The sequence below is a fragment of the Miniopterus natalensis genome, chromosome 3 (assembly GCF_054644295.1).
Source record: "Miniopterus natalensis isolate mMinNat1 chromosome 3, mMinNat1.hap1, whole genome shotgun sequence".
In the NCBI taxonomy this organism is placed as follows: Eukaryota; Metazoa; Chordata; class Mammalia; order Chiroptera; family Miniopteridae; genus Miniopterus; species Miniopterus natalensis.
This window is the reverse complement of record NC_142083.1, coordinates 96,516,884-96,628,383: the sequence shown is the minus strand read 5'-3', so window position 1 is coordinate 96,628,383 and position 111,500 is coordinate 96,516,884. Positions and strand designations below refer to the sequence as shown.

General features: G+C 49.0%; 5 protein-coding genes, 1 non-coding gene and 1 pseudogene across 8 annotated transcripts; 6 read left to right on the top strand and 1 right to left on the bottom strand.

The window, feature by feature from the left end:
• The first annotated feature begins 18,314 nt into the window (after positions 1–18,314).
• Positions 18,315–18,943, top strand: NUPR1 (nuclear protein 1, transcriptional regulator). 2 transcript variants are annotated; one of them, XM_087815151.1, is made up of 2 exons: positions 18,315–18,426; positions 18,810–18,943. In XM_087815151.1, exons 1-2 carry the CDS (start codon positions 18,315–18,317, stop codon positions 18,941–18,943), a joined length of 246 nt encoding a protein of 81 aa, XP_087671277.1. The 2 variants fall into 2 exon arrangements, with proteins under 2 accessions (XP_087671277.1, XP_016073395.1); XM_016217909.1 differs by having other exon boundaries at positions 18,807–18,943.
• A 21,515-nt stretch (positions 18,944–40,458) lies between these two features.
• On the top strand, positions 40,459–44,644 carry IL27 (interleukin 27). Its single transcript, XM_087815150.1, has 5 exons — positions 40,459–40,489; positions 42,316–42,479; positions 42,564–42,662; positions 43,489–43,647; positions 44,399–44,644. Exons 1-5 carry the CDS (start codon positions 40,459–40,461, stop codon positions 44,642–44,644), a joined length of 699 nt encoding a protein of 232 aa, XP_087671276.1.
• A 932-nt stretch (positions 44,645–45,576) lies between these two features.
• APOBR (apolipoprotein B receptor) lies at positions 45,577–49,438 on the bottom strand. Of its 2 annotated transcripts, XM_087815148.1 has the most exons (5): positions 49,367–49,423; positions 48,113–49,034; positions 46,083–47,905; positions 45,735–45,997; positions 45,577–45,646 (listed from the first exon to the last, which is right to left on the bottom strand). In XM_087815148.1, the coding sequence occupies exons 1-5, from the start codon at positions 49,421–49,423 to the stop codon at positions 45,577–45,579; spliced, it is 3,135 nt and encodes a 1,044-aa protein (XP_087671274.1). The 2 variants fall into 2 exon arrangements, with proteins under 2 accessions (XP_087671274.1, XP_087671275.1); XM_087815149.1 differs by having other exon boundaries at positions 46,083–49,034; positions 49,367–49,438.
• Positions 49,439–51,193: 1,755 nt separating this feature from the next.
• Positions 51,194–60,312, top strand: CLN3 (CLN3 lysosomal/endosomal transmembrane protein, battenin). Its single transcript, XM_016217942.2, has 15 exons — positions 51,194–51,445; positions 51,591–51,666; positions 52,768–52,864; positions 53,860–53,931; positions 54,317–54,396; positions 54,499–54,584; positions 55,087–55,159; positions 55,245–55,388; positions 56,173–56,285; positions 57,287–57,333; positions 57,422–57,490; positions 57,577–57,632; positions 57,726–57,819; positions 59,710–59,850; positions 59,953–60,312. The coding sequence occupies exons 1-15, from the start codon at positions 51,400–51,402 to the stop codon at positions 60,070–60,072; spliced, it is 1,314 nt and encodes a 437-aa protein (XP_016073428.2). The 5' UTR covers positions 51,194–51,399; the 3' UTR covers positions 60,073–60,312.
• A 103-nt stretch (positions 60,313–60,415) lies between these two features.
• Positions 60,416–62,728, top strand: LOC107541007 (T-complex protein 1 subunit zeta pseudogene; annotated as a pseudogene).
• A 12,042-nt stretch (positions 62,729–74,770) lies between these two features.
• LOC107541011 (eukaryotic translation initiation factor 3 subunit C) lies at positions 74,771–92,166 on the top strand. Its single transcript, XM_016217912.2, has 21 exons — positions 74,771–74,810; positions 74,946–75,085; positions 76,602–76,667; positions 76,758–76,947; positions 77,338–77,463; positions 77,617–77,671; positions 77,772–77,875; positions 78,236–78,363; positions 80,260–80,419; positions 80,519–80,622; positions 81,079–81,220; positions 81,410–81,535; positions 81,665–81,758; positions 82,502–82,692; positions 82,935–83,159; positions 88,868–89,231; positions 91,165–91,324; positions 91,411–91,476; positions 91,560–91,647; positions 91,750–91,912; positions 92,009–92,166. Exons 2-21 carry the CDS (start codon positions 74,985–74,987, stop codon positions 92,089–92,091), a joined length of 2,736 nt encoding a protein of 911 aa, XP_016073398.1. The 5' UTR covers positions 74,771–74,810; positions 74,946–74,984; the 3' UTR covers positions 92,092–92,166.
• LOC148093579 (U6 spliceosomal RNA) lies at positions 75,964–76,071 on the top strand. The gene has a single exon (XR_015714346.1). It is a non-coding gene; the product is annotated as a U6 spliceosomal RNA (small nuclear RNA).
• Positions 92,167–111,500: the final 19,334 nt, after the last annotated feature.

Genomic DNA, 111,500 nt, shown 5'->3' with positions numbered 1-111,500 from the left:
AAGGTTAAAGACAAACAGAGAATCTTAAAAGCAGCAAGAGAAAAGCAGTTAGTTACCTACAAGGGAGCTCCATAAACTATTAGCTGATTTCTCAACAAAAACTTTGCAGGCCAGAAAGGAGTGGCAAGAAATATTCAAAGTGATGAAAAGCAAGAACCTACAACCAAGATTACTCTACCCAGCAAAGCTATCATTTAGAATAGAAGGTCAGATAAAGAGCTTCACAGATAAGAAAAAGCTAAAGGAGTTCATCACCACCAGACCAGCACTACAGGAAAAGTTGAAGGATCTCCTTTAAGAAGAAGCTAATGAACAAAAGAATCTGATGAACTAAATAGATCCAGAGACACTGACGCATTCAACAGACGATCTTATTGCAGAGGAAAGAGGGAAAAGGGGTAGGAAGAGATTAACTAATGAAGTTATATGTATATATGCATAACCCATGGACACAGTTAATAATGGGGTGAAGGCCTGGGGAGGGGGTGAGAGTGAGGTGGAGGGGGTCAATGGGGGGGAAAATGGGACACCTGTAATATTTTCAACAATAAAGATAAATTTTAAAAGTAAAAATAAAATAAAATTGAAGGAGAAATAAAGAGCTTCACAGACAAGAAAAAGCAAAAGGAGTTTGTTACCAGCTAACGAGTATTTCGAGAAATGTTAAAAGGCCTTGAAGACAAAGAAGACAAAGATGAAGAAGAAGAAGAAGAAGAAGAAGAGAAGAAGAAGGAGGAGGAGGAGGAGGAGGAGGAGGAGGAGGAGGAGGAGACAGAGGAACATAGTTAAAATAATAAAATGGCAACAAATACGGACCTCTCAATAATCACTTTAATTGTAATTGCCTTAAATCCTCCAATCAAAAGACAGAGGGTAGCTGAGCGGGTAAGAAAACAAGACCCGCATATATGCTGTCTACAAGAGACCCACCTCAAAATGAAAGATACACACAGATTAAAACTAAAAGGGTGGAAAAAGATATTTCATGCGAATGGAAAGGGAAAAAAAGCTGGGGTAGTAACATATCTGACAAACGACACTTTAAAGCAAAGGCTATAGTAAGAGACAAAGAAGGATACTACACAACGACAAAAGGAGCAATCCAGCAAGAGGATATAACCCTGTAAACATTTATGCACCCAACACAGAAGCACCTAAATATGTAAAGCAAATCTTGATGGACATAAAGGGAGAGATTGACGGTAATACAGTCATAGTAGATTTTAACACCCCATTAACATCAATGGATAGATCTTCCAGAGAGGAAATCAACAAGGAAATAGTAGCCTCAAATGACACTAGGTCAGATGGATTTAATTGATACATTCAGAGCATTTCACTCAAAGCAACAGAATATTCATTCTTTTCAAGCGCACATGGAACATCTTCTAGGAGAGACCACATTTTAAAACATAGAAAATCTCTCAATAAATTTAAGAAGATTGAAATCATATCAAGCATCTTCTCTGACCATAATGGTATGAAACTAGAAATCAATCACATGAAAAACACACAGAAAGACATGGAAGCTAAATAACATGTTACTAAACAATGGATGAGTTAACAATGGCATCAAGGAAGAAATCAAAACATACCTTGAAAAAAGTGAAAATGAGAACACAACAGCCCAAATTCTATAGTACACAGTGAAAGCAGTCCTGAGAGGGAAATTCATAGCATTCCAGACAGGCCTACCTGAAGAAAGGAGAAAAATCTCAAATAAATAATCTCACTTTATATCTAAAGGAACCAGAGAAAGAACAACAAACAAAGCACAAAGTGACTAGAAGAAAATAATAAAGATCAGAGCAGAAATAAACGAAATAGAGTCTCATAAACAATACAAAATATCAAAAAAACCAAGAGCTGGTTCTTTGAAAAGGTAAAGAAGATTGACAAACCTTTAACCAGACTCATGAACTAAAAAAGAGAAAAGACCCAAATAAATAAAATCACAAATAAAAGAGAAGTAACAACTGACACCAAAGAAATACAAAGGCCTGTAAGAAAATGTTATGAACAACTATTTGCCAGCAAATTGGAAAATCTGGGCAAAATGGATAAATCCTTAGAAACATACAATCTTCCAAAACTGAATCAGGAAGAATTAGAAAATTGAAGAGACAGATGACAACTAATGAAATGGAAGCAGTAATTTAAAAAACTCCCAACAAACAAAAGTCCTGGACTGGATGGCTTCACAGGTGAATTTTACCAAACATTCCAGGAAGAACTAACAAATGTCCTTCTCAAACTCTTCCAAAAAATTCAAGAGGAGGGAAGGCTCCCAAGCTCATTTCACGAGGAAGGAGATGTTACTTGGGGTGGTAAACACACAATACAATATGCAGATTATGTATTGTAGAATTGTACAACTCCAACTATGTAATTTTATTAACCAATGTCACCCCAATAAATTCAATGAAAATTTTTGAAATAGATTTTTTTAAATGCTTATGGATATACACTATTCTTAGTTAGACAGGTGGCCTTTCACCCTCCCACAGGCTGGACCAGGCTTCTGTCCAGCAACTGGTCTCAGGGTCCTAGGAGAGCAAGGTGGCTGTTGCAGGGCTACTGAAGGCCCAAGCTCTGGAATTCACATTGTGTCACTTTCTTGACATCTTATTGTTCAAGGTAAGTCACAGGAATGGGATGCAAGGGATGGAGAGAGACTGTATGTCAGTTTCTGGGCAAGAAAGGGGTTGATTGAGGGACATTTCAAGTTGGGGTAGGGACTTTACACTAACGGAGGTGGGGGACATGGAAAGAGGAAGGGAAACCTTCTATGCAGAGTCCTAGGAATAGCTGGGGTGTTGCTGCAAGTGCACTGGGCTCCTCGCACCCTAAACACCAAGGGAAAATTGGGTTTGCTTAGGAGGCTGCAAAGCTCAGTCATCAACCATCCTGGGCCATCCTGTTCTCCCCACTGGAACAGGAAAATGCAGGGAGAGTCAAAAAGAGAAGAAATAGCCTACTGTACAGGGTAGGAGTGGGAAGCCAAAATGGTGTAATAAATCTCCCCTGAAAATCCACATATTAGCACAGCCACATACTGCCCTGTGTGGGCCCCGTTTCCGCTTCCCTTAAAGTAGATGTTCTCAAATTCCACTCACTGGGCAGCTGCAGGGGCTCTTCGGTTCTTTTGGCTTTTAGAGCGATCCTGCCTCTGTTTGGGGCCTGTCCTCTTTAAAATGTTCTGCAAGAATTTATAACTTGTTCATGGCCTTGTATTTTGAAAGGGCACCTCTTCATTCATGCTTTTTCAAAAGCTATTTACCATAATTTTCTTTGTAAAAAGATGGTGAACTTGGGGTGCTTTGCCCAGCATAATGGGGCCACATACTGGCACAGGGCAGGGTACATATGCACCACTTTTATAGTTATATGGAAGCCTGTGTTTGGTAAAAAACCAAAACTTCCACAGTATTTTGGTCAGTCCTAAGGGGCTCCCTGGTAATAAAAAACGCTGTAACTGTGTAATACTCAATGCTACCCTAGCTGCCTAAGTTTACTTTGTATTAAGATCCTATCTGTATAAAGGCCCACAGTGTGCACGAAGCCTCCAGTGCCCCGCTGGTCCCTAAAGCAGGCGAGGGCCCCAGGGGTGCTCCAGGGAAAGGGCTTCCTCCCACGGGGGGGGGGGGGAGCTCGCCTGGGAGCAGCGGCAATGGGTTGTAGCAGGAGGGCACCTGACGCTTCCACCTAGACCCTGGTCGTTTGGGGCTCCTGCTGCCATCTGTGGGAAGGAGAGAAAGGGAGAGGAGGGGGATTTTAGACAGCCCCGGAAATTAGGTTGAGAGAAAATCTGAGCAGCCAGCGTGTGGTCTTTCCCACCATACAGCATTCCTGTCAGGGTGTCATGGGGGTTCCTCCCTGACCTGTGCGGGGAGGCAACCCCCTTCTGCACCAGCCATGCGAGGGGTCCTTCTTCTGAGTGGAGGGAGAGAGACTGACAAGGAGGGAGAGAGAGAGAGGGGAGGAGAGAGAGGGGTAGAGGGGGGGAGAGAGAGGGGGGAGGGAGGAAAGATAGGGAGGGAGGGAGAGAAGGGGAGAGGGGGGAGACAGAGAGTAGGGGAGAGGGGGCTGGGAGAGAGGGGGAGAAACCTAGGGAGAGATGGGGGGAGCTAGAGAGGGAGGAAGAGAGAAGGGTGGGATGGACAGAGAGAGGGGTGAGGTGGAGAGGGGGGAGAGAGAGTTCGGGGGACAGAAACGATGTGAGAGAGGCTCATTAACTGCTTGCCTCCCACAGGCACCCCCACGAGGGCCAGGAATGGAGCCTGCAACGGAGGCACATGCCCCCGGCCAGAATCCAATCCGCGACCCTTCAGTTCCAGGGCTGACATTCCACCCACTGAGCGAAACCAGCCAGGGCTCAAGTCCTTCTTTTTAAATTTAGTTTCTTTCTTTCTTATTCTTAAAGTTGTAAGAGTATTGAATAGAAATCCGCCTCCTATAATTTCTACCTCTGAACACTTATTCTGTTTGGCAACAGACACACCAAAGCCATACGCTTTCACACAACTCTCCCAGATAACTGAATTTCCCCGTTGTTGAATGTATGACTAAAATTGGCTGAGTTTCCTAATGCAAACCCAAAGGAAAAATGATCCCAATAATGACATCACAGGAAAGTAGAGGGACTACCCATCTGATGGTTTTGAACTTTGTGGTTAAATACTTTGAGAGTTGACAGATAGGTCAGGGATTTGTCAAGAGAATTACCAACTTTGAAATCTTGGTCAGTGAAAGTTCATCAGGGCGCGTCTTATAAATATGGTCAAGGTCTTTTCAGTACTGATTTGATGGCGCTTAACCACAGGGCATAAAGAGTGTTTTCATTAGAAATTACTGATGTAATGGAGCACATTTAAAATGCAGAGGTACTGCTGGACTATTAAAATTCATCATCTTCCCCAGGCCCCCCACCCGCTGGGTGGGCCCCCTCCCCACTGTCCCTGGACGCCTGAGTGGAACTTGGGACTCCCGCAGCGACCTGTGGTCTTAACAGCGTTAGCGTAGCCCGGGGATGTCCACTCCCGAGGGCGGAGCTGTGGCTGGTTAACTGATGTGTCTAAAACTCAACGTGACATGAAAACCTGGGGTGAACTGTAACTTAGTGAGTGAAAGAAGTTTATGGCTGCCTGAGAACTTGAAGAACGAACAGCACAGTGCGTTGCTGGTTACTGGGAAGGAGGGTGGTCTGTTGGTCCTTGTTGAGTTTTACAAAAGCAATCGATCATATTTTTTGGTAGCTTTTTTTTTCTTTTTTCCTAGGAATAAAAAATGCACTGGCATCTAAACCATGGAAAATGAAATAAAATACACCCAGTGCAGCGCCTCCAAAATCCTTGCTCTCCTGCCTTCCAGCGTTGTCAGAATGCGCCCTGGGCGCGGGGTGGGCGGCGCTGGCGGGATTCCTCCGTGTCACCTGAATGCAGGCGGTGGGCTTCTCGCCGCAGCCGCTGGCAGATGCACACGGTGCCCCCCTCTCCCCGCCCCCCCCCAGGCGCTCCTCTGCCGGGGTTCCTGGAGCGGGCCCGCCGCCCGCCGAGGGGGGGCGGGGGCGCTGGGGGAGAACCGGGCGGGGCCCCGCAGCTCGCGGGCTGAGGTGCGGCCAGTTCACCTCCCCGCGCGCACCACACGGTGGCGCCCCGGGCACCACGCAGGGGCCGGGAGCGAGGGACGGGGCCGCGGGCGCGGGCAGAGGCGGGAAAATTGACAGCCCGGGCTGTGGCCTGGAGCTCCGGGCCGATGCGGAGCCCCCCCCACCCCCCGACGGAAGAACGGGGCTCCTGCCAGCCCAGCTGTCACGGGGTCGGGAGTTTCTGAGACGAAAAGCCTCGCGAGGGTTACTCAGGACCCAAGGCGCTCGCCCTCGGCGTCCCGGGGAGTCGCGCCGCCGGGCGTGGGGATCCTGGGGGCGGGCGTCCAGCTGCCGCGAGCGAGCCGGCGCCTGACCTGTCCTTTGTGTCCTGCTTCGCAGGTGCGGGATCCGTGCGCCTCGGTGAGGGACGACGCCCTGCGGGTGAGCTCTGCCCTTCTCACTCCGCACCGCTCCCTGCCCCCGAGGACCGCGGGCATGGCCAAGCCCCTGCCGCCTGGGCCGTGCGCCCCGCGCCCCGGCAGCCCCGGGCCGGCCCTGCAAGGACGCGCTCCCCGCGGGCGCCCTTAGCTGCCGCCACCCGCCTCCCGGTCGCCGGGCCGGAGCGGAGGCCGGGTGCGCTCGCTCGCGCGGGGCCACCCGGCGAGGCTGCGGGAAGGCGGTGCTGGCGGCGCGGCGCCCTCTCCCTTAGCTCGCCGCCGCCCCCTCTCGGCCTCGGCGGGACGCCCCGACCCAGTGGGCTCCCCGCGAGCGCGCCCCACGGCGCGGGGCCACCCAAGGCCTCCCGCTGGCGGCGGGGACTCAGCTCCCCACTGACCCCGAGACACTGGTGCTGCGTGAAAATGAGGATTCCGGGCACAGCAAGAAGCACCAGCCCGCGGGGTTCAGCTCGGCGAGCGACGCGGCCCCGGGGAGTCAGAGCCTCGGGCTCCGCGAGGAAACGCGCGGCCGCGCAGGAGGCTGCGCGCGGGGCGGCCCCGCAAAGCGCCCGCTGGCTGCTCCAGGCCCGCGGCGCCCCGCCTCGCCCCCGCGCGCGGAAACCGTTTCACCAAGCGCAGCGGTCCCTTTTCTCCAGAACTGCAGGCACCGCGTTTAATAAAGAAGCCGTGGAAGCCCACCCGCGGCCTGCCGCGGGGCCAGGCACTGCGTGGATAAGTAGTTTAGGAAATGCGGGACCACCCCGGGAGGTCCGTGCGCTGGCCCAGGGCCTGGCCTTCCCGTCTCCGACCCGTGGCCCTTTGGACCCTCCTTCCTCTGTCCCGTCCACGCGTCCGGAGGAGGCACCGCCCGCTCCGCCCGTGTCCCAGAGGCTGTCACCTGTGACCAAGCGGAGACAGACGCCCAGCGCCCTCCGCACGCTGCCCCTCCCCCGGGCTCCGGTGGTGTCGGGAGGACCTCTGGGCGCTGCGGGACTGGACCGCAAGGGCTCGCAGGCAGCGGCGCGGGGCCCCGGCCCCCGCTCCCCAGCACAGCCCGGGGGCACAGGCGGCGGGCTCCGGCCCGCGTCCTGCTGCGGACCCGGTAGGAGCGCGGGGCCGGTCGCTCTGGCCAACGCCCGCTGGTTGGAGTGTTCACCGCGTGGCCAGAGCCCCCGCGCGGGAGCAGCTGCTCGGGCGCACACGGCGCCGCCAGGGCTTCCTTCCCGCCCCGCGCGGCCCCACGGGGAACGCGGCGGGCGGGGCTCCCAGCGGGCGCGGCCGGTTCCGTGACAGGTGCCCCGGGCCGCGCTCGGCGGCGACGGCTCAGAGTTCCCCGCGCTGCCCCTGCGACCACCAGCGGACACCCCAGCGCGGGTCAGAGCAGACCAGGGCCCCCGCGTCCCCGCCCCGCCCTTTCCGTCGGGCGGAGAAATCCCGGCCCCGCCCCTGGCCTCGGGCCGCTGGCCGCGCTCGGGACTCCAGGGAGGACGCTCCGAGGCTTTAACCTGGGGCTGCGCGGTCCCGCGGCCCTTGAGAGCTGTTTACAAACCACAACAACAACTGACCAATGTGCCCAGACGGTGGGCAGCACCGAGTGTGGCCCGCGGGTTGGCGGGAAATTGGACCTCGGTTCTTGCGGCGGTGAAGGAAGGTTTCAGACCCAAGAGCTCAAATTGTGGGCGGCATTGGTTAGAAAGTTACAGAGGAAGGAGCGAGCCGGCCGGGCTGCGGGCTCAGGAACGAGCCACAGAAGCAAAGAAAGGGCCCTGGGAGCTGAGGAGAGGGGCAGGCGAAGGTGACCCGCAGGGCTGGGGGAGGGAGAGGGAAACGCACCCGCAGGGCTGGGGGAGGGAGAGGGAAACGCACCCGCAGGGCTGGGGGAGGGAGAGGGAAACGCACCCGCAGGGCTGGGGGAGGGAGAGGGAAACGCACCCGCAGGGCGGGGGGAGGGAGAGGGAAACGCACCCGCAGGGCTGGGGGAGGGAGAGGGAAACGCACCCGCAGGGCGGGGGGAGGGAGAGGGAAACGCACCCGCAGGGCGGGGGGAGGGAGAGGGAAACGCACCCGCAGGGCGGGGGGAGGGAGAGGGAAACGCACCCGCAGGGCTGGGGGAGGGAGAGGGAAACGCACCCGCAGGGCGGGGGGAGGGGCCCAGCCCGTCTCCAGGGTTTTAAGGGCCGGGCGCTCAGGGGGGAGCTCAGCGGAATATCCATCAGCTCTAAATGCGCCGAGATGAGATCTGTTCTGTGGCCTTCTTTCCTCCTTGGGTGTGTGGCACAAACAGCACCTATTGGACTCTGTGATCTGTTTTTGTTGAGCTATTTACCCTCTGGTTGGGGACAGGGGTGAACCGTTTGCTGCCGGTGCCCTAGCTTAGGGCAGGCAGGATTTTTCGGTTCTCTAGCTGTTGTAAACGCCCTGGCTGTTTATCTGAGTCTTCGTGCACTCGTCCTGGCTTACTAGCCTGTCCCAGGAGGACCCTCCGTCTCCGCTCTGAGGTGCCGGTTAGTGCCTCTCCTGGTACTCCTGTCCCAGGCCCTTCCATGCTTCACTGTCGCCAGCTTTACAAAACATCCTCTAAAAGTCACCTGTTGTGAAGTCTTTCTTGCAGAAAGTCAGGAACCCACACTGCCAGTCGGCCCTAGGCAGGTGCAGTCAGGGCCAGGTCCCTTTCTGGTAGCAGCCCTGCAGGTGGCAGGAGGAGAGCGCCCCGGGGAAGAAGCAGCCTGAAGATCCTCTGGCCAGGGGCCCAGACTCTGGGAGTGGGTATTACACAGAGGCCCTGTTCTCCACTGTGGGTCCCCGTGTTTTAGGGACCCAACCAGCCCTTGTGCCTGCCCCAGTGCAGCTGCCCCAGGAGCAGGTCCAGGGCTCAGGGCCACTTCCTGAGGCTCTGCGTGGCAAGGGACTGGCAACTCGGTGTGCCAGCAGTGCTCCTCTGTTCTACGCGCACACCAGGCACCGCTGGGTGGGGAGAGGCAAGGATGCACGTTGCGGCTGGGGTGGGATAGGGGCCTGCAGGCGGAGTCACTTGATAAACACACAGGGCTGGCAGGCTGGCAGTGTGCTCAGTGGCAACCCAGGCTGACACTCTCCTTAACCTGCCTGGTCAAGGGCACGCCAGGGACTAATGTCTTCTATAGACACGGTGTTGGAAAGGTTTAGGTAGGTTAGCATATGGATCCGGAGTTGGTACTATCCAGTTGTCAGCACTTCAAAATTCCGCCATGAGAGGTAATTTGAAGCCCCAAAGCAGAATAAAGCAGTTCAGACTTTGGGTGGTTCTCAAGTTCAACAATTCGCTTTTTGTTGAATTTGACTGTGTATGTCTATTACTGTAAAATATATATATATTCTTTCCCATACTTGAGAATTCCCAACAGACAGTCACTAGTGACAACTAAAAATATTTACTTTCTTATTCCTGTGAGATGGGCACAGGAGAACTGGGGGCGTAGAAGTCGTCCCTAGGGGTGGCCTTTAATTAACCACTTCTGACAGCTGTCTCTTTGTCCGTCACCCAGACGCTGACCACTTACCCCATCACGACCCTGTGCATCGGATGCTTGTGCAGAAAGACCTTAAGAGGCACTAGGGCAGAAATCGCCATTCGAACTACCAGCAAAAGCTGTCATGGGAGCAGATCATTCTGTGCCGTGGGGCTGTCCCGTGCGCTGTAGGCTGTCGAGCAGCGTCCTGTCTGGCCTCTGCCTGCTCATGCCAGTAGCACCGTCCTCTCCACCAGGTGTGACCATCAGAAATGTCTCCGGATATTGCCTAGAGTCTCGGGGGAAGGGGGAGGGGCAAAAGTGCCCCCAGTTTAGGAATACCAGGGGTAGCCTCTGGGGACACTGAACCTTTTCCGGGGACAAGCAGAGTCCCACAGGCCCAGAACTCCCGCCCCCTCCCACCCCCAGCAAACAACCATAACTGCATTTGTGCCGCCTTGAAGAGGAGCTGACGAATCTCATGACCTGAAGATTCTCTGCAGTGTGGCCAAACCGCCCGAGCATCCAGTGGACTTGCAACGTATGTTTAAGTAACATGCCCTGGATACAGGAGGAGCGAACGGAAGCGAGAAACGTGTGAAGTCCCTAAACGGGACACCCGAGGGAACTGCAGAGGATCAGACAGCGTGAGAGCAGCTCCGAGAGACTTGAATTCAGGGCACCGGAGGCGTCGAGAGAGTTGCACATGCTTCCAGGGACTAGTTGAGCACCCCGCTTTACCTGGTGTCATGCTAGGGGGCCCAACAACAATTAGGTGAGCATTTATTGAGTTTTTGCTGCAGTTACCTTCCCAGTAACACTATGAAGCAGGTATTAGTGATCCCGTTTCACAGATATGGAAAGCGAGGCCCAGAGGAGTTGAATAAGTAGTCCAGAGTTACACAGTTAACAAAGTCTCCGACCCGAGTGGCTTTCAAGCCCAAGTCCACTGACTTAGGATCTCATGGTCTTCACCACTGATGAGCCTCCCTCTGGAGTGGGTGGACCGACTTACCCCTGCCAGCAGGGGGAAGGGGGGAAAGACGGGCCACCAGGACATCTGGTGCAGGGCAGACCTGAGAAGGTGACACTCTGTCTCTGTCAGAGGAGCGTCTACCACTCACCACTGTGTGGAGACAGGAAGCCAAGAGGCAGCTGCCACCCACTTCACCAGTGGGAGCACCGGCCCTCCCAAGGGGGAGAGCGCTCCCGCGCACGCCTGGGCCTCCAGGCCGAGATGGTCCCTGGGTGGGAAGACCCTGCTTTCTACAGAGACCTGCGGGGCCAGACCTCGGGACTTCTCTGAGCTCAAACCCTGCTCTCCTGGGACGGCTACCACCTGGTGCTTCTGAGAGACAGCTGGGAAGAGGGAGCACGGCTTAGCGTGCGGGTGTCAGTGACCTCCAGAGTGACATTTCTGTGTCTGATGACGCGAAATCTCAAAACCTCTTCAGGGCTCTGAGCCACGAGTCTGCTAGTTCCAATGATTAGCACAAAGTTGAAACGTCAAGGTCCATGGTGTGCTGGGAGGCTAAATAGCCATGTCAGTGGGTGAATAAAGAAAAATTGAATTTATTTAGGGAAGGGATGGGCGTGGGGATATCCGAAGGGAAGGGCCACACAGCGCTGAGTCAAAGGGTATTGGGACCACGATGGCAGCAAAAATATACTCAGGACGGTGAAACCAGACGGTGCCTAGGAGTACCGGGAGGGCCTGGCTGGGCTGCTCTGGCTCGCTGGGAAGTCAGAGGGAAGGGGCCTTGGAGACAGGTTCAGGGGTAAGCCCACGACAAGCTGCCACTGCCCATTGCTCCCCTGGTTGCAGGTCTCATGGGGTCCCCTTGGAGAGAAGAAGGGGAAGGAGATCGCACCAGCATGCTCCCTGGTGGGGGTGCGTGCTGGGTCCTTTATCTCTTTTTTTATCTCTTTCTTGGGGTGGAAATCTTAGGAGAGGTCTCAAAGGAGTGTCTCAAAGAATATTCATTAGCTTTCCGGGTGGGATCCTGGTCTCCACTGATTGGTCGGTGCCAGGACAGGGGGTCCTTAAGCCAGTGTAGCTGGTCCTGAGCCAGCCAGGGCACCACTTGTCTGGTTTCCCTGCTTTTCTGGGCCTGGAGCTGAAATACTACTGAGATGTTGTCTTTAGGAAGGAAAGGCTCAGGGGGTCTAAACCGAATGACCAGTGACATGCCGGGGAGGATAGGTTACCCTGGGGACAAGGTCCTTGCTTTCCCAGTTTTGCCCCTTGCTAGGCATCCGGGGCCCACTGCCCTGTGAGTCTCTGTGCCTGAGTTGACCTGAGTTTCTGTCCCTGGCCCATCGTCCGTGCCCCGTCATGTCTGTCTAACAAAGGTTCATAGGCATCTTCCCCAGGCTGACCCATGGCTTGTCCTTTGAGGTGCTGGTCATTTGTTTTGACACAACCCGCATTCCAAGGGGGCACTTTTGTCAGCAGCAAATTACTTTTCAAATTCATTGAAGTGGAAGCTATAATCGGGTTAATTAGATGAAATGAGATCTCAGATGTCAAAATTCAGAATTTCCTTCCACTCTACACGGACCCCATCAGTGGAATCAGGAAACACTGTGCCAGGGTTGTCATGCAATTAGAGCAAGAGTCTTTGGGGTCTTTTCCAGTAGGTCCTGCTTACCAGGTTATTTTATTATCACAACTGGAAAAATATTTAATGCATAAAATCTTCAAAAATTTAAATGTCCCACCTATGAGTCTGTGTTACCAGAAAATTAAGTTATTTAACAGAAATAATTTAGAAGAGCTCTAGTAAAATAGAGTTTCTAAAATATGGAAGATAAATGTAACTAAGATATTAGTTGTCACCCCATCCCCCAAATTTGTTCCTGATAGACTACGACCAATGTTCTTACAGCATGGAAAGAAAAATCATTTTCAGGAAGGGACACATGCTACGGTGACTCCCAGCTACAAGGAAGTTTTTCGTGTCTAGCCTAAATCATTCCTGCTTTAAGACAGGCCTCATACCGCCCTAGCTGGTTTGGCTCAGTGGTTAGAGCGTCAGCCTGCGGACTGAAGAGTCCTGGACTCGATTCCGGCCAAGGGCACGTCCCTCGGTTGCAGGCTCGATCCCTGGCTCCTGTCGGGAGGGGTGCGGGAGGCGACCAATCGATGTGTCTCTCTCACACCCATGTTTCTCTCTCTCTCCCCCTCCCACTCTCTCTGAAAAAGCAACGGAAAAAATATCCTTAGGGAGGATTCTTTTAAAAATTTGTTTAAAAAGGACAGACCTAATACCTTCTATTGTGGCCCAAAAAGAGAAAGGAAAGCAGCTTAGGCGTTTTGTGATGCTTCAAGAAAAGGAAACCAAAAGTCTACTCAGCTGAACTGGAACTTAGCAAGGCTACTTGCGAGAGTCACCACTTAGATGTTTCTTGTGAGTAAAATTTCCTGGCTGGTTGCCACATGTCAAAACCTGTACTACGTCCTAGGAACAAAGTGAGATGAGGCCCAAGTACAGTGTCTGTTGAGTCGTGTCAGCTGGGTCACGCCTTCCGAATGCCCTCCTCCTCTTGAAACGGAATGTGTAGATGGAACAGCTCTCTCTCCTCTGCCAGCTTGTGCTCACGCGCACTCCTGCGAAGGTGTGCAAACACACTCAGGCACACCCCCAGCCCACATGCTGCCCCACCGCACGTGCACACTCCTGCTCCGTTCCCCCCGCGGGCACTGACGTGTGTCCCTGCGTTTCCTCCCTTTTCTCAGCCACTGGATGGACCTGCCAGCCTCAGGCCTAATATGGACCATATCAGACACAGCCTGGATAGTGAGCGTCTGGGCTCATTTCTGCAGCCCTGGACGTCAGGAGCATGCATATTTATCCATCTCCTGTCAAAGTTTGACCCGCTGGTCATTCTAAAGGTAAGAGAGGCTCCAGTTTGCACCAGATGCTCAGAGTCAGTCCAAGTTTGCACACTGCAAATTCCTGCAGTTTCTTTCACTTCATCTAATGTTGACGAACCCTTGCCCTATGGATGGACGCTGTTCAGTAAGCAAGATAGAAATGGTCCCTGGCCTCATAGAGCTCATGGTTCAGGGAAAGAGATAACCCCATATACAGATAAAAAGAATATCTTCAGGAGACAGGCATCATGGGCCCTTGGTTCACTCAACACGTATTTACTGGTCTCTTGCTCTGGTGCCAAGTATCAGACAGATGGTGGTGAACCGAGTATAGGGAGGGATGCACTGTTGGAAGTGTGTGTGTGTGTGTGTGTGTGTGTGCGGGCGCGTGTGTGTGATTTCCTTTTTATTTGAAGTACAGCACAGACTAGAGGTCAATTGCATAGAGTACAATTATTTTAAGCCTACAGCTTGCAAATAACTTACCTTTGTGAGACCCTGTATTAGCCAGTTTGGGCAGCTATAAGAAAATACCATAGATTGGGAGGCTTACACAACAGACATGTGCCTCTCAGCGCTCTGAAGGCTGGGACTCTGCAGTCAGAGAGCCGCCTCTTTCTGGTTTATAAACAGCTGCCCTCTGCTGTGTCCTCATGTAGTGGGGAGAGTGAACTCTGATGTCTCTCACTCCTCTTACCAGGGCACTAATTCCATCGTAGGGCCCCAGCCTCATGACTCATCTAAGCCAATTATCTCCCAAAAGCCCCACCTCCAAACACCATAACGTGGGTTTAGGGCTCCAACATATGAAATGGGGGAACACAGCATTCGATCTGTGACAGACACGTGTAACCATCACCTTATCGAGACATAAGGCATTCGCTTTACTGCAGAAGTGCTCCTGCCATTGTCCACGCGCCGTAAGTTAATCATTCTTCTGACTGCCATCACCACAGACTAATTTCTCCCCTTTTTAAAAAAATATTTATTGAGCTCCTTCCACCAGGCCTCCTGGCTGGGGCGCTGTCCTTCCCATGCGGGACACCTGGCTTCCCACTTTCCTTCTGGCCCCCACCGGGCGGGGGAGGCGATGGGCCGGGAGGGCCGGAGCCGGGCAGGGTTCACCCTCGAACCTGCTGGGCTCCCGGGCCCTCCCGGTGGGTCTCACTTCAGGCCGGGGCTTGGACCCGGGGCTGAGGTGTGCGGAGTCCCCCCATTCCCCCGCCGTATGAGTTCTGCAGGGGGGTGGCCTCCTGTGGACCTCGGGCTGGAGTGGGGCTGGCACCCCAAGGCGGCCTGGAGACCCCTGAGCCCGAGGGCGAGGCGGGAGCCGGGGTGGGGAGCAGCTCCCAGGGGCCTCCCCCAGCCCTCGCTGCCCCCCGGGGGCCGTGAAGCCCGACAAGGAGACGCTGGAGCCGAACCCCGAGGAGGAGGCGAGTGAGGACCTGAGAGCTCTGCAGAGACCTCGAGCAACTCGCCAAGCTCCTGAAGCAGAGCAGGATCACCCCGGGTGCACCCAGGCCGATGTGGGGCTCACCCTGGCCCTTCTCTTTGGGGGGTGTTTAGCCCTGCCGCCTGGGGCTCTGCGGCTCAGCTGGGAAGCTGACAGCCACGAGGACCCGCGGGAGAGATGCAAAGCGGAGGCCCCGCGCAGGCCCTTTCTGTTACTTTAGGCTTGGGGGTACGTGAGAACTGGGGCTCGTTTGGCCTGAGACACAGCAAATAAGCTAGGACTTCAGTGCAGACCCTCCAATGCCACAGCCCGCGCTCCGTCGTCACCACTGTGTGTGCTGGTAAGTGCAGCTGACCTGCTGATGAGGGTCTCAGCTGGCTCCCCCTGCAGGCGCTGGCCAGCTGCCAACCAAAGCCTGGCAGGGGCACCGCTGCTTCCCCAGTGCTGTTCAACAGGACCTTTCCAGGCGGTGGGTTCCCAAAAGTCCCTTCTCCCCCCCCCGCCCACCCTCCCCCAGGGTCCTTCCGGCACCTGCATGATCAAGGCCAGGGGCACCTTCCTTGGCTCAGTGACTGCGCAGTGACTTCACAGACCCGAGCGGCCCGGGGTTGAGCTCTCTGCTCCCTCAGAGCAGAGCGTCCGAAAGCGCAGCGGCAACCCCAGCACAGCTCTGTGCATCCGACTAGGCACCGATTAAGCGCTGACTGGGCCAGGCGCTGGGGACACAGCAACGGCAGGATAGACAAGATGCCTTCCCTCACGGGAACGATCATTATAGTGGTGGCTGACATTTATTGAGCACTTACTGTGTTCTAGGCACTGTGCTAAGCCTGTATAGGAACTGGTCTTCTTATCCTCACAACAGTCTCACCAGGTGGGCACTATTATTAATCTCATTTCAGAAGGACACTGAGGCACGGAGAAGCTAAATAAGTTGTCTGCGGGCACACAGCTAGCAAGTGGTGGCACCAGGCCTGGACTCGGTGCGCCTGCAGCCCCTGCTCCCTTAGCTGCTAACTGAACCAAACCAACGCCCGCACCCTATGGGGACAAATCCTCAAGAAGTAAACGAATAAAAAAGATCTTTCCGTAGTGGTAACTAACGCTATGGAGAGAGTAAGATCAAATCAGGTGACTGGGGGCATGTGTGGCATTCTGGAGGGCACTGCACTCACAGACCCTCCTCCCCCAGGGCGCAGAGCTTGCAGAGGGCCAGGCGGTGCGGTCCTGTGGGTCCCCTGGTCCAAAGCAGACACTAGCTGTGAGGGAGGGGAGAGGGGAGGCGGGAAGGGGGAAGGGAGGGAGGAGGGATCCCTGGCAGGCGCTCCACACACACCTGCCAGTGTTTGGCCAGCTGTGCCGACTTAGAGTGAGCCCCACGGGAGGTCAGGAGGCCGTGGGAGGGTCCTTCAGCCCTCTCCAGCTGCCTCGCCTTGAGCAAGACACTCTGAGACCGGGGCGGGGGAGGGGGCCTCTGGACGAAGCCCTGTCTGAAGCCCTGTCTCACAGTGGGCGCTGTGGCTCTCCTGGCTTTACAGGTGAGCAGACTCACAAGTGAGCCCCAAATCTCACGAGGAACCAGGGTCCTGGTGGCAGAGGTGAGTCAGTGAAAGACCACCCTGAGGGGCAGCTCCAGGGTTTGAGGGGGGTTCTTGGTCATCACAAGGGAGGCAGAACAGAACAGTGGCACACAGAACTGTCCCACGTCCCACACAACATTTCACTGTCCCGCGAGACATTCACGAAGCCAAAAAACTTATTTGCAAGGACTGACCTGAGCCTAGAACCTACCCCATCCGATGCCACGATACAGGGAGTCGCACGGAGTGGAAAAGTCCTCCGCTCGCAGGACACGGCTCCTCATTCCTCCACCTTAGTTTGTCCTTTGTTTCAATGAGGGTTGTTTTCCTCTCTCCCTCATCACCTGATCGGTTATTATCCCAACTCTGTTTTTATCCAAGAGTCCTCCTGTCTCCGCTTTCACCTCCTGGGTGTTGAAGAACTCAGGGACCACCCGACCTGGAAAACAGCTGAATTTACCTCTGGCTCAGGCCAGGGAGACATGCAAGCAGAAGTGCTGCTGCTCCTTGGGCAGCGGGCAGGGCGGGGTCCTTACAGGGCTGGGGAAGGACGGGCTCAGGAAGCAGCGGGGCAGCTGGCTCACAGCGAAGTGGGAGCGGACCCGGACAAGGTCCTGTCGCCTTGGAAACCAGAGTTAGAAACAAGGACGAGGCCTCCTTCCCTGCCCCAGGCAGTAGGAGCTGGGAGCCGGGCAGAAGCCGCAGCCACGGAAGGTGGGGCCTCTCTGGGCAACTCGACCTGCGCAGATCCTTCAGGCAGGAGTGGAAAATTCCAGTTTCACGCACCTCCCATCTGAACCCCTTCCTTTAATTCCTATTCGATCACTACAAACATCTTGCTTCATAATGTCTTCTGCTCTGGGATATCCATGTTTTGAAGCACATACTACTTTATAATAAATTAATCTCCTTTGATGGCTCCTTTACGTTACGATAGGCGTCTACTGAGGGGTCTGGAAACGAGACTGACTCTCGCCCTGTGCGGTGTGCGCTGTCCCGGCCCAGCTGCAAGTGCCTTTCCACGAGCTACTCATCTGCTCCTCTCACCAACCCTGTGAGGCAGCTTCGGTTATTATCATCCTCATTTTACAGAGGAAAACCAAGGCACAGAGAGGTCAAGTGACTTGTCTGGGGTCACACAGGAAGTGGTGGAGCAGGGGCTGGAGATCTAGCTCCACAATCTTAACCACTCGGCTGGCCTCTCTCAGGTGAAGGAAATTGCCTAGGGACCCCCAGTTCAGGATATTAAGGGGGCTTGCCAAGCTGTTTCGGGGGGGGGGGAGTGCTGGATGTGACAGGGTGAGATCCACGGACCTGGCAGATAGCATGTTGATATCCTGACCCCATATACTTCACTCCATCTGCTGCCACCACAGTCCTGAATCTGAGCCAAGCTGGCGGAGTGAGGGTCAGCTGTGTGACCGTGACCCCAATCCCAGAGGGGCCACGTGCAGAGCGCAGCAGATGGACAGGAAGGAGTGGGCCCAGTGAGGCCCTCGGGTCCCTGCAGGCGGTTCCCAAGGACTGTTCATGGCCAGACCTCGCCGGTTTCCTCGTCTTCCCTGGGGCAGGGAATCTCCTCTGTGGAAAACACCTGCTGGGGAGCCCCAGGGAGGGGGGGCAGGGGGGAGCACTCATGAGACTGACTCTTTCCCCTCTCATGACCGTGAGGGACGGGTGTTTACTGCCGATGCTGGGGAAGGGCCAGGTTGCGTCAGGCTGGGCCTGCGGGCAGCTGAGGAGGAGACGTGGCCTTAAAAGTTGGATCCAGTGAACTGGGAGGTGCCAGGAAACCAGACACAAACTAGGCTTTAGAAGGAGACAGAGAGAGAGAGAGAGAGAGAGACAAACACACAGACACACAGACAGACAGTGAGAGCAAGCGGGACAGGATGGCCACCTTCCCCAGAGCAGCCAGCCCAGCCCAGCAGCCCCCAGACCCCCAGGACGAAGACCCCAGCCTGGATGAGTGCGACCTGTACAGCCTGGCTCATTCTTACCCCGGTAAGGCCTGGCCGGGCCGCCTTCCTGGTCCCTGCACCTCTGCCCCCCCCCCCCCCGGGGCACTAGGACCCCTCCTGGGACTTCTCCGCATCCCTCACCCTTTGCCAACCTGTCCCTTGGCCCCTCATCCCCTGAGCACTGTCCTACTCAGCCCTGGGGCCTCAGCCTGCCTAGAATATTGGAGCAACAATGGACCATCTGGGGGCCCTCATTTCTCGGACGGGGAAATAGAGACTGTACCCCAAAGCTGTGTGGTGGCAACCCCGGCCTCCCTACTCCAACCCAAGCTCTCTCCACCGCTCACTCGCAGCCCCTCCTCCCCTCTGAGGCCATCCCGCCTCCGGCCACCTCACTGCGGCTCTTGCCTCCTCGGTTCCCAGGAGTGGGAGGCAGGAAGGGTCGCACCAAGAGAGAAGCCGCTGCCAACACCAACCGCCCCAGCCCTGGTGGGCACGAGAGGAAGCTGGTGACCAAGCTCCAGAATACAGAGCGGAAAAAGCGAGGGGCACGGCCCTGAGGCAGAGCTGGAGGTGCGGGTCGGGCTCAGAGCGGGGAGGCCCCCTGCCTGGGACGGCAGGACGGGACGCACGCTGTGGGTGGGAGGGGGCGTGAAGGAACTGCGGTATCCGCGTCGGAGCAGATGAGACATACATTTGACTCTGCGTTTCCTAGTGGCCAGTGCAAAGGGGGAAATATGGACCCCTTCCTACAGGAGGGAAATGTGGTTCAGAGAGGGAAGCTGAGGCCCAGAGAGGGCAGGGTCTTTCTCTGGAATCAGAGCACGTGAGTAGGAAAGGCAGAGTTGCCCAGGCCTCTGTCCCTTCCAGCAGCTGGTTTTCTTCCCCAGGTGAGGCCAGAGCACGCACCCGAAAGGCAATGGTGGCAGGACCACGGAGGAGCCAGCTCCTGGAAGCAGGGTCCAGGCCTACGTGACCCCACCCGATCCCCAGGACTTACCCCACCTGACTGAGGCCCCAGAAAGAGGGCAAGACAGGGAGCAAGAGGCAGGGAATGGACAGGCAAAGCCACGAAGACACCCCTGAAAGAAAGATGCTGAAGACAGCGGAGCGCCCTGCGTGGCAGCGACAATAAAGTACAGCAGCAGCTGAGTGTTTCTCCCTCTGCCTGGTTCCTCTGTGCCGGGCTCCGCACGTGTCTGCGTCTGCGTGGCCAGTGAGCGGCTTTCGTCAGTGTCTGCGTTTGGTGATGCATCTGGGGGGGTCTGACTTTGAGGGGCCTGCAGGGCTGGGTGGGTTTGGTTGGGTTTCAGTGGCACGGTTGCGGAGCATCGGGTTCTGCGGTGTCCTCTGGCGTGAAGGGCATTCCTCTGCTGCGGCGTTTTATCCAGGCCCCACGGTATTTTCTCCGTTGCTTTTCAGAGAGAGTGGCAGGGAGAGAGAGAGAGGGAAACACCGATGTGAGAGAGACACACCGACTGGTTGCCCCCCACACCCACCTAGACTGGGGCCGGGGATCGAGCCCGCAACCGAGGTGCGTGCCCCTGGCCAGGATCCGCCCCGAGGGCCCTCAGTCCGCAGGCCGACGCTCTAACCACTGAGCCAGGCGCCTTTTTAATCTGCCCCGACTCGCCCCCCTCCCAGCGCCTCCCAGCTCCGGAATAAGGGTCTGCTGACCACCTTGTACTCGTATGAGGCCCCGTTCGAGTGAGTATCTATTGATGCCCAAAAGGAGCAAACTGAGACTTAAAACATTGAGGGGTTTGCCCAAGTTCCTCGGGACTCAACTTCAAGGATTCTCATGGTCCTCGAGTGAGGAGGGTCCCTTCGCTCAGGGGGCTGCCAGGACAGGGCTCTGGGAGGTCAGCTGGGGGGATGCTCACCTGGTGTGACGGGTCTCAGACCAGGTCTGAGAGGAGCGCAGGGCAAACAGGAGGGGGGGCCAAGTGGATCTGTTGATTGAGATACGAGTTGGGGCTGCTGTCCTGGAGACGCAAGCAGAACGGGATAGAAGGTTCTCTCTCTGTCACAGGACAGCCGCAAGGGCAGGCACTCCTGGGCCAAAGTGGCAGCTCCACCCGTCAGGGATTCGGCTACTTTAGCCCATGGTTCTGCCCCCTCAGAGCATGGTTTCCACTCGGGGCCCCAGCCGGCTGCTCGGAGCCAGCCTGTGGAGAGGGAGCAGGGAGGGACCAGGGGAGGCCACACCGAGTCCCTCTTGGGGCCGTAACCTAAGAGTGGAACAGGCCGCTTCTGCTGGAATTCAGTTACACGGCCACACCCAAGTGCGGGAGCGGCTCGGAAAGTCCAGCAGCAGCTGCTTAGCCCGGTGGGCCAGGCTCGGAAGGGCGCGTTCCTTGAAGGAGGCGGCGAGAGCGGGTACCGGCTAAAATTGGCAAGGGACATTTCCCACAGACAGGCTCAAGGAAAGGGGGGGACCACCCCGAGGCTGGCCCCGGGCAGAGCCTTCTCCCTCCGGTGCCCTCGGTGCAAGCCCTGGGCTGCAGGGCTGGGAAGCAGCGGGTCCTAGGGACCGGGACGGTGACAGAGCAGTGAGGCGCCCGCTGGAGCCGCAGCAGATGCGCAGCCGGCCAGGCCCGCTTGAGCCTTGGGAACCGCTCGCCAGTGGCCTCCCCTGAGTCCAGCCTGAGGTCAGTGACAGGATCGCTCCCTGAGGACATTAAACCACCCAGCCCAACCCAGCTGCCCCTACTGGAGTCACCTGCTTGCGTGACTCTCACTGGGACAGGGCACTTGCTGCCTTGGAGCTGCCTGATTCCTTCCAGAGCAGATGAAACCTGACTCTCCCACCTGCCCCTGAACAAGCTTCTGGTCCTTTCCTTTCTTCTGGTCCTTTCTCTTCTTCTGGTCCTTTCTGTTTGAGATGCCTTTACGCACCCGTCCCATGAGGCTCAGCTCAAATGCCCCCTTCTCTGCGAAGCCATCCCCAACTTGCCCTCCACCACCCGTCTCCTGCCTCCACCCCAGGCGGTCGCCTTCTCTGGATCCCGCCACACAAGCCTGTGCCCAGAATCCCACCGTCATTTGGCCCACAGCTCCGGAGGTTCTCCTCAAACCCCCCTTTCCCAAGTTATTTACTCATCCCGTGAATGTTTATTGGATGCCTACTAGTACCAGGGCCTGGCTGAAGGCATGCATTGCACAGAGGGACAAACGGGAGCCTGGCATGATTGGAACCAGTCCCTAGGGCCACTTGTCAGCTCTGGAACTCAAGGAAAATGCAGGAGCAGCACAGGGCAGTGAGCTCTCAGCGCAGCACAGATCTCGTATGTCAGCTTCAAAAATCATAGCAACAGGCTCCACCGGTGTGGCTCAGTTGGTTGTACATTGTCCTGTGCACCAAGGGGTTGCTGGTTCGATTCCTGCTCAGGGCATAAGCCTGGGTTGCAGGCCCGATCCGTAGTTTGGGGCGTGCAGGAGGCACCTGATCCATGCTTTGTTCTCACATCAATATTTCTCTCTCTCCCTCTCCCTTCCTCTCTCTCTAAAAATCAATAGAAAATAAAATTTTAAAAATAAAATAAAACGCTTACATAGAAAAAAATAAAACCAAAAATAAATAGAATTTTTTTTAATTTAATAATACCAGCAGCTTCCTTGTACTGGGCTATTACTTTGTGATAGGTGTTTTATAGGCATTGTTTCACTTAATCCTTATAATAACCCATTTTATTATTATTGATCCCATTTTACAGACTAGAAAATTGAGGTTCAGAGAAGTCAAGTAACTTGCCCAAAGTCACACAACCAAAACCTGCAGAAGCTGGGCTTCTCCCTGTATACTACATGCCTGACAACCATGAATACTGACTGAGGAATCCTAGAATCCAGTTCATTTCTGAGCCTCAGTTTCCTCACCTGTCAATTGGTGAGACTACCCTCTTCTCTGTCTATGTCAAAGGAGAAAACAGCCTGGGAAGTGCTGTGTCCCTTGCTGGCTGTGGCCACACCCTGGATACTGGGTCCTTTGACATTTGCCTGAAGGCCCCACATGCCACCCCTCACTCCTGGCCTCTGACTGGCCTTCCCAGGCCTCGCCTTTCCCTGGCACAGCCTATGACTGGGAGGCCTTTAAGTGGGTGTTCCAGGCACCAGGCAGTTCCTGGAATTACAGCATGTTTGGTCAGGAAGGATCCTGGGGTTAGAGCCTCCACTCTTTTAAGGCCTTGGAGGGGGCGTGGATCAGGGGTCAGGGACTGGCTTAAACTCACATGGGGACTAGAGTCTCAGTAGGACAAGAACCGGCTCCTGACTCTAGCCCTCCAGAATCTCCCTGTTCTGTTCCACCCCCCTTTTCCTACACCCTTTCTTTTTCATCTCCCAGTTGCATGTAATACCTGTTTCCCCAATTTCTTGAGTTCCTCCTGAGAACGAGAGAGATGACTGGTCTCTGTCCCCCTCAGGGGCTTACAGAAATGTCCCCTCAGGTTGCCACCATTCTTTCAAAGGATTCCCAGCTCCCTGCAGAGAACCAGGAAACTTACTACCAGGCTCTTTATTTGTTTCACAAACGCCCTGGTCTTCTCCTGCCCAGTCCTTTCTCAATGGCCAGCTCTCAGACGTCTAGTTTTAAAAGTTCAGAACTCCCCAAGGCTGATTTTCAGCCAGCAGTCCTTAAAGATGATGCTATTCACAGCAATAGTCACAGCTACCGCTGCTGCTGATCTGCCCCAGGTTTTCCCAGCCTCGCCTTCCCTTTCGGGCACCACTTCTGCAATTTCTGCCCTATGCGCATTCAAGCTATACCATTATTTATTTGGAAGTCTAAAAATTACCTCTACTTCCTTACCTTTTGTACCCAAATGTATTTAAAAAGGAAACTGCATAACCACTGAGAAAAGACCTGGGTCCTGCGCTCATCACTGCCACAGAGTGAGCCGGTAGAAGACAGGTGTGCTGACACCCACGCTCAAACCCTCTAGAGAGCTCTGTGCACCTCAGCGAGTGTCAGAGGGGAGCAAGGAGGTGAGAGAGCTCCAGTCCCAGGTCCCCGTGCAGACGGCCAACCTGACAGAGGAGACCACTCCCTGCTCCCTGCTCCCAGCCTGAGACCAAGAACCCAGGGTCTGTCCATCAGAAGCAAGCGCTTCCTTTTCTTTGCTTTTCTGGTTACAAAAACAGTTGATGTTGTGGAAGCAGAAGATAACCCCCGACCTCTAGCTCAGCCCTCCTGACTGAACTCGCCCTCCTTCCAACTTTTGCAAAACATGTAAGTTATAAAATCACTTTGAGCCCGGCCGGGCGTGGCTCAGCGGTTGAGCGTGGACCTAGGATCCAGGCGATCGGGATTCGATTCCAGGTCAGGGCACATGCCCAGTTGCTGCCTCGATCAATGACTCATCATTGATGTTTCTATCTCTCTCTCTCCCTCCCCTTTCCTCTCTCTGAAATCAATAAAGGTATGTGTGTGTTTTTTAATTTTTATAAAATTAAAGTTTGATTATAATCACTTCCCAGAATGCTCAGGCCAGCTGCCCGGTCCTGTCTCCTTTCTCTGGAGAATGGGGTTCGAGAGTTTTATTTTGTTTTGTTTTGAACTGTTTGGGGACATAATCATTTATTCATTCAGCAAATATTTGAGCCAGGGAGTGTTCTAGAAACCACGGGCACAGCGGCAGCCGGGCCTTCCTCAGAGCTCGCGCTCTGGTGGCGGACCCAGCGCGGGGAGCAGGGGCTCGGCCTGCGCGCTCCCAGGGGCCTTGGTCCCGGGAGGCCTCGGCCCAGGTGGCAGTTAAGCTATGGACAGGGGAAGTCGGGGAGCGACTTGGGATGATATCCCCACCTGACGAACTCTAATTTTCCTTATTCATTTATTGTCTGGGGTCAGGAAGGCGGCCCCTGGCAGCTGAGAAACCCCAGGTAAAGGGAAGAGCTGGGGCTGAGTGGCCACAGGCAGAGAGCGGGACTGGGGGGCGCTGTGGGCGCCGGGCGGGGAGGCCTGAGTGCCCACACCCCCTCCCCCAGAAAGCTGCCGCCCTGCTCCTGGAGATGCCCCCCAGCTCCCGCGGTTGTCTTGTCGCAAGGCCTCTCTCTCACCACCCTCCTAGCATGGTCCCCTGCTGCCCACTTGGCACAGTGCCTGTCCTTGAGTGTCGCTTTCCAGAACCTCAACCACCTGCGCCTTAGTCTAAGTGCCTTTTGGTTCCTCTTCCTCGGGGTTGGTCCTTGGCACTTAGTAGGTGCACAATAAATAGCCATGAGTGAATGTGTGAGAAAGTCTTGCTTCACACCATCCTTCTTGCTGGGGACACGTCTCCTCTCATGTCAACCTGTCAGAATTCCACCGGTTCTGAATAATGACCCTATTCACGTAGTGTCGCGTCTCCACTTTATAGTTTCCCCGCTGGTCATCCGACAGATCTGACCCTCCCAGTGCCCTCATCGAGCATACAGAGTCACTGTCCCCATTTCACAGGCACAGAACTGAGGCTTGAAAGGAAAATGACTTGCTAGGCCCTGGCTAGTGTGACTCAGTGGTTAGAGCATCAGCCCACGGACCAAAGAGTCACGGGTTTGAGTCCCTGTCAAGCGCACATTCCTGGGTTGCAGGTTCGGTCCCCGGCCCTGGTTGGTCGGGGGTGTGAGAGGCAACAGGTCGCTGTGTCTCTCACATCAATGTTTCTACCCCCCTCCTCTCTGAAAAATAAATGGAAAAATATCCTCGGGTGATTACAAAAAAAAAAAAGATTTGCTAGGAGCCATACAGCTGTTTCAGGCACCACTGGAGCTGCAGCCCCTGGGCCAGGGCCAGTCGGACTCTCCCAGGAAGCTTCCCAGGTCCTCACAGGAATCGCCTGTCCGCACACGGAGCTCCAGGCCCCTCAGCACCTCTTGCTGCAGGAGGGCCGATTTCAGGGCTGCCTGCTTCCCCTGGGAATGAGAAGGAAGGGGAGGGGAGGCCATGTCCCTGGGAATGAGAAGGAAGGGGAGGGGGGCCCTGTCCCTGGGAATGAGAAGGAAGGGGAGGGGAGCCCATGTCCCTGGGAATGAGAAGGAAGGGGAGGGGAGCCCATGTCCCTGGGAATGAGAAGGAAGGGGAGGGGGGCCCTGTCCCTGGGAATGAGAAGGAAGGGGAGGGGAGCCCATGTCCCTGGGAATGAGAAGGAAGGGGAGGGGAGCCCATGTCCCTGGGAATGAGAAGGAAGGGGAGGGGAGGCCATGTCCCTGGGAATGAGAAGGAAGGGGAGGGGGGCCCTGTCCCTGGGAATGAGAAGGAAGGGGAGGGGGGCCCTGTCCCTGGGAATGAGAAGGAAGGGGAGGGGAGGCCCTGTCCCTGGGAATGAGAAGGAAGGGGAGGGGAGGCCATGTAAGTTTTCCGCTTCAGAGTCGACTGCCCTCCTCCAGGACCAGCTCGGCTGCATTCTGTTTATCGGACCAGCAAAGACAGTGGTGAGGGCTCCGAGGCCTTGACCAGGCAGTGCTGAGAGAGGGGTCCTGGTGAGTGGGGCCAGTGTGCCCACAAGTTCTGTCACCTGCAGGTCCCCGCCTCCCTGTCTCTGCTCCTGAGCACTTCCTGGTCTTTCCTGAGAGAGCCTGGAATGCACGCGCCTGCTCCCGGAAGGGGCCCGTTCCTGGTAGGGAGTGTGGGGGCTGGGACCTCCTGGGCTCCACTCTCTCTGACTTGCCCTTCCTCTCCCGCTGCCCCATCACTGTGTTTCTTTCCTGCATTCTTCATTTTCATTGATTGAGGGGGGAGAGAGAGAGAAAGAGAGAGAGAGAACGGGCCATGACTGGGGATCACACCCGAATCCTCGGTGTATGGGGAAGACTCTAACCAGCTGAGCTACCCGGCCAGGGCTGTTTCCTGCGTGCTTCTGACTCGTGCTGCTCATACCCACCCTGGCAAGATATTGGACCGTGAGTGGGGGGCAGGGCAAGGAGGGCCTGCTACACTCTCAATGAGTGCAGGGGGGGTCCTGGCTTTATCAGGAACCTGGAGGCCATTTGGACTGGGCTGGGGGCGGAGGTTGAGGGAGAGGGAGAGGAAGGAAAACATCCATCAGCTGCCTCCTGCACGCCCCCTACTGGGGATCCAGCCTGGGAACCCAACCGGTGACCTCTTGGTGCACCAGGGGATGCTCAACCAACTGGGCTACAATGGCCAGGGCTCTGCCCCTTCACTTCGGGCCTGGTTTCTGGTTTTCTGTGTGTTTTTAATGTTTTAATTTATCTTTTTTTTTTTAATTTATCTTTATTGTTGAAAGTATTACAGGTATCCCATTTTCCCCCCAATTGATCCCCTCCACTTCACTCCCACCCCCTTCCCAGGCCTTCACCCCATTATTAACTGTGTCCATGGGTTATGCATATAATTTCTTTGGTTAATCTCTTCCCACCCTCCACCCCCCTTCCCTCTTTCCTCTGAAATATGATCGTCTGTTGCATGCATCAGTGTCTCTGGACCTATTTAGTTCGTCAGATTCTTTTGTTCATTAGCTTCTTCTAAAAGAAGACCCTTCAACATTTCCTGTAGTGCTGGTCTGGTGGTGATGAACTCCTTTAGCTTTTTCTTATCTGTGAAGCTCTTTATCTGACCTTCAATTCTAAATGATAGCTTTGTTGGGTAGAACAATCTTGGTTGTAGTTCCATGTTTTTCATCACTTTGAATATTTCTTGCCACTCCCTTCTGGCCTGCAAAGTTTCTCTTGGGAAATCAGCTGAGAGTCCTATGGGTGCTCCCTTGTAAGTAACTAACTGCTTTTCTCTTGCTGCTTTTAAGATTCTCTGTTTGTCTTTAACCTTTGGCATTTTAATTATGATGTGTCTTGCTGAGGGCCTCTTTGGGTTCCTCTTGTTTGGGACTCTCTGTGCTTCCTGGACTTGTAAATCTATTTCTTTCCCCACCTTGGGGAAGTTTTCTGTAATTATTTCTTCAAATACGTTTTCAATTCCTTGGTCTCTTTCTTCCCCTTCTGGCATCCCAATAATACGAACGTTGAGCCTCTTGAAGTTGTCCCAGAGGCTCCTTAAACTATCTTCATATTTCTGGATTCTGTTTTCTTTTTGCTCTTCTGGTTGAGTGTGTTTTGTTTCCTCATGTTCCAAATTGTTGATTTGATTCTCAGCGTCCTCTACTCTACTGTTGATTCCATGTAAATTATTCTTCATTTCAGTTCCTGTAGCCTTCATTTCAAGTTGGTACTTTATTATGTTCTCGATTTTCTCAGTTATTTCCCTAATAGTCTGTTTAAACATCCTTATAATCAAAATTCTGAACTCTCTGTTAGCTTGCTTGGATCTATTTCATTTAGTTCCTCTTCTAGAGATTTCTTCTGTTCATTTCTTTGTGACATGTTTCTTTGCCTCCACATTTTGGCTGCTTCCAGGTGTTTGTTTCTATGTATTAGGTAGAGCTGCTATGTCTCCTGGAATTTGTAGAGTGGCTTTGTGTAGTAGGTGTCCTGTAGGGTCCAGTGGCTCAGCCTCCCCATTCACCTGAGCTGGGCCTTCTAGGTGCTCCCCTGTGTGGGCTGTGTGCACTGTCCTGTTGTAGTTGAGCCTTGGTTGCTGTTGGCATCCCTGAGGGGAAATGACCCCAGGCCAATCAGCTGTGACGACCAGCTGCAACTACAGCCAAAGAGCTGCTGTGCTGGAGACACCCTTATGGAGCAGGATTTATTTCAGTGGGGCTTTGATGTTCACCAAGTGTGCCTCTTGAGTATCACTCGTGGATGTGGTGGGGTTGTAATCCAGCGTGGCCAAGTCTGACCACCAGGTGCACTGTCTCTGGGGCCTCCTGGGAGATGCAAAGTCAGCCTCTGCCAGTGCCTTGCCCAGGGACACCCAGCATGAGCTACACAGCAAACCATAGATGGCTGCTACTTGTGCTGGGCTTGGCGTTGTCCAGGAGAGGCCAAGCTATGAGCCAGTGCAGGTTGCCACTAGTGCCAGGCCTGGGGCCACTTATCAAGCTGTATGGGGCCCGCTGCTGCTTGTTTGAGAGATTTTAGGAAAGTCCTAAGCATGAGGCTCCAGAGGCCACTTGTGTAGAAAAGACCCTGGAAATGGCCTGGATGAGCCTGCAGGTGGGGAGGGGCGGGGCCTCCGGGAATCATGGGGTGGGGCCAATAGTGTGAGTCAGGTGCTGGCGATTCAAATATGGTGCCTGCCTGCCGGCTGTGTGCGGGGAGGACTCGCCAAAGGAGCAATGGTCTCTGCCAGCTCTTCTGCCTAGGAGAAAGCTGCCCTCCACCTCTTGCCCGGATTTCAGGCAGGTTAGTTCCTCCCCGAATGTCCCAGTTCCTTTCAAGCTGCTGCCCGGCGCTGGGCTCAGAGTGGGCGTCTGAGTGAGTCCGTGCCGGGCCCTTTGAGAGGAAAGCCTGGGGCTCCCGCAGCCTCCGTGACCCTCGGGGACAGTCCCGCTGGTTTCACAGCCCGAAGTTGTGGGGGCATCTCTTCCTGGCCCTGGAACCCTGGGCTGGGGGCCTGCTGTGGGGCTGGGACCCCTCACTCCTCCAGGAAACCCCTGCCACTGAGATTCCCTCCCGGGTTTCAACCGAAGCACCAGGTGCGGCCCAAGGCCGTGTTTCCGATTCAGCCCGGATCTGCCCGCGTCTCCGCCCCTCCTACCGCTCTCGGTGCTTCTTCAGCTCCCTGTTTGTGGGGCTTCTGTTCAGCCAGATTTCAGGAGGCTCTGAGTGATGGTGGTTCTGTATTTTAGTTATAATTTTGATGTGGTTGCGGGAGGCGGAGGGTGCAGCTGTTACCTACGCCGCCATCTTGTTTCTCTCCCAATTTATCTTTATTGTTGAAAGTATTACAGCTGTCCCTTCCCTCTCCCCCCTGCACCCCACCCCGTCCAGGCATTCCCCCCACTATTGTCTGTGTCCATGAGTTATGCATATATGCTTATGTTTTTAGGTTAATCTCTTCCCACCCGCCACTGTCTTCCCTCTGAGATCCCTCAGTCTGTTCCAGCTTCTATGACTCTGGATCTATTTTGTTCATCGGTTTATTTCGTTCATTAGATTCCACATATGAGTAAGATCATGGGATACTTGTCTTTCTCTGACTGGCTTATTTCACTTAGCATAATACTCTCCAGGTCCCTCCATGCTGTCTCAAAGGGTAAAGGATCCTTCTTTTTTACAGCTGCACAGTATCCCATGGTGTAAATGTCCGAGAAGATGCTTGATATGATTTCAATCTTCTTCAATTTGTAGAGACTTGTTTTGGGTCCTAACATGTGGTCTATCTTTGAGAATGTCCCCTGTGCACTTGAGGAGAATGCTTATTCTGCAGCTTTGGGGTGAGATGTTCTGTAAATGTCAATTAAATCCATCTCATCTAGTGTGTTATTTAGAGTCACTGTTTCCTTGTTGATTTTATTTCTGGAAGATCTATCCAGTAAAGACAGTGGGTGTTAAAGTCCCCTGCTATGACTGTACTGCTGTCGATCTCGCCCTTAAAGTCCTCCAGAATTCTTTTTTCCAGCCTGTGTGAGTCTTTTGTTCTGAGGTGGGTTTCTTGTAGACAGCATATATTTGGGTCTTGTTTTCTTATCCAGTCAGCTGTCCTATGTCTTTTGATTGGGATATTTAATCCATTTACATTTAAGGTTATTATTGATAGGTATTTATCTATTGCCATTTTAATTCTTTATGCCTATGCTTCTCTCTCTCTCTATTTCTACTTCTTATTACAGCAGCATCCCCCTTTTTTTAAATGACACCTTTTTAAAAAAATTTTTATTTTTAATTCCCACCCAAAGATATTTTTTCCATTGCTTTCCAGAGAGAGTGGAAGGGGGAGGAGGGATGTGAGAGAGACACATCCTTTGGTTGCCTTCCGCACGTGCCATGACCAGGGCTGGGGTTCAAGCCTGCAACTGAGATACATGCCCTTGGATGGAATTGAACCCAGAACCTTTCAGTCCATGGGCCGACCCTCTAACTACTGAGCCAAACTGGCTAAGGCTACAGCAGTCCTTCTAACATTTCTTGAAATGCTGGTTTGGTGGTGATAAATTTCTTTAGCCTTTTGTTGTCTAAGAAGCTCTTTATTTCACCATCTATTTTGAATGATAGCCGTGCTGGATGGATTGTCTGGTTTCAGATCCTTGCTTTTCATTACCTTGAATACTTCATGCCATTCCCTTCTGGCCTGTAGAGTTTCTGATGAGAAGTCAACTCAGCCTTATGCGAGCTCCTTTCTAGGTAACAGATTGCTTTTCTCTTGCTGCCTTTAAGATTCTCTCTTAGTCTTGAATTTTTGGTATTTTAATTATGATGTGTCTGGGTGTGGGCCTCTTTAGGTTCTTCTTGCTTGGGACTCTCTGTGCCTCCAAAACTTGTGTGACTTTTTCCTTCACCAGGTTAGGGAAGTTTTCTGCCATTATTTCTTCAAACACATTCTCTAAACCTTGCTTACTTTCTTCATCTTCTAGGTCTCCTATGATGCAAATATTGTTACATTTCATGTTGTCCCACAGCTTCCTTTAACTGTCCTGGTTTGGTTTTTGGTTTTTGGTTTTTGTTTTTAATATGTCTTTATTGATTTCAGAGAGAGAAAGAGAGAAGGAGAGAGAGAGATAGAAACAACAATGATGAGAGTCATTGATCAGCTGCCTCCTGCACACCCCCCACCAGGGATTGGGTCCACAACCTGGGCATGTGCCCTGACCGGAAATCAAACCATGATCTCCTGGATAGGTCAGTGCTTAACTGCTGAGCCACGCTGGCTGGGCTGTCCTGTTTTTAATTATTTTTTCCTCTTTGGTTCTCTGATTGAGTCTACCCTGTCTTCTAATTCCCTGATCCAATCCTCAGCTTTCCCTAATCTACTGTTTATTCCTTCCAATGTATTTTTTATTCCTACTATGTCCTTAATTTCCTTCATAGTTTTCATACATTTTATCATGGTATTGAGAATCCTTATGATCAGTATTCTGAATTCTATATCTGATGGATTGCTTATCTCCATTTCATTTATCTCTTCTTCTGTAGAGTTCTTGTTCTCTCATTTGGGGCTTATTTTTTTTGTCTCCCCATTTTGGCTGCCTGTTTGAGTTTGTTTCTATGTATTAGGTAGATCTTATAGGACTCTGAGTCTTTTGGATGGTCTCTGGTGCAGGCCAACATAAGAAACTGTTTGTGACTGGCCTTGAGAACTCTGTTTGAAGCTTCCGCACTCTATAGCTTCTGGCTCCCTCTGCTAGGGTTGAATGTGTTTGGACAGGACCAAGATGTGCATCAAGATCTGCTTTTCAAACTCTGAGTCCAGAAGCAAATCAGAAAAATATTCAAAGCACCCAGAAACTTATTGTTATTCACAGTCTTTTAATGAGCCTTGGGCTATAGAAACTCCACAGGGTGGGGGGAGAGGTTTTCCAACACAATGGGGCAATTGCTTCCTCAACCCCCTTGCAAAAACTGCCTGGAAGGTAAATGTCTGACTGAGAAAGATGTCCTTTGCCATAATGGCTCAGCATAGGAGTCCAGACGGGTGCCCTCTGAGCTCTATCTCCAGAGTCTGCAACCCTAGATTCTCCTCACACTGCTCTAGTCCACTCTGCCTTCCCTTCACTGAAGCCCAGGGTGAGTGGCTGCACACAAAACTCTATGCATTGGCCCTTTAAGAGGGTGCCTGCATTTCCAGCTGTCTCTCCCAGGCAGAAAAAAACTCTGCTGCTTTTCACAGCCAGATGTTTTAAGGGCATGTTTCTCAGTTCTGGTCCTCTGGGCTGGGGAGCACAGCTTGGGGTTTAGACCCCAGAGTTCTCAGTGGGAACCCTCCACAGCTGAGATATTCTTCCAGACCTTCAGCTGCTGCCTGTGGGAACCCAGCCATCCCTCTCATGCCTCTGCACCTCCTACCATGTCTATGCCATCTCTGCTTTAGGTCCTTGGTTATAAGGGTTTTCTCTCCAGCCAGTCTTCAGTTGATTATTCAAGATGTTTTTTCTATATTTTAGTTGCATTCCAGTTTGGTCCTGGGAGAGCGTCATTGTAACTTCCACTTAATCAGCCTCCACCTTGGGCTCCCCACAGCCACAGGTTTCTCTTTTGTGGTCCCTTCATTCCTTTGTTCATTCATTAGAGGTGGTATGACTAATGGTTAAGAGTGTGGATTCTTGGAACTATAATTGATTACATTGTATTATATAGTAATCAAAATTTTCTAAAACAGTGGAACTTAAATGTTCTCACAAAAACATAAATATGTCAGGTGATGGATGTGTTAACTAATTTGATGGGGGGAATCCTTTTGTAATGTATGTATATATCAGATGATCGCATTGTACACTTTAAATAATTTATAATTTTATTTTTCAATTACACAATTTTCCCCCCTCTCAATAAAGTTGGGGGAAAAGAGTGTGTAGAATCTCAAGTCATACTGTTTCAGTTCAAATTTAGGTTCTGATATTGTTTAATCTCACTTTCTTCATCTGAAAATGGATTGTTTTAAGGATTACATGAATTTTTGCATGTAAAGCTGTAGAACAGTGTCTGGCATACAGAGAAGGCTCAGTAGATGCTAACCGCTATACTAGGCAGTAAAGTGATTAAGAAAAACAGATACCCTGGGTTCAAATCCCAGAGCTACCACTTACTGACTCTAACATTGGGCACAAAGCCATAACCTCTCTGGGCTTCCACGTCCCCTTTTGTATAAAATGAACATGAATAGTAATACCCACAACATAGGATTAAATGAGCCAATTGTTGCAAATTGCCTAGCACATATAAGCATTTGGTTAAATTTTAGTTGTAATTTTAATTTTATTCCATTCAGTATAAGCTCCATGAAGGTGTAACTTTATGTTGGCTTTATTCACTGCTGTAGCTCTAATGCCTAGAACAGTGCCTGGGACATACAGAGCTGGTACTCAGTAAATATGGACCAAGCATCCACTCAGTTTCCACACTATTCTTCCTATATGAAATGCTCTCTCCATTGGCTTCTTTCTACTGTATATTACTATCTGACTTTATCATGATTTTTTAAATCTAGTCTGTGATTAGTGAACCTGGAAACCAATTGTGAAAGAGATCAAAGCAGGGAAGGGGACATGTGCTACCAGTGGCAGAAACACCACTCAAAGTTGCTGAAGCAGAAAAGAAGATTGACTTATAAAATTGAACATTTCAGAATAAACTGCTGCTGGAATAGCTGGATCTAGGACTCAAAGTAAATAATAACCAAGGTTCTTGTCTCCCTCACGAACTCTCAGCCCAACTTTCCCATGCATTGGCTCCCATCTGAGGCAGGGTTTTCATTCATGGAGGCCCCTGCAGGATCAGGCTCACATCCCACCAGCTTAGCAATCCCTGCAGAGAGACTGCTCTTTCCTGACAGCAAGTCCAGAAACTGACTCAGTGTGGCATGCACCCGTCCTTGAACCGCTGACGGCAGCAAGGGGCTAGGGGGCCTGGGTCATGTGCCCACATGGAAAAAGTGTCAGTCTCTGAAAGAGGGAATGGATAACTCCCCAAAGGAAAACCCAGATGCTTTTTCAAAATATGTATATAAAGCCCAGCCAGCATAGCTCAGTGGTTGAGCATCTATCCTATGAACCAGGAAGGTACATGCTGGGGTTGCAGACTCAATCCCCAGTAGGGGGCATGAAGGAGGCCACTGATCAATGACTCATCATTGATATTTCTATCTGTCTCTCCCTCTCCCTTCCTCTTTCTGAAATCAATAAAAATATATTTTTTCAAAAAAATGTGTGTAAAAAGGAAGACTGTGTGGGCAGGCGGAAATGACAGATAGCAACTATATCCCAAGAGATGCTCTTGTCTCCTCACCCTCTCACCCGTTGACCAGTTGACAATCTGTGCTCCACGTGCTCTCAATATTCCAGTTTCCAGATCACAAGAGCACACGGTCATGTGCTCTCTCTGTCTCTGTGAGGAAGGTATTGCTATGCCCATTCTCCAGGTGAAGAAAAGAAGGTCAAGCTGTGGCTTGCCAGGGTCTCCCTGTAAGTTACAAACTGTCCCTCTCTGGTTTCACATATTCGTCCAGTCTTCTCAGATAGTCAGCCGCCCTGTGGGCCAAGACCATGGTTTCCACACTTCTGTTTTCAACCACTAATCTGTCTTCCCCCTCGTACCTTGGCCCACCACTTCATGCAGAAGCATGGAAGGAGTGAAAGGTGTTCATACCAACATGCTTGAGGTCTGGAGAAGACCCCACAGGCTTGCGAAGGGCCCAGAGGTATAGACAAGTTGAAGGCTAAGAAACTAACATCTAGATCTTAGGGTTGTACACAGGGTCTTAATGCAGGTGGGAATGGCCAGGGCAGTCCTCAGAGCCATAGAGTAGAGAAGGCATTTATGAGAGGGTGAGACCTGAAAGAGGGACAAAGCCAGTTTGTTTTGTTTTTGTTTTTTATTTATTATTTTTTTGATCCTTACTAGAGAATAGTTTTTTCATTGCTTTTCAGAGAGGGCAGAAGGGAGAGAGAGGGAGAGAGGGAAACATCGATGTGAGAGAGACACATCAATTAGTTGCCTCCCTCACCCACCCCAAACAGGTCTAGGGATTGAGCCTGCAACCGAGGTATGTGCCCTTGGCCAGAATCGAATCCAGGACCCTTCAGTCCTCGGGCCAATGCTCTAACCACTGAACCAAACAGGGTAGGGCGACAAAGACAGTTATTTAAAGGGGAGGGGAGTACTCTAGGCAGAGGAAGCAGCAGGTGAAAGAAAGGCCCTCCCTGTGTAGGACTGTGCCTGCTGTGTTTGCAGGGCAGCTAGGAGGCCGGGGAGAGAACAGAAGAGGTCCACGGGAGGGGTCGTGAGGACCTTGTACACCATTGGGAGGGCTTTTGCTTTCACTCAGAGTGAAATGCAGAGCCATGGGAATCAGTGTCTTGGTCATGCAGATGCAGCCTATTGGGAGCCAGGACCACAACTGTGCCAGGAGGAAGAAAAGTAGGTCTGCAGAAACATGTATGTGGTATATATTCCTTTGCACGAATAAGGCAGTACATAAACATATAAGCATCAGGGGTGCCCATTCCTGGGGAGTCAACTGCCCACTCACCTGGGGGTTCCGCATGCGGTGGGCAGGACCAGCGAGGGATCCGAGGGCCAGAAGGGGCTGGCACTCCATGGAGGCTGCCGGGTGAGGGTCCTGGTGTTGGAGTGGGGCCCAGTGTCAGCCTTGGAGCTTAGAGCTGCTGAAGGACCCAGTGTCTGCCCCTCTCAGACAACTCAGCCCAGGGTCTGTCTCCATTCCAAGTCCCCTCCTTTCCAAGTGCCTGGTGAAGCATCATCTGGCCTGGGAGGCCGGTCTTACCCGAGGTCCTCGGGTCTGTGGCTGTCCACACCATGGCCCAGGACCCGATTGGCTGGCTCCCTGAGATTTCTGCTACTGGCCCAAATTCTGCTCTGATGCACAACCCTGAGTCATCAGGCCCCTTCTGCCTGTGGCCCCCTTGTATTTATTAATGACAACTAACATTTTTGAGAGCTTCCTTGTGGCTCAGGTTCTATTCTACTCATAATAGCTAAAACCTACAGTCTTACCACCTGCCAGGCCCTGTTCTAAGCGCTTTACAAACAAGAGCTCTTTAAATCCTCCAAACAGTCTTATGAGTTTATATTATTTTCCTCAAGTTATAGATGATGAAACTGAGGCACAGAGAGGTTAAGTAATTTTCCTAAGATCACACAGCTACTCAGTGGCAGTGCCAACTGTCTATGTGCATAATTGTCACAGCAGTCCCATCCAGCTGGTCTGAGTAGCACACCCTCCTGGGAGATGAGTCAAGCACAGGGAGGTTGTTTGCCTTGGCCAAAGTCACACTGGGATGTGTGGGAGCTGTGAAAGGAGTGCAGGTCTGTCTGACCCCGCATGGGTCCTGACCCATGATACCCCGCAGCCTCCCAAGTTTGCTTCACTCATGGGCTGAGAGGCGGGCTCATTCTACAGATGGGGAAACTGAAGCCTGGAGTGTTTGAGCATCTTGTTCAAGAAGGTGCACGTGGGAAAGGGCAGGGCAGAGCTGGAACTCAGCTCAAGGCTTTTTAGCCCAGGGCTGATATTTTTCCTTTATAGCCCTGCTCCTGGGCTTCGAGCTCTTCCTTCCTGGCACTCAACACACCCGGCCTCCCATCTTCCCCTCACACCCTGCACAGCTCAGCCTTCCCGCCCTTGCATTGGTGTGGGCCTCACATAGAGCACCCGGTGCCAACCATCTTCATGGGAAGTCGCCCCCCAATCCCTTTTCTCTCAGCCCTCCCCAGGGACCCGCCAGAGCCTTGTAGGGAAAAGAGAGGTGGGACCTTTTCCCTTCACCAGGTTCCCCCTCCCAGGTCAAAGTTGGGTGAGAGGGAGTACAAATAAGTCCTGCTAGACACTAGGGGGTGGGGGGTGCAAGTGGACAACGGGAGAGAGATCCAGTGATCATGGGACTCCAGGCCTCATCCACCCCACTCTCCTGGGAGGGGTGGGCAGCGCCTAGCCTCAGGGTCTCACATCTATATTTGAGAGACTCAGAGGTGTGGCCCCAGCTCCAACCTCACCTCCCCCTAGCTTTCCTGCCTGCACCAAAGCTCATCTTGGTTTCGCCTAAAGATTAGTTCCAGCACTGACGTCACAGGGCCCAGGGATTCCCCCTCCAGCCAGCCTGAAAACAGGACACTTGAGTTCCAGTCTTCATTCTGTCACTGATCTACTAGGTGACCTTGAATAAGATTTTCCCTCCCTGACTCCATCCTGATGTCACATCTGAAGCTTCTGATTTCTGTTTCCTGCATTCAGGATCCCCATGCAAGCCCGTGGAGTACCCCACAGGCCAGCGCTGTCAGGGCTTGAAAAATAACCAGAAAATTGGGGGATGGTTCTTTCTCTTTTTAAAAATCATCTAGGTTTTAATTCTCTACATGATAACAGTGGCAGCATTTGAAAATTGCTATTGCTTTTCAACGAGGAAACCGAGGTCCAGGGCAGGCTTGTGACTCACCTGAGGTCTCCAGACGGGTTAGCTGCACACTGCAGTCCACACTTGGGGCTGTTAGTTTCCTTTCCTGCAATTCTCACCCCTCACCACATCCCTTCCATTTCCTGCTGGCCCCAGCCCAGGCCTCAGCCCACCAGCCAGTTTCTCATTGTGGAAACTGAGGCCCAGGTAGGCAGAGGTGGATCCAGGCCCATCCTCCAAGGATATGGACAGAGTCTGGCACTGCCCTCACTAGCCCTCTGGCTTCTGCCAAGGATCTGCTAAGCTCACAAGCCCAGGGCCATCCCCAGGCACCCACTTTACATTCCTCAGCACCTGGCTGGAGCCTTGGCCAGAGTGGGAGTGGGAGAAGGCTGACAGTGAGACCCCAGGACTCAGGCTGGCCCCAGACCTGCTGCTCCCCCAGGGCAGCACACAGATCAGCAGCCTGAGCACAGCCTCGATGAGGCCCTAGTGGCAGAAGGCAGCTTTGTTGGGAGCTTTATTACGAACCTGCTATTGTTACTGGGAACACATCACTGCACAGAACAGGCAAAAATTCCCACCTTTGTGGAACCTGTATCCTAGTACATGGAGATAGACACAAAAAAAGAGAGAGAGAAAAAATGTTAAATATTTAAAAATAGTATATATCTAAAATGCCGTATAGGGAAAATATGCAGGAAAGTGGGTAGAGAGGGCCAGAGCAGGGCTGCATTTTTCAGTAGGGCAGCCAGTAAAGACCCTATTTGTGAAGGTGACATTTGAGCAGACATCGTAGGGGAGAGTAAGCTTTGCAGCTATCTGGAAGAAGGGTGTTCTAGGCAGAAGGAACAGCAGGTGCAAAGGCCCTGAGGCAGGAGCATGTCTGGTATGTCCCACAAGCAGTGAGGAAGCTAGTGTGGCTGGAGGGATATGAGTGAGGCTAGAGTGGGCAAGAGAAACAGATGTTAAATGTCCATTGGAGACAAGCTTTATGGTGGGAAAGAACAAGCCACCCAGGGAGGAAGCCTGTGGCAAGGCTCATGGGCAGGGAGAAGGTTGAGGAGGGGGAACTGCAGAGAAGGCAGCAGGGCATTCCAGGCAGAGACCGGCTTGTGCAAAGGTGAAGTATGAGGTGGTTCACCCTGGCCTGTGTGGCTCAGTGTTAGAGCGTCGCCCCAGGCACCGGAGGGTCACTGGTTCAATTCCCGGTCAAGGGCATGTACCTGGGTTGCAGGTTCCTTCCGTGGCCCCAGTCGGGGCACTTGCGGGAGGCAACCAATGGATGTGTCTCTCTCACATCCATGTTCTTCTGTCTCTCTCTCTCCCCCCCTTCCTCCCTCCCTTCCACTCTCTAAAAAATAAAAAAATCAATGGGAAAAATATCTTCAGGTAGGATTAACAATAACAACTAAAATATATGAGGTGGCTCCTCGTGTTCAAGCCTGAAGTTCCAGGGACTGGATCAGGAATTAAGTAGGAGTTTGGGGCGAGGCTGGAAGTGCCAGCTGCAGCCAGGTTGAGAAGGGCAGAGAACCAGCAAGGGGCTGAAGGTCTCAGGGAACCCTAAGAGAAGGCTGGGAGGGTCAGGAGGTTGTGGCCAGAGAGCAGGCGATGGGGTTCAGGGTTTGAGAGGTCAGGAGTGGCTGTGGTCGGGGAGTGAGGGACATGTCTCTAGGATGATGGCAGGACTTGAGGATGTGAGGAAAACCAGGCAGTTTTTGTCTGTTCTTACCATGAGCCTCAGGACTCATAGGACCCCCAGCAGGGAGCTCCAGGTGCAGGGGATGTGGGGGATGAGCTGCCACCACTGGGGGGCACTGCAAGGGAAGCCAGCCTGGGCGAGGCAGGTGCCAGCCACTCTTCCCTTTCCTTCTCCTCCAGCGGTCCCCTGGGATTGCTCCCTGGCTGGCGCTGGTACTTCCCTGGCAGTTGGCCCGAGGCTTCCCTGATGGGCAGTGCAGAGGCAGGGCTGGGGAGGCGGGCTAGAGGAAGGGGAAGCCCCCTTGGTTTCTGTCTCACAGCAGGGACCCAGCAGGGAAACCCCGCAGGTCCCAAAAGGAAAGTGGCAGCAGTGGGCCTCGGGGAAGACCAAGAAACCCCCATTTTCTGCCTGAAGATGGGAAGTCCAGGGCGGGGCTTAGGGCGCGGCTGTGCTGGAAGGGAGATCTGCGGTTGATGCAGCCCAACCTTGACAGCTGTCTGTAGAGCAGAAACACCAGGACTATTCTGGAACCTGGCTGAGCCTGACCTCACACAACCCCAACCTGGCCACAGGCTGAGCCCTGACCCTGCTCATCAACTGAGCTCTTCTCCGGGCCCGTGCCTGAGCCCTGACCTGAGTCATAAGCTCGGTCAGAACCTTCACCACAGACCGAGCTCTGCGCCCTCTCTGGACTGAGCCCAACCCTAATTTGTCCCAAGCAGAGTCCCCAGGTCATTAATAGCTCTGACCGCAAACACAGAGCCAAGATGTTGGCTCCAGACAAAGCTCTGAGTCCAGCCTTAGACCAGGTCTTGATGCCAATTACAGCGTGAGCTCCAATTCAAGATCTGACTCTGGCGAAAGACTGAGCTCTTGGTCCTGAATGAAACTCCTCGCCCAGCCCCGGCCCTCGCTCTAGACTGAGCCCTCACTCTGCCCATACTGAGGTCCCCATGCCCCACACAAAGCCCCACCCAGCCACCCAGCGAGCCCCGACTCCCCTTGTGTTCCCTTCCTCAACCGTCAGAAGAAAGACCCCCAAGTCCCCTCGGATGGGCAGCCTTCTTACCTGGCCATTCATCTTTTGAAGGACAGTAGGCTGGTGATGGCAAGAGAGTGATAGTGACAGAGCAGAGAATAGGACGGCATCTGAGGCTCCGGGACCCACCAGCCATAAGAGCAGGTGGCTCACCTGAGAGTGGGGAAGTGAGGGGAAGATTGGACCTGGAGCTGGGTCAGCAGCCTGGATTGACCGAAACCCCAGCTTCCCGCCATCCCCCCCCCACATCTCCCACCCCCTCTGGGAAGGGAAATTACATTTCCCCATTTTAGCAAGGGGTGGTGAGGAGGGAAGACTGAGTTAAAGCAAAGCTGAAAGTACAAGCAGGACGGAAAGTGAAACCGGGCACAGCCCCCAGTATAAGACTCCCCCGACCCAGGAGATGGCTGACCGAAGAGGCTGGGCCCTGCCATGGGCCAGAAGGCAGGCGACCTTGGCTGGCGTGAGTTTGAGGCCGGGGCTCAGGGCAGAGGGGTGGGAGGCTTAGCTGACGCTGGGCAGAGGATGAGAGAGCCTGACGGGTGGGGGTGGGGGCGCAGGGCTGAGGGGCAACTACGTGGCAGAGGCAGGATACGAGATACATCTGACCAGAGGATGGGAATAGGCCGGCATGAATGGGAAGAGGGGCTGGGCAGACAGGTGGTGGTTTGGCCAGGGCTGGGCAGAGGGTGGGAAGCTTTGATCTACACAAATGGGGGGAGTTGGACAGGCAGGGGGACCAGGACCAGGACCAGGACCTGGCAGAGAAATGAAGAGTTGGGTTGGGGCGAGCAAAGGCCAGACAGCTCGGCTGAGACTGGGGCTGGCTAGAGAAACATCAGGAAGAGTTGGCACGACTCGGGGCTGTGGCCAAGGAGTCAGCAGCCTAACTCGGTCAAAAGTCTGTAGTTTGAAGCCTGAGAGGACGTCTAATCTGCAGTTGGAGACTGAAGGGCTCAGAGGCTGGGACCAGAACAGATGGTAGGGTCAGAGTAGGGACCGAGGACTAAAGGATGCGGACAGAACTTTCAATGGCCAGAGCCAAGGACCCAGGGTTGTCTGCAGAGATCAGGGAGAAGCCAAGGGAAGGGGCTGGGGGCTCCAGAGCTCAGGCAGGAAGAAGAGGGTCAGTAGGAAATGGCACGGCTCAATTCTGGGAGGGCAATATCCACCAGGGCCTGGCACCCACTCTCCCTCCACACAGAGCTGGGAAGAACCCCACTCTGCCCAAGTCAGGGAGCCTAGACATTAGAGTGCCAGGCACTGCCTGCCCTCCCTGGGAGTCCATGGGGGAAGTGGACCTACCCAGAAACTTTCCGTGGTCTTCACTGAGAGGGTATTTTGAGGAGCAGGGCCCAGGACTTACAGATCAAGAACAGACAGGGCAGAGGCAGGGAGCGGAGGGTGAGCAGGAACAGACTTAGGCTTAGGAGCCTGTTTTGGTTTGTGTTTCAAGAATTGTGTAACTCCAGTGATTAAGAGGTTTCCTCTCCCTGAGGGAGACACCGCTGAGCACTGCCCCCTTCCCAGGGCTCAGGAAACAGGGCAGGAAGCACTTTCAAAAACCGGCTGGTCCACCTCCCCCATTTTACAGACAGGAGCTTGAGGTGCAGAAATAAGAGGTGACTTGCTGCAGGGAAGAGCCCAAATGAGAAACAGGTTCTGCCTCCCGTTCCAGGCCTCCTCCCCCTTCTGGGACCCCCCTGTCCCTCCCTCACGGCCTTAGGAGAGACTGGATCAGTCAGCCCTTCTGACTCCCTGGGATAGAGTCCCCAGCATTGCCAGCTGCCCTGGGGCCTAGTTGGGGCCATCAGAGCCGCCTGGCCAAGCCCGAGGAATCCTTGGCAGAACAGAGTGCCTGCTCCAGGGCAGACGGCTGCCTCCTCTGAGCTCCCTGGGGGAAGCTCACGGGATGTGCATTTGGGTGCATCTGGAATCCAGTCTTGATTCCCTCACCCTCTATGTACCTTGGCAAGTCAGCCTCACTGAGCCTCACTTTCCTCATCTACAAAATGGGAAGCACAATAGCACCGAGGCTGCCACATGGACACCTGGCCAAGGGAGCTAGTGGGGCTGTGTAAGGCTGTGTGCGCCGGGCAAGGGCACTTTCCTTTCAGTCACACGGAGGTGCCTTCCACAGCTTCCATCTCATTTGTGATCTTGAAGGGTCAGCGAGATGCTACCCGAGCGGGGGCCTGCAGCACAGGCTCAGGAAAGGCACGTTCCCTTCCTTCTGAGTGCTTCTCAGGCTCCCCCCTCATTTTGCCCACCCTCTCCCCATCTCTCCAGGGCTCAGCCTTTTGCTGCTGTCCTTGCTCCTGGCTCGAGCTGGTGTCTGGGGATTTCCTAGGCCCCCAGGGAAGCCCCCCCTGACCCTGCAGGAGGAGTTCAAGGTCAGCCTGCATCTTGCCAGGAAGCTGCTCTCCGAGGTTCGGGCCCAGGCCCGCCACTTTGTGAGTTTCCCTAATGCCACTGGCTCTGGGGGTGGGCGGATCCCCAGTCCCATCTGGCCCCCACTAACAGACCTTGCCCTACAGGCTGATGTTCACCTGCCAGGAGTGAACCTGGACCTCCTGCCCCTGGGAGAGCAGCTCCCCAATGTTTCCCTGACCTTCCAGGCCTGGTGCAGCCTCTCGGTGAGTCAGGGGGTACTTAAGGGGGGCAGGTGAACTAATACTAAGGCTTGGCTGGGCGGATAGAGATGAAGTCAGGGGTTGAGTTGAAGATAGATTTGGGGGTAGATTGAAGGACAGAATCTGGGTGAGGCTGAGTATGTCATTGGCTGTAAAGATTAAGCTGAATAAAGAAGTGGATTAAAAAGGCAAGCGTGAAGCTGGGCATGGGGTGGGGCTAGAATGGGACTAGGGATAGAAATTCCCACAGGGAGAATGGGGATGGCTGGGAGCAGGCAGTGGGCTGGGGACTGGGGACAGGAGTGAAATGAAGCGGGGGATGGGGAGAGATGGGGATTACTGGTGAGGTGGGAATGGAATGGGGTTTGGGTGGAGCTGGCGACCTGATAGAGAGATGGTGACAATGAGCCAGGACATATGAATGAGGGATGGAATTAGGAACAGGAATGGGGGGAGGGTTTGGAAAGAGGTTTAGGCTGAGAAGAAGTGAGGAGATGGAGACAGGGGAAATGGTGGAGACAGGAATAAGAGGCTTGTGGATAGAGAGCAACAATGGGGATGGGGTTGGGGTTACACGCAATTCATGCATGGGACTGAAAATGAGGTTGGGAAAGGAGACAGGATAGAGGTCCACAATGGAGACCAGAATGTCAAAGAGTGAAGGGAAGGAGTGGAGGAGATGGAGTTGAGGTTGGGAACAGCTATTCGGATGGAATGGGGACTAGAGTTTGGGATGGGGATGGGACCTGGAGGGGCTTGGGCTTGGGTTTGGAAGTGGGTCATCCATGGCCTGCTGACCTTTCCTGACCCCTTCCCTCTGCTTCCACAGGACCCAGAGAGACTGTTCTTCCTCTCCATGAAACTTCGCCCCTTCCAAGCCCTACTGGGGGGGCTGGGGAGCAAGGGGAGCTGGGCCAGCTCAGAGAGAACGCGGCTGTGGGCCATGAGGCTGGATCTCCGAGATTTGCAGCGACATCTACGCTTCCAGGTAGAGTGGCCCCCACCCTCCTTGATCGCTGGAAACCAAAACTGAGGATCATTGGCTCCCTTTTTAAAATATCCCCATGGCCACAGGTGGGGTAAGTCTGGAGGGAGATGCTCCAGATCCTGTGTGTGTGTGTGTGTGTGTATAAGTGTGAGTGTGTGTGTGCGTGTGTGTGTGTGTGTGTGTGTGTGTGTATGTAGCCACATCAGGTCCTGGCTCTACCCCCTACCTCTTGGGGTCTTGGTCTTGAATAAGAGAATAGCTCTGAAGCACCCAGTACAGCATCCGGCATCTGCAGGACCAATAATAAAGTTGGTTTCCTTCTCCCTGCCACCCTCTGACATCATCAGATCATTTCAAAGGGAAATAAAAATTTTACCTTTATTAAAAGAAGAATTGAAAATGCAAGCAGCAGAAAAACCAGCTATATCACCTTTCTGCCCATTTCTGATCCTAAGATGACCCTTAAGACAGGAATTTCCAGAACCCCAAGTGCCCAGAGCAATCCTGGATGAGTGAGCCAGCTCCCTCCATGGGCACCATCTCACTCTGTGACTTCCATTTTCTTGAAGCAAAACAATCAGGCAGGACACATGAGATGATGACATAATGGAAGATCTGAAGTAGGGGCTGTCCAGGGAAATCATAACTTTGTGGTCTCTGATGTCATTTGGCACCACTAGGCACGTAAAGGAACAGGATTCACTCAGCATCTCAGCAGGGCCATTTCTGACCTGTGGTCCTCTCCTCACAGGTGCTGGCTGCAGGATTGAACCCCCCTGATGAGGAGGAGGAGGAGGAGGAGGGGAAGGGGCTGCTCCTGGGGACCCTGGGCGGCCCCTCCCAGCTGTCCTGGCCCCAGCTCCTCTACACCTACCAGTTGCTGCACTCCTTGGAGCTTGTCTTGTCTCGGGCCGTGCGGGACTTGCTGCTGCTCTCCCAGGCTAAGAACCCAGTCCAGGCCTGGGGGTGCCCAACACTGGCTGGCTCCCAGCCCTGATGCAGTGGTTTCTTCGCCCCTTCCCTCACCAGTTAGGACTGTAGGACCAGGGTCTGTACCAACAGGACAGCCACCAGCTCACTGCCTTAGACAAGGCAGGGCTCCACTGACCTCCCTCCCCAGACCCTACCCAATAACTTAAAGCCCCTCCAGTCCTTGCTGGATATTTATTTCATGGATATTTATTTATTGTTTAGGGAAATGATGATTTATTTATTGTTTCAGGGCCCGCTGGCTGTCCTCGGCTAGGCCGCCACTCTGGGTACCTAATAAAGCACTCTCACCCTCGCTCTGCCTCGGCTTCTTTTCAGAGAAGGGGTGCTTGGCACCCAAAGAGAGCCTAGAATGGACTCTGAAGCCTCTGGCCACCCTGGACCTCTCTCTGCTCCTACATTTTGGGGTTCCTGGCCCACCTTTCCCCACTCTGGCTTGCTCAGTGTAGTTGCCAAAGCAACCAGCAGAGTTCTGAGGCTGAGCTCCCATTTGGAAGTTCCAGGCAGCTGATCTGCTTGCATCAACCTCTGACTGTAAATGGAGCTCCATGGGCCCTCCCAGCCCCTTTCCTCTGGGCTGCCTTTCTCCCACAGTTCGCTAAGGGCTTGGGGAGGGCTTCAGGCAGTGGGAAGGCTGTAGGAGGATTGTCTCTGTCCCCTCTCAGTCCTCCGGACAGGTTAGGGAGGTAGTCAGGACAGGCCGTGAGAGGTGGCGTCCGTGAGGCAGGCGGTCCGTCAGCTCCACTGGAGAGTCAGATTCCTTAAGTTCATGGTTCTCAAAGATGTCTGGTTCTGTCTGCTCCGTGAATGAAGCACCAAAAACTAAGGCCCAGAGTGTGGATAGGGGGGCATCCAAAGCGGCCGAGGGAGTCACGCTGAGCAGGGTTCAGCAGAGGCCTCCACCTCTCACTCAGGGCCTGGCTCCGGGGCTCGGGGCTGTCACTGGGGCTTTGGCCTGCCCAGCCTGGCCTGCAGTTCCTGCATCATGCCCGAGTGTGCAAGGCCAAACCTGGGCATGGAAGACAGACAGGGGAGCTGGTCTCCAGGTTTCTGCAGCCTCCTGCCCAGCCAGCCCAGTCACCTCCCCCAGTGCTTACCCGTGTCCCAGGGGCCTTCTGGCTGGCACTGGGGTCCCTTCAGGCCTCGGGAGGCTTGGCTCTGGAGGTTCCTCTGGCTGGAGAAGTCTCTGCTCTGGGGCTGACAGCTCTTCCTCTGGTGGGGGGCTAGCAGGCTCCTGCTGCTCAGGGGTGGGGATCCTCCGGAAAGAGGGCCGGGAGCGACGACGCTGTGAGGAGCTGCGGGAGAGGAGTACACGGCTCCGCGGGACAGAGACATCCAGGCGAGACACAGGGAGGAGGGCCTGCAGGGAAGGGAGCACCCAGTATTATGGGGCTGGCTTCAAGGTTCTGGTCTGTTTGGCTCTGGACCCTACCTGGAGCCCCTACCTCACTCCAGCTGCCATGAGCATCCCCTCGGGCACTTCCTGCAGCCTCTTCACGGGGCCCAGGCTCCACCTCTGCAGGCTCCTGATTTGTTGGCTGGTCCTCTGTGCCTTGGACCACCTCCAGGTCTTCTGCAGCTGTGTCCTCGGCCTCTGCCCTCTGGTGTCTGGTCACCTCGGCATCTTCCATATCACAGGGCACTTGTACCTCTCCCTCAGGGCTGAGGTCCCCACACTGCCTCTCGCTGCCTTGGCCCTGCTGAATTGCTTGCCATACCCCAGCCTCTTTTTCCAACAGCATCTGCCCTTCTGGGAGTCCCTCAGCCTCCACTATGGCCAAGGTCCCCTCTGCCCTCACCACCTGGGAGCCCGAGGTAAAGCCATCCATCCCACAGCCTCCTTCTGCCACTCTAGAGTCCCCAACCTCCACCCACTCTCCCCCTGGCTCGCCCTCCGTAGCCTCAAAAGCCTCCGCCTGGCCACCTCCCCCGGTAGCCTCCTCTCCTTCTGAGCCCTCCAGGCCAAGGCCCTGCCCACCTCTGTTCTCTCCCTCTGCAGCCTCCAGCAGCTCCTCACCTCTGCCGGCTTCCTCTCTCCCTTCTGAGTCCCAGCCTCTCCCAAATATCCCATCCCAAACTTTCCCGGCCTCTCTTTCAGGCCCTTCCCCAGTCGCAGCAGCCCTTTCATCTGAAGCTGCCTTATGCCCCACAATCCCGGAGGCCGAAGGACTGGCCGGCGCGTCCTCACTGTCCTGGAAGCTCGGCGCTGCCTCCGTCAGCCTCCAGTCTCTCCTGGGTGTTTCATCTGCCTCCCAGGACACTTCGGCCTGTCCCTGCTCATCCTTGGTTTCCCTGGCATCTGACTCTCCCAGTGACTGGCCTGCCCTTACTTCTGCCCCGTGCCCTCCCCATGGCTCCTGGCTCTCTGCTCCACACCCTGCTTCCTTCCACTCTCCGCCGGCCTCCAGGGCCTGTCCCAGTGCGGACTCTGGGACTCCTGCAGCCTCCCCCTTCCCTTCCCCCTCTTCAGCACCTACTTTTCCCTGAGGGGTATCCCCGCTCTCTACATCCCTTTTCCTCTGGTTTTCCCAGGCTTCTGCACCAGGCTTTACATACCCTGTGTGCCTGGGGTCATCCGCCAGGCTCCTTTCTGTCTCCTCTTTGCTCAGGGCTGGAATGCTCCAGAGCTCTTCCTTCCCTCCCAGTCCTTCTTCAGGTTGTTCCACTGGGGTCTGGAAGCCTCCTATCAGCTCAGGTTCCTGAATTTCAGTGTGCTCAGGGCCACCACACTCCACCCCCAATTCTTCTTGACCCATCTGAGCTTCCTCCTCATGTCTCATCTCCCTGAACTCCTCTTCAGGTCTGGCCTCTGGGGTTTCCTCAAAGTCGGCATCACTTTCAGCCTCATTTGCCACTTTGTCCCAGGACAGCTCAGTCTCTATGGCCTGGCAACTCTCTTTCTCCTCCTTGGCCTCCTGTGCCTGCACCACCTCGTCCAGGCTGGCTTGAGCAGCCCTGATCTCTGAGTCTTGCCTTCCCTTGGCCTCTTTCCCATCCTGATCTGCCTCACCCTCAAAGCCCTCGCTTGCCTCCCACTCTGACTCCTGTCCTTCAGCAGCCTCCTTCCCTGCTGTCTGGTCCTTGGCCGCTTCTCCCATTCCTTCAGTTCCCAGGGCCTGGGTCTGTTGCAGGAATAGGCTCACCTCAGCCTCTCTATTTTCACCCACCTCCTCCTCCTGGGCTTCCTTGGAGGCCTCTTCTAGGACCCAAGCTATCCTATCTCCTGGGACTGCCCCATATTCTGTCTCCCTGACTGCTGGGAGGTCAGCCACCTCCATGCTTGAGGCCTCCTCCCCATCTGAAGTAGTCTCAGTCTCCTCCCTTCCTGAGGTTGTCCAGGCCTCCTCCCTTCCTGAGGTTGTCCAGGCCTCCTCCCTGTCTGAGGTTGTCCAGGCCTCCTCCCTGTCTGAGGTTGTCCAGGCCTCCTCCCCTCCTGAAGTTGTCCTGGCCTCCTCCCCATCTGAAGTTGTCTCAATCTCCTCCCTGCTTGAGGTTGTCCAGGCCTCCTCCCTGCCTGAGGTTGTCCAGGCCTCCTCCCCGCCTGAGGTTGTCCAGGCCTCCTCCCCGCCTGAGGTTGTCCAGGCCTCCTCCCCGCCTGAGGTTGTCCAGGCCTCCCCTCTGCCCAAGGTTGCCCCATCCTCAGACTCTCTCCCTGGCTCCTGTGTCCCCTGTGCCCTCGTGCTCTGGCTATCCGTCACCATGGCCACCACCTCTTCTTCCCTCCCGGCCTCTTTGGCCCCAGGCTCCTGGATCTCCTCTGCAGCTGCCTCCTTGACTGCCTGTTCTGGCTGCCCGCCATCCCCTGCCACCTCCTGCCCTTCGGCACTGGCCTTCCCCTCAGGCTCCCTGGGCCTAGTCCTCTCTGACTCCACCCCGCTGGCCACCCCTGGCTTTCTTGCCCTGACCTCTTCCTCCTCCTGTTCCCAGGTTCTCAGTGTCCCGTCTCTGTTCACTTCCTGCTCATTGCACTCCTGACTCTCCTGGGCTTGGCCGCTCCTGTCTCCACCAGCCTCAGACGCCGCCTCAGGCTTCTTTCTAGCCTCCAAGGGGGCACTTGGCTCTTGGCACCTGGAGGCCTTGGCTGCCTCCCACGCCCCAGTGTCCTGCCTATCTCCTTGGGACCCATGGGAGCTGCCTTCTCCCCAACTCCAGGTCTGTTCTAGAGCTGATCTTCCCTCCTGGTGTATTCTAGCCTCTCCAGGCCCTCTCAGGCCTCCAGCCCCCTTGCTCTGGCTGCCTCCAACAACCTCCAGGGCCTCCTGGGCTTCCTCCTCTACAGTTCTCCCTGGCCTTCCTGCAGCCACCTCCCCCAGTTCCTCAGCTGCCCGTGCCTCCCTCCTCTCCACAGTGGGGACCTCATCTCCCAAAAGGTAGGAGACAAAGGTGCTGAAGGAATCCTAGAAGAACGGGGAGGGGGAAGACAAATGTATTAAGGGGAGGCCCAGCTCTCTCCTGGGGGCCCTGGGCCAGAGGAACTCAGAATAGGAGGGGTTCTGGGGCCTGGAAGGAGGACAACAGGATCTGCAGAAGGAATAGGAAAGGGCCTAGATTGGGGTATGTGGGTATGTTTGCGGAGGTGGGAGGATTGAAATCCAGAAAAGATTGGGTTAGGAGGCTGCCTGATCCTAAAGAAGGAATCTCAAGTCTGAGGAGAGACTCAAAGGGAAGAGGGAAGGTGAGGTCCCAGACAGCAGGGTGAAAGTCTCTGGCATCTCTTTGCCCGTCTCACCAGTGTCCCCCTCAAGGCCTGATGCAGCCCAGGGAAATGCAGCCGGAGGAAATCCATCTTGTCTGTCTCTGTGTGTCCAGAAAGCTGACAGTGACCGTCCCCACCCACCAAGACAAGCCAGTCTTCCCCGGGACCCAACACACTTCCTCTTCCCCTGTTTCCCCCTGACGCATCCTTACCCCAGGCCCTACCCACCTTCTGCAATGCCCACAGCAGCTTCCAGCCCAGGCTGGGAAGTGGGTGTGCACCGTACAGGGAACTCAGGTGCATGTTTGGAGCTAAAGGGCAAAGGAGGAAGCCAGAAAGGAAAGAAACGGGAGCAGGAGACCTCAGAATTGGGGAGGAGGGAGGGGGCATGCGGCAACTGCAGCTCAAGTGACTCAGGTCTTGTATTCACACCTCAGCCATTTCCGTCTCCCCACAAGCCACAGCCACTCTGTGAGAGGAAGCTGGGGTTTGTGGTTCCTGTTTTGCCTGCAGACAAAGAGGAGTGAGGAGGGGGCTGGTGAGAGCTCTGGCTTGGCACGTCGGGGTCATTAATGCTTCCCCAAGGGGCGAGAAGGGGCTGCATTGGCGGCTTCAATGCCTGTTCCCTCATCTGTAGTCATTCTTGTGAAACAAAACTTGGCTTTGTATTGTGGTCATTTGTGTCTGCCTCCCACCCTCCTGTGAGTTCCTTGCGGGCAGAGGCCGCGTATGACACGCTGAATTTCTAGAGCCCTGCATGGGTGGCAGGGCCTCATTTTTCACTGGTTGAGTGACCTGGGAAGAAGACCAAAAGGAGCACATACCGGACAGCAGTCTGAGGGCCTGGTGGTGAGAAAGCGCTGACCCAGGCGGCCGGGCTACGGGAAGCCCATAGGAGAGGTTAGCAGGGGCAGGAGGTGAAGAAAATTCAGAATGCGTCTGTACCGCCGAGGGGGAGGTAAGAGGAGCCATCCTTACTTGGGACTAAGTGAAGTGACATTGATCTACACCCCTTTCCCCAACCCCCATCCGGAGCCCCACTTCCTAAATGACCGATTAGAGGAAGGAGAGGAGAATCACAGAGTCGGAACCCGGGCCTTGGACTCCTCCGGTCTAAGCTCCCTGCTGCCGGCAGGGATCCTGCGGCAGCCTGCTCAGCCACACCGGCTCCGGCGCGCTCCTCGGGGCACCTTGGCGCCTAACTTTGTATGATCATCGGTAACTTTCTGTTACCGGGGCTTAGGCTACTTCTGTGATATTCGTTGGTTCTAGGATAATTTGCCGAAGGGGTCTCTTAACGCCTTGGGTACTGCCCATAAATAATTCACGAAATCCTCTTAGGTGGGTGTTACCTTTACTTTGAGTTTCTAAAGCAATCTAAGGACAACAGAAAGGAGTAAGGATGACCTGAAGCTGTCCGTCTTTGTTCTCGGCCAGAAACAGTCGTATCTGAAATGAGTAGCCAGGTGGCCATCTTTGTTTCTGGCAATGAGGGTCGGAGAGCTGAAGCCGGTCGCGGCCATGATTAGTGCTGGCACAATAGTCACGGCCTCGGGCGCTGTTAATTTAACGTCGGGGCCCTTCTTGCTGATCCCATCCAATCCAGTTTTAAAGCAGCGGTTCCAGGGTTCTCCGGGCCTCCCTCGGACCCGCACCCCGAAGCTGGCGAGGCCGAAAGCGAGGATACAGAGAAGACCCGGAAGTGGTGAGGACCGCGAAGCACGTGATGGGGGAACCGGCTGGCGCTGTCACGTGACCAGCCATCCCTCGGTTCCTTAGTGTGGAATGTTCAGCGGCTCTTAAAGGTACAGGCTGCAGGGACCCCTGCTTTAGAGGGGTGGGGGCAGAGTCCGACGGGTGGGGGCGTGGTGGGGCGTGGAGAACGCGACATGGATCCCCGATTTAGTGTAGTGGATTGCGGGGCGCGAGTGCAGCAGAGAAGCGCAGCTGGGGCCGGCAATGGGGCGTTGATCCTTCTCGCCCGCCGCAGACCCTCCCCGTCCCGTCGGAGCCAACTCTGAACTTTCGCTGACTCTGGACCCCTGGGGGAACCTGACCCTGATGCCATGGGAGGCTGTGCAGGCTCTCGGCGGCGCCTCTCGGATTCCGAGGGTGAGTATGAGGGCCCCCCGCTGGAGGGGCTGCCTCTGCCCCGCGACCCACCTGACGAGCTCAGGAGCAGGCGCGACCCGGGGGCGCCCGTGGGGTCCGCGTACGCCTGAGAGTGGGGGGCCCTGCCCCCGTCTCGCCCTCGCAGAAGAGACGACCGCCCGGGCGCCGCGGCCCCCGCCGGCCCCGCGGGGCGCCCACTGGAGGAACGCGCTGGGCTTCTGGTGAGTGGCCTGCGGAGTTCGACGCGAGTAAAACGCGGAGAAAAGGGGGGAGCGACGGGAGGAAGAGGGGAAGCGAGCCTTGAAAGGGAGCTGAATCCGCAACCATTTTCTGACCCAGCTGGTTTTCCCTGAAGCGACGTGTCAATGTCCCAAACTTAAATTATTTACATACCACCTGTAGGATTACTTGTTTTTATTCCAACCAGGTAAGCCTTTAAATTTGTAAATATACGTGTGTGTTTTTCCAAGGAAACTTTAAATCACTACTCTATATGGAGAGCCAGTATTTCCCTAATGCACATTTAATTAAATGCATCACTACTTTTTAAAAGGTCATCCTCTGCCTTCCTAAAATCACTTAAGTACTGAAAAATACTTCCAGCACCAACCTAAACATCGAGGACTTGGGTGGCAGGTTGGGCTGGAGGTGACTTCCCATCGGACCCTGGTCACTTAGCCTCTCTGAGCCTCAGCCTGTCAGCAGCGAAGTAGGAAGAGCAGTAGTCCCCCTGCACCTGAAATCTCTGGCGCTGGGCCCAGTTCCATTCCCATCACTGAGGGCAGCTCCGGGAGATAAGTGTAAGCAAGCAAGGTCCTTCCTGGATCATAAAGGACTTTGATGTTGTCTTGTGTTGATCCCTACAGCACTCTGCAAGGTAGAAGAGAAATTTGTATCCCCACTTTTCATATGAGTGGACTGAGACCACTCAAGTAGGAAGTGGCAGACCTGGGACCTGAATGTAGTCCTTTGCTTTCACGCCCCAGGAGCTTTCTACTGTACAATAGCGCCTCAGAGGCAGTGAGTGGCTCAGTGGATGAGAAATGCCCCAGAAACTGGTGGGAGCTCAGAGGAAGTCATCAAGGATGACTTTCTTCTCTTCCTGGGAGAAGTCTGATCCCAAAGCCTGTATTTCTAACCCTAACTCTGAATAGAGATGAGGTCTGGTGATAGAGAAAAAAGTGGGAAGCTGATTGAAGGAAAGGGGGAGGTTTGGTGCTAGGATTGCGGATAGATTATAGGCCTGAAAGGAGGTTAAGATCTGCTTATATGTCAATTATATCTCAGTAAAACTGGGGGGAAATCTGTTCTGCTCACTCCAGGCTCCTGGGCCTTTGCAACAACTTTTCTTATGTGGTGATGCTCAGTGCTGCTCATGACATCCTTAGCCACAAGAGGGCATCTGGGAACCAAAGCCATGTAAGTGACCCTCTCTACCTCCACCACTGTGGGAAGAGGAACTCACCCTGGGGCAGAGGCTCCCTGGAAACACTCATAGAATGGGGTAGCCAAAGGGCTGAGTAAGAGGGCTAAAGTTCCCAGTCTCCCAGATCTCAGAGCAGGAAGGGTCTTTAAAAATCAGTTGGTACCCGGCCGGGCGTGGCTCAGCAGTTGAGCATCGACCTAGGATGCAGGAGATTGGGGTTCGATTCCGGGTCAGGGCACATGCCCGGGTTGCGGGCTAAGCAGCCGATCAATGACTCTCTCATCATTGATGTTTCTCTCTCTCTCCCTCTCCTTTTCTCTCTCTGAAATCAATAAAGATATGTTTTTTTAAAATAAAATAAAATAAATAAAAATAAAAATTAATTGGTGCCAGGTGTACAAACTCAGGTGTTGGCTGGGTAGAACCATGGTCTGTGGCAGTTCCTTAACCCTCACGCTGTTAACGTTTGGGGCTGGATAATTCTTTGTTGTGGGGCTGTCCTGTGCATTGCCGGATCTTTAGCAGTGTCCCTGGCCTCTTCCCTAGATGCCAATAGCATCCTCTGCCCTCCAGCTGTGATAGTCAAGAATGTCTCCAGACATTGCCAGATGTTCCCTGTGGGATGTAATCACCTCTGACAGAACCTCTTGTTTATGAGGAGCTGGAGGGCACATGCCCAAGGAGAGAAGCTGCCATGTTGCAGGTCCCGCAGGGAATTTGGTCCAAGATCAGACTTTCTGGAAATCCACATTTTTAAATGAACTCCGGAATGTGTTACCCAGATAAAGTCCATTTACAGGGCCATCTTTGTCCAGTGGATCATTCTATGGAATCCTCCTTCCCATTGTGCACATAGAGAAACAGGTCCAGGAGGCCAGTGCTGACCCAAGGCCATCCTTCAAGTTAGAGCAGGGCTGGGACTGGAGCCAGGCCCTGTTTGTCTACCCTCTTGCCTGCCTGGGTGAAAGACTTTCTTCTTTCCCATCAGGTAGACCCAGACCCAGTCCCCACCCCCCACAATAACTCATCTCGATTTGACTGCAACTCCGTCTCCACAGCTGTGAGTACCCATCTGGTCCTCCCCTGACCCCCAGCCCCACTGCCTGAGCATCCAGCTGGGACTATCATAATTATAATCATTAAGACTGCCATTTCCTGAGCCCTTTCTGTACGTAGCTAATATTGGCTCATTTAATCCACACAGCAGTGCTGTGAGCTAGGCAGTTAATCATCCCGCACTTTCCAGATGAGGAAACTGGAGCTCAGAGAGTGTGAGTGCCTTGACACAGCTAAGGAGCGGCAGAGCTGGGACTTGAACCCAGATCTGAATTCAGAGCCTGTGCTTGCAGCAGGTCTAATTGGCTGGTTTCTGTCTTTCCTCGGCCACTTGGCTCAGAGGTTTGTCCCAGGAAGGTCTGGGGCCTCACTCTGTTCTCCTGTCCCAGGCAGTGCTCCTGGCAGACATCCTCCCCACTCTCGTCATCAAATTGCTGGCTCCCCTTGGCCTTCACCTGCTGCCCTACAGGTCTGGATGGGGGTAGCGGGAGGAGGGGCGGCTGGGGTCTGGGAGGGCAAAGGAGGCGGCAGGCGAAGCTGACCTTCCCCTTCCCTCCGCCTCTCCCCTCAGCCCCCGGGTCCTCGTCAGTGGGCTTTGTGCTGCTGGAAGCTTCATCCTGGTTGCCTTTTCTCAGTCGGTGGCGATCAGTCTGTGTGGTGAGTGTGAGATTTTGTATCAGGTGGGAGGCCCAGAGGAACTGCAACAGAACATTTGTGGGAGTAGTTCCCCCAACTCCCCAGAGGAAAGGGATTATTTTTGTAACCCTCAGAAGCTGCTAGGACTGCTCAAGTAGGAGAGGGGAGATGAGGCCAATTTGGAGGGGTAGGTGGTGGGGGACATGGGAGGAAACGGATGGTTTAGATGGAGATTGAGATGAGCGCAGAACCCAAGACTTCATCACAGGGGTGGAGGGGGCGTCCAGGGTCCAGGATGAGTTCTTGTGCCTGATTTGATAACGGTGGGTGTCAGTACCATTCCCTGTGAGAGGACATTCAGAGGAGGGCTTGGTTCTGCTTCAGATCTGGAGCCCCGCCCATCCAAGGGTCTGTTTTTAGCCCCTCTGAGCTGATGCAGAGGAGGCCATGGCCGGACACCTTACGGGATTGGGGTACTGGGAAAAGGCCAGTATGGCCACTGCTGTGCTTGTCCTCCCCCTAGGTGTGGTCTTGGCTAGCATCTCATCAGGCCTGGGGGAGGTCACCTTCCTCTCCCTCACTGCCTTCTACCCCAGGTAAGCAGGCAGAGCAGGGAGTGGGGAGAGGAGGTCCCACTGCTGGCTTTGGTCCTTCTTAGTGCTCCAGTGTTCTCCTTCTCAGGGCTGTGATCTCCTGGTGGTCCTCAGGTACTGGGGGAGCAGGGCTGCTGGGGGCGTTGTCCTACATGGGCCTCACCCAGGTTGGCCTCTCCCCCCAGCACACCCTGCTGTCCATGCTGGGCATCCCCGCCTTGCTGCTGGCCAGGTAAGCTGCACTAGGCTGGGAGGAAGAGGGCTTAGAGGAGAGAAAACTAGATCATGATCCCAATCCTCAGATCCCTACAGTCTTGTTATGAGGGATGTCGGTTCTGATGGGCCTAGGTTTCAGTCTGGAGCCGCCACTTGTTAGCTGTGTGGGATGGGACAGGTTGCTTTATTACCCTGACCCTCCGTTTTCCCATATTTCAATGGTGGCTGTTCTCCTTGCTTCTCTGCAAGGTGATGTGTGTGAAGCGTCCAGTACAGTGTGGGTCCCAAGGTGATTTGAGGGGGACAAGGGAGGACTTGATTAATTTTATGTGTATTTTCATGTGTATTAGGAAAAAATTTTAACTAGTCAGTCAAACCTCTAATTTCACAGACTATTGCTTAGGACAAGGCCATGTAGAAAAAGGGAATCAATTGAAAGAAAAGTATTAAGTAAAAAATATTATACGCAGGAGGAATGTGGATATGACAGATAGCATGAAAACAAAACATAAGTGAAATTTGGGAGGTTCTGGCCTAACACAGAATGGAACACATAATTAAATGGTAGCTAGAGCAGTCATTGGAATAGTAATGTCAAGAAAACAGCTGACTGGCTCAGTGTGAGCAGCTAAGAGACAAGCTTCAGCTCTAGGGAAAGGAACGTTTTCTACAGTTGGCAGCTCTCTGCACAGGATGGGGTGCCTCAGAGGAGTGTAGAAATGAGGGGGCTGCCTGGGTAGGAGTGGCCTTTCCTGCCCAACAGAGGCTCTTGGACCTTATCTCACTCTACCTGCTCCTAGCTACTTCTTTTTGCTCACATCGCTGGAGCCCCAGGACCCTGGAGGGGAGGAAGAGGCAGAGAGAGCAGCTCGGCAACCCCTGATGAGCACCGAGGCCCCAGAATCAAAGCCAGGTGGGAGACACAGGAGGTCCTCAGCGTCACGCACTCTGGGGTTTAGCCTTCCTCTCTACAGTGGGCAGTTGGAAGGGGAAGTGGGTGCGTGAGAGCCAGTCACATGCATCTAGTCAAGAGATACTCATTGGGCCCCAGCCAGTTTGGCTCAGTGGTTAGAGTGTCAGCCCTCAGATTGGATGGTCTTGGGTTTGATTCCCGTCAAGGGCACGTACCTCGGTTGCAGGCCTGATCCCCGGCCCAGTCGGGGGCTTGCAGGAGGCAACCAGTCGATGTGTCTCTCTCACATCGATGTTTCTCTCTCTCTCCCTCTCTCCCCCTTCCACTCTCTCTGAAAAGCAATGGAAAAAGTATCCTCAGGTGAGGATTTAAAAAAAAAAATACTCATTGGGTACTTAGTCCGTGCAGGTGTTCCCTTCAGTCACGGGGGTGCCGTGGGGAGTAAGACAAGGAAATGAGGCCAACTCCTAAACAGCTGAGTCAGAAACGTGCTTTTCACTTACTGATAAGTGCTGGAAGGACATAAGACAGTGATGTGCTAGGAAGTGACAACTGGGAGGAAATGGAGAGCAGGTCTGCTTAGAGAAGGTGATCGGGGAAGGCCTTTTTAAGGAGATGTCGTTGGGCTAAATTTGATGGACAAGGCATCAGCCCCGCAGACCACGGGTGAACAGGTTCCAGGCAGAGGGAACAGTAAGTGCTGAGGCCCTGCGGTGGGAACAAGCCTGGATGTTCAGGAAACAGAAGGAAGGGGCCAGTGTGACGGGGGTAGAGATGTACAGCCATCAAACTGTACAAGAGCCGTGAAGAGATCTCCCCTGGTTAATTCTTTTTTATTAAATCTTGGCAAAATACACATATCGAAGTTTACCAGCTTGACCGTTTTAATTGCACGATCCAGTGCATTCACCCTGTTGTGCTGGCTGGTTCTTCCCAGCAGCACCCCTGTGCTGAGCCTGTATGCCAGCCTCACCTGCCCTTCTCTCCCTGCTCCTCTGCAGACTCCAGCTCAAACCTCTCCCTTCAGGAGAAATGGACTGTGTTCAAGGTATGGATGGTGGCTGTGGCCTGTCCCCGTCTGTCGCCAGTGCCCGTCTCCCCGCCTTGTACGTACGGTCTGTCTCTGACTCTTCCAGGGCCTGCAGTGGTACATTGTCCCCTTGGTCCTGGTTTACTTCGCCGAGTATTTCATCAATCAGGGACTTGTGAGTAAGGGCCACCGGGCGGGGGCGGGGCTAGAGATCAAGGTGGGGACTCACGCCCGTTCACCCCCGTCTGGTCCTTGCTGCAGTTTGAGCTCCTCTTCTTCCGGAACACGTCCCTGAGCCACGCTCAGCAGTACCGCTGGTGAGGGCACGGGCAGGCGAGGGCGGGCAGTCTGCTGGCAGGGCTGGGCCTGGCGCCGGGAGGGGCCTCCTCTTACCCCCTGCCCCCCCGAAGGTACCAGATGCTGTACCAGGCCGGCGTCTTTGCCTCCCGCTCTTCTCTTCAGTGCTGTCGCATCCGCTCCACGTGGGCCCTGGCCCTGCTGCAGGTACCGGGCCCCTGGCCCTCGCTCCATTCCCACCTTAGCTCCCAGCTTCCCGACGCCCCAGTGCTTCCGTCCCTCGGCAGGAAGCGTCTGTGACTCACCGTCATGTTCTCAGTGCGGGAACAGAAGGCCAGCAGGGCTCCGTGTCCAGTGTGTCCCCCAGAGCCAGGCAGAGCTGATGTAAATTCCGGCTTCTGTACTCAGTGGCTGTGACATGTAGGGCAGGTCTCTGAACCAGTTTGAGCCTCAGTTTCCTCATCTAGAAATCAGGCATGGCCAGCACCTACTTCTCAGGGTAGTCATAAGAAATAGAGGCGAGAAGAGGAATAAAAGAACAAGGTTTATATTGTGTCTTAATCAGTTAGAATCACTTCATGATTATTTGCACAAGCCTCATGCAGAGAGGCTTTCAAACAACATTTCTAACAATAAGAAAATGTGTGGTGCTTTTATTCCACATGGTTAACTATAATAGAATCAGTGACAGGTTATGTATCTCAAGGCTGGTGAGCAAATTCAACTACCCATGACAAAAGTGATCTACAGCTTTAAGAAAACACACACTTTCCCTCCCACAGTCTAAGAATTAAAGTACGTTTACATAACCAGCATTTATTGTTTCTACAGCCCCGTAGGTAACTATAAAATAAACTTTCAACTATTATAGGAAAGTCCTGTGTCCTTTTTAATTTACTTAAATCTATAACAACATCTAGAATAAGTATAGATTACACTTTAATGTTATGGCAACAGCCTGCAAATATCCTCTTTCTCCTTTATTTATTGAAGCAGCACCACCAGCCCAGGGCCTCGTAGCCCCAAAGGCCCAAATTCTTGTGTCAATAATTCTTAACTGAGGGATCTTCATTAGATGCTACTGAAATGTAGTTTATGATTTTAGTTATAATTTCAACTGAGGCTGCTTCATAGAAATAGGGGCGTATAATCACTTAACTCCATTACAGAAAGCGTCTAGCCTAATGCTGCCGATGAAAGTGTCTGCAGTGTTTTGCAGATCACGTTAGTATTACCAGAGTGTGTTCTTTTAAAGGCAGAGTTCTGAGCCCAGCTCAGACCGAATGAATTAGAACCTCTGAGGGCGAGGCCTGTCTGGGGAACAAGAGCCCCAGGTGATGCTTACATGCATCAAACCTGTGAACCACCCTGGTGGCAACCCCTTGCCCTCGGGGATGGGACATTGGGATCCCCTGAGTGACTGGGGCACAGAGGAGGACCTACACCCTTGGGTGGGGTCAGAGGCTTCCTGAGCGCGGAGGGAACATCTAAGCCAGATTTCTCAGCTGCAGCACTGGGGCTACATCATTCTTTGTCATGGGCTGGCCGGTAGGATGTTGAGCCCACCTCTGGCCTCCACCCATTAGATGCCAGTAGCAACCTTCATTCCCAGTTGTGACAACCAAAAACATCTCCAGACATTGTCAAGCGTCCCCTGGGCAGCAAAATCAAGCCCCATTGAGAGCCGCTGGTCTAAATGTAGCCTCAATGTGGCAAAACGGGGGATTCAGGGAGCCCTTGAGGGGAGGACTGAGATCACAGGACTAAGTGACTGTGATCCAAGCTGAGCTGTGGACAGTGGTGACAAGGAGATCCCAAGTGAGAGCAGGTGGAATGGCATTCCGGGGTTGGGAGAGACGTGAGCCAAGGGGCGAGGGAGGAGACCCAAGGTCCGGGGAGCTGGGACAGGGTAGAGAGAAGGTGTGACCCGGATCCCATGGTCTGGTAGCCCTGCTGGATGTTAGGATTCAACCCAGGCTTCCCAGCCCTCTCCCTCATCAGTGTCTCCAAGAACTGGGGCCACTGGAAGGGATGGCAGCCTCCCTTTCTGCCTGCCGCGGGTCCGAGGCTCAGCCCTCCCCTCCGCCTGCCCCACAGTGCTTCAACCTGGCCTTCTTGCTGGTGGACGTGTGGTTGAGCTTCCTGCCGAGCATCTACCTCGTCTTCCTGATCATTGTGTATGAGGGGCTCCTGGGGGGTGCTGCCTACGTGAACACCTTCCACAACATTGCCCTGGAGGTCAGCACCAGTGATGCGAGGGCTGTGGGTGGCCTTTCTGGGGAAAGCCAGGGCGGGGGTGTGGAGAGCTGAAACCTCACCCCTGCTCCCCACCCTCCCCAGACCAGTGATGAGCACCGGGAATTTGCCATGGCAACCGCCTGTATGTCTGACACCCTGGGGATCTCCCTGTCGGGGCTCCTGGCCCTGCCTCTGCACGACTTCTTCTGCCACCTCTCCTGACACTGGGCTCCTTGGGACACAGGATGCACTGGCAGATGGGCAGGTTAGACCCCGGCCCACAGCCCAGGGCCCACCCACGAGCTCTGCCCTGGACTTCCCTGCATGGCTGGGCTGCAGAAAAGCGCCCAGGTCCCGTTTCCCTCTGAGCAAGGGGCAGCAGCTTTCTCCCCTCCACACTGATCTTGGGGACTGTCTTCCTGGCATTGTGCCCTCGGAATAAATGTCTATATTATCGATTGACTCTGGTGCCATTTTCCTTCTTGGAAAAAAAATTATTATGAAAGTAATACCATGGTGGGCACACAGTGCAATACACAGATCTTGCAGCATGAAACCCACACCTGACACCTGTATGCTCATATTAACCAATGTCACCCAATACATTTAATTTTAAAAAATTTTTTAAAAAGTAATAGCAGCCCCCTTTGGAATATATGCAGGAGAGTGTAAAGACAGCATTCAGCACATTTCTACCTGGCCTTCCAGGCTTATTCGTTCACTCAGTATATGAGACACTCTACATATGTTTCTCCAACATGTAAGTTTTCAAACATGCAGAGACGTTGAAAGAATCTGTGCAGTGAGCACTCACATAGGAACTACCTGGCTTCTACAGTGACCATTTTGCTCTATCTGCATCAACACTTCGTTCGTCAGTCCACTTATTTTTGTAGTGTACTTCAAGGTAGGAGGCTGGGAGCCAGCTTCATCATTCTTCACACCAGGTCTCTTCCTCTTCTGAATCAGCTGTGGCGGCCATGAAGACCCTAAACCCAAGACTGAGGAGGCCTGAGCCCAGGCAATGTTGGTGGCCGAAGTCAGCGCAGCCCAGGGGCTGCAGGACGTGCTGAGGACCAACATGGGGCCTAAAGGCATCACGAAGATGCTTGTTCTGGTGCTGGAGACAAGCTTACTAAAGACGGCAATGTGCTGCTTCATGAAATGCAAATGCAGCACCCAACAGCCTCCTTGACAACCAAAGTGGCAACAGCCCAGGATGACATAACTGATGACGGTGCCACTTCCAGTGCCCTGGTCATTGGGGAACTGCTAAAACAGATGGGTCTCTCCGTTTCTGAAGGTCTCATCCCAGTATAATAACAGAAGGGCTGAAGCTGCAAAGGAAAAGGCACTTCAGTTTTTAGAACAGGTCAAAGGAAGCGAAGAGCTGGACAGGGAAACACTCCGATGTGGCCAGAACACCTGTGTCCTAAAGTTCATGCTGAACTCGCTGGTGTCTTAGCAGATGCTGTAGTTGACTCCATCCTGACCATTAAGACAAAAGATGAACCTATTGACCTTCATGGTTGCGATCAGGGAGCTGAAACATGAATCTGAAACTGATACAAGCTTAATCAGAGGTCTTGTTTCGGACCGTGGGGCATGGCGTCCTGATTTAAAAAAGAGTAGAGGCTGCATGCATCCTCACGTGCAACGTGTCATTAGAATATGAAAAGGACAGTGGATTCTGGCTTTTTTTTTTTTTTTACACAAGAGTACGGAAGAGAAACTAGTAAAAACTGAAAGAAAATTTATTGAAGATAGAGTTAAAAAATAATAGAACCGAAAAGGAAATCCTGTGGTAACTCAAATATAGGATTTGTTTTTATTAGTCAAAAGGGAATTGACCCGTTTTGTTTAGATGCTCTTGCGGAAGAAGGCGTGGTAGCTGTGCAGAGAGCTGGAAGGAGAAACATGGAAAGGCTGACTTGCTTGTGGTGGGGCAGCTCTAAATTCTTTTGATGGCCTGACTCAGTTGGGACACGCAGGACCTGTCTGTGCACTGGGGGAAGAGAAGTTCACGTTTTTTGAGAAATGGAACAGTCCTTGCTCTGTCCCATGATTGGCCAAAAGACCAAATAAGCACACACTCACTCAGGGGAAAGATGCAATAATGCTGCTGATGGCCGTGGAGGCGCAGGCCCGGGTCCGTGGAAGTGGCAACGGCAGCAGCCCTGACGAAATGCAAGCCCACGTGAAGGGGGCCCACCTTGGAGTTCAGGCTTTCGCTGCTGCACTGCTGCTGTTCCCAAGGCCTCGCTCAGAATCCTGGCTTTTTTGATCTTCAGGAAACACTAGTCAGACTTCAAGCAGGACGTTCAGGATCAGGGCAACTTGTGGGTGTGACTTGAACACAGGTGAGCCACTGGGATAACTACTGTGGAAAGAAGCAGCTTTGTCACCCCTGCGCTGCGATTGCCACCAGCACTCCTGGCCGATGAGATGGTGTGAGCTGGAGCGTCTTCTCTGAGAGGTCGGATTGAAGCTTCCCTTGTATCATCTGAATCATGAGACCAGAGTGATCCTAAGAAGAGGGTCGGCTATGGTGTTTTTGTCCTGGCTTCCAATTATTCTCAAAGGAATTTTCTTTTCCCATATGGAGAAAGGAGAGAACACTGGCACCTATTCAAACTCTGAAGTCTGAAATTATAACCAATATTTTTTAAATTGCTCACAGTGTATGCACATAAAGCAGACCATTTTCACCCAAAACAGGATGTTTGCTTTCGTTTCTACTTTATTAAATATTCCTTGAAAAACAAATTTTAATGGTTTAATAATGTCTTCTAATGATGTATTTTCATTTACCCCCAATAGTTCCCTATTAAGCATTTAAGTTTAAATTTTTATGCTAAAATAAATAACACTTAAGTAACTTAGGTTTTGAAAGCATCCCTGTTTCCTTAGTGTAAATTGCTGTGTGTAAAACTGTTGGGTCTTTCCATTGGACTTTTCATGCTTTTGAAGTAGCTTTGCTAAAATGCTCCCCAGGAATGTGAAGCGGGGGTGGGTAGAAAGATGGGTGAACTAGAGGCAAGGGAGTTGCATGAGCTGCAAGTATAAAATGGCAAAAATAAAAATAGAGAAGGCAGAGGTAGAAAATGGCTGAAGGCATGGGGACAGGGCCTGGTGAGAAGGAATTCTCAGGGAGGCCACATTGCACACCTCTGAGCCTTTGCTTCTGCTGAAATATCCATCCCCAAACCTCCTGTTTCACCTTCTGCCCACTTAAATCATTCTCCCCTACGTTTCCACAAATCGTTTTTATACCATTGGTGTATCTCCGCAGTCCTCGAAGGTGACATTGTGTATTTTGAGGTCTTGGCCGTTGCCTACAGTGAGTGCGCAATAAACAGGTTTCACTTGAAAAAGTAGGGGGCTGACTTGGAGACACCTCCCTCTGCACGCTTCCGCGTGCGCAATAACTAGAATCTGGTATTTCTGTGCAGTCCCTTTTTAGGTACAGTTTACATGCAGTAAAATGCACAGATTGTTATATTTTAAGTAACTGAGGTAGGCTTAGCAGTGTTTCCATATTTCACTGTTCCTATCTCTACCATATTTGCCATAACTACACATACCAGTGCTTTTACTTAATATTTTCAGTGACTAACTTTTAATATAAATTGTTATTTTAAAGGGAAACAGTGTTACTATTGAAATCATGAGTTTGAAATGCTAATTATAGCTTTTTCTCTGTGACACATTAAAATAAATACATAACTATTGGTGTTTAAAATGAACATCCCAGTACCCCCCGAGACTACCCCATCACTACTAGTGATGTTTGTGGCCCACACCCAGGGAAATACTGACATGAGGCTTAATGGAATGCGCCTTGGAGGCAGAGAAAGCTGACTGTCGGATCCCACTTCTGCCATTCCCTAGCTCTCTGATTTGGGGCAAGTCCCTTTGTCCCTCTGCACCTCAGTTTCCCAGTCTGTCAAATGAGGATAACACTGGTGCCGACACATCATAAGGTGGTTGTGGAGATGGTGTGAGATCATGGGAAAGCATAGTCAGCACTCAATAAATGTTAGTTCTGATCATGCTATGGTTTGAATCCTGCCTTTACCTTTTACCTTGTACTCTGCAGGTGGTTCTCAAACCACCAGAGGACTTGTTGAAATACAGGTGGCTGGGCCCTGCCCCAGGGTCTCTGATTGAGGGAGCGTGGGGTAGGGACCAAGAACATTTCTATCATTTACCCAGGGGCTGCTGCTGCTGCTGCTGGTCACTTTGAGAACCGCTGAATTACGTTTTTCCTTTTAAAAAAATCTTTATAAGTCTTTTTTTTTGTTTTTTTGTTTCAACAAACTTATGAGTATGTTCTTCATACCAGGAATAGTTTTGCTATGGATACAAAAATAGGTTTCATTTTGATGGGTGAATAATATTTCATCACAATAGAACTTCACAACTTTGTCATTCTATTAATGGTCATTTAACTTGTTTTCATTTATTACTATTATTAAAGGATAAACCTGTGCCTGTCCGGGTGTGGCTCAGCGGTTGAGCGTCGACCTAGATCCAGGCGATCGGGGTTCGATTCCCGGTCAGGACACATGCCCGGGGTTGTGGGCTCGATCAATGACTCTCTCATCATTGATGTTTCTGTCTCTCTCTCTCCCTCTCCTTTCCTCTCTCTGAAATCAATAATGATATATTTTTAAAAAGATAAACCCGTGTGCATTATGCATATTCTACATACAAATATTTATTTACGATAGATTCTCAAAACTGAAATTTGTAGAGATGAGCATTTTTTAGATTGTTGATGTCACCACATTGTTTTTTGAAAGGTTTTTGGTTTGTTTTACCAGTTTATATGCACCAGTTGTTTGTCACAGCACCCCACCCTTGGCACCCCACCCTGGGGACAATCATTTTGAAAGTGAGTGAAAACACATTTCATCTTGATTATTTTAAAAATTACTTTTAACAGCATTATTGAAATATACTTCAACTACAATACAATTGGTTTTCAGTATAATTCAAGATATGTGTGACCATCACCACAGTCAGAATTAGAACACCTTTATCACCTCAAAAAGAAATCTTATAACCTTTACCTACCACTCCCCTCCTCTAGAATCCCCCCACAGCCTAAGAAACCACCAGTCTACTTTCTACCTATAGATTTCCCTATTCTGGGCATTTCCTATCAATCATAATGTGTGGTCTTTTGTGACTGGCTTCTTTCACTTAGCATCATATTTTCAAGGTTCATGCATGTTGGAAATCACTTCATTTTTATGGTTGAGTATTACCACATTGCATGGATATACAATATTTTGTTTATCCATTCATCCGTTGATGGGCATTTGGGTTGCTTTCATTTATTGGCTTTTATGAGCAATGCTACTACAAATATTTGTCAAGTTTTTGTGTGGACATATGTTTTTCTTTATCTTGGATAATACCCATGAGTAGACTTGCTGGGTCATTTGGTAATTCTGTTGGATCCTTTGAGGAGCCTCCAGGCTGTTTTCCAAAGCGGCTGGACCGTTTCACATTGACCACCATGTATGAGGCTCTAATTCTCCACATCCTTGCCATACTTGCTAGTTTACTTTTTGTTTGGCTTTTTATTATCATTATAGCCATCTACTGGGTACGAAGTGGTGGCTCATTGTGGTTTTGATTCGCAGCTCCCTGGGGGCTAATCATTGTGAACATCTTTCCATGTGCTTCTTGGCCATTTCCACATCTTCTTTGGAGAAAATATCTATTCGAATCCTTTGCCCCTGTTTAAACTGGATTATTTGCCTTTTTCTTTTCAAGTTGTAAGAGTTCTTTATATCTCTAGATAAAGCTTCTTATCAGATGCATGATTTTCAAATATTTTCCCCCACTCTCTGTGTTGTTTCTTTACTTTCCTGATGATGTCATTTGATGCACAAAAGTTTTTCTTTTTTATGAAGTCCAATTTATGTATTTTTTCTTTGGTTGCTTGGGCTTTTGGAGACATAGCTAAGAAACAGTTGCCAAATCCAGGGTCATGAAGAATTACCCCTATGTTTTCTCCTAAGAGTTGCACAGTGTTGGCTCTTACATTAGGTCTTTGGTCCATTTTGAGTTATTTTTTTGCATGTGGTATGAGGTAGGAGTCTGTGCAGAAAGAGTTAACATAGGCTCAAACGCTAACCTTGTAAAAGCCTGCTTGCAAAAAATGGCCCTTGGCTGGGGTTTGGTAACTTAGATTTCTGGAGGTTTCCCACCACTAACTAATAATAGCGGCTGGCTCGCTGTGCCTAAATTGTTTGTACAAACAATGTGGTTTATGCTGAACACCTGCTTTCCTTCTGAAGGTCTGGAGTTTTGGTACTTGCCAGGCAGATGCCTACGTGACCAGCCCCAATAAGAATCCTGACACTCTCTACTGAGCTTCCCTAGTTGGCAACATTTCACACGTGTTGTTCCAACTTGCTGGGGGAATGAAGTATATCCTGTGTGACCTCACTGGGAGAGGACCCTTGGAAGCCTGTGTCTGGTTTCCCTGGACTTCATTCACCCCGTGAGCCTTTTTCTTCCTTAGCTTATTTTGCTTTGCTTCCTTTCACTGTAATAAATCATGGCCACAAGTATGACTGTGCTGAATTCTGTGAGTCTTTCTAGCAAATCATTGAAATTGGGTGTGGTCTTGCCCCCCCCCCCCCCAACACAGGGTCCAACTTCATTCTTTTGCGTGTGGATATCCAGTTGTCCCAACACCATTTGTTGAAAATATTTTCCCTATTAATTTGGTTTGGTACCTTGTTGAAAAATCAGTTGACTGTAAATGTAGGGGCATATTTCTCGACTCTCAGTTTGATTCTATGCCAGTAAAACACTGTCTTGATGACTGTACTTTTGTAGTGAGTTTTTGAAATTGGGAAGTGTGAATCCTCCAACTTTGTTCTATGTTTTCAAGATTACTTTATGAATTTTAAGATGAGCTTTTCAATTGCAAAGAAGCCAGCCAGCTGTAAATTTGATAGGGATTACATTGAGTCTGTAGATCAATTTACAGAATATTACTATGTTAATATTAACTCCTCTGATCCATGAACATGGGATGTCTTTCCATTTATTTAGGTCTTCTTTATTTGCTTTCAACATGTAGTTTTCAGAGTATACATTTTACTCTTATTTGTTAAGTTTATTTCTAAGTATTCTTTTTGGTGCTTTTGTAAATGGAATTATTTTCTTTTTTAATAATTTTTTATTTTTCAATTACAGTTCACATACAATATTATATTAGTTTCAGGTGTACAACATAGTGATTAGACATTCATAAAACATACAGTCATCACCTGATAAATCTAGTACCCATCTGACACTATACAGTTATTACAATATTATTGACTATATTCCCTATGCTATACTTTACATCCCCATGACTACTTTGTAACTACCAATTTGTACTTCTTAATCCCTTCCCCCTTTTCACCCAGCCCCTCAAGCCCCCTCCTATCTGGCAACCATCAAAATGTTCTTTGTGCCTGGCCCAGTTTTGCTCAGAGGTTAGAGCATCAGCCCGCCAACTAAAGAGTCTCGGTGTTCAATTCCCAGTCAAGGGCACAAACCTCAGTCGTAGGCTGAATCCCCAGCCCCAGTCAGGGCACATGCGGGAGACAGCCAATTGATGAGACTCACATCCATGTTTCTTTCTCTCTATATATATATGTGTGTGTGTGTGTGTGTGTATATATATATATATATAATATATATATATATATATACACACATATACATATATCCCCCTCCTTCCTCCCCTCCACTCTCTCTAAAAAAAAAAAAATCAATGGGAAAAAAATGTTCTCTGCATCTATGAGTTTGTTTCTGTTTTGTTTGTTCATTTATTTTGTTTTTTGGCTTCCACATAAAAGTGAAATCATGGTATTTGTTTTTCTCTGTCTGACTTATTTCACTCAGCATAATACCTTCTAGGTCCATCCATGTTGTTGCAGATGACAAGATTTCATTCCCTTTTGTGGCTGAGTAATATTCCATTGTATATGTGTATTTCTTCTTTATCCCTTCATCTATTGATGGACACTTAGTTTGCTTCCATATCTTGGCTGTTGTAAATAATGCTGCAATGAACATATGGATGCACTTGTCTTTTTGAATTAGTGTTTTGGATTTCTTCAGGTAAATACCCAGAAGCGGAATTGCTGGTCCTTCCTGATCCCTTGTTATAGCCTTTGTTTTAAAGTCTGTTTTGCCTGGTATAAGTATTGCTACCCTAGCTTTTTTGTTTGTTTGTTTCCCTTTTCACAAAATATCTTTTTCTATCCCTTTACTTTCAGTCTGTGTGTCTTTCCATCTGAAGTGGGTTTCTTGTAGGCAACATATGTAAGGATCTTGTTTTCTTACCCATTCACCCACCCTGTGTCTTTTGATTAGAGCACTAGTCCATTTACATTTAAAGTAATTGTTGATAAATAGGTAGTTATTGACATTTTATTATTCACATTTTCTTCTTCTTCTTAAAGAAATCCCTTTAACATTTCTCATAATAATATGGTTTGGTGGTAATAAATTTCTTTCACTTTTTCTTGCCTGAGAAGCTCTTTATCTGTCCTTTGATTCTAAATGGTATGTTTGCTGAGTAGAGTCATCTTGGTTGTAGGTCCTTGCTTTTCATCACGTTGAATATTTAATGCCAGTACCTCTGGCCTGGCAATTGTTTCCTTAATTTAATTTTGGATTGTTCATTGCAAGCTTTTAAAAATACAATTGGTTTTTGTCTGCTGATATTTTACCCTCCAACTTTGCTGAACTCATTAGTTCAAATAAGTTCTTATAGAATCCTTAGGATTTTCTATATAGAAGATTATGTCCTCTGCAAACCTTTCTAATCTGGATGCCTTTTATTTCACTTTATTGCCTCACTGCCCTGCCTAGAACTTCCAGTCCGACGTTGAATAGAAGTGACAAGAGTGGGCATCCTTGTGTTGTCACTGATCTTAGGGGAAAGCCTTCAGTCTTCCATCATTAGGTGTGGTATTAGCTGGGGGGCTTTCATAGATGTCCTTTATCCTATTGAGGAAGTTCCCTTCCGATCCAGGTTTGTTAGGTGTTTTTATCATGAAGGGGTTTTGGATATTGTCAGATTATTTTTGTGGGTTTTTTTGCATCTATTGAGATGATTGTGTGGTTTTTGTTCTTTATTCCATTGATATGATGTATTACATTAATTCATTTTCATATTTAAGCCTACTTTGGATTCCTAATAAGTCCCAGTTGATCATAGTCTATAGACTAGATTTTCTCGTGTTTTGTTGAGGATTTTTGTGTCTATACTCATAAGAGATATTGGTGTGTAGTTTTCTTGGGTTGTTTTTGTCTGGTTTTGGTATCAGGGTAATATGGCCCTTATAAAACAAGTTGGGGAGTATGCTCTCTCCTAGTTTTTGGAAGAGTTTGTGAAGAACTGGTATAAATTCTTCTCTAACTAGTTGTAGAATTAACCAGTGAAACCATCTGGATCAGACCTTTTCTCTGTGGGGAGTTTTGCTGCATGTGGTTTTTAAGCACTTGAAATAACTGAAAAATGGAACTTCTAATTTTATTTAATATTAGTTAAGTTAAATATGATAAACCACAGGTGGCTATTGTTTACTGTATTGGACAGAACAAATCTTAAAGAGTGTTCTCATTGAGGTGGCACTGCCCCACTATGGTCATTTTGGAAATCCAAGGAGGTTTCGAATCTCAGTGTGAACGGTGGCAGTGCCCTTGGAGGGTGAGGACCAGGCCGTCCTGCCATATGCATTATCCTATATGAAAATTAACTTTCCTACACTGAGTGGCTTTTCAGTCTTCCCCCCAGACATCTAACAATATGGGCCAAGAACCTAACTTCATTTTAGGTGTGAGTCCAAAGTGTATCTTGCTTGGTTTTAATACAGGGTATACCAAAAAAATAAATACTTACACTTGGAATAATTATAAAGGCAGTGTTTACTAAAATACACTTCATTTTCATTTAACAGCTACCAGCTGTTAAAGTGTGTATACATTTTTTGGGACACCCTATGTATATACATTTTCCAGGAATTCAACTGTGATGTGCGCTGAAGGAGCACTGTGTTTGGTCCGTTGGGATCTTGACCAAGAGCTGTTCACTATCTGTGGAAAATCCCCTCGCTGAGGGCTGCATCCATAGCAAGCCCCGTGGTTTTCTGGCTGCGTCGTAACTGCCTCATTCACTGTGATTCTGAGTAACCTGCTGCCCCCTTACCCACAGGGGAGACTTCCAAGGCCCACCACTGGGTACCTGAAACTGTGGGTAGCACTGAACCCTGAAAATCGGATGTCTTTTCCTTTGCACACATACCTGTGATTGATGCATAAATTGGGCCCAGGAAGAGATTAATAATGAAATAAAGCAATTGTAACAATATAGTGTAATAATAGTTATGTGAATGTGGTAATTATAACAATATAGTGTAATAACAGTTACGTGAATGTGGTCTCTCTCAAAAAATCTTACTATACTATCCCCACCTTTTCACTCACAGGACGCACTGTGCGGGTCTCTGTCATATCCGACTGTCAGGGTTACTGCTCTTGCGCCTTGGGGCCACGATTAAGTAAAATAAGGATCACGGACACCGCGGTACTGTGACACTGCCACTGCCCACCTGATAACCAAGACAGCTCCCAAGCGGCCAGCAGGCGGGACACGCTGCGCAAGGCCCGAGGCGGCCCCGCGGGGTGGAGGGCTGGCGTGAGGTCTCACCATGCTGCGCAGACGTGGCGCACACCTGAAAGTTTAGGAAGGGTTTATTTCTGGAATTTTATATTTAATATCCTTGGAGCAGGGTTGACCTCAGGTAACTGAAATCACAGAAAGTTACACCATGGAGAAGAGGAGACTATTGTATATAAAAATGCTGAGTATATGTACAGGCTGGGGCAAGAGTAGGTTCACAGCTGTGAGTATGTGAAAGCTTATTCTTGCATTGTTATTTATTAATTATTGCATTATTTTCCATATGAACAACTGTGAACCTACTTTTGCCCCCCAGCATATACTTACCTATTTCAAAATGTTGTCTATAAAGAAAAAATTTTAATATTTTTTCATATTATAATTGTCTTCTCATAAATCCAAACCATGTCATTAGGTAGGTGCAAATCTCTGGCTTCTTTGTATCTTCTAGGGAAAGCATGTCTTAGCGTTTACATAGTTAAATACATCTTTTTCAGTTTTAAAAATTCCTTTTTCATCTTTATAAAGACTTAGAGCTTGGCAGTATTTGCTGAAGCTGAATACATACTTACTCTATGGCCCATCTCTCTCACCCAAGAGGGTAAATATCCCTGTCCACAAAAGACTTGTAAAAAGGAATGTTCCCATTCATAAAGGCTCCAGACTAGAAAGGCCCCAAGTCAAAAGGAGAGTTAATACACTGGCACAGCCACACAATTGAACACTATTCTGCAATCAAAAAAGCAACCACAAGTACATGTAACAACACACATGACTCCCAAGCTTCTGAAACAAGCCAGACACAAAGAAAAGATGAGCCTTATAATTCTATTTATATGAAGCTCGAGAACAGGTAAAACAGCCCTGGCTGGTGTGGCTCCATTGGTTGGACAAGAAAAGGCAGCCGGTTTGATTCCCGGTCAGGGCACATGCCCGGGTCGCGGGCTCAACTCCTGGTGGGGATTGTGCAGGAGGCAGCCCATCAATGTTTCTCTCTCGCATTGATGTTTCTCTCTCTCCCTTCCTCTCTCTCGCAAAAAAAAAAAAAAATCAATAAAAACATATTCAAGAAAAAAACAGTTAAGTACTTAGCTGTGTGTATTGTTGTCTCTCAATAATAATAAGAGAACACATTATTGAAAGGGCACTATGTGAAATGCATTGAGGGAGAGACTAAGATATATGGAAGATACTATAGCCCTGTCTTCGTGGAGCAATTTGGGAAAATAAAAGACGCACAAAATAAAAGTGTGTGTCAGAAGTTATATTATCTATGACTTTCATAAAGTGTTTCAAGATAATTTGCTTTTAAAATGAGGCATTGGGTCGTCCAAAACTGAGACCTCAGTAGCTAGAGATAAGTAAGAGAGCATGGTACCTAGGATTTAGTCCCAGAGAGGAGTCCTAATGCTATCCCCTCTCTTCCCCCGTGCTCCATCATTCTCTGCCTTCTCTCAGTCCACTCCCTTCCCACTATTATGATGCATCCTGCTACGGTCAACATTAGAAAATAAAACAATACATCCAGGAAAATCTTTTGTGGCCTCTAAATTAGAGGACCTAGTTTCAGGGCCTCACTCTGTCACGAGCTCAGCCATCACCTGCCCTTTAAGAGTCTTGGTTTCCTCATCTGTAAAATGAGGTTAGTAATAGCTGCTTTTCCTGCCTACCTAAAGTTTGTCATGAGTTTCAAATGCCTTTATGCATTTGAAATTGCTGTTGAAATGCCAGTAATGACTAGCACCGTGCTGCTTGTTGGTTGCTTTATTACAGGCACTTGCAGAGAAGCAACCTGCTCTGGGAAATGTGCCTCCCACAGGAACCGGAGACACCAGACTGATCAAAGCTCCTCCAGGGTGTGCTTCCTGCTCTGGGACCGTTAAGGACCCCATCAAAATCTAGGCCTTAACTAATCTAGGCCTTAAATTCACCCATTAAAAACACCCATGTTCTGCTTGGCTCCAGTTACGCAGCCTAGGTATGCTTATAAAAAAAGAAATTCTCAGGTTCTTTGCTGCCCTCATTCCCATCCATCCTACTCACAAGACCAAGTAGTGGCTGTTCAAAAATTGTTAGGATATAGCTCTGAAAGAGCAAAGCTCTCAATGATTTACAGAGCTGTAAAATAATGTTTGGGTTGGAATACAGGCTAGCATTGTCAACTTGGGCAAATCACTTGACCTCCTAGGATATCAACATCGTTTTCTCTAAAGTTGGGACAATCATACCTGCCTTACCGGACTGTTGTAAAGATTTTATTTCATTTTATTTTATTTTATTTGATTGATTGATTGATTGATTGATTGATTGATTTTAGAGAGAGAGAGAGAAGGGAGAGGGAGAGAGAGACATCAATTTTGGTGTTCCACTTATTTATGCATTCATTGGTTGATTCCTGCATGTGCCCTGACTGGCACTGGTTACATAGGTGTGCTTGCTTTGTTACAACTCATCAAGCTGTGTACTTCTGATATGTCACTCATCTGTGTTACATTTTAATAAAAAGTTTACTAAAAAAGCCCCCTTTCTGTTAAATTCAGAATTTTCATAATGACTTAGTAAAGGGTTAGTAAAAAATAAAGAGTTTGATATGATTTTCCTTTTGCAAATGATTAGGGTCTTGAGAGTAACGGGAAACCACTCTAAAATCAGTAGCTTTACTTTAGTATGAATTTGCATATCTTTATATTTAGTGATGATGATCTTTGTCTCACTCAGCCTGCTTTACCCTTTACTTCTGGCTCCCTTGGTGATTTCAGTGTATTCCATTTCTGTTTTGGGAGGTGAAGAGGTTGTTTCAGAATCAAGAGGATCTGTAGGGTGAGAGAGAGGGAGGAAAGGAGAGAAAGAAAGCTGGAGAGGAGAAAGAGAGAGGGAGGAATGAGAGCAGGGTTTACAGGCCAGGATGTGTGGAAAGGCCCTGCCATATTCCAGCCCCAATATACCAGCCACTGAATGTGTCCTGAGCTTTCCTGCCCCCGGGATTCTGTTCATACTGTTTTCTCAACTTAAAGTGGCCCCCTTCTTTCCCCTCGACCTGCCAATTCCCACTTTTCCTTCAGGGGAGCATTGCGCCTCCAATGCTAATCACAGGCCCAGACATGCAGCAAATGCTGAATGAATGAAACTGCCTTAAAAAATGTGAAGCAGTCCCTGTGCGGCTGAAACCCCTGCGGATGGCTTCTCCAACCCACCTGGATTTAAATCCACAGGCCTGCAAGGACCTGTATGACCTAGTATTGTCTACTTCTATATCATTAATAGCACTTTGATTTCTAGAACCTGGCCCAGCTCCTTTCTGCCTGAGGGTCTTCGCACCTGCGGGGGCCCTTCCCTAGGAGAGGAGTTGGGGATGTTCTTTCCCCAAATGGCTTTCTGTGTGGCTCCCTCCTTGCTGTCATTTGGATCTCAGCTGGAATGTCACCCTTTCTGAGAGGCCCTGACCTTCGTGATCAAAAGAATCTTCCCGTCTAACCAATCACTTTAACCGGTCACTTTAACATCTTTGCGGTGCTTGGTACAATCTGAAATTATCTATTTATTTACTTGTTAATTGATGCCAGTCCACTATAATATGAATTCCTTGTGAAATTAGGGACCTTTTCTGCTTTGTTCCCTGCTGTGTCCAGCGCCTAAGACACTGCTGGTTCATAACAAGTGCTCAGTAAACAAGCATTTGTGGAATATTGAATGAATACCAGCCAGTTATTTACCACATGCTTATGTTGTACAAGGCAGTGTCCTAAACCTTCACATATACCAAGTCCTTTAATCCCATAACACCCTATGAAGTCAGTGCTATTACTGTCACTTTACAGTTTGGGTGGACTGAGAGGTTAGGAAATTTGCCTAAGTTCACACACTCACAAGAAACCAAGCTGGGGTTTGAATGCAAAGTCTGACTGACGCCAAGTTTACTCTAGTTCCAAAGCACAGCAGCTCATCAGCAGCACGTGCACGCTTTTAAAAAGTAAAACCCTGGCCCTGAGATTCTGATTCCATAGGTAAGAAGTGAGGCTCGAAATCTGTGAGTAACGAAAGGTGACAACGCGCCCTCCGATCGGAGTCTAGAGGCCCGGCCCTTCCTTCCCAGGGTACAGCAGGCCCGTCCCCGCCCCCTGTGTGGCGCGGAGGCGCCTGGGAGTTGTAGTTTCTCGGTACAGTTTGCCACCGCCCCGGAAGTGACGTTTATCCCGCCTCCTTTCCTCCCCGCGTTTCCGCTGTTCAGCCGTGTGACTAGCAGCCTCAGCTGGTACGTATTTCTTGGGCCGCGTGTTTCGAGAGGGAAGACCCAGGTCTGGGTAGGTGCGGAGACGGTGATGGGTGGCGGTTGGGAGGTGGCGTCTCGGGCCCGTTCTCGCGGCGCGTTACTCCGGCTCTCCCGCAGGTCCGGCCGCGCCCGCCGCAGCCCCTCAGCGCCGTCGCCATGTCGCGGTTTTTCACCACCGGTTCGGACAGCGAGTCCGAGTCTTCCCTGTCCGGGGAGGAGCTCGTCACCAAACCCGTCGGGGGCACCTACGGCAAACAGTGAGTTGGAGAGCCGGCGTCGTGGTGCCCACTCGCGGAGCGCGGGCTGCGGCAGGCCCGGAAGGCCGTGTAGTGTGCGAGCAGGGAGGTTCTCGGGGGAGCGGTGAAAGCGGATTTGGAGGATGTGTAGAGTTTATGGGACCGGAACGGTGCTGGAGGGACAGTCTTCACATGTAGGGTGCTGTGAACCGTGCACCCACTGGCTACAAGGAATAGGGTCCCAGAGGCTTCCCACTGGCCACATCTGTTGCATCAGCTTCCTAACTGGCCTCCTTGTCCACAGCCTTTGTACAACCCCAGCCTCCCCTCTGCTCGGCATCGGAGGCCAAGTCATAATTATTCTTACCACCAAAAAATCCTGCTGACAATATGCTCGCTTGATGTCTGGGAGCTCCTTGATGTGTCTCTGAAGCTGAGCCACCTGTCGCTTTGGGCAGGTGGTTAAACATCTGTCTTATTCCTGATGTTTACCTCCACTTAAACACTCTTCATTCTGCAAATCAAAATACTTTTCACCCTTTGAAACAGTGGAATGTTTCTCAAATTTCTGACTTACAAATGGCACCATCATCAGTTTTGTCACATGCCTGTCTACTGTTTAAAACTACAGCATGTACAAAGGCCCTAGCCCCGTAGCTCAGTTGGTTAGAGCATCGTCCTGATATGCCAAGGTTGCCTGTTTGATCCCTGGTCAGGGCCCCTACGAGAATCAACCAATGAATGTATAAATAGATAGAACAACAAATGGATGGTTCATTCTCTCTCAAGTCCATAAATGAAAGAATATAAACATATACATATATGTACCCATGTAAATATGATTTGATAGCACTGCCACAAGTGGAAAACCAAACGTCATTTGCCGTAAAATAGAAAATAATTGATGCGCTCATTTCGGCACTAAAGTTGGAATGATTCTGAGAAGATTAGCATGGCCCCTGCACAAAGAGGACATAAAAAAAAGGAGAGAGAAATTGAAAAAATTAATTAGATAGAAAAGAAGAGATATTGATGACTGAATGCTGTCTGTGGTCAGGTTTCTTATCATTAAAGAAAAGTACTGGCAGTGGAGATGTTAAAACCCCTGAAACTTTTTCTCTGTCCTTGGCCTCTCACACTCTGGGACACATTGTTCCCTACGACCTAGTTCAGGTACCACCTTCTTGAACCATTTCCCATTCTTCTAGCCAAAGTACCCTTTTTTCACCTTTCAGTACTGCTTAGTGACTGTCTTCACATAATTAGTTTAGTGACATAGTAAACAAACACTTTTATTTACTTTTGAGAGAATGGAGGTCCTTGCATGCTCTACATTTGACAAAAGGCCTTCCTTGAAGTAGGCTTAAAAGATCGAGTTGTATATGATGAGGCCAGGAAGAAGAAGGGTCAGACAGGAGGGGTGCGGTACAAGTGGCCCGAGTTCCTCAGTTCTACCTGCCCCGTGTAAGAAAAGACATAGAGCTCACTTGGAAAGGCTGGAACTAGAAGGGGAGGTTAATGGGTTCTGTTCCTTCAGGCCACTGTTGCTGAGCGAAGATGAAGAAGATACCAAGAGAGTGGTTCGAAGTGCCAAAGACAAGAGGTAAGGCCATGGGGAGCTTCTGGAGCAGTGGCAGGTTTGATGGTTGGTGGTGGTGGGCATATCCATTGTGCTGTTGGGTCCCCAACCCAGGTTTGAGGAGCTGACCAACCTTATTCGGACCATCCGTAACGCCATGAAGATTCGGGATGTCACCAAGTGCCTGGAAGAGTTTGAGCTCCTAGGAAAAGCGTATGGGAAGGCTAAAAGTATTGTGGACAAGGAAGGTGTACCCCGGTTCTATATCCGCATCCTGGCTGACCTGGAGGACTATCTTAATGAGGTGTGACTCCTGTGGGTCAGGGGGCATCCAGAAGGGGATTGTGGGCCTGGGGCCTGTTTCTAACCCACTTCTGGGGATCATGTTTCCTCTTGGTGGCTTGCCTTGTGTACAGTATTTCCCAGAACACAGGAATGGGGGTGTAAAGCAAGGGGAGGGACCTTTCTTAGCCAAGAATTTTAATTGTATTTATTTTTATGTTATCTCTTATTTGTGGTTTTGCACTTTTAGTGGCGATACATAAAGGATCTTTTAAAAATAACGGGTGTAATTAATAAGTAGTATAGGTGGTATGTAGATAGCAAGACTCAAACGTGGTGGTGAAGCCTGAAATTTAGGAAACACTATTTAGTCTCAGGTCCCTGTATTCCTCTCTCCTCCTCTTTCCTTTAGCTCTGGGAGGATAAGGAAGGAAAGAAGAAGATGAACAAGAACAACGCCAAGGCCTTGAGCACTCTGCGCCAGAAGATCCGAAAGTACAACCGCGATTTTGAATCCCACATTACAAATTATAAGCAGGTGGGAATGCTAGAGGCAGGCTTGAACTGTGGGGCAGTGACCTCATCACTGAGATGAAACGTTTGCAGGGGGAGGTGTGCCTGGAGACGGAACCATGACAAAACGTGGTGGTTGGCAGGCATCCTCAGTTACTCTATCATTGTCCCCTCTCAGAACCCTGAGCAGTCTGCCGATGAAGACGCTGAGAAGAATGAGGAGGATTCGGAAGGTGAGAGGACACCCTTAGGGCAGGTGGTTAGGAAGCTGCAAGTTAGTGGTGCCCTCGGCCTGGTTTCTTGGTTGTCCTTCAGCCTGGCTCTTCCCACCAGGCTCTTCAGATGCGGATGAAGACGGAGTCAGTGCTGCAGCTTTCTTGAAGAAGAAATCAGAAGCCCCTTCTGGGGAGAGTCGCAAGTTCCTCAAAAAGATGGAGGTAAGAGCCAGGGTTACAATGAGGGGTGATTTGCCTGCCATGGGCCATTGTTGGGTCCCTGGGGAGAGGAAAAGACAGAGTCCTGGGGTTAGGAGGGGTTGCGTTTAGCGGAGCCTGGTTTGAGAGCAGGCTTCCTCTGGGATTAGAGCACTTGAGTGACCTAGAACACGGAAAGCTAGATTCTGGGGCAAGTCACCACTCCTCTCAGGCCTAGGTGGTCCTGGGCAGCTCTTAATATCCTGATTCCAGGAGTGACCGCTCTTGTTCTGCTCCCACAAATCTCTGAAACGTGTTAGGGGAGCAGAGAGACTGGTCAGCCTCCTTGTCTTCTTCCTGCTGAGCTTTTGTTCTTCCTCTAAGGATGAAGATGAGGACTCGGAAGATTCAGAAGAAGATGAAGAGTGGGACACGGGTTCCACGTCCTCTGACTCTGACTCAGAGGAGGAAGAAGGGAAACAGACCGTGCTGGCCTCAAGATTCCTTAAAAAGTAAGAAGTCGTGCCTTGCTACAGTGGGAAGAGAAGGACACCTTTAATCTTCTTGAAGGTTGTTGCTTCTTTCATGGAATCCTTACAGGTTGTAGGTGCCAACTGCTCCTTTCTCACAAAGGGACCTCAGAGCCAAGTATATTATTTGGCTGAGCTCACAAAGCTAATGCATCCTGAGGATGTGATTTGAAGGCTCCAGAGTCCAGATATTTAGCCATGACTTGATTCACTGCATGTGGACTGAGTGTAAATCTCACTTCGGCACCAATTAGGTGTGCACTACTGGACAAGCTATTTAACCTTTCCCATCTCTAATTTCCTCATCTGTAAAATAGGGTGGTACTAAGCCTGTCTCCAAAGATAGCTGCAAAAATACAGGGAGGTGATACAGAGAAGTGGCTTAGCCCAGGACTGACATGGGAACCCTCAGTGATGGTTGCTACCCTTGTCATTATTTCAGAAAGCTTCTTACTGTATAGCATAGAACTTCTTCGTGTATAGCAGGCCTTCCTGAATTTTCCTGGGTCAGTCACAGAATGGAAAGGGATTCTGATTTGGATTCTGTACCCAGCCATTAGTCTTTTAGTAGCTATACAACTTTAGGTAAGTTACTTAATCTTCTCAGGTCTCAGTTTGCTCCTTTGAAGTCAAGGTGGTATCTGCCCCTGTGTACTGCATGTGAGTGAAATATCAAGCTCTGGTAAACACTGCTCTTTGAATAGGCAGAACTATTGCTGCTTTTTGAGTTGCTTTTCTGCTTTTAAAAGTTGACGTTTGTCCTGGCCAGTGTTGCTCAGTGGTTAGAGTGTCCGCCCAAGCACTGAAGGGTCTCTGGTTCAATTCCCTGTCAGGGGCATCTACCTGGGTTGTCCCCAGCCCTGGTCTGAGTGAGTGCAGGAGGCAACCAATTGATGTGTCTGTGTGTTTCTCTCTCTTTCCCTCTCCTCCTCCCTCCACTCTCTCTAAAAATCAGTGGAAAAAATATCCTTGGGTGAGGATTAACAAAATTAATTAAAAGTTGGAGTTATGCTACTTTAGGGAGTAGGAAGTTCCCTGACACTGGAGGGGTCTAGACATAGGCATTTTGTTGAGAAGCTTTTCACCATGTGCTCCAGGGAACACTGTGGTCAAGTCTGGGAAGCATTGCATGTCTGATCTCTTTTTACTCAGAACATTTCTGACACTGAGGGGGGTTCTCACACCAACCAGTTCTCCAGCTCTCTAGAGACCAGCTAGGTGTGTTCAGCAATTCAGTTCTGACACTACCCAGAATTAGTGCAGATGCCACAAGTTAAGGCTCAGTCCACAAGACTTCCCCCACTTCAGACACCAGTTGCAACTCCCAGGTTCAGCCCTGTACTTCTGACCTCTATAAATTCAGAGTTCCCACAGTCCCTTCCTCGGGCTCAGTAATATGCTAGAATAACTCATAGAACTCAGGAAAGCCTTTTTACTAGCCACCAACTAATCAGCTTAAAGTTGGTAAAGAAAAAGGCCGGGGTGGGAATGCTCTTCCCAGGTGAGTCTGGACAGAGCAATTAGTATCAGAGAACAACTGTGTTTCTTATGGATTCTCTGGAAAACCTTGGAGGTAAGCTGTGGAGCAACATGACAGGCTGTTCCTGTGTGTGCAGGGGCCTAGTTACCTCTGCCTTATTAGACCAGGCCATAGCATTCCCTTCCTAGGAGTTTCTCATAGGTGTGAGATAGTGACACACCTTGGTAAGTAGTCAGGCAAAATCTGTGCTTAATAGTCCTTGTTTGGGTCACGGTTAACTTTAGGTCATTCTTGTAGAGTGTAACTTGGATACAGGGCTCTGCGAAGGAAAGGAAGTGCATGGGAGGAAGCCTGGGGGTGGGGGGAGCTAGTCTTCCATCTCCTGTGTCTTCCGGCAGGGCCCCCGCCACAGAGGAGGACAAGAAGGCTGCTGAGAAGAAACGAGAGGACAAAGCCAAGAAGAAGCACGACAGGAAATCTAAGCGCCTGGATGAGGAGGAGGAGGACAATGAAGGCGGGGAGTGGGAAAGGGTCCGAGGCGGAGTGCCCCTCGTTAAGGTGAGCTTTTTAGGAGTGCACTCTGGTTGGGTTGGGTGAAAAGTTAAGGCAAGAATGGGCTCCTGTTGGCTTGCATGTGACAGGATATGTGTTGCCTAGGAGAAACCAAAAATGTTTGCCAAGGGAACTGAGATCACCCATGCTGTCGTCATCAAGAAACTGAATGAGATCCTGCAGGCACGTGGCAAGAAGGGGACTGATCGGTAAGAGTCATGGGTCTAGGTTGTGGGACCACAGGGTGAAGGCACTTTTCTCTAAGACACAGGGTGGAGGTTGATGGACACATAGTGCTGTTTGGGGACATCTGTGTGTGGCCCAGTAGAAGGAATGGCATACGTGGAGCGCGCCAGTCTGTTTTCTGCTGTTTGCTCTCCCTTTGACCTTAAACCAATCAATCACTTAACGTTTTAGGACTTTTTCTATCTAACAAATGGGGGTAATGCTCATCTTTAGTCATTCAGTGACTAAAGAGAATGATAGCTTGTTAACCTCAATGCTGTTTGTGTTTGAAATTTGTAAAAGAGAAGCAAGTGTAAGTAAGGTGAGGATAGGGGTATTGGGAAAGAGGCTGCCTTACTTGTCCGAAGGAAGCGCGCTGTATTACAGGATGAGACTTTTGACTTGTCTTTGATGCCTCACCCTGTTCTGGGCTCCTCCAGTGCAACCCAGATTGAGCTGCTACAGCTGCTGGTTCAGATTGCTTCTGAAAATAACCTTGGGGAGGGTGTTGCCATCAAGATCAAGTTCAACATCATCGCCTCTCTCTATGACTACAACCCCAACCTGGCTACATACATGAAGGTGAGGGCAATAAAGAACATCCAGGGCTGAGCAGGTGGGTCAGGGGAAGGTGCCTAATGTCTCAAAACTCAAGGACTGTGGAAACAGTCTTAGTAGTTGAAGGCCCTGGGCGTTCCTGGTGAAGGGCTTTTGGGAGGCATCTGCTCATTTTAACTGCACACCCCTGACTGCTGTCTGATCTCTTGGCAGCCTGAGATGTGGCAGAAGTGTCTGGACTGCATCAATGAGCTGATGGACATCCTATTTGCAAACCCCAACATCTTTGTTGGAGAGAACATTCTGGAAGAGAGTGAGAACCTGCATAATGTTGACCAGGTAAAGAGGAATTGGCAGGCTAATTGGAGAGGTGTATGTTGTCTGCCTTGGGAAAGCTTGTTGGAAACAGAACAGTTGAAGTTTGGGACTGAGATATGGGCTGATTTATTTACTACTCTACCTTTTCAGCCACTGCGTGTCCGTGGCTGTATCCTAACTCTGGTGGAACGGATGGATGAAGAATTTACCAAAATAATGCAAAATACTGACCCCCACTCCCAAGGTGAGCCTGAGCAAGCATGGGCAACAGTGAGAGGAAAGGTGCAAGGAATAAAACTAAGGATTATACTGAACTAGAACTTGGAAAGCCAGTCTTTCTTTACCCCAGCATTTCACTCTCGAGGACCTGAGATACTGAGTCCCGCTCCCATGGGTTCTGATTCGATAGGGCTGAGTGGGGCCCCAAATTTTGCATTTCTAACATGTTTCTAGGTGATGCTATTGGTCTGGGAACTATACTTTGGGAATCAATCGGGTATGGCCTCTGTCTACTTGGCTTGTTTAGCTTGGGTTAGACACTGGGATGGGGGAAATGTAGGACATTTCCTCAGTAGAATGTGAATGCCCACATGTGCCCACCAAATCAAGGATGTAGCTGTGAACAAGGCAGCTAGAGGCCTTCATGCTCAGGAAGTTTACATTTGGTGCTGGGGAAAGGCAGTTCAACAAATAAATAAACAAGGTAATTGTAGGTGATGTAAAGTGTGAATTAGAAATTCAAATTGGGGCCTGTGATAGGGAGAGACTGGAGGAGTAGCAGCTTTAGATAAGGTTGAAAAAGCACCCTTAGGTAGAGGCCATTTGAGGTGAGATCAGAATGAAGAGGGGTGGGGGGTTAATCGGGAGGAATTAGCAGAAGAGAATACCTAACAGGACGGGCAGAAAGTGAGCTTGGCGTGTACCAGGACAGATCCTGGGAAAGCCTGGGTGCCTGGCTGAGCTGAGGGTGGGCGTTCCCATCTCCAGAGTACGTGGAGCACCTGAAGGATGAGGCAAAGGTGTGTGCCATCATTGAGCGCGTACAGCACTACCTGGAAGAGAAGGGCACCACTGAGGAAATCTGTCGTGTTTACCTGAGGCGCATTCTCCACACCTACTACAAGTTTGATTACAAGGCCCATCAACGGCAGCTTACCCTCCCTGAGGGCTCCTCAAAGGTGAATGCTTAGCCAAGTGTAGGGCAGAGGGATGTGTCAATCTGTCCTCCATGTCTGTCAGGAGTTGATGGCCAACCTTCCATTCCCTGGGAACTTGCTGAGGTGGGGCAGGGAGGGAAAGGGGGGCGGGGCTAGGAAAAGGCTGGGTGGAGACTCACTCTGGTTGCTAATGCCTAAGCCATTTAGAGCTACTGTCTTTGCTGTATCTCCTCCCGCTCCCCAAACCCCACCCCCACTCCCAGTCTGATCAAGATCAGGCAGAAAATGAGGGGGAGGACTCCGCTCTGCTGATGGAGAGACTTTGCAAGTACATCTATGCCAAAGACCGCACAGATCGCATTCGCACATGCGCCATCCTCTGCCACATCTACCATCATGCCCTGCACTCCCGCTGGTACCAGGCTCGTGACCTCATGCTTATGAGCCACCTGCAAGACAACATTCAGCACGCGGACCCTCCAGTACAGGTAGGATGGGGAGGAGGCACTCTGGCTTTAGTGGCAAAGGGAAGACCAGGCCAGGTCCCTGTCCTCTCACTGTTGGGGCAAAGTGGCTTGATCACATTAGTCAGTTGTCCAGCTAATTCAGATGTAAGCAGGCATTTGGTCTTTCCCAGGTGCCAGCATTCTTTGATTTCCTGCTTGTTAACATTTTATTGCACAGAGTTCTTGGGGATAGAGATCTGGGTTCAGCTAACATTTATTATACCTACAGTGTGTCCCCTTCAAGACATTAGGAGATCATCTTGTTTAAAAAGATGAAGAGAACCCTTAAGTTGTCAAACTGATTGGAAGACGGGGACCCAAATGTAGTGTGATATGTTGGGACATAACAGTGGAATAGCTGATTTTGTGTGTGGCTGTATTGTGAGGACATTTCAGTATAGAAGGAATGTTAAAGCTGTGTCTTTAAATGTGTGTTTAAAATAATTAATTTCATGTGGAGAACATTTGGTGAACGTTTCTGGTGGTGGTTTTCAAATAGCACTATCATTTGTTCTTTTTTATTCCATTGTATGAATCTCTTTCTTTGGTTTTTTTTTTCCCAATTACAATTTTTATTCAGTATTATTTTATATTAGTTTCCAGTGTACAGCATAGTGGTTAGACAACCATATACTTTACAGAGTGATCCCCCTTATATTTCTGGTACCCACCTAACACCATGCATAGTTACTACAGTATTACTGACTATAAGTCCTATGCTGTACTTTATATCCCCTTGACTATTTTGTAACTACCAATCTGTATTTAATGGTCCCCTTCACCTTTTTCACCAAGCCCCCCAACCGCATATCCCCCTTGGCAACCATTAGTCTTCTTTGTATCTGTGAGCCTTTTTCTGTTTTGTTTGTTCATTTATATTGTTCTTTAGATTCCATATGTAAGTGAAATCACATGGTATTTCTTTGACTGACTTATTTTATTTAGCATAATACCTTCTAGGTCCATCTATTCCGTGGCAAACAGTAAGATTTTGTTCTTTTCTGTAGCTGAGTAATATTCTGTTATATAAATGTACTACAGTTTTTTTTTTTAATCTGCTCATCTATTGATAGACACTTGGGCTGCTTTCATAGCTTGGTTTTTGTAAATAACGCTGCAGTGAACATAGGGTGCATATATTCTTTTGAAGTAGTGTTTTGGGTTTCTTCAGATATATTCCCAGAAGTGGAATCACTGGGTCATAAGGAGGTTCCATTTTTAGTTTTTTGAGGAACCTCCATAATGTTTTTCGCAGGAGCTGCACTAGTCTGCATTCCCACCAACAGTACACAAGGGTTCCCTATTTCCATATCCTCTCCAACACTCATTTGCTGATTTATCGATGATAGCCATTCTGACAGGTGTGAGGTGTTATCTCCTGGTTTTAATTTGCATTTCTCTGATGATTAGTGGTGTTGAGCATCTTTTTATGTCTATTGGCCATCTTCATGTCCTCATTGGAGAAGTATCTATCCAGATCCTTTGCCCATTTTTAAATTGGATTGCTTGGTTTTTTGGTGTTGAGTTATATGAGTACATATAAATCTTGGATATTAATCCCTTATTAGATGTATCACTGGTGAATATGTTTTCTCATTCAGTGGGTTGTCTTTTAATTTTGTTGATGGTTTCTTTGCTGTACAAAAACTTTTTAGTCTGATGCAGTCCTATTTGTTTATTTATTCTTTTGTTTCCCTTGTCCAAGAAGATGTATCAGAAAACATACTATTAAGAAAAATGTCCAAGATTTTATTGCTAATGTTTCCTTCTAGGAGTTTTATGGTCTTACATTTAAGTCTTTAATCCATTTTGAGTTTATTCTTATATATGGTGTAAGAAGGTGGTGTCGTTTCCTTTTTTTTGCACATCTGTCCAATTTTCCCAACACCATTTATTGAATAGACTCTTTACCCCGTTGTATGTTCTTGCCTCCTTTGTTGAATACTAATTGACCACAAAGATATGAGTTTATTTCTGGGCTCTCTGTTCTGTTCCATTGATCTATGTGACTGTTTTTATGCCAGTACCATGCTGTTTTGATTACTGTGGCCTTGTAGTATGGTTTGATATCAGGTAGTGTGATCCCTCCAACCTTGTTTCCATTGTATGAATTTATCACAAGTTCTTAATCTGTTTCTCTCTTGATAAATAACTGGTCTATTTCCAGTTTGGGGCTATTATAAATGAAGCCTCTGTGAATGTTTATGTAGAAGTCTTGTGGATATATGTTTTCTCTTGGGTAAATACTTGAGTGGAATCACTGCATCATAGTGTAGGCGTATGTTTAATTTTATTAGAAACTGAAGTGGTTGATTTACCATTTTATACTCCTACCAATAATGTGTGTTTCTTGTTAATGTTTGGTATTGTAGGTCTTTTTTAATTTTAGCCATATTGGTGGTTGTGTAATAGAATCCCATGATGTTAGTTTGTATTTCCCTGATAACTTTTTATTTTTTTTAATGTTTTTATTGATTTCAGAGAGAGGAAGGGAGAGAGAGATAGAAACATCAATAATGAGAGAAAGTCATTGGTCAGTTGCCTCTACATCCCCCCTACTGGGCATCGAGCCCGAAACCCAGGCATGTGCCCTGACTTGGAATTGAACCTCTACCTCCTGGTTCATGGGTCAATGCTCAACCACTGAGCCATGCCAGCCGGGTTCCCTGATAACTCTTGAAATTGATTACTTTTTTGTTGATTTGACCTTCATATGTCTGGTCAATTTTTGCCTATTATTTTAAAGATTGGATTGTTCATCTTTTTTTTATTATTATTTAATTTTTATTTATTGATTTTAGAGAGAAAGAAGTGGGGCGGTAGAGACAGACACATCGATTGGTTGCCTGACGCATGTGCCCTGACTGGGGCCTTGGATCAAGCCTGTAACCAAGCCCTTGGCTGGAATCAAACCCAGGACCCTTTAGTCCACAGGCCGACGCTTTAGCTGCTGAGCAGAACTGGCTAGGGTCATCTTTTTATTATTGAGTTGTAGAATTTCTTTACATATCCTGGGTGCAAGTCCTTTGTCAGATAAAGGTTTCCAAATTATTTTCTTCCATTCTGTGCTTTGCTTACTCATTTTCTTAACCATTCCTTTTAGTGTAGTCTGACTTGCCAGTTTTGTGTGGTGTATTTCTGCGCTCTCTATTCTGTTCCATTCATTCATGTTTTTGTCTGTCATGCCATTCTAATACTGTCTTGATTCCTGTGCCTTTAGAGTAAGGTCTCAAAAGTCAGGGATTATGAGCCCTCCATCCTATTTTCTTAAGAATGCTTTGGATATTCTGTGACCTTTGCATTTCCACATAAATTTTAGGATGTGAGGGTGCTCTGGCTGTGACATGTGTCACCCCATTGATCGCCAGGGTTGATTTGGTTGATCTGGCTAGCTAGATGGGTGTCCCTCTCCTCCCTAACCAAACTATCTGCATCCCATTTGCCTCCTTCCCGAAGCTGCATGCTTGACAGAAGAGGGCGCAACCTTCCCCCCAGAGGAGAGGACCGGTCTTTGGTCCAGGGTATATGAGTAACTGCTCCCCTGCTGGAACCTCCAAACAAGCTCTCAGGGTCCACGTAGATTTTAGAGTCAGCTTGTCAGTTGCTACAAAAACACCTGCTGGGATTTTATCAAATCTATAAATCAGTTTGGGGAGAATTCACATCTTAAATAAGCATTGAACCTTTCAGTCTTAACATGTTATCTCTTCATTTAACTTCTTCAGTTTCTCTCTGCAGTGTTGCAAGTATTATACATCTTTTTAAAAATTATTTCTGAGTATTATGTGATACTTGATGTTATTATAAATGCCAGTTTTTTTTAAATTTCATTTTCCAGTTGCTAACTACCAGTGTATAAAAGTGTAAGTAATTTTTGTATCCTAACGTTTTGCTAAATTCACTTAGCTCTGGTACAGCCATGTGCTACTCTTATACACACCTAGATGATGTAACCTACTACACCTAGGCTCTGTGCTGTATGTCATCATCATATGTGTCGTCTGTTGTTGACCAAAAACATCTGCATATAGAGAGAGTTTTATTACTATACCAATCTTTATGATTTTTCTTTCTTACTATATTAAATGACTCAACTCTCCAGTGCAGTGCTGAATAGAAATAGAGCAAACATCTTGCCTTGTTGCCATTCTTAGCAGGGAAGCAGCCAACATTTCACTGTTAAGTATGTTAGCTGTAGTATTTTGGTCAATACCCTTTTTCACATTGATCCTAGTTAATCAGTTGATCCCAGATTCCTCTGATCCTAGTTGGCTGAGAATTTTGTCAAAATAGATGTTGAATTTTGTCAAAAGCTTTTTCTTCATCTATTAAAATGGTACAGTTAATTTCTCCTTTGTTCTGTTCACATGGTGAATAACCATGATTTTAGATTTTTACATCAGCCTTTCATTCCTACTTGGTCATGATATAGTATCTCTTTTATATGTTGCTGGATTCTGTTTGCTAATTTTCTTTCTTTTTTTATCCTCACCTGAGGATATTTTTTCCATCACTTTTCAGAGAGAGTGGCAGGGGTGGGGGGCAGGGAGAGAGAGAGAGAAATATCGATGTGAGAGAGACACATGAATTGGTTGCCTCCCACTCATGCACCAACCAGGCCGGGGATTGATCCTGCAACCCAGGTACATGCCCTTGGCTGGAATTGAACCCAGGACCCTTCAGTCTGAGGCCCACTCTCGAACCACTGAGTCAAATTGGCTAGGGCTGTTTGCTAATATATTTTAAGGTTCTGTGCATCTGCGTTTATGACTGATATTGATGTCTATATTTTTGTTGTTACCAATGCTTAGTCTTTTCCCCCCTTAAAATCTATCGCCTACCATCTTTCCTATCCTAATTAGTGGAGAGTCCATTTTTCAGTTGCCTAGGCCAGAAACCTTGGAGTCATCCTTGATTCTTGTTTTTCTCTCTCACACTACATCTGCTTCCCTAGCCATTTCTGTTTAGAATCCATATCTGACTACCTATCAGTATCAGTGCCACCCTCTTGTCTAAGCCACCATCATCTTGGTCTCACTCTGCTTCTGCCCTTCAGGCTGTTCTTAATACAGTAGCCAGAGTAACTATGTTAAATTAAGTCCGATTATATCACTTATTTGCTCAAAACCTTCCCCTGACTTTCCATCCTAAAATTCTTAACATGGCTTACATGGCTGTGTGCTTGCCTGTCCTCTGGACTGTGGTCACATCTTTTACCAGCGCTGGCCATTTCGCATTCCTCGTTTCGCAAGTGCACGTAGCGGCTCTTGCGCAGGGCCTTTGCATTTGCATTGTCTTTTTTCTATGGCACTCTTCTCCCAGCTCTTTGTATGACTTGCTCCCTCTTTTTCTGTTAGGTCTTCCCTAGTTAGCCTACATAAAATTGTGAGCTCCCACCACTACCACCACAACATAAACTCCCTTAATTCCCTCCTCTGCTTTCTTTTCCTTAGCACGAGTCCCACCTGTATATTGTGGTTATTTTCTCTTCCACATCCCATCCCTAGAATGTAAGCTCTATGGAAGAGCAGGGACTTGTCTGTTTTGTCCTCAGGCCCAGCCTGTAGCCTAGTGCTCAGCACATCAGTGTGTTACTTGTTGAGTGTTTGTATATTTGTTGAATGAATGAATGTCTTGGAACAACTTGCCTCATCTCTGTCACCTCTGAGTGTATCACCCTTTGCTCCCAGATCCTGTACAACCGTACCATGGTGCAGCTGGGCATCTGTGCCTTCCGCCAAGGCCTGACCAAGGATGCTCACAATGCCCTGCTGGACATCCAATCAAGTGGCCGGGCCAAGGAGCTCCTGGGCCAGGGTCTGCTGCTGCGCAGCCTACAGGAGCGCAACCAGGAGCAGGAGAAGGTGGAGCGGCGCCGGCAGGTGCCCTTCCACCTGCACATCAACCTGGAGCTACTGGAGTGTGTTTATCTGGTGTCTGCCATGCTCCTGGAGATCCCCTACATGGCCGCCCATGAGAGTGATGCCCGCCGACGCATGATCAGCAAGCAGTTTCATCACCAGCTGCGGGTGGGCGAGCGACAGCCCTTGCTGGGTGAGTGTGAGGCTCTGTAGTGGAACAAACTTTGCTTGTTTGTTCCTTGATTACTTTAATCAAAGGATTAAGAGAAGCTGAAAAAATAATTTTCCCGCAAGTTGATTCCATTTAATTTTATGACATCTTCATGGAGAACTTAAAGGCTTCCTCTTTACTCAGCAGTTTCTATAGTTTCTTGCCGTGGGATACATTGTCCTAGCTTACAAATTAAGCTGCCCGCTTCATTATTCCCCATTTCAGTCTGTACTTGTCAGTATTGCCTTTCTACGAAATTTATAATACCGTACACCCCCAGCACCTTCAGAAGTTCTTCATTGCCTACAGAATGAATAAAGTTCAGTCTCCTTAGTCACTAAGTTAAACTCATGACCTGATTCCAGTGGTATTTCTTATTTAATATAAATTCACATAGTACTTTTTTCCTACCTGGCACTCTTTTAAAAATAATAATTTATTCTTTATTAGTAATAACCCTGTGATGTAGGTACTATTATTACCCCCTTTTTCTTGATTCGTAATAACCCTGTGATGTAGGTACTATTACTCCCTTTTACTGAGGCATGGAACTTAAGTGACTTGCCCAACTTCAACACAGTTAATATATGCCTTGCTAACTGTTTTTCCTCTTTCTCCCCTTCATGCACATTATTTTTCAGCAACCAACTAGACCCTTGGCGCTCAAAAAGCTAACATTGGCCCCTTTCATTACTTCTGATACATTGATCAGTTCAGGGGTTGAGTTGTGATTTCACTGGGAAAGGAATTTGAATTGTGCCTTTCCTGTGGGATTGGTGCATGGAGGGACTTGGCCAGTGAGCCAGGCCTAGTGTTCACAGCCACATCCCCTTACAGATTTGTCCTCTACTGGTTTGTGTGTGTGGTTTTGTTGAAGTACAGGTGCCCCTTAGGCAGATTTTGTTTGGCTTATCTAGTGATACTTTGTTTTCATTGGAAATTTCCAGTGAAAGTCTGTGTTTCCAGCATCTCTTAGGGCTCTCTGGTTCACCACAGTTCTTACCATTCTGTATCACTGCCTGCAATGGAGCCAACAGTCAGTTTCTGTTTCAGCTCTGTATTACTGCTTGGTTTGTAGAGAAATATTCTTTGAACCTCTGGCTTGCCTTTTTCTGAAGTGATAGAATGGAAGCGGACACAAAAGGGTTGTGTGCCTTTCCTTATACGTAGCCCTATCCGTACATTTCTACTTCAGCCTAAACCATGTACATGCTTGAGCTGCTTGTCCCTGTTCTAAGGTCTGCTGTGTTCATGTTTCCTTATATCTGCCATCCATTTCCAGCCTTAGAGCTTTTGTACTTTATTGTCTACCCTGAATTCCAGCTACTCTTGTTTGCCATGTCTATCTTCCTGGCTTGTTTCTCATGGTTGTATTTGGGACTCCAGGTCATGATCAGTACATCAAACCCATGATTTGTCAGATTTTAAATTTAAAGTGAGACTAAATTTTTTAAGGAAAAAGAGTGGGCCACTTTAAAGAAAAATAAGCTGGTAACAGTATGATATATAGATAAGGCAAAAAAACATGAAGGTGGCATAGGCAGGAAGGAAGTTGGGTCACTACAATTCCAGTTGAGGTGTTAATTTTTTTAGTTCAAGGATCTTTATAAGAATCTGATGAAAACTATGGATCCTTTTTCTAGGAAAATGTACATAAGGATACCCACAGCAATTTGTCAGCATTTTCAAGGGGCTCACTAGTTCCCTAAAGCATGTCATGGACTGATTAAATCTAAATAAATGTGTTCTGATATTAAGAGACATACAATCACATGACTGTTCAATGGAGAGATGGGAGAGTCTTCAGGCTGGTTGTTTGCTCTCCTGGCCTGTGTTCCTCCTTGAACAGTGCTTATGGGGGCCAGAACCCTGGTCCCAAGTTTTTCTAGGCCCTGCCTCATTCCCAACCTTTCAGGTCCCCCTGAATCAATGAGGGAACATGTGGTCGCTGCCTCCAAGGCCATGAAGATGGGCGACTGGAAGACCTGCCACAGTTTTATCATCAATGAGAAGATGAATGGCAAAGTGTGGGACCTTTTCCCTGAGGCTGACAAAGTCCGAACCATGCTGGTTAGGTGAGCCGAGAGGGCGACTGGCAAGTGGGGAAGAAAAGACTGGTAAGTCTCCTTCCCTGAAGATCTCTTCTTCTTTCTCCCGATAGGAAGATCCAGGAAGAGTCACTACGGACCTACCTCTTCACCTATAGCAGTGTCTACGACTCCATCAGGTAGGATGAGCCCTGAGGTAAGCAGAGGGGCCCCAGCTTTGTAGTTGCAGGTCCTAGCTGCTCCCTGCCTTCTTTCTCCCCAGCATGGAGACTCTGTCTGACATGTTTGAGCTGGACCTGCCCACTGTGCACTCCATCATTAGCAAGATGATCATTAATGAGGAGTTGATGGTAAGAGCCAGGGGTGGTAAATGGGCAGGTGGAGTCATAGGGAGTTTGGAGTGGAGGGATCTGATCTGTGTCATGTCCATTCCTCTGGCCCACTCCCATCAGGCCTCCTTGGACCAGCCAACACAGACAGTGGTGATGCACCGCACAGAGCCCACTGCCCAACAGAACCTGGCTCTGCAGCTGGCGGAGAAGCTGGGCAGCCTGGTGGAAAATAATGAGCGGGTATTTGACCACAAACAGGGTACCTATGGTGGCTACTTCCGAGGTAAGTGGTTCCATTCCCTCTGCTCTCCCAGGGTCCTGGCTCCCTTAGTGCTTCTCCCCTGGCATTCACTCCCTCCTTCCCATCTTTCTCCTGCAGACCAGAAGGATGGCTACCGCAAAAACGAAGGCTACATGCGTCGGGGTGGCTACCGCCAGCAGCAGTCTCAGACAGCCTACTGATCACTTCTGTCCCCATGGCCTAGACCATTCAACAACCCGAACAACACCCCAGTCATTAAAGGTCTATTTAGAGTTGTTGCAGTTCCTGTTTGTCTTCACCACGAAGGTGTGTTGACATGTTCATTTGCTAATTTCATTTCTTAGCTTCTACCATATGACAGACACAAGGACACAGAGATAACTTGTACATATCTCTGACTTCAAAGAGCTTGCTGCTCTTCTGCATCTAGCCAAAAATTGTAGTAACAAGTTGTAATGGGTATAAAGGAAAGGTGGTGGATATATTGAGCAGGGTATGACTGTGGGGCATAAATATCAGAGAAAACATAATGGAGGAGGCAGTAGTGATGGTTGGACCTTGCAGGTGGGTGGATGCTGGTTCACCAGGCAGGGAAAAGAGCTGGCCTAAACCTGTGTGAAGTGTGGTCCTTAGACCAGTGTGGGCCTAGAGTTAACCTGTCCATGACAAAACAGGCACCACAGTTAAGCATAGGCACTGAGAAACTTTGCCATTGCCGGGCAGTTAAGCATGTGATTGTTTTCCTAAGTATTGATCTACATTAGATTGAAAGCCTTTTAAAAATAATCTACCACATTTGAGAAGCATTGATGTAGGCAGATAAGAACACGTGCAAAGGACTGGTTTGTGTGAACTGTATGTGGTGTGTGTGTAGGGGACAAAGACTTCGGCGGGGCTGTGTCATGAAGACTAAATGCTTTGGACTTCTGGAAACAGAATTCACAAATGGGTTGTTTTAAGAACGTAATAGAGCAGCATTGTAGAATCTGGAGTTAGAGGCAGAGAGCCAGTCAGAAAGTAAAAAGCATCTAAAGCCAGGGTGGTTAGGATCAGAGGTGAGGGATTGGAGAGGGCCGGATGTAACAAGCTGGGCTTTCTGAGACCAGTTGAACCTGAGAGTAGTAGGAGTTTCTTGACTCAAGAATGACAGATTCTCCTGACTGGGAATATATAGGTAATGGAGCTGTATCAAGAAGTTGTAATCTTTGTGTTCAGGAACACAAGAACAACAGGATGCAGGCCGGGCTGATACGTTGAGTTTGAGGTATTTGGGGCATAAGCAAGGCAGCTGGAGATGAGTTTGGGGTGCATATTAATTAGGCTATAGGCTAAGCTGCAACAAAGGGACTCCAAAATAATGATTCAAACAAAATACAGGTGACCCTTGAACAACATGGGTTTGTAGTGGGTGGGTCCACTTATGCACAGATATCAAGGGACAATTTAAATTTGAGGGGAGTCAGAAGTTACACATATATTTTCGACTGCATGGGGAATTGGTACCCCTAACTCCTATGTTCAAGGGTCAACTGTCGTTTGCTTCTCATGTGACAGTCCAGAGATAGATGAATGGTCCAGGCTTGGGATTTAGCAGCTGTATTAAATAAGATCATCTAGGGATTCTGAGTTCCACTGACTTTATGCTCCACCAGCCCCACATCTCTGTTCAGGCCATAGGAAGGGGAAGAGGAAGCAGAGGGCCTGGAAATTGCACTGATATAATTGGCTAGAACTTAGTCTTATATGCTTGCCACCCTGTGGGGAACACTAAAATGTCTTTAGCTGAAGGGAAAAAACAAAAGGTTTTGAAGTGAATGGCTTATAAGGGGTTATCAAAAGTATGGTAATGGGGCCCAGCTGGTGTGTCTCAGTAGTTGAGACACCAGGAGGTCCCAGTTGGGGCACATGCCTAGGTTGTGGGCATGCTCCCCAGCAGGGGGTGTGCAGGAGGCAGCCAATGTTGATGTCGATGTTTCTATCTTCCTTTCCCTTCCTCTCTCTCTCAAAAAATGTATCAATAGAAACTTTTTTTTTTTTTTAATTTTTTTAAAGCATGGTAGTGGGGCCCTGGCTGATGTGGCTCAGTGGTTGGAGTGTTGGCCACACACCAAAAGGGCACAGGTTTGATCCCCAGCGCCAGTTGGGGCAAGTGCAGGAGGTAATCAATGTGTCTGTCTCACATCAATGTTTCTCTGTCTCTTTCTCCTTCTCTCCCTCCCTCCTTCCCTCCCTCCCTTCTACTCTGTCTAAAATCAGTGGGAAAATATTCTCAGGTAAGGATTAACAACAACAAAAGTATGGTGATGGGTAACATTGGCATTACTGTTATTAACTGCTTACATGTTGTGTGCTTTACATGCCTCACGTCATTTAATCTTTGTAGAGTAGCCCTGTTATTATCTCCATTTCATAGATGGAGAAACTTGAGGCCCAAAGATGTTAAGTTGCCTGAGATCACAAAACTAGAAAGAGAGAGAGAGATGCACACCAACACAGCTCTTAACCATTGTACTCAGTATTAATTCTTTTCTGGAATGGGCAGCATAGAGGAGAGGGCTAACTCTCGGCATGTGAGTGGTAGGTGAAAGGAAAGCCAGAGAGGTAGTAGAACCGGAGAGGAGAGGTGATGGGAAGGCTGAAGATCTTATGCATCCTGGGATGGGCTACCTTGTACTAAATTTGGTCCGTTTAGCATTCCTTGGCAGGAGGCAGAGCCATTGTGTTTCCCGATTCCATGGGGTACCTTTCATTTTCCAGTCTGAATGCTAACAAACAGGGTTGTCCGCACATCCTCCTTGGGGCATGCCTACTCATCTTTTCAGGTGAATTTTCTTTTTCCTAAACTTTAAGGGCCCTGGATGGTGTGGCTCAGTTGGTTGGCTGTCATCCTGTGCACCAAAAGATTGCAGGCTCGATCCCCAGTAGGGGATGTGCAGGAGGCAGCCTATTGATGTTTTGCTCTCACATCAGTGTTTCTCTCTCTGTCCCTCTCCCTCCCTCTCTCTCTAAAAAAAATCAATAAAAAAATTTTTTTAAGTAAACTTTAAGGGTCACCATAAGACTTGAAACCAGAGGAGAAATGGGCAACTGCAGCTCATCCTGGGTTAACCCCTGAACCTGTCCCCAAGGCCCCCTTTTCTCTGACTCTCCAGTGAGCTGGCAGCAGCTCTGCCTTGACTCACTTCTTACCCATAATGTTTCTAGACAGACAAAGCAGCCCCGTCTAGGCCTCTCCTGTTGCTTCTGTTCTAGGCCCTTCCTTGTTTCACTGTCCCCAGCTTTAATAAATGTACTCTCAAAATAAAAATAAGCCCTGACCGGTTTGCTCAGTGGTTACAGCGTCGGCCCTTGGACTAAAGGGTCCCAGGTTCAATTCTGACCCAAGGGCACATACCTCAGTTGCAGGCTTGATCCCCAGTAGGGGTGCCTGTGGGAGGTAACCAATCGATAGGTCTCTCTCACATTGATGTTTCTCTCTCTCCCTCTCCCTTCCACTCTCTCAAAAGCAATGGAAAAAATATCCTCAGGTGAGAATTTAAAAAATAAATAAAAATAAAATTTAAAAAAACAGGGTCATCAAAATTTTTTCTGTCCAGTGATATAAATGGTAACTATTTTAAGCTTTCGCACTGGCTGGGTGGCTCAGTTGGAGTGTCGTCACCCCATACACCAAAAAAAGGCGGCATGTTCAATTCGCAGTTAGGATACATACCTAGGTTTCGGGTTCAATCCCGGTCAGGGTGTGTATGGAAGGCGATTGATGTTTCTCTCCTCTCTAAAAAATGAATTTAAAAAAATATCTTCGAGTTTGGATAAAGTATACATATATATTTTTTAAGCTTTATGGGCCACATATGAGCTATCATATAATACTGCTTGTTCTTTTTTTAACAACTCTTAAAATGTGAAATCCATTCGTGGCTAACTGACCGTACAAAAGCAACCCACAAACCAGATTCGGCCCACTCCCTGCCCTGGATACAAAGTAATTGGTGCTTCCTGGAATTGTACAACATGGCTTAATGGATAGAGGCCTAGGTATGTTGGGCATGGCTTTGCCTCAGCTCTGGCCTTTTGGAGAGAGGTGAGAGAGATGATCTCTCCCAGTGCATACCCTTCAGTTATTGTGAAAACTCAAATTCACAGGTTTTTCTCAAAATTTTCAGGTTCTGAGAAAATACTGAAACAGTAGCTTTACAAAACAAAAAACCTCATTCACAAATTATTCTCAAAAGGAAACTTTGAAGTGTGAGTTTGAGCACATCTTAGATGAAATGTAGCGGATTTTGTAAACAAACTCATTTGCACAAATTCTTGGAAGTGTTTTCCCAACCAAGTTTCGCCCTGGCTGGTGTGGCTCAGTGGTTAGAGCATCAGCCCGAGTACCAAATGGTTGAGGGTTTGATTGCCGGTCAAGGGCACATAACCTGGGTTGCAGGTTTGATTCTGGGCCATGTGTAGGAGGAGGCAGTCAGTTGATGTGTCTCTCACACCAATGTTTCTCTCTCCTCCCTCTCCCTCCTTCCCTTCCTCCATTCTATTCTAAAAATCAGTGAAGAAAATATCCTCGGGGAAGGATTAAAAAAAAAAATTTTAAGTAAATTTAGATGAATAAAGATAGTATGCCCGGCTGGGTGTGGCTCAGCGGTTGAGCTTTGACCTAAGATCCAGGAGATCGGGGTTCGATTCCTGGTCAGGGCACATGCCGGGTTGCGGGCTAGGCAGCCAATCAATGACTCTCTCATCATTGATGTTTCTATCTCTCTCCCCCTCCTTTCCTCTCTCTGAAATCAATAAAGATATGTTTAAAAAAAAAAAAAGTGTTTTGAAAACTGAAAGTAACTTTCCAGCATGAGTTTGAACGTACCTAGCTGAAACCTAGTAGTTATTGTGCAAATGAATGCAGATTGGAGTTCACAAAATTAACTCCCAAGGTGAGTTAATTGTACAAATCTAGCTGAAACCATACTCCGCTATGAAAACAAGATCAGATTCAAGGGTTCTCAGAACCAGCAAATCTAGAAGATTAGAAATAATTTTTGTTAAAAGCAACACCAAAAGATCATCTCAAAACATATGTTCAAGCAAATCTGGGTGAATAAGAATGAAGCATTTTTTGTGGAAATTAAGCTCAGATTCATAAATTCTCAAAACTAACTTCCTGTTGTGAAGTTGAACAAATGTAGCTGACACAGCTGTTTTTGTGAAAGCAAGCTCAAATTCACAAATTATTCTCAGATGTACCTCCCAGCATCAGTTTGAGCAAATTTAGATAGAAAACAACAGTATTGGTTGGGTCTTGTGAAAGTACAGATTTATGAGTTCTCACAAGTTGTTTTCTAACCTCTTGTGCTGGGCAAGATTTAAGCACACTGCAGCCTCTCCCACTGATTATAACTAAAATTTGGGGGAAATCAAATTACCTGAGGACTCTGGAAAGTAAAAGTCAGATTAGGGAAGGGAGTCCAAACTTTAGGAATCCATACAGAAGTGCTTCCGGTGTTTTGTTTTGTTTTCCTTTTCATGGCTTTTACCTCTGAGGTCATTGGAAAAAACCTAAAAGAACCCATCTTTGCTCTAGCCAGACGACCAGGAAAACGAACCCTATGAGCTGGAGAACATAGTATTAAATCTATTTAACACACACACACACACACACACTGGAACCTTTTTTGTTGATCCTCACAAGAGAATATTTTTTTTCCATTGATTTTTAGCAAGAGTGGAAGGGGGAGGGGAGAAACAGCGATGTGAGAGAGACACATCAATTGGTTGCCTCCCACATTCGATGGGGTCTGGCACCAAACCCACAACTCAGGTATGTGCCCTTTACCGGGAACCAAACCCGAGATCAGTGCGCAGGTCGATGTCTAACCACTGGGCAACAATGGCCAGGGCTCTCCACCCACCTTTGAAGGCAGGCAAAAGTTGCAAGACTGAAACAGTTTGTCTCTGCCAATTAAAACTGTCTGAAGAAAGATAATCATTTTATTTTTCTCTTCCTGTTTTGCCCAAGGGTGGCCCTGCCATAGAGCTATAGCTGTAGTGGTGGTACAGGCAACTAAAACTTCTAAAGAACCTGTCTTTCTGAACAGAGGTTAAATATCCTGCTGAAACGAAAATATTCATGAGGGAATTTTAACAGAATCTTGTGTCTCACAACATAATAGTCAAAATGTCCAGGATACAATCCAGAATTACCATGTGACCAATTCTCACAGGAAAAGTCCATTGACAGTTGCCAACCCATATCAAAACTATAGAGCAGCTATTATAACAGTACTACATGAAATAATATAAACATTTTAAATGGAAAGAGTTCTTAGCAGGTAACAAAACACAAGCAAACTGAATCCAACAGTGTATTAAAAGGATTATACATGCTTCTGGTCAAAATGGCAATGTAGGTAAATGTACTCATATCCTCCCACAACCACATCAAAATTACAACTAAACTACAGAACAACCATCATTCAGAACCTCCTGAAATCTAGCTGAATGGAAGTTCTACAATTAGGGATTTAAAGAAGATGCCACATTGAGACTGGTAAGAGGGGTGGAGATGTGTGGTGTATAAAAGTTGGGAGGGATATCTGGGCTGTGGAGGTCCCCCTGGGGAGCAAGGGGTCCCAGCCCCACACCAGGCCTCCCAGCCCAGGATTCCAGTGCCAGGAAGAGAAGTCTCCCTAACTTCTGTCTGTGAAAACCAGTGGAGATTTTGGTTGGGTGAGACAGATGGCTGCTAGAATCCCAGGTTCCTCTTAAAAACCTTTACAGGATGACTTACTCGAACTCACCCTCTCTGAGCTCCAGTGCTGGGACAGTATCTTGAAAGGAACCAGGGACATATGGGGAGGAACTGAATTATCTAGCATCAGGGTGAGAGCTGAAGGGGGCAGATTTCTGCCAGACAATAGTGCTGGCAGAGGCCATTGTTTCTTTTCTGAGACCCTACCCCCACCCCCAAAGCCAGTACATCTGAGTCTCCATCAGCATGGTTAACTCTTTGCCCTGCCTGGCGATTCCCAGAGACCCCATCATACCAAACTTGTGGGCCCACCAAAGCTGTTTCCAGTGACTTTTCCAAACAAGTTGCCTCTCGCCTCAAGCTTGGATTTTCCTAAAATCTCAAACCAGCAGCTGGCCTCTGAGTACCTGGTACCTCTTGCTGAGTGGTCTCAGGCCTCGCACTAGCAGCAGCTGGCGTTGGTTCAGAGCTTGGCCTCTCCTGAGCACCTCCAAACCAAGCACAAGTAGCAGCCATCTAGATTGCTCTATAGCTTGTGCCAGGTGGCCCTAGGCAGGGTTGACCTGGCACGTCCTGGGAGGTCCCAGAGTCAGTATACGTGATGGATAGCTTCAGACCACACTGGATTACAACCTTACCACCTCAGGTGACACATTCAAGGGACGGACTTAGTGAGCACCAAAGCCCTGCTCCATAGGGTTGGCTCCTGCACAGTAGCCTCTCCACTGTAGTCACAGCAGGTCCTCCCAGTTGAATGATCAGCCTGGGGGTCAATCCCTCACAATGATGCCAAGAGCAGTCAAGGCTCAACTACAACAGGACAGTACACAGAGCCCACACAGGGTTGCACCTAGAGTACTCAGCTTAGGTGAACCGGTAGGCTGTGCCACTGGACCCTATGGGATACCTACTACACAAGGCCACTCTGCCAAGTCTGGAGATACAGAAGCTCTTCCTAATACATAGAAACAAACATAGTGAAGCAGCCAAAATGTGGAGACAAAGAAGCAGATCTCAAAAGAACAGGAGAAATTTCCAGAAAAAGAATTAAATGGCTCTAGCTGGTTTGGTTCAGTGGTTAGAGTGTCAGCAGACAGACAAGGATCCTGGATTTGATTCCGGCCAAGGGCACATACCTCAGTTGCAGGCTTGATCCCCAGCCCTGGCCATGTGTGGGAGGCAACCAATCGATGTCTCTGTGTTTCTCTCACTTTGATATTTCTCTCTCTCTTCACACCTTCCACTCTCTCTGAAAAAGCAATGGAAAAAATATCCTCAGGTGAAAATTTAAAAGTAAATAAATACAAATAAAGTTTCCTTGTTCTATTTTAAAAACAACTAAATGAAATGGAGGCACGCAAACTATCAGATACAGAGTTCAAAACAATGGTTTTAAGGATGTTCAAGGAACCTAGAATAGCAACAACATGAAAAAGGAATAGAAACCATAAAAAAAAATCAGAAATGAAGGATACAGTAACTGAAATGAAGAATTTACAGTAGATGAAGCAAGAATCAAATCAGCAGTTTGGAATATAAGGAAACAAAAAACACCCAATCAGAACAGCAAAAAGAAAAAAGAATCCAAAAAAATGAAGGTAGTGTAAGGAACCCTGGGACAACTTCAAGCCCACCAACATTTGCATGGGGGTGCCAGAAGGAGATGAGAGAGAGCAAGAAATTTAAAACTTTTTGAAAGATGACAGAAAACTACTCTAACCAGGTATAGGAATTGGACATACAAGTCCAGGAAGTGCAGAGAGTCTCAAACAAGATGAACCGAAAGAGGCCCACAGCAAGACACATCATAATTAAAACTCAACAACAAAAACAACCCAATTCAAAAATAGGCAAAGGACTTGAATAGACATTTCTCCAAAGAAGATACACAAATGGCTACTAAGCACATGAAAAGATGCTCAACATCACTAGTCATTGGGGAAATGCAAATCAAAACCACGAGATACCACTTCACACCCACTAGGATGGTTATTATTTAAAAACCAAAAACCAGAAATAGACCAGCCGGCATGGCTCAGAGGTTGAGCATTGACCTATGATCCAGGAGATGACAGTTCAATTCCCAGTCAGGGCACATGCCCGGTGAGGGCATGCAGGAGGCAGCCAATCAGTGACTCTCTCATCATTGATGTTTCTCTCTCTTCCTCTTCCTCTCTCTGAAATCAGTAAAGACATACTTTAAAAAAACAAAAAATGCCTGACTGGCATGGCTCAGTGGTTGATCATCAACCTATGAACCAGATGGTCATGGTTTGATTCCCGGTCAGGGGACATTCCCGGTGGAGGGCATGCAGGAAGCAGCCAGTCAATGACTCATCAATGATGTTTCTATCTCTGTCCCTCTCCCTTCTCTCTGAAATCAATAAAAACATATTTAATTTTTTAAAAAAGGAAGAGTGCTAGAAAAGGAGTAAGTGAAGGTAAAGTAAAATAAAACCTTTATATTTCTTATTATTAATTCATCTAATAAATTTTTTTCAAAATAATAGCAACAATGTATTGGGTAATGATAGCTTATGGAGACATGAAACAAATGACAACAATGTCACAAAGGGATAGGAGGGAAGAATTGGAGATATTCTGTTATAAGATACCCATGCTATCTATGAAGCAATATATTTGAAAATGGACCTAGATTAGTTGTAAATGTATACTGAAAACTCTAGGGAAACCCTAATACCAACCTATAACACAAGAAAGAAAAACTACAGACCAATATCTTCATGAACATAGGTGTAGATATCCTCATATAAATATTAATAAATTGAATCCATCAATGTTTAAAAAGAATTATACAGCCCAGCCAGGCATGGCTCAGCGGTTGAGCGTCGACCTAGGATCCAGGTGATCAGGGTTCAATTCCCAGTCAGGGCACATGCCCGGGTTGCGGGCTCGATCCCCAGTCGGGGGCATGCAGGAGACAGCCGATCAATGACTCTCTCATCATTGAAGTTTCTGTCTCTCTTCCTCTCCTTTCCTCTCTCTGAAATCAATAAAGATGACAGATAGATGATGATGATGATGATGATGATGATGATGATGATAGATAGATAGATAGATGATAGATAGATAGATAGATAGATAGATAGATAGATAGATAGATAGATGATAGAAGATAGAGATAGATAGATGATGATAGATAGATGATAGATGATAGATAGAGATAGATAGATAGATGATAGATAGATGATAGAGAGAGAGAGAGAGAGAGAGAGAGAGAGAGAGAGAGATGATAGATAGATGATAGATAAAAATAAAATAAAAAGAATTATACATCATGACTAAGTAGGATGTATTCTGGAGATTCAAGCCTGATTCAACATTTGAAACTCAATATAATCCATCACATCATCAAGATAAAGAAGAAAAATCATATCAATAGATACAGAAAAAGCATTAGACAAAAACCAATACCTATTCATAATTTAAAAAAAAAAAAACTCTCAGCAAGGAAGGCTGGGGGTGGGGTGGGGGGAGAGATTAACCTAAGAGCTTATATGCATAAATGCATAACCCGTGGGCACAGACAATACTGTGGTGAAGGCCTGGAGGGGGTGGTGCAGGGTGGAGGAGATCAATGGGGAAAAGGGGGACATTTGTAATACTTTCAACAATAAAGATAAATTTTAAAAAAAACTCAGCAAACTACAGATAGAGGGGAACAAAAGCTTATAGCTAATATTATACTTAATGGTGAGAAACTAGATGCTTTTCTCCTAAGACTGGAAATTAGGCAAGGATGTTGCTTCTCATCGCTAGTGTTCAACATAATACTGGGGAGTCTTAGCTAGTGCAATAAGACAAGAAAAGGAAATAAAAGGTATACAGATTATGAAGGAGGAAAGAAACTATCTTGGTTGCAGAAGACATGATTGTCTATACACAAAATCCTAAAGAATTAACAAAAAACCCTTGGATAAGACAATGATGCCCACTTTTACCACTTCTCTTCAAACTACAGCTTCTAGCCAGGGGAATTGGGTGAGTATGAGAAGAACTGGTGTTAGTTCTCTTAATGTTTGGTAGAATTCACCAATGAAGCTATCTGGCCTGGGGCTTTTCTTAGTTGTGAGGTTTTTCATTACTGATTCAATCACTTTATTAGACATAGGTCTATTCCAATTTTCTAGTTCTTCATGGTTCAGTTTTGGTAGATTGTGTGTTTTAGGAATTTGTCCATTTTATCTAGCTTATTCCAGACAAGCAGTGGAAATGTTTGTATTACTTTATCTTCCTCTTTCCCTTTTTACACTCCTTACTCCCCTAGCTCCTCCCCTGCCCCACAATATTCTTGTTCCCAATCCAGATTTCTTCCAGAGAGAATACCACTCTTTTCTGACACTTCAAAGGTTTCTATGCAGTAAGGGGTCCTCCAGGCCTGATGGCTGTGGGACAGGAAGGGAAGGAACATCCAGAGGTCATCAATGCTGAATTCCCCAAACACACCTGGATGGTACCTGTGTCTCTCTCACATCTATGTGAGAGCTGCAGCCTGACCCTACAGCTCTAGGATCAAGGAGCTAACAGCCTGTCTGTGGTCGACCCAGCCCTGGGGCATCCCCTGCAGCAGTGACTGTGGTTGAAGTTCAGAGAAAGTGTAAAGCAGTTCACAGAGACTGCAGAGGAAGTAAAATAGATGTGGAAAAGTTCGATAAAGAGTTCAGAAGGTGCAGAGCATGAAAAGGAGGGAGACAGGAGATGGTTATTGAAAGAAAGTCTGGATGAGGTATTTGCAAGATAACAACTCTATTTTCTTTTTCTTTTTTTAAAATATCAGCTGAGGGTATTTTTTCCATTGATTTTTTTTTTTTAAGAGTGGAAGGGACGGAGGGAAGGAGGGAGGGAGGGAGGGAGGAAGGTAGGGAGGGAGGGAGGAACATTGACATGAAAAAGATACATCAATTGGCTGCCTCCTGCACAGCCCCAACCGGGGCTGGGGATCTAACCTGCAACCCAGGTATGTGCCCTTGACCGGGAATCAAACCTGCAACCCTTCAGTGCGTGGGCCGACAATCTAACCACTCAACGACACCGGCCAGGGCACAACTCTATTTTCAACTTCTCTTTTCTCACTAGCCTATAAACTTGAGCAGTCGAAATTTTATACTAGCCCAGCTGGCGTGGCTCAGCGGTTGAGCATCGACCTAGAATCCAGGAGATCGTGGTTTGATTCCTGGTCAGGGCACAAGCCCGGGTTGCGGGCTCGATCCCCAGTTGGGGGCATGCAGGAGGCAGCCGATCAATGACAGTCTCATCATTGATGTTTCTATCTCTCTCCCACTCCCTTCATTCTCTCTGAAATCAATAAAAATATTTTTTATTTGCTTTTTTTTTCCCCCAGCAAAAATATATTTAAAAAAATTTTTATATTATATGCTCTCCCTCCTGGGAGCAGCCTGCGCCTGTCTTTCCCTCTCCCCTTTCCCTTCCCTTCTCCCCCCCACCCCGCACGTTAGCATTAGCTTCCTCACTCCCAAGCTCCTAGGCCCTTCCTTTGAAATAGAAAAAAAATAAATTATACTATAGAAAGTATCCTCTCAGCTCTTACCCTAGCTCTACTATCTTCTGTCCTTCCTTTGCTTTATAGCCAAATTTACGGAGAATGTCTCCACGTGTGTAGCTCCATCACTCTTCTCAACCTTCCACTGCCATCAGCTCCATGTCTTCATGCCTATGGAACTGTTCTCCAAATTGCCATGTCAAAATTGAGAGTTTTTAAAACTCCTGAAATTCAACCCACACTTATTGAACATCTGTGCCCCAGACACTTGGCCCATAGCACTGGTTCTCAAGTTTTTTTGGTTGCAGGACACCCTTATACTCTTGATAATTGTTGAAGACCCCTACAAGCTTTAGGTTATGTGGGTTATAGCTATTGATATTTACCCCACTGGAAATTAAAACTAAGAAATTACTTAAATGTTAATTTATCATTTACAAATACCAATACAGAGTGGTGCAGCTACTGTGGAAAGCAGTGTGTTGTTGTTACCTTAAAAAATCAAAAAAGGAACTGCCTTATGACCAGGCGCTTCTGTTACCTGAAAGGGGACCTGGCCCTGAACAGGTCTGCGTAGGGCCAGCCGGTAGTGTGTGGGTTCTTGGCTTCATGCAGGAAAAATTTCACAGGAGTCCAGGTGAATTTTAGAGGATGTTTATTAAAGCTGGAGACTGAAGCAAGGGCTAGGGAAACAATCCTAGGCTAGGCTGGCTACCTTAGCTCTCTGGGAAGTCAGAGAAAAGGGGGCCTTGGGGACAAGTCCAGGGGATTAGCCTGCAATGAGCTGCCACTGCCCATTGCTCCCCTGATTGCAAGCCTCTTGGGGCCCCTTAGCATTTAGGAGATGCATGTCTGTGGGGAAAGAGGGGTGGGGGGAGACACAGGCATGCTCCTGAGAGGGAGAGTGTGCCCTGGACCTTCTGTTTGAGAGGTTTTAAAGGCTGGGTGTTTAGAGAAGGTCTTAGGGGGAATCTCAATAGAATATTCACAGCTTTATGCTGATGCACCTAAAGGAGATATATTCTTAACTTCATCTGTCCTTGGGTGTGGTTGGCAAATGGCACTAACTGGATTTCTGCTTTGTCTCCCTTGAGTAGGATAATTTAAGTTATTTACCCTCTGGTTGTGGAGAAGTGCAAACCATTTAATCTCTTTTTTTTTTTTTCTTTTCTTTTTAAAATATGTTTTTATTGACTTCAGAGAGAGGCAGGGAGAGGGAGAGAGAGAGGTAGAAACATCAGTGATGAGAGAGTCATTGATCGGCTGCCTCCTACACGCCCCCCACTGGGGATCGAGCCAAAACCCAAGCATGTGCCCTGCCTGGGAATCGAACCACAATCTCCTGCATCCTAGGTCCATGCTCAACCGCTGAGCCACGCCCGGCCAGGCCAAACCATTTCGTCTTATGTGTCCCTGGTTTAGGGAAGATATGTTTAGTAGATGACTACAAACTGCTGTTTAACTATCTGGTCTCCGTCTCCCTATTCTGCTTGTCCTGGATTACTGGCTTGTGTCAGTTCCACTTCTGGGAATATATCTGAGGAAACCCGAGACACCCATCAGAAAGAATATATGCACCCCTATGTTCATTGCAGCGCAATTTACAATAGCCAGGCTATGGAAGCAACCCAAGTGCCCATCAGCAGAATACTGGATAAAAAAAGCAGCAGGACATTTACACCATGGAATACTAATTGGCAGTAAGAAAGAAGGAAGTCTTACCCTTCGCAGAGATGGGCCTGGAGAGCACTGTCTAAGTGAAATAAACCAGCCAGAGAACGACAAATGCCACATGCTCTCACTTATAGGTGGAATCTCATGAACAAAATATGCTGATGATCAGAACAGAAACAGACTCATAGATACAGAGAACAGACTGACGGCTGTCAGAGGGGAGGGGTGAAAAAGGTGAAGGGATTAAGAGGGGGAAAAAGATGATTATCTCGGGGAATGGGGGTGGGGGGAGGTAGAAGAGGGTATGGGGGGAATAAAAGTTGATGGAAAGAGACTTGACTTGCAGTAGTGAACACACAATACAATACGCAGATGATGTGTTATAGAATTGTACACCTGAAACCAATTTTATTAACCAATGTCACCCCAATAAATTAAAAAATAAGTAAATAAAATTACCAATACAGCATAACTACATTAACATGAGTAATGTTTTTAAATTAAAAAAAAGCAACAACTATATGTTTAAAAATTTACTGAGAATAGCTTGTTTTACATTTTTGTGAATCTCTTTGATGTATGGCTTAATAAGAGAAGGTGGTTTCTCATATCTGCTGCGGCATTCACTGTGGCTTGATATGTTGTTTTGGTTGAAGTATACAAACAAAATTGAACCTCATACAGATATGTAGTTGGAAAAAGAAAGTATTTTCAGCAATTGTGACCATATTTCTTTGATACTACACCACAATTTGACAGAGTTGTTTATTAAAAGGTTAGTTACAAATATGGAGTGTGAAATCATATCAATATATATATCATACTGTTCTATTAAAAGCCATTGGTTTATATTTACCACCCATCTCATCAGAAAGAAATCTCTAAGTTTTGGGAAGCTGTTAGGATCTTGATAATGGATACAAGTTTTCAAAAAATTCTAATTTTCACTTAAAAGGTAGAATTTTATCACTGGCAAGAAACACTGCCAGTTTTTTCTTTGGTGTGACAGGCTTACTTAGTTCATTCTTGAAGAAATGTCTGCAGGATACCCAACTCTGAATAATAATAATTTGTTCTTCATTCTTAAAAGTAAAAATGGTGTTTCATTAAAAACAGTGGTTCGTTCATCTCACAATACCATCTCACAGGGGACTTCCCTGAGAGAACCGCTGAGGCTCACTGTGCAGCGTGAGTGCTTTATCTGTACTTCGCAGTTTGAAGTGCAGAATATGAAAGACATGCATTCAAGGGTCGAGATTTAATCAGACTGATCACTTTTACTGCTTCCACAAGGCCATTCTTACGTGGTACTGGATTTTTAAGTGCATGCTGGGGAAGAGGGCGACCATTAGTACCGTGTGCCAATTACCAACTGATTGCCTCTCAGCTGCAAATCCATGAGTTGCTCTGCTTGCTGCTGGAGTGGGAACCGGCAAACATCTCTTCTTTGCCAGTAGAGGGCATTGAAGTGACAGTGCGAGAAGGAGATTCTCTGGCTCCTCGGTGTCTTTTCTCTGCTACCTGGGAAGCGGCCGCGCACAGGACACCTGGTGGCGTTGGACTTTCAGCTTGCAAGGCCCAGTCTGTGGTTCCTTGCCTGACAGCCTTAGCACCCAGCACCCCAATGGGATGCCGTCCTGCCTGTGATTCCCTGGTGGCCAGCCTCAGCCTGATGGCTGTGGACCAGCTCTGGCATGGGGCAGCCCAGCAAACTTATCCACCATCCCCTGGGCTGCAGCCGCATCTCTCCAGTGAGGTCTGAATCCCGGCCCTCCCTTTCAACTTCCTTCCTTCCCTGGGTACTCTCTCAGCCTTTGCGATATTTTAGTTATCTTTTGTTCACACTTAGTAGTTATCCTTGTAAATATTTCATTATGTTTATTTAAATATATCTTTATTGATTTTAGAGAGAGGAAGGGAGAGGGAGAGAGAGAGAAACATCAATGATGAGAGAGTCATTGATCGGCTGCCTCCTGCACGCCCCCTGCTGGGGATCGAGCCCCAACCTGGGCATGTGCCCTGATGGGAATCAAACCAAGATCTCCTGGATCCTAGGTGGATGCTCAACCACTGAGCCACGCCAGCAGGCAAATTTCTCTGTTTAAATTACTATGTGGTTTCTGCTTCATGATTGGATCGTTTTTCTTTTTTTTGCCAATTTTTTTTTAATATATCTTTATTGATTTCAGAGAGAGGGAGAAAAAAAGAGAGAGAAACATCAATGATAGAGTCCTCATTGATCGGCTGCCTCCTGCACGCCCCCTGCTGGGGATCAAGCCCCAACCCAGGCATGTGCCCTGACCGGAAATCGAACCCAGACTTCCTGGATCCTAAGTTGATGCTCAACCTCTGAGCCACGCCCCGTCAGGCTTCATGATTGGATCTTGACTGACATAGAATTAGTTCCTAGAGTGTCACTAGGAGATGGACCCACAAAGATAGGATTATGGGATTGATCTGAGCACTGTTTTGAGCTCCTGGACAATGGGAAGTGGGATACTAGTAATCCGTGGCATGCAGTGGCATCACAAGTAATCAAGCTATCACCTGCGGCTTATTTTAATAAAGTACGAATTAAAGTACCTGCCGTGGGAGCCCAAATGACTGCTACATTTGACTGGATATCAGTAATGATGACCATAAGGGCTGTGGTGCGAGATGGATTCTTCAGAATGCACTGGATTCCTTACAGAGAGAAATTGACAAACCGGAATTTTAACTCTCAGCTCATGTCACAATCCCAGAAGCAGAGAGCTTTCATAACAGCCCTAAATGTATCTATTATTTGTCATAGCCACAGTGCTGATTTTGCTTAAAATCGAAAGCAAAACTGCGTGGAGGAGTTCTGTTTCCAGCCAAGATGGAGTAACAGGAACCAGATTTACCCTTCCAAGAAGTAAAGTCTTTTTTCAGAGTACATGATCATCATGTATAAAGTCCAATAAAATCTGCAAAAATCCTATTAGAACTAATAAGTTTAGCAAGGTTGTAGAATACAATATCAATGTACAAAAATCAATTGTACATCTAGCCACAAGCAATTGAAAATTAAAATTTAAAAATGCCACTTATAACAGCATCAAAAATATGAAGTATTTAGGTGTAAATCTAACAAAAGATGTGAAAGACATGTACAGTGAAAACTATAAAATATGTCTGAGGGAAATTAAAGATAAATCTCAATAAATCGAGAGCTATATTTTGTTCATGGATTGGAAGACTCAACATTGTTAAGATAGCAGTTCTTGCCCGGCCAGGCGTGGCTCAGCGGTTGAGCATCAACCTAGGATCCAGGAGACCGTGGTTCAGTTCCCGGTCAGGGCACATGCCCGGGTTTCGGGCTCAATCCCCAATGGGGGGCACACAGGAGGGAGCGAATCAATGACTCCCTGTCATCATTGATGTTTCTCTCTCTCTCCCTTTCTCTCTCTGAAATCAACAAAGATATATTATTTTTTTTAAAAAGCAATTTTTCCCAAGTTGATCAATGCAATCCCAGCAGACCCCCCCCCTTTTTTTTGTAGAAATTGACACACTATTTCTAAAATGAATATGAAAATGCAAAGGACCTAAAATAGTCAAGGCAGCTCTAAAAAAGAGCAAAGTAGAGGGCTACCACTACAGTAATTTCAAGTATCATTATAAAGCTACAGTAATCAAACCACTATAGTCTTGTTGTAAAGACAGATATATTAATCAGTGAAACAATAGGAAGTCCAGAAATAAACACACACAAATGGACAAATGACTGGCAAAGGCACTAATGCAATGCAATGGAGAAAGGATAGTCTTTTCAACAAATGGCACTAGAATAACTAGATATCCATACGCAAAAAAAGACTTTGATCCATACCTCAGGCCATATATAAAAGGTGACTTGAAAGGATCACACACCTAAATGTAAAACTAAACCTATAAAACTTCTAAAAGAAAACATAGGAGAAAATCTTTGTGACTTTGGATTAGACAAAGATTTCTTAGGTTCAACACCAAAATGACAATTTATAAAAGGACAAAGTATAAATTGGACTTCATCAAAATACAAAATGTATGCTTTTCAAAAGGCACTCTTAAGAGAAAGAAAAGATAAGCTATTGACTGGGAGAAAATTTTTGCAAAGCATATATCTGATTTAGAATGAAGAACTCTCAAAACTCAATAATAAAAAGACACAATTAAAATATGGCCAAAAGATTTAAACAGACACTTCACCAAATAAGACATATTGATGGCAACAAGCACATGAAAGGATGGTTTAACTGCAAATTAAAACCACATTTTGCCCTAGCCGGCGTGGCTCAGTTGGCTGGGCATTGTCCCATGCACTGAGAGGTCACTGGTTGGATCGGGGATCAGGACACATACCGGGGTTGGGGGCTTGATCCCCAGTAGGGGGCATGCAAGGGGCAGCCGATAGATGTTTCTCTCTCCCTCTCCCTCCCTCTCTCTTTAAAAATAAATTAAAAGTCTTTAAAGAAAAAGATAAAAGCCCCTTGGAGAAATGGCCTGGTGCTTTACTTACTGATGGCAGTCTTCCCAGGTCTCGCTTTGGGAGCCCATCTGCATCACCTGCTCCGGAAATGAGACTCAACAACTTAACTGAACTTGCTTATTTTCAGGACTACATATTTGAGTCAACGAACTACGAAGCCATCGAACAACTTTGTTTCCGGAACAAATTGTTGTTTGTTATACAACAATTCTACCTTCAAAATATGGCTCTTCGGGGATTCCCAAGTAGGATATCCTTGTTCTGGAAGAATCAGCTCACAGCCTCTCTGTTCCAGTCTCTGGTCCCATTCCCTTGTCCCCCTTAGATCGGGCAGGGAGAGGCTTCCATACCCTACGTAGGCAGGGACCACAGCCTGTCAGCAGGAAGCAGTTACTGAATACAGACCATCCTCTCTCATCGCCCCTAAAGGATCTCAAAGGTGGAAGTCTCTGAGGGGGAATGAGAGAGCACGTTACCACCAATGACGAGATGAGTGCATCTGCTGAAAGGGCGGCAGGGACACACCAGTGGCCGGAATGCCTTGGCCCACAGTCATCTCTGGCAGTGGCTAATTAGTCATCGTGTTCCTACGAACAAATGGACGCACAGCCTACTGAAGAATTGGGTGATGTTTCTCTCTCCCCCTCCTTTCCTCTCTCTGAAATCAATAAAGATATGTTTAAAAAAACAAAAACAACTTGCTCTGATAGCCAAAAACCTGACTTGAGTAACCACAGTGCCAGTTTCTAGACCTAAGTCAGCATAGATCCAAAGCCCCTTAATTGAAGGAGAGGCTCGGTCTCCTTGAGGAAGGAATTGTGACCTGTTTACTAGTGTGACTGTGCATTAGGGGGAAGAAAAATGCCCACACCTTTCAAGGATTACTAGATACTGCCTCTGAATTGACACTAATTTCTGAGGATCCAAATGCCACTGCGACCCAACAATCAAAGTGGGGGCTTAAGGTAGTCAAGTAATAGATGGAGCCTTAGCTCAAGCCCAACTCACAGAGGGATCAGCTGATTCATGGTCCCACCCTGTGGTTATTTCCAAGTTCCTGAGAGTATAATTAGAACAGATATTGATGGCAACTGGTAGAATCCCCACACTGGGGATGGTCCATGGAGTGAGAACATTGTGGCAGGAAGAGCTAAGTGAGAGCCCCTGGAACTTC

Coding starts and splice junctions, on each gene's coding strand:
- LOC107541011 (XM_016217912.2), top strand. CDS start 74,985: ATGTCGCGGTTTTTCACCACCGGTTCGGACAGCGAGTCCGAGTCTTCC. Junction 78,364..80,259: donor GCCTCAAGATTCCTTAAAAA/GTAAGAAGTCGT, acceptor GTCTTCCGGCAG/GGCCCCCGCCACAGAGGAGG. Junction 80,623..81,078: donor GGCAAGAAGGGGACTGATCG/GTAAGAGTCATG, acceptor GGGCTCCTCCAG/TGCAACCCAGATTGAGCTGC.
- CLN3 (XM_016217942.2), top strand. CDS start 51,400: ATGGGAGGCTGTGCAGGCTCTCGGCGGCGCCTCTCGGATTCCGAGG. Junction 57,820..59,709: donor GGGCCCTGGCCCTGCTGCAG/GTACCGGGCCCC, acceptor CCTGCCCCACAG/TGCTTCAACCTGGCCTTCTT. Junction 59,851..59,952: donor TCCACAACATTGCCCTGGAG/GTCAGCACCAGT, acceptor CACCCTCCCCAG/ACCAGTGATGAGCACCGGGA.
- APOBR (XM_087815149.1), bottom strand. CDS start 49,423: ATGGATTTCCTCCGGCTGCATTTCCCTGGGCTGCATCAGGCCTTGAGG. Junction 49,035..49,366: donor AGGCCTTGAGGGGGACACTG/GTGAGACGGGCA, acceptor CCGTTCTTCTAG/GATTCCTTCAGCACCTTTGT. Junction 45,647..45,734: donor AGAAGGCCCCTGGGACACGG/GTAAGCACTGGG, acceptor TTCCATGCCCAG/GTTTGGCCTTGCACACTCGG.
- NUPR1 (XM_016217909.1), top strand. CDS start 18,315: ATGGCCACCTTCCCCAGAGCAGCCAGCCCAGCCCAGCAGCCCCCAGAC. Junction 18,427..18,806: donor CCTGGCTCATTCTTACCCCG/GTAAGGCCTGGC, acceptor CTCGGTTCCCAG/GAGTGGGAGGCAGGAAGGGT.
- IL27 (XM_087815150.1), top strand. CDS start 40,459: ATGGGCCAGAAGGCAGGCGACCTTGGCTGGC. Junction 40,490..42,315: donor GGCAGGCGACCTTGGCTGGC/GTGAGTTTGAGG, acceptor CCATCTCTCCAG/GGCTCAGCCTTTTGCTGCTG. Junction 42,663..43,488: donor AGGCCTGGTGCAGCCTCTCG/GTGAGTCAGGGG, acceptor CTGCTTCCACAG/GACCCAGAGAGACTGTTCTT.